Source organism: Zalophus californianus, chromosome 9 (genome assembly GCF_009762305.2).
Source record: "Zalophus californianus isolate mZalCal1 chromosome 9, mZalCal1.pri.v2, whole genome shotgun sequence".
Classification (NCBI taxonomy): Eukaryota; Metazoa; Chordata; class Mammalia; order Carnivora; family Otariidae; genus Zalophus; species Zalophus californianus.
The window spans coordinates 11,700,238-11,840,809 of record NC_045603.1 but is presented as its reverse complement, the minus strand read 5'-3'; the positions used below and the strand labels follow the sequence as shown (position 1 = coordinate 11,840,809).

Sequence of the window (140,572 nt, the reverse complement as noted above, 5' to 3'; positions counted from 1 at the left end):
CTGGTTGTCATGGGAAAGGAAACAGTTCTTAGATCAACATTAGATGCCATGGCTTAGAAATGACACCCATTATTTCCATTCAGAACTCATTGGTCAGAAGAGGTTACACATTCCCACCCCACCATCAGGAGGACAGGAAGAATAAATCTACCTGGCGCCTGGAAGGGAGAAAACCAGAGAATGTAGCTATGGACTAGCACACCACATTTGAGAATCACCACCTCGCCCAGAGGGATGACTAGACAGTGGGGGGGGGGGGGGGGCGGAGGAGGCAGAGGGAGGCAGAGAGGACAGGAGGCCCCCTAGGGGGTGCAGTCCTAGGTCAATGTGCGGGGCTGAGGCCAGGAGAGTGCTGAGCCCCTTTTTCCTCTGGACCCGACCCAGACAGCCTGGACCATTCGGTTCTGCAGGCAAACCAGCCAGCCCTGCTAGTTGGTGGGAGTCCTGGGCTCTCCACGTGGGCAACGAGGCTGGGCGTAGCCTGTTTCCCTGGCCCTCCAGTTCATGGGCGAAACAGTCACAAAGCAGGATCTCTTCGGCTCCGCCCCTCCTGCCCTGTTGGATCCCAGAGCCTATTCTTCCTATAGTTTGACAGTCAGCGTCTCTGGTATGCTCTTTCTGTGCCCCCACCAACCTCCCCCCTGCCCCGGTGCCAGCCCCTGGCCCCTCCCTGCTCTGGCTCAAGCCTCTCCTGTCACTGCGGACGTCAAAGGTCCCCAGGGCTGCAGCTCCCACAGCAGCCGTGCCTGGGCGGACAGTGCCACCTTCCGTCCTTCGGAGGCTGCTGGTGGCATTCTTGTGCCCCCAGTGCCCCAGATCTCGCACAGCGGCCCTTGCCAGAAGATTCAGCAGGACTCCGTGCACAGGGGAGCCTGAGGGACCAATGCTGGGCTTCTTGCGGATTCTGGGCCTCAGGCCCTCCCTTGGGTCCCTCCCAGCCACAGGCCTTTGCAGGTGCGGGGCCTCTGCCTCGATACTTTTACTACCACCTCCTTCCCCATCGTCCTCAACTCTTGACTCCTCAGACCAACTCAGGGCGCCAGTATAAGACCCCCCTCCCCACGCTGAATCGGCAGCTAATGATGGCCAGCCCAGGAGAAGAGACCTGCTGGTCCAGAGCATTTCCAAACAGCAAACAAATTCTTCCTATTGCTCATGTGAATTCATACCTTGCCCCTGGTCAGCTGCTCACACATCCTTTGTGACCTTCAGGGGAGGGATGCAGGCCTGTCAGACCCATTGGCCTCGGTGAGGAAATTTCTGGCGGTTTCCAGTCTGCCGCAGCGAGCAGCTGTGGTTAAGTGTACATGTGGACCCAAGTGGCTAGGAAAGGAGCCTTCTTTGTCCTCCATTCGCCGTGGCTGAACACCTTCCTTGGACCAAGGAGAGGAGACATCTCCTTGCCAGTGGAATTCTGGTCCTCACCGGAGGCCAGGGAGGGCAAAGCCAATGTTCCAGGCAGGGCCATTTCCCCAGAGGCCTGTCCTCCCAGCACTGCCCCCAATGTACAGAAGAATATCAAGGAGACTTGGTAGCAGTACACCTGTCAGGAACAGGCAGGTAAATTAGGATCCACTCTTACCAGGGATGCTAATGCCCAGAGGAAAGCACATGCCCACAGCTGCTGCCTTCTGGGGCCACCAGGCCACGCGCCCAGTGGTCCGGGTTCCCATGCACAGCACTGCCCCTTCTGGAAGGAAGTCAGATTTGAATCCAGGTTCAAATCCAGGCTCTGCTACCTTGCACCAGTTACCTAAACTTCCTGTGCCTCAGTTTCTCCATTTGTCAATGGGGGGGTGGGTCATGTAATAATTCTGTTTGCAAAGGGTTATTTCAGGGAAGAGGTGAGAGTTAGGCCATGCTCTTCCTCCCCCTGGCCCCAGGCCTACAGGATCGCTGACCAGGGAGGCCTGGCTATTATCACCCCCGTAGATTCCAGAGTCAAAACCACACCCTCCCGCTAGTACCCAAGATATATCTGAAAAGGAAACAGATCACACAGAAGAAGTAAGGTGGCCAGGCACCACCCTCAGCCTCAGCCCCAGCTCTCGGCTGGCCAACTCAGACGAGGCCCGCGTCCAGATCTCCTGGGGCCTCCTCCGGTCACAGGGGCCGTGGAACTAACTGGCTGGTGGCCTGAGTTACTTCTCCACTCCGTGTGCATCTCCTGGCCTCCCTGCTGCAGCCACACACTCCAGGGCATACCAGCCCTGAGCATGTGGCCTGGAGGACAGGGGGCTCGGCGAGTACAGTACCTGACTTCTGCTGTCGTTGCTTTTGTTTTTCCTCAAGTACCACTAGTAGAGTGATGTCAGTATAAGGCACCTTTCTCCAGCACGTTACCGTTTTGAAACAAATCTGGGGCAAGTTTTCCCACAATCCAACAGAAAGACTTAGCAAATGCTGACAATCCGCAAGACACACAGGACCACCTTTTTCTTCTCCCATCGCCCCCAGACCCAAACCGCTTCCAGGTGCCCCCACTCTGTGCGGGGGGCCGGGGCTGGTTTAGCGCCTCCAAGAACCTTCGAGCTTTCCATGACATTAACCCTTGTATGAAGCTGTGAGTGCTGAGGAGGAAGCTGTGAAGTCATTTCCCACCATATTGCAATGATGGGTTAATCAAGAAGGCTACACCTGGATCTGATTTTCTTTCTTTCTTTTAGAGAGAAAGAGAGAGGGCGAGAGCACACACGCAAGCTGAGGGGAGGGGCAGAGGCAGAAGGAGAGAGAGAATCTTAAGCAGGTTCCACACTCAGCGTGGAGTCAGATGCAGGGCTCGATCTCATGACCCTGAGATCATGACCTGAGGTGATATCAAGAGTCAGACGCTCAAATGACTGAGCCACCCAGGCGCCCCAGATCTGATTTTCATTTTGATGAAAAGAGTCTCTATTAAAAGCAAAAGCTCCCCAGGACTTACCTCTTGAAGGAAGGATCAGAAACTTCCTTGAGGCTGCCAAGCATTGACCGGCTGTGATGAGAGGTACCCATGATGGTGGAGGTTTAACCGGGGAGGGATTTTCATCAGGATCATTATGGTTTGGGCTAGTGTTCCAGTTACAAAGTCCCACAGGTTTTGAGGGGTCTTTCTCAACCTAGCTTTTTCATTAGCCCTATTAGTTGTGGTTCAGGATCTTACAACACACAATGACAGAAACACCTGTCCTGATTGTTGTGCTGAATGCCTCCAGGTGTTAGTTCATGACATTGCTTCTAACAGGACACTTGATTCCATCACCTGGAAAGATCTAGGTCATCCTCCAAAGCCTAACCACCTTGGAGGAACTCTCCATCATCCTCTGTGGCAGAGTTGACTGTCACCAGCTCCTTGCTTCCATGATACCTGTGGGTGCTTAAATATAGCCTCTTGCCTCCTTCCTTGTCTGTCTCCTTCTGCTAGACTCTGGTGGACTAGACTGTGGTTTTCCCTAGTACATCCATGTCCCCAGTGTCCTACGCAAGGCCTAGACTCAAGTAGTCAGAGGTGAACAGTTTTTAAATAAAAGTGGAAATTAAAAAGCATGAGTTGGGGGCGCCTGGGTGGCTCAGTCGGTTAAGTGTCTGCCTTCGGCTCAGGTCATGATCCCGGAGTCCTGGGATCGAGCCCCACATCGGGCTCACTGTTCAGCAGGGAACCTGCTTCTCCCTCTCCCTCTGCGTGCCACTCTGCCTACTTACGATCTCTCTCTCTGTCAAATAAATAAATAAAATCTTAAAAAAAAAAAAAAAAGCATGAGTTGGTGGCCACGATGTTTGGATGGACACAGAAGGCCATGGGAGCCTGTTTTCAGAGAACCTGGATTTTCCACCGCAGCTTATCTCTGCTTGACTTCACATCCTTTCTCTTGAAACAGAGGGAACTGGGAGTGGCAAGTATTACAGTAACTTGGAAAGGACGCAGGAAGGAAAGCAAATCCTATTTCTGTCCAATGGCTGTGGAGAATAGCAGTTAGCTGTTGAAGACTTCGTGGACAAAGTTCTTTACAAGCAGTTTTGAATTTAATTCTGACATCCACTCCACATTTTGTAAATGAAGAAATCAAGGCTCAGAGAGGAGAACCAATTAATTACCCGAGATCTCAGAGATAGTGAGAGACGTAAAAATCCAGGGCTGACTCCAAAGCTGCTAGTCTTTATTCTGATTTATCTCCAAGGGGAAGTGGATGGGAGTGGTGCTGGAATAGAGACGTTCAAGTTCACTCTCACCATAAGAGCCTGTTTTGCTAGGATAAACATCATGGGGCACTCTCGACCCTTAATAGCCTGTGAAGAGACTGAAGAGAGATGAATGCTATTATACCAGAAGAGCACAATGCAGTTTGCACTTTATTTACTTCTTTATCATATACTTCTGAGTAAGGACAGAATTATCTCATTATGTATAGAGGAGACTGAGGCAAAAGCAGGCGCAGTGGCTTGCTCTATGTCACACAGCAAGTCCTTAAAGGACCTAAAGCTCAAAAATAATTTCAATTAAGTTCCTAACAAATGGACTCTCCTGCAGATAACAACCATACACTCTGGACAGAGTATAAAACAACCACTTCAGGGCTCAGTAGAATGAACAAAAAGCAGGAAGATTTTGAGGGGAGTCAATATGGATTAAGTGAGGGCGCCTGGGTGGCTCAGTTGGTTAAGCGACTGCCTTCAGCTCAGGTCATGATCCTGGAGTCCCTGGATCGAGTCCCGCATCGGGCTCCCTGCTCAGCAGGGAGTCTGCTTCTCCCTCTGACCCTCCCCCCTCTCATGTGCTCTCTCTCTCTCTCTCTCTCATTCTCTCTCTTTCAAATAAATAAATAAATAAATCTTTTTAAAAAATATGGATTAAGTGACGGGCAAAGAGTGAGTTCTCCATTTTTGCAGCTTTCCCTTGAAAGCAGATGTAATTGTGGCACAACTCAATGTGGTTAAAACTCCCGATAGAAAGCCTGCCATCTTTCTGGAAAAAAGTGGAAACCAGAGGACAGAACCCAGGGCAATCATGAATGCTGAAGAGTACCAGCAAACTGTTAAAGGAGAAAGCCAAAGAAGGGAAAAATAGTAGACTTATGTCCAATCATATGAATAACTACACTAAATGTTAATAAACTAAATACTCCAATAAAAGGCAGAGATTATCAGAATAGATGGGAAAGCAACATGCAACCATATGCTGTCTATAAGAGACATGTTAAGATTATAAACAAACATATGTAAATATTAAATATAAAGACACAGATGGGTTGAAAGTAAACGGCTGGAAAAATATATACTATGCCAACTGCCACCATAAGAAAGCAGGGATGGCCCTCTTAATATCAGATAACATAGACTTCAAGACAAAACGTATCACCAAACCTAACAAGGGACATCTCATAATGATGAAAGGGTCAATTCATTTGGGAGATATGATAATAAAAAATGTGTACGTATCTATCAAAGAGCTTCAAAATACATGATGCAAAAATACATACAAATAAAAGAGAGAAAGTTCCAACTTGCTGCTGGAAAATTTAACATCCTCCTTCCTAACAATTGGTAGACAAGTAAATAAATTGGTAAAGTCATAGAGAATCTGAACAGCACTGTTAATTATTTTGAGCTAAGTGATATTTACAGAACCCTGCACAAAACTGCTGAATACACATTCTTTTCTGGGGCACATGGTATGGTCACTAAACTAGACCATTTTCTGGGCCATTAAACAAGTATCAATAAATTTAAAGGATGTAAATCATGCAGACAATGTTCTCTAACCACAACCAAATTATGCTGAAAATCAATAAAAATAAGATATCTAAGAGAATCCCAAATATTTGGAAATAAAAAGATATACTTCTAAATAATCCATAGGTCAAAGAAGAATTCTCAAGGGAAACTTAAAAACCATACACTGAGCTGAATTAAAATGAAGAGACAATGTATAAAAATTGGTGGGCTGCTCCAAAAGCATTGCTTAGAGGAATATTTATAATGGTGATAGGCTCAGTAATAGTCCTCCCAAATATGTCCATGTCTTAATCTCCGGAACCTGTGACTATCACCTCATATGACAAAATGGACTTCGCTGATGTGATGAAGTTAAGGATCTTGAATAAGGAGATTGTTTTGGATTATCCAAGTGGGCACAAAATGTAATCACAAGTGCCCTTATAAGAGGGAGGAAGGGCCTTCATTTTCATTTGAAAAGAGAAGCATTCAGGGGCACCTGTCTGGTTCAGTCGATGGAGTGTGTGACTTTTGATCTCTGGGTTGTGAACTCAAGCCCCATGTGGGGTGTAGAGATTACTTAAAAAATAAAATAAAATCTTAAAAAAAAAGAATTCCATTTACAGTAGTGCCAATAAGCATAAAACACTTAAGTGTAAGTTTAATAAAAGTGATGTAAGAGCTCTTCACCAGAAACTACAGAACATTGCTGAGAGCAGTTAGACAAGACTTAAATGAACACAGACGTATAACATGTCACGGACTGGAAGACTCAATCTTGCTACCATGTCAGTTTTCCCCAGATTGATCTGCAGAGTCAGTGTAATGCCCAACCAAATCCCAGTATACATTTTTGGTAGAAATTAAAAAGCTGATTCTAAAATGTATATGGAAATACAAATGATCTGGCATGGCCAAAGCAATTTTAAAAGGAAGAACAAAGTTGGATGTCTTACTCTACTTCATCATATGACTCGCTGTTAAGCTATAGAAAACAAGACAGTGTGATATTAGCAAAAGGATAGACATATAAATTAATGAGAGAGACTGGAGAATCCAGAAGTAGACCCAAATACATATGGTCAATTGATTTTCGAGAGAGGAGCCGAGACAGTTCGGTAGAGAAATTACAGTCTCTTTAACAAATGGTACTGGGACAACTGGATATTCACATGATACAAATGATCATCAGTCTTTAACTCACATCGCTTCTCAGCCTTTTGGCTAGGATCAAGTGTAGTATCAGTCTTTATCTCACATCATACACAAAACTTAACCTGAAATGGACCAAAAAGTTAAATGCAAAAGCTTTAACTTAACAACTTGTAGAAGAAAATGTAGGAGAAAGTAATTGTAACTTTGGAGCTAGGCAGTGATTTCTGAGATAAGACTCAAAAAGCATGAACCATAAAAGAAAAAAGTTGATAAATCATATTTTATCAAAACTAAAAACTCTCATTTTTCAAAAAACATGAAGAAAGGGAAAGACAATTCCCAAAACAGGAGAAAATATTCTCAGTACACATATCTGACAAATGACTTGTATCTAGAACATACTAAATATTCTTACAACTCAATAATAAGACTACAACTTAATTTTTAAAGGGGGGGCAATAGATTTATTTTTATTTATTTGAGAGAGAGAGTACATTGCAGGGGGAGGGGCAGAGGGAGAGGAAGAGGGAAGCAGACTCCCTGCCTGTCGCAAGCCTAGATCCCACGCCCCAAGATCATGATCTGAGCTGAAACCAAGAGTCAGACGCTTAACCGTCTGAGCAACCCAGGCTAAGTGGGTCATAGATATAAACAGACACTTCACAAAAAGTAGATATAAGAATGATTCATAAGGATATGATAAGATGACTGACATTATCATCAGGGAAATGCAAATTAAACCTTCAGGGAGACACCACTACACTCCCATGGGAATGGCTACAGTGAAAGAAATGGCCAATTCCAAGTACTGGTGAGGATACGGAGCAACCAGAACTCTCATAAATACTGGTGAGAGCATAAGGTGTACAACCACTCTGGAAAGTTCCTTGGCACGTTCTTTAAAAGGTAAGGATTCACCTACTATACCACACAGCGCTTACCCAAGAAAAATGAAAACATGCCCATACAAGACTAGTACAGAGCAGTCTTGTTAACAATGGCTTCATATTAGAAACAACCCAGGCGCCTGGCTGGCTCAGCTGGTGGAGCATGTGACTCTTGATCCTGGGTCATGAGTTTAAGCCCCACGTTGGGTGTAGAGATTACTTAAAAATGAAATATTTTTTAAAAAAAGAAGAAAAGAAACAATCCAAGTGTCTGTCAAGAGGATAAGGAAAATGTAGTTATCCATACATATCACTCAGCGGTTTTAAAAAATGAACTACCAGGGAGCCTGGATGGCTCAGTCGTTTGAGCATCAGACTCTTGGTTTTGGCTCAGGTTGTGACCTGAGAGTCCTGAGATCAAGCCCCGAGTCGGGCTCCATGCTCAGCAGGGACTCTGCTTCTGTCTCTCTCCCTCCCTATGCCCCTCCAGTACCCTGCTTGTGCTCTCTCTCTCTCTCTCTCTCTCTCTCTCTCAATCTCTTAAAAAAAGGTGGGGGGGGGGGGGGCACCTGGGTGGTTTAGTTGGTCTGCCTTCAGCTCAGGCCATGATCTCAGGTCCTTCGATGTTACCAGGGTCAGATGTTCCCAGCATTTGTATTCTGACAGCAAGTCCAAACTCTGTCTTTTAAACTAATCTCATCCCTTCCTGATCCTCTGAGCAACCAGACTCCTACAATCCAGATACCTAGGGGCCTTTTAAATTCTTAGCTGCTGGATTTTTAATAATCCTACTGAGATTTTTCACTACCAGAAGGATAGTGGGGACATCATAGCGTCTGAATAATTAGGGCCAGCGTCCTCCTGGTTGGTTCAGTGATAGAACCATCAGTCCCTGGCACCAGGCGTCCTGTGGCTGAGGCCAGCACAGGGAACTCTCCACATCCCCGTGCATCGTTCATGGGGGATGGATAGTTCCCGGATCCCACGGTCTTCGATCTGAGAGGTTGGCCCCACCAAGTGCCCTCCCTGCTGGAGGATGACATTCAAAGAATGCCAGGACCAGAATTTGGGGCGGCTGCTCTATTGCTCCTAGCAATACCCTATGCTAACCATCTGAAGACCTCAAACCTCACACCCTGAGTACTCTCTGCCTCCCGTGGAACACAGCAGAGGTTTTGCAGTTCATAGTTTGGGTCTCTAACGGGATAAATAAAGGATGGTGAGAAAAATAACAAGCCGTGGAGCCGAGAATCATTCCACTCACCAAAGATGAGGAAGCCTGGATACTAAGACTACTTGCTTTGAGTAGAGCCTCCAATAAACGGCTGAGGCTCCTTTCCCTCTGGTTAGATTCCTGCCTTGGCCCCAGGCCTGGCGGCTGCAGCTTCCCCATGTTATCTCTTGGTCCCCAAATCCTAGCAAGTCAACATACATCTTCTCAGGCTAACATGCCCTCTGATATGTGGGGGGTTCTGGGTGAGGCTTGTTCCTTGAATCTCCCAAGGACCCCACCTCCCTCCTCAACTTCCCATAGTGCTCCCCAGGCACTGCAGAACAATAGGCATGTGGAAAGAAATCAAGGGCTGGATTCCTTAATGCCGGGCAAATCTCCGACGCCTCCTTCTCTTAAACCCCAGCGCAGAAAATCCTGGGGCATGAGCCCTGGGTGACAACTAGACCAGAAAGCTAAGTGAGGCTTTTCTCGTCTTCCTCCCCAGAATCTAACGGCTGGGCTGGTGAAGCCACAGGAGAACTATTTATCCAACCAGCCACACAACACGGATGGCTGGGAGCCCCCTCCCCACTCCCTGCAGGTACAGACCAGAAGTAGGGCAGGATGAGGGGCTGGGAAGAAGGGAAGGCAGGTGGGGTCTGGGCAAGAAAGAAGGAAGAGAAGATCACATGACTCCGTGGTGGGGAAGGGGAGGCCTTGAGGGCTTGGCAATCCACAAGGGAGGGAGGGATGAGGAAGTCTGCAGCTTTTGAGGCTTAGTCCTCCTGCCCACAAGAAAAACACAGCCATCTGTCCCGTCGATCCCGGGTTCTAGACACCGGCCGAGGAACACGCCTGTGCTCAGTCTGATGACAGATGTGCCCAAGCTTCTCCTGGGAGTCCCAGTGGGGCCTGAAAGGTGCTGAGGTCTGAGGAAAATAACCAGATGGGAGAGCAGGAGCCCAGTGAGCAAGCAGAAGGAGCAATGGAGGACTTGCTTCCTGAGATCCCAGAAGACAAGGCCATGGGCAAGGGAAGTCTGGCCTCCAGAGCCCAGGCGAGACCCTCGATGAACACAACAAAGACACGATGCATCAGTCCATATTTACTGAAGCAGTCTCTAGAGGACAAGATTGGGAAAGGCACATGGATCTGCAATACACTGTCGCCCACCCCACACCTCCAGATGATGAGGACAGTGAGACTCTTGGTCCCATGCTGGTTGATCTCCTTGACATATGGCAAGTTTCCTTGACCTGTTGCTGGCATCTGCTTTCTCTTTTCTATTCTCCCCCATCTCCACCGCCACTTTTTTTTCAAATCAGCCACTGTTCCAACACCACCTTTAGAATTTCAGAGGAGCTTCATTGGTCTCTCAGCACACACTGACCCCAAAGAGCACCAGCAACTTGTCAAATGTTCCCCCCCACCCTTCTGCCATCTCATTAACCGCTCCCTCACTGGGCTCAGCTACAGAAATGCCAAACTCCTCAACACCCCAGCCCCAAAACTTTATTCTCCCCTCTAATAAGGTACCTCTATGTCTTTCTTCCACACATGTCCCTGCTCCCTGCCCTGCTCGGGGGTCATGGAGTCAGGCCCTCCATCACACTTTCATAGATCTTGGTGAGCTCCTCCAACTTGTTCTCCAGCTCCCGGGCCTGCTGCCTCATCTCGTCAGCTGACTCGGCCTTTGCCCCCTTTTGCAAGTGCTCTGAGTCTTTCACAAGGTTGACCACATCCATTGCAAGGAAGAGACCTGCGGTGGCTGCACCCATGATCCGGGCTCCTTTGGTCATTCCAAGAGCAGTGCCTCCAAAAGCTTTCTGCACCTGCCTGCTACTTCGAACTGAGACTCTCTGAGCTCTCATGAGGCGCCTGGCATTGGCTACTAGGCGAGGTTTGACTTTGGCTAGCTTGATGGCATGAACATTCTTTGCAATGTTTTGCAGGGCTTGGATGCATTTACCTGTTGAGGAAGAAATCTGGGGTATGGTATCACACAGAACCTTGGCAACTACCTCCCCTTTGTCAAAATCAATTGATGTCAGGCGACTGGCTTGGGCTTTTGCGGATGACTCGCTTGAGTATTCCACGATGCTGGTGGACACTTGGGTCACAACAGATGCTGCTGCCAGCCCTGCTCCAACAGCCGAGAGTGCCAGACTGGCCCCTGCTGTGAAAGGTGCCAGACCCAGGCCAAGGATGGACAGGAGGCCAGATGCAGCGCCGGTGGAGCTGGCTACTATGTTGGAGATGGTGCAGTTCTTGTGAACCCTGTCAACATTATCTGCAAGCTCGTGGAGCTTTCTTATGCGCTCCTCAAGCTCCACTTTCAACTTGGGAAACTCACTCAAAAACCTCTCTCTAGCCAGCTGCTCTTCGGCCTCTGTATACATGGTTCTTTCCAGCTCGTTCAGACCTTCACGTAGGGCATCTGCCTCCTCCCTGTAACAGTGAAGGTCAAGTGATTAAGAAAAGCTGATCTGTAAAGGGGGCTTCATTCGATCTATCCCACATAAACCACAGAACGTTTACTATAAATCAAATGCAAAAGAATTTTACAAATGTAAAGAATTTGTCTTACAATGTTAAACACATTCTGTACATTGCTAATGTTCCATAACACACAGTAAGGGAATCAATAAGTACATGTCATCTTAAGATGCACTTAAATGGTGGGTATCTGATAAAGATGGCTTCCCAGGTCAACACAGTCAGTACCACAGCGTGTGTAGACTGGGAACTTGGTAGATGAACAAAGGGAAGTGGGGTTGGAGCAGAAAAACCTTCACTCGGAGAATCTTCGTGTGTACTGAAGGATGAACCTTACCCACAGAGAGGTCTGCCCTTTGCCCTTGACTAGGAAGTGATCTCTAGGTCTCCACCTAGGATGTCAAGGGTCCTAGAATGATAGGACAGTCTTCCTTTGCCTGGGACTTTGGCCACTCACTGGACAGCCTGACAAGATGAGGGGGGCTTTGGGTCATGTGCTGTCAGTTCTGACAGGAAGAGGAACTAGAAACTAACCTCCAGGGGGAGCTGAAGATGCCAAGTCAGCCATGCAGGGAGCAGGTGATTGAGCCCCATTAAAACTCTGTACTCTGAGGACGGGGTTGAAAAAGACTCTCTCCTTGACCAAACGTTATTCGGGCTCTCTGACACTCCTCTTGACTAGGCCTTGACCTTGGTCTTCTGTGCTCTGTCCTTGGCAGCCTGTCATGCCCAGTCTTAGCAAGAACCCTGTTAGGTCAGCTTAGTGAGAATCCACACACTCTTGATATCTAATCACCTCTGACATCTGATCAAATCCCACCTTTGTTGCAGAAGTCCTTGCCTGCCTTCAGGAAGAACATTATTGGGTCAGGTTAGCAAGAATCCCCCACCTTGATGTCTCCTCTTAGTGACTTCCCATGCCCTGCCCCCAGCCTGCTCCTTGGCTATAAATCCCCAGCTGTCTCCGCTGCATTCCCAGGTGAGCCCTGGGATTCCCTCTCCCCGATGACATCACTCTTGACGCCTAGGGCATGAATTAAGTCTTCTTTACGATATTAGTAAGTGTCACAATAATTGTTTACTTTCACAGTGTGAACTTCCCTGGTGGGCCATGCTCCACATCATTGTCACACACTGAGTACAGGACAGTAGGGCCTCCCAAGGGCAACGAAGCTTTGCGCTGGAAACCCTCCCAGACTCTGCCCCAAGTGTCTCTCTCTTTGGCTGATGGGAACCTGTATCCTTCCCTGTATCACAGGGTGACTGAGAGTGACAGCTCTGAGTGAGCTCTATGAGTGCTTCCAGGGCATCATCCAATCTCCGGGTGGTTTGGGGACCCCCCCCCAATTTGCAGTTGGTGCCAAAAGTAAGGGCAGTCTTAGGGATTGTGTTCTCAGACTCTGCAGTTTGGTTAACTCTGGGTACTTGGAATTTAAGAAAACAAAACCGCAGAGCGAGAAGGGACCTTAATGATCATTTTGCTTGGCACCTGCTCTCTCTCCCAAGCCCCATGTCCTCTGCTGGGGACCAGGCGCTGCCCCAACTGACTGAGAAGCAGGACACCCACCACCCTGGTTCCCCTCAGACTCTCCAGCTCACACCATGGACTCCTGACCCACCACCCAGCACCCCCTCCCACACAGGTGTCACCCGCCTAAATCACACCTTAGCTGGTGACAGCTTTGTATGCATGTACACCAAGCCCATGTGCAACTCTATGACATCTCTTAAAGATGCAAGAGACGTTGACAACCTTCTATCTGAATCACTAAGCCAGAGAAGACCTGCTTTTGGGCAAGCTGGTGCAGGAAGTACTTTCCTCTTTGGTGGGGACTTCTCAGGCTCAGAATCCCCCAAAGATTACAGAATCGGCAGCTTCCCCCCGTGGAGCTGGAAGTTGTCACAAAGCCACACTGCCTCCTATTGGTCTGGGGCTGCTCTAGGGAGAAGAGAAGAGGCTTCCAAATGGGCGTCACGACTCCCCAGCTCCAAGGCAAGGTATGGAAGAAACAACCCCCATGGCCCCTGATGCCCAGCGGTGAGGAGATCAAAGAAGGGAGGGCAGAAATGTGCCCTCTCCCTCTCACAGGACCTCTGCTAGGTCCCTGGTCTCCTCAAGTTTTGTGCTCTAGAGCTTCACTCAGTTCCAGCCCTGCTGCCCAAGCCTACCTAGTCCTCCAACCTAGACCCCACAACCCCTTGTGCATCCTAACCACCAGCTCTGGCCCTGGTCCAAGCCTCCTGGGCCTTTGGACAGGATGACTGCCCTTGGTTCCTCACCTTTGACCCCACAATTCACACAAAGTCCTTCGCCACAATCTTATCAGATTGCATTAGTGTGTCCATTGAACAAATGACAAATCTGAGACTCCAAGACATCCAGAGCCAGAGAGCCCCAAGGCTGGGCAGAGATAGAGTCAGGGTCCAACCCAGCTCGGTCCAATTCCACTCTAGCCTCTCTGCCTCATGGGTCAGCAGGATCCTGCATGTTCATGTAACTCCTTAGATGGGAGGGAAGACTCTAGTCCGAATTCCCAGGAGCACAGACTGAGGTGTCAGTGTTCTTCTGACTTGTCCCAGAAGAAGTCCTGCTTGGCCCTCATCTCTAGGAAGAAGACCCTTGGCCCCTGTCTCTTCTCGGCAATCTTCTAAGAAGTTAACATTAATTGAGACCCTACTATGTGTCAGTCACTATGCTAAGCACTTTATATGCATTATCTTCATTTCCTCCTGATAAAATTGAACAGATGAAGAGACAAAGGCAGAGACAGGTCCGCTCTATGTAAAGGACCAAGGTCACTCTGCAGGTTTCACCTTGTCTCAATCTGAGGCCATTCACTGTCAGTGAATGTCATGGAGGACATATTCCTCATGGATTGTTGAGAAGGAACATACTCAACCCCAACCCCAGGATACTGTCCCGCAGACACCAGGGTGACCATGCCAGGGTAACCCCGGAGGTTTACCTGGACAACGTGGCCTCAGTCAAGAATGCCTCCCAGGCTTCATGGTCAGTCAGCAGGAAGTGCAGTTCCTCGAAGCTCACTGTGTCCTGGACAGACTCAATGATATCCTCAAGAAGGCTTTTGCTCTCTAGATGGAAAGGAAAAAATGAAAGGTTATTTAGATTTTTCTTTTCCTGCTTCACTAAGGGGTAGAGGAAATGAGGGCTTAGCTTGAGGGAACCCACATTGCTAAGTCTGTGTATTTACGGATTGCTGGGGGGCGGAGAAATACTGAGAGCATAGGCAGGGTTATTGAGAACAATAGAATCAATTCCTGCCCCGCTTTCATGTCTCATAAGCAGGTGCTTATACTTGGGACATAGGACAAATGCCCTAACAGCCGTAGGGAGCCGGGAGATGCTGGGGGAAGGGAGGATTCCACTTGGAACTAAGAGGTTCCAGGCAAAGGGGAGAGCAACAAAATTTAGAGAGGATATACTGTGTAGCAGACCCTGGCCCAAACCACATAAACACATTATATTTGATCCTCATAACCACATAGGGAAATATTCTCATTTTACAGGTAAGGTTAGGTAAGGCACTCCAGGTCACACAGGTGGGAGGTGGCAAAGGCCAGACTGGGGTCCAGGTCAGTGGCCCACTGACCATCACAGAGCAGTCAGGCTGGCAACAGGGTGAGAACTGGAGGGAACAGCCTCTGCTGTGAAGCCCCACAGTCATCCTTAGCCATGCTGGAGGCTTGGACAGGGCAAGAGGGCAGGAGAAGCCTCCAAGGTTGCTGGTCTACCTCCTCCCCCTGCCCTGCCTCAGGACCCCTCTCTTCCCTCCTTTCCCCTCTGCTGTCCCCCACCTCCCAGTGGGCTCTCCTGGCCTCACTTCTGGGTCATTTGATGGATTTGATGGGCGGCAGGGGGAGGGAGGAAGTGAGCATCTCAGCCATGACCCTGAGAAGACAGGAGGGAGGTGTCCCCTACAGACCCCTGGGCTGGGGACTCCCTTTGACCCCCGCTTAGGGGCTCAAGGAAGCTCTTCAAGGGACCGATTCCTCTTAGGATAACTCAGCTGGAGGCATCCCCACAATTCCAGGAATCATCCAGAGAAGTGGAGGTTGACTACCTGGGCAGAGCTCACGGGCTCCTGAGGCCATGGTGCCAGCAGTGGGATCTGAGCGTTTTCGCAACAGCTCGCCTCTGCGTCCCGGCTAGAAGGCGGTGTTGCTTCACCCCTGGGGAAGAGAGAACAAATCGTGGGGTCAAATGGGAGCCAGCTGCGGCAGCAGGAAGCAGCGAGGGGCCAGGTCTCTGGTGGTTCCCTCCGGGATGGCTACCAATGCCAAAGTAGACTTTACCTGACGTGTTTGTCTGTCCACTGACTTCTGCCAGCCGCTATTTAAGGGAAGTTACTCACCTCACTCCAGCTCACTCCCAAGCCAAGTCGGGCTCCTGTCGTCCTGCTGGGCCACAAGAAGATAATCAGTCAGGGAGACTGCCATCTGAGAAGTTATAGGAGCAATAAAACCAAACACAGAAGAAAACATGGGAAGAAGTGTTCTGGAAATTTGGGAGGTCAGAAACATGTGTGTTTGCTAATTGATAAGAGCTAATATTGATCAAGTATCTATGACAGGCAGGGCTCCTTATGTGTTCCCTCACTGAATAGCCACACACACTCCATGAGGTCGGTGCTCTTGTGGCTCCCACGTTAAGGTGGAGGAAACCACCACCTGAACTTAGGTTAGCCCAAGTTTTCACAATAGTGCTAGAGCCTGGACGTGAACCCGGGTGTCTCTGATCCAAAGTCCATGTTTGTGATGACTGTGCTCTACTCCCTTTAACATACATAAACATTTATTTATGTACAGTTGACCTTTGAACAACACAGGGGTTAGGGGTGATGACCCCCATCCCCGTGCAGTCAGATTCATGCATAACTTCTGACTTCCCCAAAACTTAACTACTAAGAGCCTCCTCTTGACCAGAAGCTTTACCGATAATATAAACAGCGGATCAACACATAGTTTGTATGTTATATGTATTATGTACTATATTCTTGCAACAGAGTAAGCTAGAGAAAAGAAAATGTTGTTAAGAAAATCATAAGGAAGGGGCGCCTGGGTGGCTCAGTCGTTTAAGCATCTGCCTTCAGCTCAGGTCATAATCCTAGGATCTTGGGATGGAGACGCTACAACCGGCTCCCTCCTTAGTGGGGAGTCTGCTTCTCCCTCTCCCTGTGCCCGTCCCCCCCCCCCCGCACGTATGTTCTCTCTCTCTCTGTCAGATAAATAAATTAAATTTAAAAAAAGAAAGAAAGCCGTAAGGAAGAGAAAGTACATTTAAAGTACTGCACATATATTTGATGAAAAAAATCTGCATAAAAGTAGAACTCTGTTGATCAAACCTGTGTTGTTCAAGGGTCAACTGTCTATGTGTTTATTTGTAAATGACTCTTCTCATTCCTCAACGATGTCTTGCATCGTGAACGGTCTTTGTCTGGATCAATTTCCTGGTGCCACGGCTTCCCAAAGCCTGTGTCCTCCTTGCTTCTGCAAGATTCTTCATCGCACAGGGCCTGGGGTCCTGCTAGGTCCTGGCACAATGCCTACAGCCCCACTGTGCATTGTCAAGCCTTCCTGATAATGCGCCGTCTTCTCTGCTGTCCTCCCCCGACTTTGTACCTTAGACTGCTTCTAATTCTTTATCGAAATGATAGAGCAAAGGACGATCTCCTTGTATAAAACTTTGCATTTTGCATTTGAGATTGTTTCCTTAAGACATTTCTACAAGCAGGAGGACTGGGTCAGCAGGTATCAACACGTACAAAGTTTTTCATACCTAGAGCCACACTGTTACGAAAAAAATCATACCAATTCACATTCACATTCACGGTAGATGAGGGGTGTCCACCGTTCCATTCTGACCAGCTCTTCGTAAACTTTTTTAAAAAACAGACCCTTATAGAGAGAGCATTTATTTTAGTTCTGTTATTATCTTACCTTGGGAGATGAGGAAAGACAGCAAATGTTGACTACGTTTAAACCTTATTTCTTTGAAAGATTTTACTTATTTATTATTTGAGAGAGACAGAGAGAGAGAGATTGAGAGAACAAGTGGGAGGAGGGGCAGAGGGAGAAGCACACTCCCCGCGGAGCAACGAGCCTGATGCGGGGCTCGATCCCAGGACCCCATGATCATGACCTGAGCCGAAGGCACACTTAACCAACTGAGCCACCCACGTACCCTAAGCATTATTTTTTTTAAGTTTATTTATTTTTCTTAGTAATCTCTACACCCAATTTGAGACTCGAACTCACAACCCCAAGGTCAAAAGTCCCATTCTTTTCAGAATAAGCCAGCGAGGTGCCCCTAGGCACTATTTGAAGAAGGCAAAAGAGCATTTATCAACTACCCCTCCTGAGACCTGACTGAAATGATAGTAAAGGTACTTATAGGTATAAAAGTAACTAATGATGAGAGTGACTCACATTTGTGCCCTCTACTCTGCACTGGTAATCAATCGCTCTAAGACTTTACAAATAATAACCTGTCTTCTTCAATAACCATTGAGTAGTGTGTGCATCATTCGCATCCCTGTTTACAGACAAGGAAACGAAAGCACAGACTAGGTGACTTGCCCAGAGTCAGAAATCTAGTAAGTGGTAGGCTGGGTTCAAGGGTTCAAGGTCCTGCCTGCTGGACTCAAGAACCCACACACTGCCTCCCCTCCTTCTGCTGTCGATAAGAAAGGAGAACGGGGCCAACAGGAGTCCAGAGGCTTAGACAAATGTTTGAATGCAGATTGGATGCAGAACTGATAGCTGAATAAACAAGAGGAGAGGGAGCTGCCATCAGAAAAACAAAGAGAGAACAAGGCAATGGGCAAGAAGAATGGCCGGCTAGGCAGACCTCTGGAGAAGACTGAAGATGAGAGGGAGGTGGAGAGGGGAAGCAGGAATAAGGTTACCAACCCCACACCCAATCCTATATTCACAGCAGCCTAAGTCTACACCAGAAGGGGAAAAATCAGAAATGAAACACTCCAGAAAAAAATACCTCTGTCTTCTGACATCTAGGGGGTCCTCATCCAATCACTCTACAGGGAAGCCTGCCAATCAACTTACCTGTCTGCAACTGTGAATGGGCAATCTAGGATCAGATATACAAGAAAGATGACCAGATGGAAAGGGTGGCTAAGATAAATAAAAAATGACTCCAGAAGGCACCTGGCTGGCTCAGTTGGTAGAGCATGCAACTCTTGATCTCAAGAGTTCATGCCCCACACTGGGCATAGAGCTTATTTTAAAACAATAATAACAAAAATAACTGGACTTAATAAACCTTCAAAACAATGACACCAGAAGAAACACGCAATTTTTTTAATTATTTATTGTTCTGTTACTCACCATACATTACATCATTAGTTCTTGACGTAGTGTTCCATGATTCACTGTTTGTGCATAACACCCAGTGCTCCATGCAGAACGTGCCCTCCTTAATACCCATCACCAGGCTAACCCATCCCCCCACCCCCCTCCCCTCTAGAACCCTCAGTTTGTTTTTCAGAGTCCATCATGTCTCCTGGTTCGTCTCCCCCTCCGACTTACTCCCCTTCATTCTTCCCCTCCTGCTATCTTCTTCATTTTCTTTTTTCTTAACATATGTTGCATTATTTGTTTCAGAAGTACAGATCTGTGATTCAACAGTCTTGCACAATTCACAGCGCTCACCATAGCACATACCCTCCCCAATGTCTACCACCCAGCCACCCCATCCCTCCCATCCCCCCACCACTCAGCAACACTCAGTTAGAAACACGTAATTTTGACTATAAGAATAATTTTTTAAACCTTGAACCAATGTCCTCAGGGAGGTTAGAAAGCTGTTTTCTTCATAAAATGAGAACGGGATGCACCGGAAAGGGAAAAAAGTAATGGGACAAAAAAGAGATCTTGGGAATTAAAAAGAAGTCTCGGGAAAGGTTGGAAAAGTCAACGAAAACGTCCAGAAAATAAAACAAAAAGGTGACAGAAAAATGAAACTAAACGAGGAATGACAAGTTACCAAGGCTATCAATTCTTAGAAAATTACTTTAGAAAGAGCTGTAGAAATGAAAAAAAAAATAGTTTGCGTGTCTATGGGGTGAGGTGGAGGATAATAACCAAGAAACCAAGAGACAGAAAGCTGAGGTCCAGGAGACAGGAAAATTAACATAGACAGAAAGGAATCCAAGGAATACAGCTGGGCATACGGAAGGCCGAGAGAGCAACCAGCCCAGGATAGAATAAGAAGTGAAGAGTTCTATGGGCAAAGGGGACTTGATAAAATACTTATATAATGCACAGTTCAAAAGAAATTGAGGAAATGTTGAAGGCAGCCTGGCAAGGGGTCAAAACATAGGCAATTAGAAAATCAGGAAAAACTAAAGCTGTACAAGAAAACATGTGCATCTGTATTTCACAAGTTAGCTCTACAGTAACGAAAACTGAAAACATCACACATGTAAGCATTCTTGTGTCATTTTTCACTTCTAGAACGAAAGAGACCATTTAAATATGAGGACTAAATGTACTTGTTGCCATAGTAAATTAAAGTACAATGATAGAAGTTAGAGGTGAAGCACTGAAGAGAGGAGGAGGATTAACATCCTTATTTCACAAAGCGGGGAGTCCAAAAATACTGGCTGCCATGGAGAGGCTAAGAAATGAAGATGGAAGAAAAAAAGAAAAAAGAAACAAAGGTGTAAGTAAATTGCTTACGACTAGAAAGGTTTCTAACCGAGGACATAAAATCAGTGATAGAATGGTATTAGGAGAAACTGGGGAGGTATGTAAGAAAAAGTATATAAACAAGTGAAATCATTATCTGTCCTGGTAAGAAATAAATAGCTCATAAAACAATTTAAAAATTGAGGGACTGAAACTAACTATTGTGGTTGAGACTACCTGCTTTGCACCAGGCACCGTTCTAAGCACTTTGCAGGCATTAACTCATATATCTCAGCATGACTCTCTGTAAGAAAAGGAACTGAAGCTCAGAAAGGTTAAGTAATTTACCCAAAGCACCCAGCTAGTGCCAGAGCCAGAATTCAAATCCAGACTCCCTGTCTCCAGAGCCTACACTTTCACCTATTCTGTCTCCCGGTGTAAGAGTATCATTTAAAGGTATTGATTAACCACCCTAAAGAAAAAGCAACAAATTATAAGTGATCGCTTTTAATTGGGAAAGTGGGTGAGCAGAGCCCTCGGTACTATTGATTTGTTTTAACCATATGCACTTATTACTTTGATTTTTTTTTTTTTAATTTTAAGAAAGCAGAAGTGGTATAGCAGTGAGTAACAGCTAACCGCAATAATGGGTTGGTTTCTGGCACTACCACTGTACAGATGATGGGAGCAGTTGGACCAAGTGCCCCTAAGAAATAAGCCTGACTCCTGATGTGACAATCGTCATCGTGGGAGAAACCTCGGTGGCTGATGAAAGTAAGTTGTCTAAGAAAAGTGGCATGATAACGTAGGTTAAACTCGGGTAATCAGAGTGAACTCCACCCTTCCACAGATAAATGTTCTAGCAGTGCCTCGCCCACTCACACAGGCACCCATGGGTTTTTCTCCACTCAAAGGTAGCAAGACTCCTTGGAGGGAAGCTGAATTCCACGGGCCTTCAATATCCCCTCGTCCAGAAGGAAAGGATGCTTCGGGCATGTTCAGAGCAGGGCTCAATAGAGGCACCCACTGGTAATCCTACCAAATTACATAGAATAATGATAATTGATAAGGATTATTAGGATCATGTTTAATTGGGTCAGGCTGAGTCTGTGAAAGGCCATGAGTTCCTAATAATGTCCAAAGGAGAAGAGCTGAGACAAAGTATATAAAAAAGGGAGATATAAAGGTGTAAAGTTGTAAATCAGAAAGGAGTTGGTAAAATGGGGATCGTTTAATTGTTAATTAATCCTAATAAGAAGGGGAGTCTTTTTTTAAATAAAGATTTTGTTTATTTATTTGAGAGAGACAGAGAAAGCGAGAGCATGAACATGGGGGGGAGCGGGGTTGGAGAGTGGCAGGCAGAGGGAGAGGGAGAAGCAGAGTTCCCACTGAGCAGGGAGCCCCACGCAGCCAAATGACACCATGAAGCAAAGGACCAAGAGCAAACGCAGAGGGCGCCTGGGTGGCTCAGTCGTTAAGCGTCTGCCTTCGGCTCGGGTCATGATCCCAGGGTCCTGGGATCGAGCCCCACATCGGGCTCCCTGCTCGGCGGAAAGCCTGCTTCTCCCTCTCCTGCTCCCCCTGCTTGTGTTCCTGCTCTCGCTGTCTCTCTCTCTAGGTCAAATAAATAAATAAAATCTTTAAAAAAAAAAAAAAGAGCAAGGGCAGAGAGCAGGAGGAGCGAGCGGGCAGAAAGAGCCGAACGCTGGATGACGCCAAACCTTTGCAGATGTGTCTGCACTCCGGGTCCCATCCCTCCCGTCCTCTGCCATTCTTGGCCCGGCCCTGACCCTCGTGTTGGGCCTCAGCTGGGTGTGATGCTGGACAATGCTCCCTCCGGCCTGTTTAGTACCTGCGGTGTCCCTGGCTAGCCTGCAGATTCGTCAGTTCCCAGCAAGGCTGTCAGGAGGAGGAGGGGAGCCAGCCCCTGCCCACCTGCATGGCCCACACGGGACACGGAGCCCTCCCATCCCCACCGGCTCTGTCTATGCTCTCCAGAGGCAGCCGGACACGGATTCGCACCAGAGCATCTCCCTGCAAGCGACTGCATGCATGCTCCTCAGACAGGGAGGAAAGGGGAGCCTAAGACAGGATCAGGTTCACACTCCTCAGCCTGGCCTCCACCCCGGGCTCCCCAAAGCTCCCGCTCCTATCTTCGTCACTCCTCCCGCCCGGCCTCCGTGTCGCCTTGGTCATCAAGGACCCCTCACTTCCCTGCTTCTTTTACTTTTTCTTTTTTAATTTGTATTTTATAGGCTCCACCCCCCACGTGGACCTTGAACTCACATAGGGCCCTGAGATCCAGAGTCACAGGCTCTACCTACTAAGCCAGCCCGGCGCCCCTCCTTGCTTCTGATCCCACCTCAGCCTCCAGGCCTTTGCTTGGCTGCTCCGTCCCCCCGGAATGCCTTTCCCCACCTCCCTCACCTTGTACAAGTTTACCTGTGCTTAGAGGCCCAGCCCAACCCCTGCCTCACCTGCAGGCTGCCCCCACTGACTCCCCGGGCTCCCCTTGAACGTGCACTGTCCTGACTGCAGTCCTCTGTGTGTTCTCCTCTGCTGGACTCTGAGCACTGGCGGGGGCCTGTCTACTCCCTCCCGCACCTCCTGTTCCAGGGCCTGCCGGGGTACCCGCTGCGCCTGCTCTCCAGCCCGCAGCCGGGCTCCGACCCGAGGGGGGACAGCACAGCACCCCCAGCTTCACTCACCCGTGAGCAATTCCCCTTGTTTTCTTGTCTGTCTTGATGAGAAGCTCGCGCTGGCCGAGAACAAGTCAGACTATGCCTCAGATTTCACATGAATTACCCTCCTGATTTAATGTGCTTTGGACAATTCTATCAGATTTCTGGGAGTTTCCATGAGCACCCCGACATCCACCTTCCTTGTGGATTACCTGCTCAGGTCGCAGACAGTTTGGAACCTGGGCTGAGCAGTGTCCCCCTCCTCTCCACTGTTTTGGGGCACAGGGGGAGGGGGGAAGCAGTCAGACAAACCCAGGTTCGAATCCGGGCTGTGCCCCTGCTTAGCGTGGGACCTGGAGCTGGAGCTTCAGGTTCCCTCTCATCTATAAAATCGAGACAACACAGGATCTTTCTTTAAAGAGCTATATGGAGGGTGAGGAGATGGGCAGGGGCCCCTACCCTCCCAGCTTACCCAGGGATGTTCCTCTGACTGAGCTGAAGCACATCCAGCGGTTCTTGGCTGTGAGGAGCCAGCTACGAGTCTGTGCAGTAACCACACCTCGGGGCCCAAATATGTCCGGGACCTGAATTGGAAACTGAAAGTGTCCACTTCCAAGCAGCCTGCGGTGAAACAACACAACTGGGTGGGGCTTGTCCAGGCATCCTACCCAGCCTCGGCTGTCCTGACTCCCTCAAAGGACCTTCTAGGTCCTTCTCTGCTCTGCCCTTCCTGCCACTGATAGACTGTGGGACCCTCAGCAAATGACTCCCCGCCGCAGACCGCCCCCCCCCCCGTGGGCTTGTTCCCAGCCCCCTCCTCTCTGTCCCTCCCACCTGACTCCCCAGCATACCTGCCTTATGCAACTTCCTGTCCCCAGGCATACCAGGTGTTCACGACATACTTGCCCTGTTGCAGCCACTCAACGCCACACCATGTGGCTTCTAGGTATTTCCTGATGCAGATCTGTCTGCCAGGAGCACCTGCTCCTACCACCTGGAAAAATCATGCTCATGCTTCAAAGCCCAAATCGAGCATCACCTCCTCTGAGAAGCCCCCCAGCACACTCCCTGGCAGAGTCCCTGTGCCCTACTCTGCTCCCATGGCGCCTGGGTGAGGGGCTGAAATCCCCTGCTCGGGTCACCGTGCCCGTGTCTTCCCCCCACCCCTTTGGATCTAATCAGGTCTCTCTAGCCTTGTCCCTGATGTCAGGACAGCCCCAGGAGGCCCGCGCTTGGTGGCCCAGTGCTATTTGCAAGGATGCAGACGTTTGCGGGAGAGGGCTCAGGAAACACTGCTGTTTTCTACCCCGCTTGTTTCCGCTTGCCGACAGATCTCTTTCTCGTTAAACGAGGACTTTTCTAGGAAGGCTAGCGTCAGGAAACAGCAAATGGAAACAGCCAGCGAGGCCTCCCTCCCGCGTGGGCCCCCGAGCAGAGCAGCCGCCGTGGACAGAGCTGAGTGTGCGCCAGGCGCCGTGCGGGCCCGTCCACGTTCCCGCGGCGGCTCTAGGAGACAGCGGCCCCCTGCACCGATAGAGACGCCGCGGGGAAAGGGTCCCACGGCTTCTGAGATGTGCAGCCGCTGGACGGCTGTGCCCTTTGCCCCTGCGACCACGGAAGCCAACCTGACCCTTCCGTCCGGGCAAATGTCCCCGGGGCATCGAGGCTCCTCCCCCAGCCTGTGAGGGAGGGACAGAGTGATGGAATGATGACATAAGAATCGCCCCCATGGTTTGTGATGATCACCCTGTGGGTGGGCCGGGAGCTCGGGCTGAATTTGCAGATGGGGAAAGCCAGGTGAGGGGACAGGTGGTGGCTTTGGGAAGGAGCCGAAACCCAAGGCCACGTTGACATTGTGCCCTCTGACACTTGTTTGAAGTACTGTTTTGTCTACCTCTCCTTCTTTGGTTACTTCTCGGTCATTTTTTCGGTAACCATAACCTCCCTTCCTCCGGATTCTTCTCCCTTTCCCTAGCACGCCCTTGGCGTGACACCCGATGAAACCTCTGTGAGCTGCAGAACGCGATGCGATGTCCGGAGGACCTGCGGCCCGATGGTCTCACGCCCGTGCAGAAATGGCCTCCGGACATCGACGGGCTCCAGGAACACGGCCCCGCGGTGGAGCGACCAGGCTGGGGCTGCAGACACGTCAGGTGAGGATTAGGCATCGTTGGACTGCAGGGACAAGTGCCGAGTCCACCCCACTGGGGTCCGCTAAAGAGCCAGTGACTATAAAATACGGCTCCACTTGACCCCCAAGGATCCCAAGAAAAGTCACCCGGGATGACTACAGCTCCAGAGTCGGGAGTCTTGGCAAAATCTTTGGTCAATAAGCCATTTCAGCCCACTGGGAAGGCAACCCCACCTCAGTGGGAGAGTCAGCCTCACGTTGCTGAGGGACGAAGGAGTCTGGCAGACGCCTCAGCATCATCAGGCGGAGGCTGGGAGAGTCAGCAGATGGGGGCACACAACCAGCACCCCCACCCAGTCTCTCCATCCCATGGGGACGCGGGCTTGGCTCACATGCTGGACCTTATGACTTGTGTTTCAGAGCAGGGACCCCACCTCCTGGGTCTCCCTTTGTCTAGGGACAGTGGGGGGTGGGGCTGGGAACCGGACATAGGATAGTGGGGACTTCTGAAGTCATCAGAGTGGCTGGCGGAGACAGACATCTAAGGGGATTGCATCCATGCTGACGGGGTCTGGTCCCTTGTGGGACGTGGCTGGGAGCCCCGGGTCGGGGTCACTTGCGACCAGGCTGCCAGCATCACAGTGGACAACCCTATTTGTCTTTGCTCAGATCGGTGGTCAAATCCTTCCCTGAGTAGCAATTGTCAGCTTCAGGAAGGCTCAGAACTAAGTATAAGGATGGCAAGATCAAACCCATCATCTTCATTTTTTTTATGTTGAAGCCAAGGCAGATATATGTTTAATTTTAATGTATGTATGAGGTTTAAGAGAATTGAACATATTCTTAGAGTGAACAAAGTGGCTTTTGTTTTCCAGTTTTGTTTTGTTTTTTAAGATTTTATTTATTTATTTGACAGAGAGAGACATACAGCGAGAGAGGGAACACAAGCAGGGGGAGGGGGAGAGGGAGAAGCAGACTTCCTGCTGAGCAGGGAGCCCGATGCGGGGCTCGATCCCAGGACCCTGCGATCACGACCTGAGCCGTAGGCAGACGCTTAACGGACTGAGCCACCCAGGCGCCCCTTGGGTTCCAGTTTAAAACAGGTAATGGAAGAATTGACTTACATGAACGACTTCAAGTTGAAAGGCAGTCTGCTAATTACTAAGGTTGTTGCAAATAAGCTTCAGCCCAGAGGAAACAGCTTCAAGTTCAGCAGATCCCAAAACAGGGTGGGTAAGGAGTGGTGGGCGTCAGGGGATGGAGCCGGGAGAGTCACTCCACCAGACATCTCTGTGGCATGTGCCGGGGGCACCACCAACCTCTGCTCCCAGCAGTCGGGAGATCAGAGAGATTCTTGTCTGGAGTCCCTCCTGTGCCAAAGTATGGCCTGAAAAATAATTGCATCTAGTTGCTGTGGAAAACAGCATGGTGTGTCCTCAAAAAGTTAAATATAGAATTACCATATGACCCAGCAATTCTACTTCTGGTTATATACACAAAATAATTGAAAGTAGAGTCTCTTTCAATAGAGACTCTATTGAAATAGAGCCTCGAGTCTCTATTTCAATTATATCAAAATAATTGAAAGTAGAGTCTCAAATATTATTATTTGAAATGATAAATTATTATTTCAAAGTAATTGAAAGTAGAGTCTCGAGCCTGGGTGGCTCAGTTGGTTGAGCATCGGACTCTGGTTTTGGCTTGGGTTGTGGTCTCAGTGTTGTGGGATCAAGCCCCATGTCAGGCTCTGTGCTGGGTGTGGATCCTGCTTAGGATTCTGTCCCTCCCTCTCCCTCTGCCCCTTCCCCCCACTCACTAAATAAAAAAAGAAAGAAAGAAAGAAGAGTCTGAAAGAGATATTTATACTGCCATGTTCATAGTGTATGAGGTTAATTGGACACTTAGGTAGTCAGGGCCAGGGTCTCCAGCAAGAAAACAGGAAGCTGGGACAGCTAAAACAAACCCACACTAGCATCCTGTTTTAAGCTTAGACAAGACTATGTTTTAGCATCCTGTCGAGCAGCCTCTGCAGGAGTGACTTCTGCAAAACATCCTGAAACAAAACAATGAACCGTCAAACATTGGTCACTATCACAGGTTGAGGCAGTTTGTCTCCAGATGTCAGCCCAAAAGACCAGCAATACGTGAGCAATAACCTGAGAGGTAGACAGGTGCATGATCAAAGCCCTGACTGGCACACCTTAACAGCCAGTCCCCAAGGGGCCCACACTCAGGATGCTTAAGATAGTCCGCATCGGGCTCCCTGCTCCACGGGAAGCCTGCTTCTCCCTCTCCCACTCCCCCTGCTTGTGTTCCCTCTCTCGCTGTGTCTCTGTCAAATAAATAAATAAAATCTTAAAAAACAAACAAACAAACAAAGACAGTTCCTCAAAAGAGCTTAAAAATCCCTAAATTGTTGTTCTTGAGCCTAAAATCTGAAAAGAACTGATGAGGTACAGTTACCATGTCTTTGAAGATTACTGAGGCCCTTGAAGAAGGTAAATCCTCAGAACTTTGCAAAATTCCAATACAAATAAGTTTTGACATGTTCATGGTAACTTCAGCGTTAATATTATAAATATTCTTAGAGTATTTGCTCCTACCTGAGCTTTACACATGGCAGTCGATGCTCAGATTAAGTAATACTTGGCTTCTGTTTATCTCAGAATAAGATTCAAGAAAAACAATACTTAATGCTCCATTAAAAGATCTCTTTTCAGGTTTTTCTCTTTCTTCCTCAAGGGGACAGTCAATATAAATAAGCCTCCAGAAAGGGGAGTATTTAAAAGCTTTTTTTGGAAGTCATCTGGCTCTTTATTATCAGGGAGAAAATACCAATTTCCTTCTACCTTTCTAAGTTCTCTATAACAGAAGACAAATTAATGAAAGAGAGCATACAAATTTATGTAATACAAATTTTATGTGCTATAGGAGGCTTCAGAAGGACATGAAGACCAAAGAAATGGTTAAGACCCGATTTTTGTCCTAGGTTTCATCAAAAGTAGAGAGACAATGAAAAACAGGGTAGGAAAAAAGGAGTATGAGCTGAGAGTAGTAAACGGAGGAAAACAGAGTCTTCTTGGTGTCCTTCCATCTTTGGAGAGAAGTATGCTCCTTACCTCCAGATACAGGGAGGGCACTTCTCATTTGAGGGTCTTGTGGCCTTCTTCAGGGGAAATTCAAATAGTCCTTCCGGCATGTGCTATTTCTTAAATTCCTTCAATTTATAATATTCAACATGCCAAGGTACCACTTTCTGGGGAAGCATGTCCTGAACCCTGTCGTCATTCCCGCATGCGAAACTTGTCCCAAGTCTCATGGTCCAAACCCCGAGTTGGTAGAGTCTCCTACAACCCACGGAACCAATCTCAGTCCTGGGAAGCGGTCAGTCCTGTCAAACAGGTGTGTCTCGTTTCAGGATGTGTTAGTCTAGGTGGGAGTAGAGACCCACCTACATTAGGCTTTTCTACGGTATGATCAGTCAGGCATTTAAGAAGGGACATTTTTCTAGAGACAAAAGAAGAACAAAGATTAATGTTCAGAACAAACTCTAAACTCCGTTTTGAGCCCAGATGGCAGTCAGTTAAGATTTCTAGATGTTGGGTTCAAAGCTTTGAGACGGTGGAGTGAGGACAGGCAGCAACAATCTGACAGATTTTCCTGGTTTGCAGTTTGAATGTCTCTGTGGCGTCACCACGTGTCCCTGTGAACTTCCTCAGTGGCCCACACGGCTACAGGCAGGAACGTTGCTCACACGTGATCTGCTGGGGCGATTTCTCTGATATTTAAATCAAATCAGCTATCCTCAGCTTGCAGGAAAAGGACAGTTTTGGTTCTCACTGCTTCCAAGGCAGAAGGGTGGGAGAAAAATTGGAAATGTTAATTTAGAGAATTATAGCCAGATATTGGAGGAAGCCAGAAGAATTCCGGATCCAGTCCAATTTATAGGTAGATAACAAAACCTTAAACTCAATGAACAAGAGTAGAAATTAGGACCCCCCAGGTGGACACAATTAGCTGCTGAAACATTACTTTTCTCTCTATAGTCACTCCCATTTCTATCAAAGATAAAGTGTTTTGTTTGCAAAATAAGCCTAGTCTCATTAACTTTGGCCTGATTATTTACACAAGTGCAGCAAGAACAGGGTTGACCATATAGACTAAAATTTTTAAGGTTGCCTTGCTGGAACTTTTAATGAGGACTCTCAAATTAGATTTAAAAGCTTCTCATGGCTAGGAAGCCAAGCCAGGAACTTGCCACTAGATTTTGCCTTTAGTACCTATAGATTTGGCTGAATCCCTCTCTTCCTGGGATTCCCAAAATATTTTAAGATTCCTGGGTCTCCTAGGAAGTGACATTCCTTACTCACCTATAAGGCTGGGAAACCTGCAAGCCAATTACCAGGCCAATTTTTTCCTCAATAGAGTTTTATTAGCACTGGCTGCATGAAGACCATCTTTATTTCTTAAAACTGTCTGGTCATAGCTAATTGTATACATCATTCTCAAGTATGACAGTGGAGTCAAAGCCGTGGCAATATAACCAATGTCTTCAATTAGTTCCTGTTACAAGGAAAACAGATTTTTATTGGACTTAGGCAAATAACTATATTGCCATGAAAACAAAAATAGTAAGAGGTTCTGAGCTCTGGAAGGACCAGGGAGGGAGAAAAACTAATTGTTTCATTTCTTTTCACAAACGTATACTTTACCAAGTTGCTGTAAATCATAGACAGTTCAAGAGGAAACCCAAATATTAAAGAATGAGCAATGTTTCAGAAAGTTGTTAAATTATGACCCTCCTCATCAGTTCATTCAGTCTCATGTAATTAATTCTTGTTCTGGTTGATCTTTGATTAGCAGTTTTATGACCCCATCAGCTTCATTGTTTGGAAAATTAGTCCACTGGTATGGTCTCAAAGTTATTCAAGTGATGGCGTCATTGGGCATTCTCACCTGTAGCTGATTGCAAACCCTTTCAGAAGAAGGATCAGGAGTAAAAACAAGTCTTTTGTCTGTGAATGACTAAAGACTGTAAAATGGCCATGGATAAAAATCTGATGAGAGGTCATTCTAATGTAACTGACAAGGAACTTTATTTCAGTGACATACCATACTTTAACATAATAACCATAATTGTGACTGATAACATGATGCTGAGCACATCAGGAACATCAAGAGTACTGATAAATTTCTCTGAACTTCATACAATTCTGAAATACTTATATTAATAGCATATATCTATACAAATACAACTGAATGAAAGAAGGTTATCATCACTTACTTGACAACATTTCCCATGCTGTTTATTTGAATAAACTTAATTAGTTTAACATCTCTCACAAGGTGAGAGACAAATCCTTTGAGATTTTCCAGGGACCCTCTTTAAAATATCAAAGTCAGTTTAGGTCAGAGAGACTTTATTTCGGGGGCGCCTGGGTAGCTCAGGTCATGATCTCGGGGTCCTGAGATCGAGCCCCACATCGGGCTTCCCTGCTCTGCGGGAAGCCTGCTTCTCCCTCTCCCACTCCCCCTGTTTGTGTTCCCTCTCTCTCGCTGTCTCTCGCTGTCAAATAAATAAATAAAATCTTTAAAAAAATACTTTATTTCGAATTTGATTTTGGAAAGCTTGTCAAAAGTGTCAAAAGATTTGAATATTTGATTAAATAGTACATAGATCATTATAATACTTGATTATCTATTTAACCAAAGTGACAAAAAATTCTTAAAGGCAGATACAGAAGGTAACATAGTTGTGAACTAACTCTTAGCTCTTTTAATATTGAGAAGTTTGATTTTCCTAAGTAATCAAAGACCTGATAAAGACAACATGAAGCCCAGGAAATCATTCTGATAACACACAAAACTTTGTTTCCCCAGGAGGATTACTTAAAAGATAAATAAAAATCTTTTTTCAATTTCTGAATGAAAGCGGACCAATAAGCCGAGAAAATCTGTCATTCTAGTTTTACATCAGTATACTTCTGATATTAAGGTTCATCTTTTTCTTTTTTAAAGATTTGTTTATTTGAGAGAGAGAGAGAGAGAGCACTCATGCGGAGGGGCAGAGGGAGAGGGAGAAAGAGAATCTCAAGCAGACTCCCTGCTGAGTGTGGAGCCTGATGCGGGGCTCGATCTCACAGCCCTGAGATCATGACCTGAGCCGAAATCAAGAGTCCTACACTTAGTTGACTGAGCCACCCAGGTGCCCCCATCTTTTTTTTTTAACTTACAAATAAATCTATTTAATCTTAGCAGCTGGAACACGCAATAAATAAATAAACACACACACACACACACACACACACACAAAACCAAAAAAACCCTAGACTGAAACACCAAAATGGCAAACCCTCTCGGGTCTCCTCCCTCACTGGGAGCTTTGTCCTATTGCTCAATAAACTTCACCTTGCTGCCCACCACTCTTCATGTGGTCTACCTCTTCCTTCTTCAAAGCGGCACGACCGAGAACCACGGGCACTAAGGAAAGAGCAAAAAATCTGTAATAATAGCGGCACTATCACAATAGTCAAATGGTAGAAGCCACCCCAGCAACCCTCAATGGATGATGGGATAAGAAAAATATGGTCCATCCCTACAATGGAATATTATTCGGCCTTAAAAAGGAAGGAAATTCTAATACCTGCTACAACATGGATGAACACTGAGGACATGATGCTCGGTGAAATAAGCCAGTCACAAAAAGATGCTGCATGATTCCACTTACAGGAGTTACTTGGTCCTATTTGTAAATACAAAAAGTAGATGGTGGGTGCGGGGGGGGCTGTGGGGAGGGGAGAGAGGAGTGAGTGTTTGCTGGGGACAGAGCTTTAATTTTACAAGATAAAAAGAGCGATGGGGACGGAGGGGTGTTCAGTGTCGGTCTCAGCTCCTTGATCACCAAGGGCGTGGTTGGAACGGCCCTCGTGGTTCTCCTGCTCACTGCAAGATGCCCTTCAGTAATAGCCATCAGGAACTGGAGAGAATGAAGACTTACTACATACAAGACCTGGAAATTACACAGCACGCTTGGGACCCACCGGAAGTTCATGGGGAGGGAGAGCGCGCACGCCACAACCTGGGGTTCTGCTTTTATGGGGGTTGAGGGTGGGAGCCTAGGGTTTTGTGGGTTCACTCTTTATTGGTGAATATAAAGCTGGGGAAGAGAAAAAAACAAGTGGCCTAAGTAGTCAGTTATGGAATTCAACCAAGATTTCTAAAACAAAGGAGCCTCGTGGGGCGGGGGTGGGGGGGGGCGGGGGCAGCCTGGCTCCTTAGCCAGCACAGTGTTTATGGAGATGGCCCTCTTTCAGGAAGTGGATGCACTGGCAATCAAAGCCTAAATCAGGCACTTGTATTACAATAAAGAGGGGAGCCTGACTGGCTCAGTCTATGGAGTGTGACTCTTGATCTCGGGGTCATTGAGTGCGAGCCCCACATCGGTAACAGAGATTATTAAAAAAAAAAAAAAAACTTAAAAAAAAAAACCCAACAACAATGGTGGTGCTGGACACACAACATTGTGAAAGCGTTTAATACTACTGAAGTGTATCCTTAACAATGGTTACAATGGGAATGTGGTGTTGTGCATATTGTACCCCAATAAAAAATGGGGGGGGAAAGCCAGTCACAAAAATGAAAAATGCTGGACGATTCTATTCCAGTGAGGTACTTAGCACCCTAAAGTAGTCAAACTCATAAAGACAGAAAGCACAGCGCTGGTTGCCAGGGGTGACCAGGGGTGGTGAGATCGAGCTCTGCCTCCGGTTCAGAGGGGAGTCTGGTTGGAGATTCCCTCTGCCCCTCCCCCCGATCACGCGCACTCTCTCTCTCTCTCTCTCTCAAATGGATGAAAGGATCTTCAAAAAAAATTTTTTTAATTAAAAAAAATGGTTAAAAGGGTGAACAACATCCAATGACATGGATGGATCTAGAAGGTATGATGCTAAGCAAAATCAGTCAGAGAAAGACAAATGCCACATGACTTCACTCATATGTGGCATTTAAGAAAGAAAACAGATAAGCAAAGAAAAAAAGAGAAACAAAAACAGACTTTTTTTTAATGTTTCAAGTTTTTATTTAAGTCAGACTCTTAAACACAGAGAAAACACACAGGTGGTTGAAGAGGGGAGGCGGGTGGGTGGATGGGGAGAGCAGGGGCTGGGGGTGAGGAGCGCACTTGTGATGAGCACTGAGTAGTGTACGGAACTGTTGAATCCCTATACTGTACACCGGAAACTAACACTGCATGCTGACTACACTGCAATTCGAACTTTTAAAGTTCACTAACTAATTTTTTCAAAGAGTACATTTATCGCAACAAGCGCTGAGAAATATGAAGAATTGCTTGCTCATATTGTGTACCTGAAACGAATATGACACTGTATATTAACTACACTTGCATAAAAACAAAATAAGAAACAAACAACAAATCATAAATCCTTAAAAAGCCCGACTTTCATGGAAAAAAAATAATAGCACCCGACCCCTTTACTAAAGCTTTGCAAAGCATTTTCATGCATGATGGTATTCGTTACCACAGCCCTGGGAGGAAAACTTTTTTTTTTTAATTTATTTATTTGAGAGAGAGACAGACAGAGACAGCAAGCAAGGAGGAGAGGGAGAAGCCGGCTCTCCGCTGAGCAGGGAGCCCAGTGTGGGACTCGATCCCAGGACCCTGGGATCATGACTGGAGCTGAAGGCAGATGCGCAACCGACTGAGCCACCCAGGCGTCCCACCAAAACATTTCTTCTCATCTCACAGAAGAGAAACCTGTGGTTCAGATGGCTGACACCGCTTGCCCAAAACCTGGGGAACTGGGGTTGGTGTTCCTTGTTTTCTTCTCTGGCTCCCGCACTGTCCCCATTGTGGGACGGAGACGCCAGGAAGGTGGAGGGGAGCCCTGCAGGGGGCGCTCTCTGCAGGCCCGTCTGCCCGCCCTTCCAGGGGGAAGAGGGCAGCTTGGAACTCTCTTGATGAGGGAGGATGCTGTTCATGTAGGGATTTCATCCTCTGCTTCTAAGAAAAAGAAGGACGATCCCTCCCTGCCCCGCCGCAACCCACTCCCCGCCACTGCTGGCCAGTGAGAAACCGCCACAGCCTTCGATTCCTCTTCTTCCCCACTGAACCTGTATTCCCAGCAACCCTCCCCAGTTTCCTCTTAAAAGGTAGTAAAAGCTACCTTCCCTTTGTCTCTCGGGACTTGCTTGTGGTTCCCCACGGTTTGTCCTGAACTGCAATTCCTCTGCTGTTCCCGCATAAACTCATTTTGCTGGGGAAATAGCTAGACAGCCCAGAGGGAGAGAAATCCTTAAACCCTCAAGTATTCCAAAAATGTAGGTTTCATCCCTAAGTTCTCCCTGTTGGCTGGAGATGAGTCACATAACTTCAACCACCACAAGAACTGGCTGCCCGATCTCAGCAGCCAGGGGCCAGCCCGGCAGTCTGAGTCCCTTGTGGCCGTGGGGGGCTGGGTCTGGCTGTGCCCACAATGGCCCGCAGCAACTGGTGCAGGTGTCGGATGCTCCCAACACAGCTCCCCACCTCCAGGGGGTCAGACAAGTGGGACCCAAACTCCACTGCGTCCAGGTGCCCCTTCCAGAATGAGCGGTGGAGACTATGGGGCATCACGCAGCCCTGCTTGACTATGTTCCCCCGTTTCTCACTGCACCTCGGTTTCCTTGCCTTTGGAAAGTGTACATACCTGACAGTGGTACCGAGGGCATGAAGAGAGGAAGGTAAGGACTGTGCTCGGCACACAGTAGGTGCTCAATTAACAAGAATTGCTATTTCCGGGGCGCCTGGGTGTCTCCGTTGTTGGTTAAGCGTCTGCCTTCAGCCCAGGTCATGATCTCGGGGTCCTGGGATCAAGCCCCACGTCCGGGCTCCCTGCTCAGTGGGGAGTCTGCTTCTCCCTCTCCCTCTGCCCCTGCCCCCTTGCTTATGTTCTCTCTCTTTCTCTAATAAATAAGTAAAATCAAAAAAAAAAATAAATTAAAAAACAATTGCTATTTCCCTGAGCGCTCACGACGTAGGGCAGGCACTGAGCAGTCACGGCATCTGCGTAACCTCCTTCCGTCTTCCCAGCACCCCCTCAGGGGTGTCTGCTGTCTCAATCACCTCCACGTACAGACCAGGACACACACAGACTTTTGAGAATGAAGTTGTTTTCCCCAGATCACGAAGCTGGCCGTGGCTTCCCTACTTTTGCCCACCGACCCCCGCCCCCATCACCATCACCGTTCAGCTCTTGAATCACAGACTTAAAAAAAAAACAAAAACAAACCCATAACTGTAGACTCAACAAGACAAAAAAAGTAAGTACAGTCCTGTGTACCTTTCACCCCATTTCCCCAGTGGTGACACCTTCCCTAACTATGGTCATTCTCAAAGCGAGGCCACGGAGCCGGGTTCAAGGAACTGGATGACAGACATCACTCAAATCTCCCTAGTTTTTGCCCACACTCACTGTTACGTCCATACGAGAGTCCTAGGGCCCGTCGATTCACGGGACCCGCACGACACTCAAGACTGTTTTGTCCCTGCAAGCGGACTCCCTGGCACTAACCTTTTAGGGTCACACACTTCCCTAACTCCTGGCAACCACTGACCTGCTTTCCATCTCTTTAATTTTGGCATTTTGAGAATATTTGACACGGTATGTAACCCTTTTAAGACTGGCTTTTAAAAAACACACCCAGTGTAATGCACTTGAGCCCCATCCAAGTTGCTGCCTATACAAATAGTTGTTCCCTTTCTGTGGCTGAGTGATCAGGCTCTAAAGAGAGACAGGACCTTGGAGGGCCCCCCCCAACCTCCCACTGTGCCAGGATCCCCTCCAGAGCCCCCAGATGTGGAAGTTTCACCTGCAGGAAGGAGCAGCTTTTCCTCATCACTTTGCTTTTCTGCAGGAAGAGAACTACCTGATCATGGCTTCCTCACCTCTGCCCTGTTCTTTCTCTGACTACTCCGTCCCTGTCTCTCTTCAAAACATATGCTGTGAACTTCTTTCCCTCTCTGAGTGGTGGGTGGGTCAGGAGACCCTGGGACTGGCCATCCGTTGTGGGCAGGGCGGGTCCCCGGTCCGGCACTTCTCCTGCACGAAGTACAGAGTCGAGTCATGGATCTGAAGGGGTGGATGGATATTTGCTGAGTACTGCAGTGGGCTGAATGGTGGTCCCTCAAAAGACAGGCCCACGAGCTCACCTCTGCACCCCGTAACTGTGACTTTATGTGGAAAGGCCTCATGGCTTTGCAAATCCTCTAAGTGAAAGATCTTGAGATGATCACAGAATATCTGGGTGGGCCCCAAATCCAATGACTCGGGTCCTTACAAGAGACACCCAGAGGAGAGACAACAGGGAGTTGGGGGGGGAGGAGGCCATGTGAAGGCAGAGGCAGAGATCGGAGGGACGCCTGGAGTCGCGGCAGCAGCTGGAGAGGCAAGAAGTTCTCCCCTGGAGCCTCTAAGAAAGGGAGCAGAAGCACCCAAAGTCCCCTGTGCCTGGCTACCCCCACCTGTCACCTGCGGCTCCCTCCCAGGGGCCCGCGAGCACACCTGCACCTGTGCAGAGGCTGAAGGAATGGACGGATGGAGGCCCGCGGACCCGCCTGCCTGGAAGCTCACAGCTTTCCGTAGCAGCCAAGCTGGCCACACAGTGGCCCCGGGACCCCGGCGGTGCGCAGGTGGGCTGCTTGGGTCCGCGCCAGAGCCCTTCTCTAAGGAATGCCTTTCCCCCTCACTCCCTCCGTCTTGCAGCTGCAGGGACCTCTTGTCTCCCATGTCCTTGTACTCCAGGCGCCCCGCAAGGGGCCGGGTTTTCCTCAGCCTTTGTTAAAAGAACCAGTGAAGGAACAAAAGTTTGGCGGCCTCCTGCTCCAATACCCACAGGCCAGGTCACCGACTCCCTTGGTCCTGCTTGTGTTCAACTCGGGACGAACCTCCAGAAGGCAGGCTTTGTCTGACAACTAAGGACACTCCTGGAAGTCAGCACCTAGGTCTGTGTCCCTAGCCCCAGTCAAGCGCACAGTGGGTATTCAGTAACTGAACAGAGGTTTCTAGGAGACCCTCTTAGTGTCCTTGCCCCAGCCTAGCCTGCCTTTCTAGCTTACCTTTCCTGCACGACTGCCACCCCTCCCCCAGCCCTTGCCTCGGCCATGCTGCACTACAGGAAGCTTCTAGGAGATGCACAAAAGCTCAGTCGGTTAAGCATCTGCCTTTGGCTCAAGTCATGATCCCAGCGTCCTTGGAAGGAGTCCTGCATCAGGCTCCCTGCTCAGCCGGGGAGCCTGCTTCTCCCTCCCCCTGCTCTCATGCTCTCGCTTGCTCTCTTCCCCTCTCAAAGAAATAAAATCTTAAAAAAAAAAAAAAAAGAGGATGCAAAGTAGGTGTCCGCGGCAGAAGCCACACACAGTCCCGTCCAGGCCACCCGCCCGGGCAGACAGACACCAGCAGACACGGCTCGTAGCACATGGTACTCTTTATTGTGGTGCTCGGTGGAAACATCTGTAAACCAGCTTACTGTAGTGGGAACAGCTGTAACACATGCTAAGGCACTTTTATTATATAAAAAAGGGGCGGGGCTGGGAGCTCCATTCACTCCTTTGTGACAGCAACTGGGACCTGAATTCAGAGCTTTCTAGGCATAGCTTTCATATATCTTCATGATTTGTTGAGTTTTTCTTTAAAAAAAAAAAAAATGCCTTCTTTGCCATAAGTAAGTCTAAATGCAGCATATACAAAACAGTTAGGAATACAGGTAAATTCAGCAACCAGTGTAGACCAGTGTAGGACAAGCTACTCTCTTCTAAACGTGGTTCCCAAGGAAAGGCAGTGATAAAGACTTGGAATTTTATCATTTATTATAAGAAGGGGGCGGGGGAAAGAAAAAAATTTTTTTCTCCTTTCAAACACATCCGTGCAGCTGGCAGATTTTTAAAAAACCACGCTGAGTCCACGGTGCAGAAAATCTGCCCTCAGGCCCCAGTCCTAGAGTAGGTACAATGTCGTGTTGGAGGGCCACCGGCCCTTCACAACGCTCTGGCTGTCAGACTTGGGACAAGCCCCTTAACCATTAAATACATTTGGTCCCCAAGAATGTTGGGAGAAGCCACGGCTGGCCTGCCCCGCTTGGGCCCCGAGGCCCAGCAGCCCCGCCGTGGAAGGGGCCGGCTGCCCTTGGCAAAGGAGGGAAGGGGCTCATTGCACTGGAGACACCCTGAAACAGGAAGAGGACCACTGTGGCGCTGCCCAGAGCGGGTGGGGAGGAGTGACTCTCCTTCCCCGCCCCCCGCATTCTGTGCCCGGCACAGAGGGGGCGTCCCGGGGCCTGCTCTCACCCAATCGCCCAGGGCCCACGGGAGTGGGGGGCCGATGGGGCGGAGGTTGTGAGGTCGCCGTGTGTGATTGCCAACAGCAAAGGGGGGGGGAGCTGGTGGCGGAGGTGGGGGAAGGTGACAACTCTTCTGCGGTGTCGGGCTATCAAAACCTCTTAGTCTGAAGAAAAATAGATTCGTAGAAAACTCTCTTTGCCCATCCCCGGTGGCCTGCCCTCCTTGCCTTGCCATCTTGTGCTGTGCGGCAAGAGAGGGCCAAAGATCCTGCTGGTCACTCTGTTCCCAGGCCAGGGGCCCAAGACTCGGACTCTTTGGTATCAGGTTCTGGGGGTGGGAGGGGTGCGGGAGGGGACTGCAGCGGAGGAAGCCAAACACCCTCAGAAAGGCCTGGGGGCGGCGGGCGGGGAGGCGCAGGCCTGAGGTCCCCTCCCCTGGCCTGGTGGGACTGGGTGGGGAGGTCACGGTCACGGCAGTCCCGAGAAGGTGGAGGAGGGTGCTGCGGGGGCTGGAAAAGGGAGGCGGAGTCATCTGTCGGTCTGTCCGTCCGTCCCGGGCAGCAGGAGAAGACGTTACTCGGCAGCTTTGGCCTCAGCCCCGTCCGCCTTGCCGTCTACCTCCTCGTCCGAGCAGTCGCCAGCACCTTTGCGGGCCATCCGGCGGGGCACAACAAATGGCAGGTCCCCTCGCCTAGGGACAGAGGCACAGGGTCAGCCGGGCCGGCCAGGGTGGCCAAGTACAGCTCGCACACTTCGAGGCCATCTGTAGAGGGACACCGGGTGCTAACATCCTGGGGGAGGGTGGGATGGGGGGAGCAACGGGGAGCCTCAGGGACCACAGCCTCTCACTTCACTTCAAAACACTGGTGAAAAGACATCAGGAAGCTGACTTGACTGCAAGGGAGAAAGGCCCAGAAGCGGACAGAGTCACCCTCTGCAAGATGCCACCCTGCACACAAATGATCAAACTTCCTACAAAACAGGTGAAACCAAGAGATGCAGAATAATTCCACCCGGTACGCAAATACCAACACCTTCTTCCGGTCACGTTAATATTAAGTACGGACTAGAATGTCTGCTCTTGTTGCTTTTAGGCTTAAGGGAGAGAAGTGAGAATTTTGGAGAAGAAGAAAAAGACCCTCTGCCTCCACCACTTGACACTTCTTCAATGGTAACGTTAACGCTCCCCGACAAACGCACAGTAGCCCTCCCTGTTGGCACAGGCACGGGTGGGGAAGGACGCCGGGCCGCACTCAGCCACCACGGACCAGTCCCCTCAAACGTGCCAGGGACCAGCCGGGCCACCTCAAGCCTGGAAAACGTCTCACCAGGTTGGGAGCTGCCCCGTGAGCGAATTTTTCAGACGAGGTGGGAACGAAGGAGCCCAAGGGCTCAGCGTTTATTCAGAAGGCCGGGGATCAGCGCAGGGGGTGAGCGCCCGCCCAGCAGCGGGAGGACAGCGCAGCACCGGGCGCCAGGCCCAAATGGAACCAGCTTCTGGGAGCTTTGTTTGAAACACGCTTTTTCAAGCACATGAACTTTGGGGAGGAGAAGCAATGGCGCGACGGGGGCAGAGGAGGCGGTGGGGCTCACCTGAGCTTGTTCTTGAGGGTGCTGACCTCGCGGTTCATGGCATCGGCGGTCTCGGTGGCGTCCTCCAGCTCGCGCTGCAGCTTCCGGCGGGAGGCGTTGGCCCGCTGGGCCTCCTCCTCGGCCTCCTCCAACTGCCGCTTGAGCTGCTTCAGTCGGGTGGACGCCTTGTCGGCCTGCGGAGATGTGCGGCCAGTGGCCCTGGTCAGGGACTCTGGCGCAGGAGGCCCACCAGGCCCCGCGGCCCCGGGGCCCGCGTGCGCGCGCGCACACACACACACACACACACACACACACACACACACGCACGCACGCACGCACACACACACACCTGGTCCTTGAACTGCTCCGCGTTCCTCCGCTCATCATCCACCTGCAGCAGCACGTCCTTCAGCTTCTTCTCGGCCCGACGCACCTGCTTGCAGGCCGCCTGGCGCTCCCTGCGGGGCACAGACACGGTGGCTCAGCGACCCTCCTTCAGAGGGTCTGGCCACACGCCACCGGCTGGACACCCCCATCCTCGGGCCTCACTGGCATCTGCCCCTCGGGGAGGCCCCCGAGGCTGAGGCGGCGGGCCATCCCCACTGAACACCCACAACGTGCTTGGTCTCCTACAGGGGAGGCACAGCGACTACCCCATTTCACAGAGGAAACGGGCTCAGGGAGGGAGGGGACACAGTCCAAAGAGCAGGTATGTAGCAAGGAAAGGGAAAATTGAAATCTGGGGCCCAGTGTGACCTGCCCATTGCCTCTAAATAAGCGTCAGTCTCGTTGAGCCCACAACCTGGCTGCCCAACCGGGCAGGAACCCCCACCTCTGTCTGATTCAGCCCCCAGAGACAGTCGTCCAAACCCCCAACTGTGGAGGTGGGCCGGGGGCTCCTATGCAAACTCCCGTGAAGCCCCCGCGGAAGGGATGAGCGACCGTCAGTAGGGGGACAAAGGCCTCCGGGACTCGGGCAGGAACAGAGGAGGCTGCAGGCTGTCGCAGGTGATGGGCAGGAACACCTACTTGGTCTCGTTGTCCAGCTGCTCCTCCAGCTGTGCGATCTTGGCCTCCAGGGCGGTGATGGAAGCCTTGTACTTGGACTTGACCGTGCCCTCCATCTCCTGCAGCTTGACCTTGAGCTCCTTGTTCTGGCGCTCCAGCTGTTGCCGCATGTTCTCGTTCTTCTGGGCGTGGCTGCGCTCGAGGTTCAGGTCGGTGTTGATCTGGTCGATCTGCGGGAAGGAGGGCTGGTCACCCCAGGAAGGCCGGGGGGCCCTGGCTGGGGCAGAGGCGGGCCGCTGGGTCCCATAGAGCCCCTGAAAACACCAGGCCCTGGGGCCCCAAGCTCTGGACCACAGCCAGGGTCCAGAGAGCGAAACCAAGGGAGACCTTCACAGGTGCTGGGACACGCTCCCTGAAAGCCGTGAGCCCCGGGCTCCCGCCAGCCACTGTCTGGAAGGTGGAGAGCCTGGCGCGCAAGGAACGCCCAGGCAGCCCCGGCCCCGCCCACCTGCAGGTTCGCCTTCTTCAGCCGGTCGTTCACCAGCTCCGTGTTGCCCTGCTCCTCCTCCAGTTCCTCCTCCAGCTGGGCAATGCGGGCCTCCAAGCGCCGCTTCTCCTCCAACGCCAGGGCTCTGGGTGAGGGCAGGGAGCAGTGAGATGGGGCCTGTCCCAGAGGACGGGCACCCCCTGCCCTCAGCCAAACACGCCGCCCCACGGCTCACCCTTTGCCACTGCTGTTGGCAATCTCGTCGGCCAGCTCGTCCCGCTCCTGCTGGGCCTGGCGCTTGGCACGCTCAGCGGCTGCCAGTTCCTGCCATGAAAACGCAGACCGTGACCCGCTCGGCCCGAAGCCCTGCGAGCCCCCCACCCCCATTCCTGGTACTCTGCGGCACCATGCTCCCCGAGCCCCTGGCCCTTCCTCTCAAACCCCCTCCTACGTCTGCCTCCTCCACGAAGTCCTTCCTCGTGAGCCCCTCTGGCTCACAGGGCTGGGTCCTTCCTCTGAGGCCATGGCTTAGGCACCACATGTTTGCAAAGCCCCTATATCTAAGTGTTAGCAGCCAAGTCACGTGCTGGGGATGTAGAGATAAATGAAAAAACTGTCCCGTCCTAATGGGATGCTGGTCGTCCCTCTGCGTTCCGGGGAGACCAGAAGTCAGGGGGACGAGGCAGGGGTGTGAGTTAGGGCGAGAGCACGGAGTCCCTGAGAGCCAGGAGGGTAAGGTGGCCTCAACGGAGACCTACACGTGACCTCAGAGGGAGGGCTCACCCCAGGCCCAGGCAGGAGAGCGCAGCCATCAGGAGAGAATGGACGAGGACATGCCTGGACACCAGCCCCGCTAGGAACACCAGGTGGCCAGTCACCTCACACTGAAGATGACCGCCTAGGGCGGAGGGAAGCCTTTCTCCCTATGCCTCACGTGTGACGACAAGGAGGTGGGGGGACGTGTGGTGCCTGAGCGTTTGGGAAGGACCCCCCCCCTTGCTCAGCAGGAGGTGGTGATTACCACAAAGCCTCGTTTCATGCAAGGGAGCTGGCCCCAAATGGTGACAATTTAATTCACACACATGTTTCAGTCACACCGGGAAGCCCGGCTACCTAACGCAAGCCTGTAGGGAATGCTTTCACGAAGCCAAAACCACCCCCAACCCACCGCTGCAGCTGGGCTAGGGGGCCGCCAGCTGGGCGGGTGGAGGCTGTGGGCTGCCCCCTGCTGGTGTCCCCGAGTGCCATCCTGGGGCCCGGCCCACCTCCTGCAGCTGGATCATCTCGGCCTCCATGCTCTTCAGCTTCTTCTCGTTCTCCTTGGCCTGCGCCAGGATCTCCTCGCGGGAGGCGCGCGTGTCTTCCAGTTCCCGCATGCAGTCCTTCATCTGCGCCTGTGGCGGGCGGGAGAGGCTTGGGACCCCCACCAGAGCCACCACCCCTCCCCCAGGAGCCTCGGGCCGCTTCCAGCCCCGTGCTACGTGTAACCAACCGGAAGAGGGCCAAATAACAAGGACACAGGTCTCTCTTATCCTGTGTCGTTTCCACACGTTTTTGACCATCAGAATTCACAAAGCACACCTTTGGAAGCTCTGAGTCACTGGCTACACGTTAGCCCAAGCTGCAGTCTGGGCTGTACTTCCTACAGCTTCCTGTTGACCTGAATCATTCCCCGGGGACACCTGCTTCTCTGGGTCAATGCCCACCTGCCAGGTCAGCCCCCACTACACGGCAAAAACCCATTTCCTTTGTTCTTCTCCTGTGATTGGTTTTAACTCTAAAGACCTTGGTCAAATAGGTTTTTCCTTTTTTTCCTTCTGCACATGATCCCAAACTGCGATTCCCCAGGCCAAATGGTACCAAGAACAACCGCCACCAAGAAGGGCATCTACACCCTACGACCTCGTCAACGGACAGAATTTGTTCTTCCTGCTGCTGGTTTTCGGGGTGTGACGTGGCTTTTCAGAGCTGTTTTTTAAAAAATTTGTTCTCTTTGGGGCGCCTGGGTGGCTCAGTCAGTTAAGCGTCTGTCTTCAGCTCAGGTCATGACCCCAGGGTCCTGGGATCGAGCCCCAGGTCGGGCTCCCTGCTCAGCTCAGGGGAGTCTGCTTCTCCCTCTGCCTCTGCTCCTCCTCCCACTCGTGTTCACACTCTTAATAAATATATAAAATCTTTCAATAAGCAAATGAGTAGACTAGAACGAAAGTCGTTCTCTTTAGCACTTATTTTGATGAGCGCCGAGTAATGTACGGACATAGGGATGAATCACCGTATCGTACACCTGAAACGAACAGAACACTGTATGCTAACTATGCTAAAATCATTATGAAAATAAAAAACATATACACAAAATCTGTCATCTTTATCGGTGAGGTGAGAATTTCCCGCGTGCGTGCTCTGTGCTCTGGGCCACACATGGGGTTCTGTGCTCAGCTCAGAAGCTTCGATCACTGTCCACTAAGACTGGATCGGGTTGGGACCCGGGCCGTATCTGGTTTACTCTGGAAATCTACCACCAAGTGATTACGTCCCTAACGTCACTGCCTTTCCAAGTTTGCCTGGGTTTGTTTCCTTGTTTAATGCACACACAGTCAATGATCTTACTCCAAGTTTGCTCTCTGTTCCAGGGCTAAGGGCAGCATCCGCAGAGAGGGGAGGGTGGCGCCTCGCAGCGCTCACCGACCGCCCGGCCGGTGTCCCAGCCCACCTGAGGCCAGCGCCACAGGTGCAGCCACGCCCAGTATGGCCCGAGAACTCACCTGCAGCTTGCGCAGCTGCTTGATGGCCTCGTCTCGGTTCTTGTTGGCAGAGTCAATGTGGGCCTCCAGGTCCTTCAGGTCCATCTCCAGCTTCTTCCGAGCGGCCACTGCCATCGAGCGCTGCTTCTTCTCGTCCTCCAGCTCTGCCTCCATCTCCCGCACCTGGCGGACAGGCGGACGGCTCAGGCAGCAGCACCCACACCCCAACCCTGCTCCACTCTGAGCCCGGGGGGGGGGGGGGGGGGGGGCGGAGGGGGGCGGCGCGGGGCACCTCCAGGGGCCCATGAAGAGTACTGACCATAAAAGAGCAGGTCCCCGACCCTGGAGACAGGGGACTGGAACCTACAGACATGGGAGGAGTGGACGAGGGGCCCACCACAACCCAGGAGAGGAAAGAAAACGGAAGCCTGCCAGAAAAGGGGGTGAGCTGTGGGGGCCCATCCACACCTGTCTGACCAGCTGCTTCTTCTTCTCCTCGCTCTGCTCATCGCGGCCCTGCAGGTCCCGCTCGAACTGGGCCTTCATGGCCTGCAGATTGACCTCCAGCCGCAGCTTGGCGTCCTCGGTGGCCTGCAGCTCGTCCTCCAGCTCCTCTAGCTGGGTCTTCATCTCCTCCACCTGCTGCTCCAGGGCCCGCTTGGACTTCTCCAGCTCATGAACCTGCCCCACCCCCACCCCCAGGGAATCCGAGTCAGGAGCGGAGGGACGAGGTCCCCAAGGTCCCTGGCCTCGGTGTCCGCTCAGCCCCTAGTCCCTGGGGACATCCCCACTCGGGTCCCTCCCTGAGCCGGCCGCCGACCCAGTGCTCACGCTCTTGCCGACGTCATCCTTGGAGCTCATGAGGTCCTCCATCTCTGTGCGGAGCTGCTTACTGAGCCGCTCCAGCTCTGCCTTCTGCTCCATGGCCTCCTCCAGGGCCCGGGCCAGCGACAGCGCCTTGGTCTCCTTCTCCCGGGCCTCCGCCTCGGCCCGGTCGCGCTCCTCTGCGTACTTGGCAGAGATGGTCTTCTCCTCGGCCAGCAGCTGAGGGGGAGGTGGTCACCGTGAGCCTCCTGCCCTCAGGGGGGCAAAGCACCCGGACCCATACTCCTTGGGGACTGGGGGTCCTAGGTGCTGGTCTGAGGGGAGGGGACCACGTAGAGCCGGCACCAAGCCATCGCCTGGGGTAACCAGGCGAGGCAGCGATCAGCTCTGTCAGCACGTTGTGAGGTCTGTTTCGTTTTCATCGTTTGATAATCACGATTCTGTATGAAACACGGCACCCTTTCCATGAGAACCCGCAGGGAACATTACTCTCTCAGAACCATCAAAGGCCCTGTTTTCCTGAACAGCTGATTGGTAGTTCCCTTAAAAACCCTGTCAATATGGGTGCCTGGGTGGCTCAGTTGGTTAAGCGACTGCTTTCGGCTCAGGTCATGATCCTGGAGTCCCGGGATCGAGTCCCGCATCGGGCTCCCTGCTCGGCGGGGAGTCTGCTTCTCCCTCTGACCCTCTTCCCTCTCGTGCTCTCTATCTCTCATTCTCTCTTTCTCTGAAATAAATAAATAAAATCTTTAAAAATAAATAAATAAATAAATAAATAAATAAAAAACAACCCTGTCAATCTGGCTGCTTAGAGGCCCAGCCTCCACCTGTGGCCTTCGTCAAGGATGCCCATTTACACCCAAGTTCTCGGGGTCCACCCTCTGTGTAGGCCCACCCGTGGCCAGACCTCATCTCCCCATCTCCCCAACCCCCCAATACCTCTTTATTCCCCAGACCCATTTCTTAATGGGCCAGAGAGTGAATGCTCTAGACTTTGCCGGACTCTGCTATAGAAACACGGAAGCAGCCAGGGAGCCTGGTGGGATCCAGCGCACCTTTACCCCCAGCAACAGGCACGGGGTAGTGCTTGGTGGGTTTTGGCAACCCCTGATGTAGTCTACTTTCCTCTCCTACTCCACTGCCTGGGTCTCTCTGTAAGCTGCCTCAGAGCTTTTGCAATGAGGCAGAGGGCATGACACATAAATAAAAATCCTACATCATAGGCGCGCCTGGCTGGCTCAGTCGGTAGGACATGTGCCATCCTGACCTCAGGGTTGTGAGTTCGAGCCCCGTGTTGAGAGTAAAGAAAAAAAAAAACAAAATCCTACATCAGAGTAAAACTGGTTCATTACAGACAATTTGAAAGACGTCAGACACAGGAAAAGAGGAAGAAACGCCCTGCCCCGCAAGGGGGACCCCTGCGTGCCTGGCCCGCGGCCCTCCTGAGCTAGGTGGTGAGGTATTCCCAGCCTCGCCTTCCCTGCGGCTGTGCCGGACCGGAAAGGTGCAGGGGGCGGCCCGGAGGCACCCACCTGATCAAACTTCTTCTGCTTCTTCTCCAGGTTGGAGGCAGTCTGGCGCTGGTGGTCCAGGTCCACGAGCAGGTCGTCTAACTCCTGCTGCAGCCGCGTCTTTGTCTTCTCCAGCTTGTCATAGGCAGCCACCTTCTCCTCGTAGCGTTGGCCCAGCCCCTCCAGGTCCTTCTGGAGCTTCCTCCTGGCTTCCTCTGCAGTCTCCAGGCACCCCACGCCGTCCTCCATCTTCTTCTTCATGTCCGTCACCTGGGCAGGAGCAGAGTTAGGGAGACAGCCCAGGCGTGGGGCGGTGGCAGCCAGCCTGCACCCCACGAGCGGAGGCCCGGTCACAGAGACGCCCCTCTTCCACCAGGGTGAGAGAAACGGGGTTTCTGCAGAGGGTATCCGCCTAGTGCGTGCAGCCCCAGGGGCAGCCTCTCTGTCGAGACGTACACCAAGCCACTTGCTTTTCAGACAAGCCCAGAGAGGGGAGCCCCCTCCATCGGCCTCTCGCCAGGGCTCCATAGGCATCCATCCCGCCGCCCCTCCTCACACCCAGAGACAAAGCTGCCACGACACGCACCCACCAGCCACTCCCACCCAGACTGGAGCACGGGCTACGGGCCCACCCCCAGGAGGTGGTGCAGATAGATCTCCTGGCCTGGCCACTGAGGTCCTACGATAGGATGTAGAACAGGCCTCCTGATCGATTTCTGGTCGCGGCCCTTTTGATAGTCTAGAAAACACCGACCTCCTTCTTACGTAATGATGTTTTAACGTGCATAAAATATAGAGGATCAGCAAGTAAACCAATACAGAAAAATGCAGTGGCTGGGTACTTCTTTAGACTGTGACAGAGTAACCCGTGTGCTCCTTTGTTAGCGTGTCAAGTACGAGCTCCCAAAGTGGCAGGAGTGCCATGACATCCCCAAAGCCCGCCACAGCTCAGACACGGTGACCGCTGGTTTTCCTTCACGCCACATGCACTGCCGCTGGCGTGGGCTTACGGCCTACGTGCGTGACGGAACAGAACACTGATGTCAGCCAGACTGATGGAAAAACAGACGTGAGGTCTCCTCCATCCACGTTTACAGACTCCTGAATTCTAGCCGGGACCCTGGCTAGCAGCTCTGGCTGGAGAGGGCAGGAGCTCCCCAAGGGAGGGCGCCTGGCTCGCAGCACCTAGGCCTCCCTCCCGTCCCCTGTGCAGGTGGGTGCCCAGCCAGACACTGCCCAGCCTGCAGACTCCCCCCAGTTTCCCTGAGTCTCCAGGGGGGCACAGGGCATCTAGGGCAGAGCCGATACCGAACCTGGGCATGGAGCGTGGTCATCTGCTTTTCCAGGTTCCGCTTGGCCTCCTCCTCCTCTTCCAGTTGCTCCTTGAAAGAGTTCTTCTCATCCTCCATCTGCTTCAGCTTGGTGCTCAGGCTCAGCTTCTGCCGGTTCTCCTCCTGGAGCAGCTCCTACGCCGAGACATGTGGGGCGCCGGGGCTCAGGAGACGCAGGGTCAGAGCCTCACGGGCCCCACACCCGACGGGAGGGAGGAGCCAGTCTCTCTGATTCGGGGGACGGGTCACAGAGGAGCTGGGCCTCGCCGCTGTCTTTACCTGTGTGTCCTGTAGCTGGGACTCCAGGGCAGAGAAGTCCTTGGTGAGTTTGCTGGACTTGCTGTCAGACTGGGTGAGAAGACCTGTCACGTTGTCCAGCTCAACCTGCACGGGCACGGGAAGGACAAGGACCATGACTGCTCTGGCCCCACCTCAGCCATCAGGCCAAGGGCGGGGGGGGGGGGGGGGGGTTGGAGTCACGGGCCGCGCCCCGAAGGCCTCGCTCAAGAAGAGAGCGGGAGCCCCAGAGATCCGGGCCAAGACTGAGGCGCAGCGGCAGGCATCCCCGCCCAGGCCCGGGTCCCAGCGGAGGCCTCACCTGCAGCTTGGTGACCTTGTCGGCCAGCTCCGTGCGCACGCGCTCTCCCTCGGTGAGCTTCACCTGAAGCTCCTGCAGCTGGGCCTCGGCTTTCTTCCGCTTGTGCTCAGCGTCCCCTTTGCCCTGCAGCAGCACCTTCACCTCGTTGGCCAGCTCCCCTCGCTCGTTCTCCAGGGTCTGCTTCGCCTTCTCCAGGTTGGCTTTCACCTGTGGGGACGCAAGCCATGAGGTGGAAAGGGGCAGCTGTGCCCTGGCAGGAGGCTGGGAGAGCTGCCCGGTCCAGATCCGGAGTCTGCTCTCTCGGCCGCGAGAACGCCAGAGGGCCAGCCCAGGGGATGCATGCTGCCAAGAGCCCCAGGCCGGACGCTCGGGCCTGACCTGCACTCCTCACTCAGCCGGACGGGACATGCAGCACGTTGTCCGCAGCTCAGAAACAGTCCCCACCCGGCCTCCCTCACGCTCAGATGTAACGGGCTATCATCACTGATACTAGGGCTTCAACATATCAGAAGATGAGGGAAATTATAGTTGCTTAGAGTTGGGCTTCCAGTAGAGCCTCTTTGAAATCTGATGTTCCGAGTGATAATGTGACGATCTTCCAGAAAATATAAAAGCGGCATTTACAGAATCCACTCAACCACCCCATTCTACCGTCCACCAAGCTGGCTGCAGGATCACAGGCACGTGGCAAGGGGGACCACACAAACTCGAAGGTGTGTTGGGTGGGGAAAAGCTGAAGGGCAAGGGAAGGCTGCCACCAGAAGGCGCCAAGATGGACAAGGCATGCCTCTTGAGAGCATTTTACAGGCCGCCACGCGGAAGAGCCTTTGACTTGTTGGGCCGCGACCAAGAGTGGCTTCGCACTGGGAGCCACGGCAGGCAGAACATGGTCTTGAGAACTGCCTGGCCCGGCCGCCTGCCCGAGACTAGCAGGATTAACATCCCAAGGCTTCCCATCAAGACTGCAGCTGACCAGGTGTGGGTGCTCCAGAGAAAACCCTAGGACCCTCTGGCACTTGGCACCAGGCCACTCCAATTCCTGGAGGCCTTCTGGTCTGGCGGGTCCTGGACAAAATACTGACAGTCATTCTCGAACAACTTACTGAATTCTTACTGTTCATATGCTTTACTGGTCATCAACTCCAACTGTCGCAGATTTTCATGACACAGACCTATCACTTGCCTCCTCTACAGATGGGAAAACTGAGGCACAGAGGTAGCTACTTGCCCAAGGCACACAGCCGCTTTGGGCTGGAGTCTGGAGCCTCTCTGCTCTGCAGGCCCGGCCCAGGGAGGCAGCGAGTCTCCGGGAGGGCCCCCCCCACCGCCCCGGGCACCACCTGCAGTCACGGAGCCCGGCCCCAGGGAAGCCCACTCACCCGTTTTGCCTGCTCCAGCTGCTCAGCCAGTTCCTCCACGGCCTGTGAGTGCTTCTGCCTCATCTCCTGGATCTGGGCCTCGTGGGTTTTGGCCTCGTCCTCGAGGGTCTTCTTCAGGATGTTCACTTCCTGTTCGCGTTTGGACCTGGAGAGAAGCACCCTCAGGATGGAGGCCGGGGACCAGGCATGCTGCCGCCCTGGACTCTGCTTCCCCGGCTGCAGAGAGGCCGGCAAGGGGCACTGGCCACCCCAGCCTTGCTGCCCAGTGGCCTCCCTCCTTGGCCGTGCATCCTCCAGCCCACCTCACAGACCCACTTTGTGGAGGAATCGGCGCCTCGCCCCGGCCTCACCCCAACTCCAAGCCAGCTTCCTCAACAGGCCTCCCACTCTGCTCCAAACTAGAGAGGAGCTACTGAGGGGGCACCACCCTCCCTGCCCCCCACCCCCATCCTCAAGTGACTTGGCCACTTGGCTGCACGGCGCACCTGAGCTCCTGCTGGGCAGCCGTGGAGTCCAAAGTGTCCTCCAGCTCCGTTTTCAGAGCCTCCAACTCCTCCCCGAGGTCCCGCTTCTGCTTCTCAGCTTTATTCCTAGAAGCTCGCTCAGATTCCAGGTCCTCCTGGAGCTCAGAAATCTGTGACTCCAGCTCTCGAATCTTCTTTAGGGCCATGTTCTTCTGGGTGGCTTCCTCCTCCACTCTGCCAAAGAGACAACAACATCAGGAGGAGGCTCTTTCCACCTTAGGGAGCAGAGTGTGCAGAAAAGGCTTTGGAGAGGAGCAGCCAAAGCCGCTTCCAGAAGTCGTAACCATGGCCCGCCCTCTGGTGCTCCTCTCGGCAAAAATATCTGCAGCTTCCCGAAAATTTAAGAGCAAAACCACTCTGTAAACTGAAAAACCCCACAGAAGAATCACTTCATTTTCCAAACTGAAATTCAGTGCTCTAAAACGTAAAAATAAATGAATAAGTGAAAATTAAAAAGGAAGTAAAATGCTACAGTCCACCATTACAGCAACTAAGGAAAGATACGAAGGTGCCGCAGATACTCTGGGAGTGATAATCACGTGAGTGCAGGTTCATTAACTGTAGCAAATGTGCCACCCTGGGCTGGGAAGTGACAGTGCGGGAGGCTGCGTTGGGGGGGGCGGGGGGCGGGCTGCAGGGGTGTATGGGAAACCTGTGCACCTTCTGCTCAATTTTGTTGTGAATCTAAAACAAAAATTTTCTTTTCCTTTTTTTTTTGGCATGCCTCTAGCCAGAAAGTTTAAAAATGCAAGAACGGCAAGGCCTACGGTGCTGGGTGACGTTGCAGATGACCTCCGGGGGTTACAAACAGACGACAAAGCAGCCGCACACGTGCCCTTAGGGAACGGGACAGGTCTTGCTGTGGGATGGCTCCAAGAGGGCAGCTGTGCGCACGGGGCGCACGGCGGCAGGTGCCGGCACCTGCCGGCAGGGGGCGCCGGCCCTCACCTGGCCAAGGCGGCCTGCAGCTCCTCCTCTTTCTTGGCCAGCTGCATCTTGAGCTCGGCGATCTGGGCCTGCAGCTCGGCAATCTGGTCACTGAGGTCAGTAGAGTCCCCCTCTAGCTTCCGACGAGTCTTCTCCAGCTCCTGACGCTGCTTCTCCTCTCTTCGGAGGCGCTCTGAGAAGCAAGCCAGGGGAGACCGACAGAGCCCTCAGCGTCCACAGGTTTTTCCCATCTTTGTTTCTCATTGTTACAAAAAATACTGAAGTTTTTGTTATAAAACATACGTCAGCCTTAAAGGATCATGACACGCAGACACTTGTACCCAAGGCCTGGATGAAGGAAGAACATCCCCGAGCTGCCACGTCCGGTGTCACCACAAACCCTGCCAACCTGCCCTGCCAGGGACCTACGCTCCCCTGCACATTGTGCTCACAGTTCCCTTGTTTTCCTTTAAGGCTGTACCAGGTCTGCCTCCCTAAAAAATAGGCTTAGTTTTCAAGAACCTAAACCGTGTAAGGGAAAGTCCTGGATGAATTCTACAGTCAGTGCGGGGGGTCAGGGTCCAATGTCTGGCTTTACGATTTCCACTAGGACGTCACTCAGGTAACCTCTTAACCCTTCTGTGCGTCATCTGAATACAAGGATGAGACCACGTGCCTCGTTAGGTTGCGAAGCCCGCGGGCATTAATATCTGCAAGCACTCACCACAGCTCCTAGCCCAGAGTCCGCGCCTGCTTTTGTCACTCAAGAGTAAGACCTTGAGATTTAGCAAGTTAAGTGTCACTGCAATTGATCCACGCGGACCAGTCTAGTGTTCCACCGGGTGAACATACCACAGCTTATCTCCCTGTGCTACAGTGGAAGGGCATTCGGGTCGGGCTCGCGGTGCACCCTCCGGAACGATGCTGCCGTGAGCGCTCTGGCCCGGAACCCCCGGTGCGTGTGGCTGAGAGCGTTGGGTTGGTTGTAGGCACGTGAAGCTTCAAAGCCACCAGGCAACACCAGACCGTTCAGGGCCACCTCCCAGTTCATGCTCCCACCAGCCGTGTGTGTGTGCACGCGCGTGTGTTCACACTGTTTCATATCTTTGTTAACACTGGTCAGTGTCAAACTAAGAAGCCCCTCTCGGTGTTTGCCTGCCCGGTGGCTGTGCCCTCCTAGACCTGGATGACTGTGTTTCAGACTGTTCCCGGGTGAGGGAGGGAGTCCGCGGGGTGAGACCCCTCTAGCACCTCACTTCCCCTTTGCCGGCCTGACTCGCCTCATCCCCTCCAAACATGAAGGGGGCAGGCGGGGCTGGGAAAACCCTCCTGGTGGTCAGCCTGGACAGTTTGGGCCCTACGTGTGCAGGGAGTCGACATCTGTCCTGGACACGCGGGGTGCCCCGAGCCTCTGCCGAGGGAGCAGTGGTTTCTGGCATGAGCTCAGAGGCCCCACAGTGGTCCCCTCTCCCCTCTCCGCTGTCTACACCTCTCAAGAGGACGGGTGAGAAATCCTCAGACAGACAAAGGCACAACTGGCCACCTGCCCCGAGTCAAACAACGGTCTCTCGCGGCATCTGTCCAACCCAGCAGAGCACGCATGGTGTGCCTGCATGTGTGATTTAGGGTAGTCCCCGTGGACGCCCGGTCACTATGACCCTTGGAGGAGAAACTAAAGGCCACAGAGATTAAGGGAGAGCTGCAAGGTGACACAGCTGGTAAGCAGCAGAGCTGGGGTCAGACCTAGGACCTCTTAGGAAGTCAGTCTTGTGCAACTCATGGCACACAACAGGAAAGAAATGCCAGAGTGTTCTTCTGAGAGCCCTTCACGTGGGCTTCCTAGCCCAGCCAGTGCCCGGAGCCTAGACTCCTGTGGGGACCAGAGCTGTCCCCGAGGTTTTCAGGGCAGCGGCTGGGGACTGCAGACTCTGAGCGTGCCTGCACCCAGTGAACACTGAGACCAGCCCAGTGTTCCTGCTCCTGGCGGCAAGGCCCAGGCGGGTCCCGGAGTGGGGACACCTCAGTTCCTGCCCACCACCCTTTTACCCTCCAGGTCGGTGATCATCGCCTCATGCTTGTTCTTGAGCTTGGCGAGGCTCTTCGACTTCTCCTCTTCTTCCGTGAGGTTGGTGGTAAACTCGGCTATTCTGTCTTCCAGAAGCTTCTTCTCCTGAGGGGCCGAGGGTGGGTCAGAGCTAAAAGTTAGTTGAGCACAGAACACTTCAGCTCTCCTCAAATATAACTTGCCCGGAAATTTAGGACTGAACCAAGGGGAGGACCTTAAATACTTGACACACTAGGATTTTCTGGATCAAAGGATAATTCTGAAAGGTCACTAGCCGGCGCCTGCATGGCGCAGTTGGTTAAGCGACTGACTCTTGGTTTCGGCTCAGGTCACGATCTTGGGGTCCTGAAATCAAGCCCCAGGTCAGGTTCCACAATCAGCGGGGAATCTGCTTGAGATTCTCTCCCTCTGCCCCTCCCACTTGTGGTCTCTCTCAAATAAATCAATCTTAAAAAAGAAAGAAAAAAAGTCACTAGCAGCCCTGAATTAGCTGGATAAGCTTCCTTAGGATCTACAGATGTGGGTGCCCAAGGCCTTCCTGGACCTGTGTCACCCGTTTGGGCTCAGGTAAGAAGGCACCCAGGGGATTCAGATGCAATGATTCTACCCTCTCTGTGCCCGGCACTCGTCCACTGGGTGGGCTGTGACCTCCGCCTTCCTCGTGCCCCCAGAGCACCCTGGCTGCTCCCCCCCCTTTCTGCCACGTGGCCACCGCTGAAGTCCTAATTTCAGCGGGTCCCCGACCAGGCTGACCTCACAGTCCCAGTACTAAACAAGCACCAACACCCAGCCTGGGCGACTCCGTCTCGTGTCACAGAGTCTACAGGCAGGTGTCCTGCCACATCCACCCCACCCCACACTCGGAACTGAAGATGGCCTTCTGACCCTGTCTCTCCTTCTCCTGACATGACTCTGGGCTTTTATCTGCTCGCCAGCAGACTGTGACAGGGACCTGACTTGGCTCTAAGAGACTCTTAAACAGCCACTACCCTGGGGATGGCTGGAGGAGGGCACCTGCACCTCAACACTGAGCCACCGTGGTCCCCAAAGCCCCCCGGGGACAGATGTGCAACACCCCACAGACGGCTCAGCTACAAGTCTCGGGTCTCAGGAACTTGCAGAGAGCTTTACCGAGAAGAAATGCCAAGCCTTGCCCTCGGGCCCCACTCAGCGGTGAGAAACACCCCTTCGGATAGGACGCTGGCACGCGGAGGACACAGACGCCCAGAAGAGGACCCGTGACAGCGCAGATGCTGTGACCGTACGAGAGGGAGAGAGGCAGTGGGCCAGGAGTCTGGCCTGCGCCCAGCAGCCCGCCCGCGCGGCTCAGCAGTCGGGGCCTCCTCACCTTGGCCAGTTTGCAGTTCTGGTCTTCCATGATGATCTGGTCTTCCTCCAACTTCTTCAGCTTGGCCTCGGTGGTCACCTTCTCCAGCTGCAGCTTCTGGCGGGCGCTCTCCTCCTCCTCCAGCTGCTCCTCCAGTTCCTGCCACGGAGCCGGGGAGACCGTGAGGTGGGGGGGTTGGGGCAGACCACACGGACCCGGCCCACCCCACACTTGTGTGGGGTTCCGTCTTTAAAACTGGGGGACGGAGACAAGGGACCCTGGCCAAGCGTGTGCTTGCTGGTTCTGAGGTGCCTCCTACCAAGCTGCCCACCAGCAGTGCGGGCAGAAGGCAGAGCTGATCGCCCTGGCCCCGCGGACCGACCGCAGCGAGGACGGAGGGAAACTGAACTGGCTTCGCTGCTCCATTGGCAGTGCTCGCTACCTGCACAGAGGAGCTCTCAGAGGCCGCCCCAAGCGAACGGGCCCCGGCGATTTCTGCGCGCTCTCCGGCTCCCGGGGCGTCACGCCCCGCCCCCTCTCCAGAGGGGTAAGGGGGCTCACCTGGATGTTCTGCTGCATCTTCTTCTTCTCGGCCTGCAGGTGCTGACAGCGCTCCTCCTCCTCCTCCACCCTGGCCTCCAGGTCGTGGCAGATCTCTTCGAGCTCCTGCTTCTTGGCGGTCAGGCGGGCCCGGAGCTCCTCGGCCTCGGCGCACAGCTCCGTTTCCGCCTGGAGCTGCTCCTGCAGCTGCAGCTTCTCCGCCATGAGCTGCAAAGAGCGCGGGGACCGCGTGAGCCCCCCGCAAGCTCCTCAGGCCCCGGCAGCACAGAGGCTCCCGCACTCAGGCTTCCATGGGGAGGAGACGGCGCCGACCGGAGCAATTCCCGTCTCAAGGGTGCCGAGGCTCCCAGGCACTTCCCAAACGTCGCGTTCCAGATCCTTCACCGCTACCCCGGGAGCTGTGCACCGCCATCCCCGGGAAACAGGCTGGGAGAGGTTCCCCCAGCTCCCGTGAGCTTTCCGCCCCACCGGGCGCCTCCCTACATCACAGAACCCCGAATGGGGGTCTGCGGAGAGATGAGCCGCTGGTGACAGTGACCCTCCAAACACGCCCCGCCTGCCGCTGGCCAGCAGGTGGCAGCAGGGGGAGCCCCGCCCCCAACTACCCGGGCCGGGCCTGCACACACCCACCTGGGACTGGAGCGTCTCCATCTCCGTGAGCCTGTTCTCGGCCGCCAGCTGCTTCTCCCGGACCTTCACCAGCTCCTCCTCCTTGGCCATCATCTCCTCCTCCTGACGGCTCACCTGCAGCAGCGGCTTGACCTGGAAGAGACAGCGGAAGAGATGCTCGGCTGAGGATGCCTGCTCGGGCCCTCCCCCACGCCCAAGGCAAGCTGGCTGGAGCGCCGGGCAACTGGACCCGCTGGGGGAGGAGGCGCAAACACACCAACTTTCTGGAGATCGATTGGGTGCTGTGTGCCACAGGCCCCTGACCCAGGGACACCACCCTCATGTGTGCACGAAGACGTGGACAGCATGTTTACAATGGTGGAACACGAGGAATGAGAGAAACACACACCACGGGAAAAGCAGCCACCTAAAACAGCAAATGTCTCCAGGGAACAAAATGCTGACTTTTTAAAAAATGATGCTCGTGCAGGAATTTTAAATGGAAAATACACGAAACACAAGACTGTTTATGCAAGTCAGAGCTCAGCTAGGTAAGAATGCATATGGTTTACAGAGCGGAGACTTAAAGGGGGTAAACACAGACAGTGGAATAAACAGTGAAACGTCTACTCTGCCCGGACGCTGGCTAGGGGTTGAAGGGGGCACGTGTGAACCTTCGTTTTCTTCTTCACGCTCTTTGTCAGTGTAACTTTTTGCAACGGCCACAAATTATTTATTACAAATGAAAGCAGCCCAAACGACATTCAAGATGGAGATTTTTTTTTTTTTTTTTTTTTTTTTGAGAGGCTAGGGAGGGGAAAGCCTGTCCAGCTGTGTGCACATCCTGACCCACCGCCCTGTGGCTGCTTGGGAGGACAGCGCCCCCAGCACCTGGGGAGGCCCGGTGGCCAGGCTGTCCATGCCAGACACGTGCCACGGCGTGCACGCTCTGGACCCCGACCTCGCAGGGCATGCCCAGGGGCGGGGGGTAGAGGCCAAGGCTACACCCTGCTCCCAGGGCCCTGGAGTCCCGCCCAGAGGCCGGCGGGAGGCCTGCCTGTCCCTGCGCCACAACAAAGGCTGAGGGCGCTTGTGGGGCCGCAGCGAGGGAGGCCCATCGGAACCCACCTTGGTGAAGAGCCTCCACCACTGCCAGTTGCGCAGCTTGAGGTAGGCGGCACAGTTCCTCTGCAGGACTTTCATGGCTGTCAGCTGCTGCTGCCGCTTGGCAAAGGCCCTGGGGAGAGGAACCCCGTCAGGGCAGGGGACCGCACACCTCCAGCAGACGGGAGGCCTTTCCAGGAGAGCTGACCCCTGCCCGCCTGAGACGCCTCAAGACACAAGTGTAGGGAAGGAGCCTGGCCTTGGGGGCGAGTCCTATGGGTGACCCCGCAGAGGGTGACAAGGACCTAGGTCACCAAGGGGCAAGTGAGTTCACGGGGTGAAAGCCCCTGTGTGAATTAGATCTGCATCCAGTGTGACTCCTGGTCATTCAGGAGACGTACTGACTTCAGTGTCCCACTCTCCTGCCACCCTCCCTCAGTGGTCTTTGACTGGTGGCAAAATGTCAGCAGCTGATGTCCTGCAAAGGTGGGCTTAAGGTGTCAACTTGGGGGGCCTTGGGATACATGAAGGCTCCACTGGTCCTAACACCACAAAGCCATGCTCCGCTTCCCAGCGTTCCCAGCTCACAATGTAACATACGGCCCCAAGCACAGGTATCGGGGTTCAGGAGACCAACATGCAGCCACCACACCCACTGTCCTGCGGCAGGTGAGCCCCACTCTCAAAGGAGCTGCTCTGGACTCGAGGACGGCCTCCTGTCCCGGGAGCACAGGGGACTCTGGGGACACAGTCTGGGCATCATCCCCACACGAGGGACACAGGGAAGAATACTGGTACGCAGGACCGTTTGGGGCAGGCAAATCAGGCCCAGAGTCACCCGCTTCCCAGCCGGTCACTTTAAACCTCAGCCCTAAATCCAGAAAGCAGGGGGCAGAGAGCTCCACCTGGGTGTCCCTCAGACCGACCCCCGACCAGCGTCAGTGCCCCTGTGTAGCAGGAAAGCCGGGAAGGGCCCGAGCACAGGCAGGCTGGGCGGAGGCGGGCCCCTCCAAGAACTCACTTCCTGGCCAGGTAGCCCCTGCAGCAGGCCTGGAACCCGATGATGACGTCTGTGATCTTCAGGTCCCGCTCCTCCTCCAGGTGGGCCAGCACGCCAGCCCGGAAGAAGACCTTGCTCTGGCCAATGCGGTACAGGTTGCTGTCCAGCTCCAAGGCTTTGATCTAGACGGGAGCAGACAGCCCACTCACCACGTGCCACCACGGGACCCTCGGAGCAACGCCGGAAGCCAGCAGTCTGTCCCAGAGAGGCTGTCCGTCAGCGGCTGCCTCTCTGCTGGGCAGCCTGTCCCCCGGAGCCCAAGAAGGCGGGGCTCAGAGGATGCTGAGAGGAAGGGCTGGGGGCTTCCCGCACAGAGCAGGGTACGCATCAGACTGCAGAAAAACACAGAACCTCGACATCAGAAGGACCTAAGGGTCTTCTCTCCTTCTACCTCCTGCCTCCATGCACTGCCATCACGGTCTACCAGTGCCCGGCTGTGCCACCCTTAAACCAGAGGTGGTTTATCGTCACCAAGACTAGGACACGCTCCAGTTCAGGCCAAGCCCAGGACCAAACATTAATTACGTGACCTGGGGCTATAACCTCTAGGAGGAGCCCCTGCTTCCGCAGCTGGAAAATGAGAATAATGCTTTCTTTAATTAGAATAAAGTGAAGAAATCAAGCAAGTAATAGTGCCTCGTCCCCAGTATGGCTGTGAGAACTGAACGGGAGAGCACAGAGCTCGGCACAGGGCAACACGTGCTGCGGACTGAACAGAATTAGTGCTCGTTACCATCACTGAGCGGTTGGGCACAGTATGGGGCTCTCTTGTTGACCCACCGAGGCAAGGGTCTGCCTGTCCGCCTGTCCTCCTGGGAGACAAGGATTCAGAACAAGCTCTGAAAAGGCAGAGCCTGGAATGGGAAGAGAGATCGGAGCAAGCTTCGGGGACCCCAAAAGGCCCCAGTCATCCTGGAGAGGCCAGGGGAGGAGCAGGGAAGAAGGCGGGTGGAGCCAGCACGGGCATCGTCCCTCCCTGCCCCACCCCTAACCTGGACAGCCTCGAGAATGGGTGGCCCACACGCCCTCCCTGGTCACGCCCTCCTTCCCACGGGCTCAGGGCTGGTGAGCACTGGACAGCAGGGAGTGGTCTCCTCCCTCCCATCCCCACCTCCCTATCACCTAATGCGGGGCTTCCCACGTAGGAGGTGTCAACTCCCTTCTTCCCTTTTCTCTTTCTGACAACTCCCCAACCCATCCTCTCTCCTCTTTGGAAAGAATGCAGAGGAAAGACAACAGGAGGCAGGGGTCACTCACCCTGGACACATAAGGAACAATCTGACACCTATATAGTAGGAAACAGGACAGGGGGGAGCGGGGCGGAATCCGGCCCCAGCTTGGCCACTGAGCCACCGGGGGCTGTCATTTATTCTAGCAGAGTTCAAAGAGCCTGCTGCACATCAGGCACTACTCAAAGGGCTGAAAAGAAATGTCCAGAAACAGGCACTGTGGGGGCTGGGGGCCATGCTCCAGGCCGGCTGCCGCCCCCTGCCACCCACGCTGAGCGTGACAATCCAAGGAGATACGAGTGCAAAAGCTCGAGAATGTGCCCCAAAGGAAGGGACCGGCTCCCATCAGAGCCTGCTGTGGCCGCATCGCTAGTCTCCGCACTGGCCTGGTCCCGCACGCCAACCCTGACCATCCCAGGGCCGAGAGGGCCGCCGCTCGGGGCGCGCAGCAGCATCAGGACTGGAGCAATGGCAGGACAACAGCGCAGTCGTCTACCAGCGAGAAGGCCGCGTCCAGGCACACGGGCGCCGCCATGTGCGTGCGCACCCCACCCCCCCCGCAGCGGGAGGCAGAGGCGGCAGCTCTACTCACCATGAGCACGCACGCCTGCTTCCCGTCCATGAAGCCCTTAGGAATGGAATTTGGTGTGAGGATCTCGTACCTGAAGAAGAACAAGAAGCCTGGTCAGTCTACCCCGTGCCCGGGTTCCTGGGATGCACGGGAGAGAGGACCATCCCTACAGGTCAGCGCACAGAGGAATCCCTTCACAGAGTCTCCCAGGGAAGGAAGACATTCAGCAAACCCCACCCTGCTCTTTCCTTAGGCAGAATGACCCAGAAAGGCTTCAGTTGTTCCAGAACGTGAATGGAAACTCACACTGGACTGTTCGGTCACTCGGGGGCAAGCTTTAGGTTGGGCTCACCAACTGCGAACTGACCGGTGTCCGCATCTGCCACCTTTCCCCTGAGGCGCTGCAGGGGCCTCTGACAAGTAGGATGGCCCCAGAAACAGAGGGCTGCATCATGCCGGCAATGGCACATAGGACCGTGTCATCGATGTCCCGCTCTGTACACACAGCAAGCAGCCGCAGGGCTCTGGGACCTCCATTTCTACAAAGTTCTTCAAGCACCCCGGCCCCCGGCTGATTCCTCTTTATTTTCTCCTCCAAGATCCTCGAATGGTAGCGAATAGTGCCAGGCCCCCGAGTCATGAGGGGTGACAGCCAGCAAGATAACAAGACGGGGAAACCCCTTCTCATACAGAGAAGGAACAGGACAAGCCGGCCAGACCCCAGCTGTACGGGGATGAGGAAACGCTCCCTCGCTCACACGGCCCGCCACAGGAGAGGCAGGCTCCCGGCCCCGGCTCACCTCTGCCGGAACTCCTGGAACACCACCCTGTTGGGGAAGCCCTGGCGGCAGATCCGGATGCCCTCCAGGACCCCGTTGCAGCGCAGCTGGTCCAACACCAGGTGGGGATCCAGTTTGCCAGCCTGGAGAGAGAAACAAATACACGCGGGTGGTCTTGCGTTGGTGCCCGGTGTGGACGGAGAAAGGTAGGGCAGGCCCCTCCCGACTCAGCAGGGTAAACGCCCCCGGGAGTGGGAGTGGGAGCCTTCGCCGAGGCTCTCAGCGTGGGGGCGTGGGGAAGCACCACTTCTGTGCAGGGAGACACACAGGGGCCGAGCACCCGCACCTTCTTCTCGTGGTTGGGGATGATGCAGCGGACGAAGTTTGGGTTGGTGTTCCTCAACGTGGCCATCAGCTTGGCCAGCTGCTCTTTGTAAAGCTGGCCCACCGTCCGGAACATGCCCTTCCGCGTCTTGAAGGCCCCGGGCAACGCCGTCTCTGACATGCCAGCCACCTGGTCCAGGCCGATGATGCGGTCCACTGCAGAGACCACCCAAAAAAGCACATGAATGCCCAGTGGTCCTAGTGGGGGGGGGAGGGACAGGAGAGACAGACAGACACACCCAGACAGGAGGAGGAGAGACTACAGAACAGTGAGACCGCCTCTACTTAGAATCTACACAGAGAGCTAAGGTCAACTCCAAACGTTCAGCAAACTTGACTTTGTAGTAAGAATAAAAAAATTTAAAAAAAAAAAAAAAACTTGACTTTGTGAACAGGAGGCGGGAAAGGGTTTGGAGAGCCTGCAAGGCCACTGGGCAGCGGGGTGGGGTGGTCCACTGGCTAACCCCACGTTCCTATCACCCATCTTCAGCCCACTGTGCAAGGTCGTTCCCAAAGAGATGTAATAAAGCTGCAACAAGATCTCAAAAGAGCAAGCGAGGCTACTTCACTAGGCTGGCTCTAAGGAGGTGTTAAAACTTGACCTACAGAATCCTGTAGTTCCACAGTCCCATTAAGAAAAAAAAAACCAGTATCCTGAATTCACACTGACCTTTACCTAAGGGCACAGAGCTAGGAGTTAGAAAGTGGGAACTGTAAAGCTACCTACCATGGTTATTAGGACTCTGGATGATTCCCTCACTGTCGGAAGGCCTCCCGTGCAGAGCCCTCTAAATCGGGGACTTAGGGGAGCCTGGATGGCTCGGTTGGTTAAGCGTCTGCCATCAGCTCAGGTCATGATCTCAGGGTCCTGGGATCGAGTCCCACACTCAGCAGGGAGCCTGCTTCTCCCTCTGCCTGCCCCTGCCCCTGCTTGTGCCCTCTCTCGCTCTCTGACAAATAAATAAAATCTTTAAAAGTAAAATAAATTGGGGGCCTAGAGCAGCATGTGACATCAGGAGCAGACACATCAGCATGTGTCCCAAAAAGCCTGCAGACCCCTTCCCGCTCTTGTGTCTTGCTGGGTCTCCTAGCTCACAGGTCTTTATCATCTCAAACGCCCTCCCAGGAAGTAGCCCTTAGCGCCGTGGCACATGCCCAGAGCAATGAAGGAACCGCTTCCTCCGAGGTGAAAGCAAAGGAACAAGCAAACCCAACCGCAGTGGCTGGTGATTGGAAGTCCATTTTAAGCAAAAGGCAATATTAAATTTGAAGGCTTCTGCTCCTGGTTGTAAAAGCTAAGGACTCTGTGACAAAAAATCTGTTTCCTATTCCTCTGTGGTCAGATCTCTAGGATTTATGTGAAGACAGCAAAAAGAACAGGTGCTCAAGACAGGGGCCGGGTGCGAGGACAGACTCGCTGAACCGGTCAATTAAAATGGGAGGCATTTCTGACCTCACACACCCAGGGCCCATTTCACTGGCTACGGAAGGCTTCCTGGGAGTGGGTGGCTTGTGAAGGCCACTACGATTGCTCAGAGGAAGGGTGAATGTGCCCCATGATAACCGGCTATTTCAGGTGAGCGCGTCCTGCCCCCTAGAGGCCTGGCCCAGAAGGAGCAGGCCCTTGCTGAGAGCGCCGAACGAAAGCACACAGGCTCTTTTAGCTTTCGGGTGCACATACACACAGCAGGGCAAAGGACTCCTAAAACTCATGCTAAGACGCCCACAGCCATTCAAGCAGCAAGATGGTGTCGCCTTCAGGGGGTGGAGCTCTGAGAATATGAATTTTTATGCTGCCCCCCCCCCTCCAAGATCTAGATTGACAGCCTGCCCACAAGCCAGGGGCAGACCGAGGAAAGGGACAGTCAGGCAGGAAGAGCCAAGGGTAGGAACACTCGGTAGAAGCGTGCCCCCACACAGCCCTGGATGCACCACACACAAGGGTCAGCACTCCGGGTGGCCAGTCACCTGGTTCTAGGTGGAGAATGGGAAAGCGTTGATAGAAATAGGCTCTCTGAGTGCTCTGCATCTCTGCAACAGAGAGGTTAAAGCAAAACCAGGCAGAGGCAAAGGAGGAACCGAGAGAAGCAAGGAAAAAGAACTCCTGGGCCACCAGCCTGCCGTGGAGAGGTGGAACCACAGGACGAGACACGCGTGTGAGGAGGCGCTGGGCCGCCGTGGCATTCCCACGGGTGGGGGCCCGGCCTTCATCCCGGGACCGCGGCAAAGACAGGCAAGAAGAGGCCGGCCACGGCCACGGGGAGGCAAGGGTGGGGGGCAAAGGGCGTACCATCCTTCCACAGCTCTGAGACGAACTTGTCGGAGGACTGGTGCAGAAGCGTGGCGATGTTGTCGTTCAGGGGGTCCATGTTCTTCATCAGCCACTCATCGGCCTTGTAGTCCACCTGCGAGAGTTGGGGGCCCAAGTCACAGGCTGCTCTGGGGACACAAGTGCTCCGAAAACCAGCCGGCCCCACGGGCGGAAAAGTTAAAAACACCAACACCCCTTGACCTGGTATTTCCTTCCCCCGCAAAGAAATGAGTGAGGAGGGCAGCAGGGCATCAGCAGGACTTCTCGGCAGTGGGACGCGGAACAGGGAAAACCTACACACAACACAAATATCCAGCAATGGGGGACTACCTGAGAAATCTGGGTTGTGGCGATATAATAGAATATCCTGTTTATATTTTTTTGTTTGTTTGTTTGTTTTTAGGTAATATACACATAAGGAAGAAAAATCCTGGCAGGACAAAACCAAAATGTTACACTATTCCTTTTAATTAACAGGGCAAGGATTTTTGCTTTATCTTTTCAGGATGCCCGAGTTTTCCCTGAGCTTGTATTATTCTTATTTTCTGACATACGTTCTTAATGAGTAATCCATTGCACTTTCACTGCAAAGACCCCAGAACGATACCGAGTGCAGGCCACCTCGGCCTCCCTCTTCCTAACCCACAGCACGGCGCAAGGCGACCACCGTCCTGGGGCCGGCGCTCCTCTACGGCCCTGTCTGGAGGTTCTCCCACAGGTGCGCTGCCGTCGACGATGAGGTGTGTGATGCTGGCTTCCTGCTACCTCCAGGGAGGCAACGAAGCCCCCGAGACCGCGTCCTGGCCACCTGGACGCCTGCGCACAGCCAGCACACTTGTCCCTTCGGTTGCTGCCCTGCAGCCCAGGCGTGGATGCACGCGGCCAGTTTCACAGTTCAGGCTCGCGCCGATGGGCTTTGCGGTGTGACTGGTGTTTTGCATTATAAATAATACTGCAGTAAGAGCCCTGTGAGCAGCTCTGCCCGTGCATTTCTAACAAAGATAGAGATGGAAATGTAGGCTCAGGGACATTACCTTAGCTAACTATAGGAACGGGACTGGTTGGTTTGGAGGTTTTTTTTGGTTTTTTAGTGGGTGTTTTTAAATTCAAGAGCTGTGTGCTTCAGCACCTGCAGGAGCAGCGGACGAGGACCAGGGCGAGGACCAGGGCGAGGACCAGGTGCGGCTCCAGAGCCGTGAGAGCTCAAGGCTCGCCTGGCCCGACTCATCACGTGTTCTGGCTGCAACCGTTAGGAGCTTCAAAGCAAGGAACACAGAACTTGCTGAAACCAGCTTTATTCTAAGTACAGATCTCTGTGGACTCGGGACACCCCTCCTCAGTTCGGGATGAGAGCAGTTTTGCCATTTTGTCGCTGGGCATCCTTGGCCCTTAACGAAGCTGTCACCCACAGTGGTGTCTCTCAACCAGGCCACTGTGCCCCCATCCCCTGTTTGGCAACGTCTAGAGACCTTTCTGTCACATCTAGGGAGAGTGCTACTGACCTCTGGTGGGTGGAAGCCAGGAGTGCTGCTAAGCATTCCTGAATGCACACGACAGTCCAGGACACTGCGGACGTGCAGCTGCGACATCAGGCGTGCGGAGGCCGAGCGGCCCCACCCAGAGCACTGACCTGCACCAAGCACCAGGCTGCCCCAGCTCACTGAATACACCTAACACTGCACAGTGGTGCTTACTGATTTTCCAGATGAGGTGACCAAGTCTCAGAGAGGTTAACTGGCCCAAAGTCACACCACTGACGAGTGGCAAGGTTCTAATTCAAACTCCAGCGTCTGCCTTTAGCACAAATCTCCCTTCTGCGCCCGGAAAATGCACCTAATGACAAGACCCGAGTACCAGTCCAAGCACCGTACAAGACTGCTGCGAGCTGCTCGTACAACGGCGCACAGGATGGGGCTCCGTGAGGTGTGAGTGCCGTGTGAATGCTGATTCCTGCCACGAGGCACCCCGCTGGACAGGCACTGTCCCCTGCCCCGCCCGCAGGGCTGCCCAGCTCCTCGGCCTAGACAGAATCACCTCCACCTCCCCCGACGAGGTCCAGCCGTGCGTGTGCTCGCCTCACCTTGCCTGCATAGTGGATGATGCAGAAATCAGCTTTGTCCTTCAGCTGCTTGGGCTTCTGGAACTTGGGGTGGGTGCCCTGCTCCTGTACCACCTTCTCCACGAAGCTCTTGTCAGTGGCTTTGGGGAACCAGCATTCCTCATCCAGCAGGGCCAGGATGCCAGGGGGCCCTGCCTGGGAAAAACACAGCATCACACAGGTGAGCACGACACGGGGACCCACCCCGTCCCTGCCCTCACCAGAGGCCAGAGGTTAGGATTCAGAATCCCCAGAAATCTCAGCAGAGGATAGGTGGCACTCGCCCCCACAGGGAGGGTAAAAAGAAGCATTAGCAGAACTTAACTCAGGAATTCTAGTCTAGGGGTACCTAGTTGGCTCAGTGGGTACGGCACGTGACTCTTGACCTCAGGGTCATGAGTTCGAGCCCCACATTGGGCATGGAGCCCATTTTAAAAAATAATAAGGTTCTAATTTAAAAAGAAACTTCTGACGTCTAGGCTGTGGCTGATACACTTTACCAGGTGATCCATCACGGAGTTCCTCTGGCTTAGGGCCCTGGAAATCATCTGGTAGGTTTGACGGATGTGCACCATGACCCGCAGGCCCAGGAGCTGTCCTCAACAGGCACCTGCCCCCCCTGGAGCCACTCCTGAGACACTGCCCCCCACACCGTATCTGCACCATGATGTGGTGAGATGTTGAGACTTTGAGCAAGTCCTCCGAGGAAGCCCCCAGAGCCCCAGCAGGACAATGAATTGATAAGACAGACTGAAATGCTGTGGAGCCTGGCTGATGAGACTCAAAGCCAGATGGGATCTGGCTCATTGGCAAACGCATGTGATTTAAGAAAAACTCACCACAAAAGTAAACTGCTTCACGTTAGGATCATGAATCATTTCAACCCCTGCCCCCAACCTTAACTAACACTTCCAAATGCACAAACTCCCCCCCTAGATCTTCCAGCTAACTGGCATTTCGGTGTAACTCTCGTTGTACCCATTTTCAGCAGCTCAGGGCTCTGGGAAGATGTGAGTTCAGTGCTTTAACTCAATTGAGAGATAACCCAGAACAAGAAACCGCTCAGGCTCCATGAAGGAGCACATCCTGTCCAACCTAAAACACAAGCAGATGACCCCAACCACACCTGCAAGAGCATTCGCTACAAAGTGAAGGAAAAGGGGAAGGCTCTCTGGCTCCCACCTCCCACCAACAGCCAATGCTGTGGGACAGAAGCTCTAGTGCCCAGTTAGTCCTAAAGGGGGGCAGACTCAGCACCTGTACCGGGAGCAGCATTCATCACCCTAGGTCTGCCCAATGCCACGCTGCAGCAAAAGCACCTGAGGACAGGATGCTATGACTACCAGCAAGCCCGTTTCTTTAAGACAAAGAAAGGCTTGTTGAGCCCACCCGTCAGGTAAACGCTGGGTGGTCTTCTGGGACTGAAGACAGGATACTTGGGCACCAGCCACAGCCCCACCGGGCTGGCAGCTGGGCGAGGCCCCCAGGCCCCGGATCTGAGTCCGAGGGCCTATTCCTGCAGGCGGCATCGACAGGGAGAGGAACCAGACACAATCCCCCACACTCCAAGTCAACGTGGAGTGGGAGGCAAGGCGCCCCCCACACCTCCCGAGGGGACGACTGACAAGCCAGGTCTGAGGTCTGAGCAGGTCTGGCTCTTACTGGCTTCTCAATGAGGTCGATGCAGGGCTGCAGATCGAGGCCGAAGTCGATGAAGTTCCACTCGATGCCCTCACGCTGGTACTCCTCCTGCTCCAAGATGAACATGGTGTGGTTGAAGAGCTGCTGCAGCTTCTCATTGGTGTAGTTGATGCAGAGCTGCTCAAAGGAGTTCAGCTGCAAGGAGAGAGAGCCACGTCAGAGGGGTGCCCGCCCTCCCACCATGAAGCCGCAGCCTCTCGCGGGGAAGTGGGACGGGTATTTAGGATGGACCTCCTTGGGCAGCTCAGTGCTGGCCCCCGGGGAGCCCAGACGGGCAGGTGCCTTCCCTTATCAAACCCGGAGCAGGGGTTCCTCACTGCCTGGGGCCCATGGACCTTTCTAAAAGTTTGGTAAAGCCTCTCTTGGAACAAAATTTGAAAATGAATAAAATAGCTATTATGTTGAAATATAATTATCTAAATACTGTGCCATACCAATACATGGTGCTTCCTTATTAATAAGCACAAGCTGCGGGCTTCCTAACTTCCAGGGGTTTGAGCGTGAAGGACATCGCAACATCTCCACCACTGCTGTGATGGGAAAGCATCTGACTTCCACTGGAGACAGACCCCGGGCGCTGCCAGGGCAACTGTGGCTTGTGTATCTTGCTTAATTCACAATTCAGAAGAAACGCATCACGTCAATGAGACGTTAGTGAGAACTAGAGGTAATCCCCCCCCCGGCCCCCCACCGAGCTCATGGTCTCTCTGGAACCTGCCATGGACCCCAGGTTAAGAACCTCTGATCTACTGCAAGTATCATTTTTCCCAGCCAGACCTCAGTCTTCATGGGCAGAAGACAGTGTCCTGTCCCAACCCTCAATAAACAGTCACTGAAAGAGTAAATCTCAAAAAGCACCTACCCGTGAAGGCTCCCAGGACACCCACTAAAAGGTCCCGTTCTCTCTTAGCACTGCCACTAGGGAACAGGTGTGCCTGTTGGAGCTTAAAATATGCCCAACTGATGTGCCCTGTCTCCACACGAGGGACGAGCTGGCCCACTCGGACTGCCACGGGGCCAGAGGCAAGAAGACTCCACGCCCAGGGAGAAGGTGGCCAAGAGAGCACGAGAGAGGAGCTCACATCAAAGATCTCGAAGCCAGCGATGTCCAGGATGCCAATGAAAGAGGCGCCCTGCCTCTTGGTCTTGTCCAGAGCCTTGTTGATGCGCAGCACCAGCCAGCGGAACATTCGCTCGTAGGTGGCCTTGGCCAAGGCCTCGATGGCAAAGTCAGCCTGGGGTGGGGGAGGGAGGGGACACACCCAGGGGGACAGAATGTCAGGCAAAGGAGCCTTTAAACCTCGTAACCCTTTGCTCCAGTCACTCCACCTGCAGGGCCCTCCCCCAGGGGGACAGCCCTGAGGACAGGGAAAAAACCTTCACGCACAAATACGGTCACTGCAATGTTACTTATGACGACACAAAACTGAAACAACTTAGATGCCCAACAATACAGGCATTGCATTAAGTACTTAGACATTTGCAGAAACCTTTGTAGGATAAATAGGGACACACTGAGGTATCTGCAGAAGAAGTGATAAGGTGTAAGAGGTTTCCCTCAAATAATGCCATGGGGGAGGCGGGGAACTAAGATCAGTGATGAGCCAAGACCGGCCGGGGGTCAGCAACTCGAAGCTGCCCATACAACAGGCACCTGGGGCTCATTACACTGTCCTGTTTTACAAATGCTGGAACGGTTCCACAATAAAAAAAGCCAGGGTGACAACTAAGTTTTAGAAAGAAAAAGCATTGGGGGCGCCTGGGTGGCTCAGTCGGTTAAGAATCCGACTCTTGATCTCAGCTCAGGTCTTGATCTCCAGGTCATGAGTTCAAGGCCCACGTTGGGCTCCACACTGGGCATGGAGCCTACTTAAAATAAACAAGTAAAATAAAAATTAAAAAAAGAAAAAACCTTGCAGGAAATAAAGAGCTGCCCAATACCTGTCACTGGTTAGGACTGTGACAATTTTTTCTTTTTCTAGATTTTTCTATATTTTCTGAATCTGAAGTATTCACATAGTAGTTTCGTAATAGCAAAAATAAAGGCTCTTTAATTATTAGGGAAATGAACAGTTGGTAATAATTATGCACACTGTCTTTTGAAAACCGCATTCTTGGCTGTGGCGGGGCGGCTCTGTGGAGCGTCGCCCGCGGGCCCACAGCCGCCACGTGGGGTACCGTGGACGGCAGCCCTAGGCAAAAGGACTCATCAATGTGGACTCCAAAGTATTTTTGAGAGGTGGGAGTATAGCACCTTAAAAACGCCCACCACCAGTGGCAACAGAGGGGCCCGGCTGGGGAGGGACCCCAGCTCCTGGGGGAGGCAGGCCCACTGATGCAGCGCAGCCAAGGGCTGTCTCTCACCACGGGCAACGAGACAGCAGGTGGTGGAGAGACAGCCGCTTGGCACGGCCTTCGAGGGCAGTGGGTGCCGCCATCCAGGCACCTGAATGAGTTGTGCTAGAGAAAGCAACGAGTTCTTGCTTCACTCTACACCTGAGCAGGACATGCATCCACACTCGCCGACCCATCAGTCTCAATGTCAACTCGATGCAAAGGGGCGCGATGTAACCACGGCCCTTCCCAAGCCAGTAGCCTCGGGCAGCCTCCTGACTCCCTGGGGCCAGTTTTCTCATGTTCTCACTGGGGGGTAAACACCACCTTGCTCCCCGAACCGCTGCGAGGACCGAATGAGGGACCCAGGCAAGGTGCCTATCACAGCACTGGCCCGGAGCGGGCCCCAACTGGCCACTGCAGCAACCCTGCTAGGAGGCAGCCCGAATCCCTGGCCAGAGGGCATACCTGTTCCTTAGTCTGAGCCTTCTGGACATAGTCCCGTCCCACCTTGATGCGTGGGGTGAGGATCCCTCTGGTGAAATCCGTCACGTTGATACCCAAGAGGTGGGACACTTTCTGGGCAGCTGCGATTTTTCAAAGAGTGAGGAAGGGAGGGGTGAGAAGTTTCAATTAAACCCGAGAGAACAAGGCCCTCTGCTCAACCGAGAGGTGGTAACTGAGCGATCATTACCAGGACAACTGGCTCCGGGCCCTTCCTCAGCAGGGCGCAGAGTGCCCAGCTCTCCCCTCAGACCCCGTGGCCGTGGTGCCTCCTCACTGGGGGCCCGGGGCCAGTTCCTCTGCACATCCCTGGCCACACGGTGAGTGGGGAAGTGGGTCCTACCCGCAAACAGGACAGGGAGGAGCTGGGGGCGCAACATCTCTTACAATCCAAACACGCGCGTTACGTTTTTTCAAAAGCCCCAACAAGGGCACATTAAGGCTGACAGCTTAAATGGGGTCATTTGCAGTGACTCGGAATGGCAGTGGCCGAGCAGCAGATGTGGGGATGGCAGCGGTCCATGGTCCTAACATGTTCACGGGGAAGGCACGCATGAGATGGAGCATCAGCAGAAATCACGGTTTTACTAACTGGGACAACTGGTTTGGCCTCCAGAACGACGGAGGGAAACCCTGGTCGGCAGGATCAAGGGCTTTCCTAATTCCTTCTGAGGCTTACTCCCTGAAGACACACCAGGGTCACATTTGTGTATATTTTATAAAAAAAAAAAAAAAAAATACAGAGCATGGGACGCCTGGGTGACTCAGTCGGTTAAGCGTCTGCCTTTGGCTCAGGTCATGATCCCGGGGTCCTGCGATGGAGCCGAGTCAGGCTCCCTGCTCAACCGGGGAGTCTGCTTCTCCCTCTGCCTCTGCCCTCCCCCCACTTGTGCACACACACACACACACACACACACACACACACACACACACACACAGTCAACTAAAAAAAAAACAAAAACAAAAACAGAGCAATAGCCAGCCATGAATACACATAAAATGAAAAAGAAAGGTTTGGCTAGAATTCCTACAAGACTTCTTCTCCTGAGCAAATCCAAACCCAGACCACGGGCCCCGTGTTCCAGGTGACAGGACCACAAGCATTACCTGTGTTGTCGGGCATGGACGCCTGGTCGGTGTTACGCTCCTTCTTAAAGACAATGTTGCCGAGCTGAAGAACGCCCGAGATGACTCGCAGCAAGCCTTTGGGGGGCAATCAAAGGCAGCTCAGAACCAGGCGGAGATTGGAACAAGCCCCTGGGTAGGGGCAGTCACTCCCTCAGGGGCCCTTGAACAGGACAAGCCATGGAGAGCCCATCACCAGGGCCTCCGGCAGCCCTCTACTTGGACCCGAGCTCTGTTAAAACTCCCAAAACTTCTAAATGGACCAAGAACATGCCTCTGGCCTCAGGGTCCACTCCCTATTTTTATAAATGAAGTTCTATCAGACAAAACTGTGCCCACCATTCACATACCGCCCGTGGCTGAGCCAAGGTGGCTCCAACCCTCACGCTAGAGAACAGGGCGTACTTTCCCTCTCCCCCAGTCTTTCCAAAATAAAGCTGCAAGGCCTCTCTACCCTCCTTCTGGGGCAACCGGAAGACACGGGCATGTCCCGCCCTTCACCAATGCAAAGACCCCAGCCCCGGCCTCTTTCCATACTCCACCGAGGCAAAGCAGGAATGGAGCAGAAGACCCAGGCCCTGAGCAGGTAAGCATCTGGCCTTATTCTCCTGGGCATAAATGCCTGTGGTACCGCTGAGGGCGAACAACCCTGACGCTCAAGTCTGAGGTACCATTTCCCACGTGCTGGAGGCCTCCCTCCTGGCCTCTACAGGCCTCCCCCAGAGTCAGAGCCAACAGGAAGCTCTCCCCAGGCCTCAGCTGCCCCAACGCCTCCAAGGGCGCCATGACCAGCCCCCCGCCTCCCCTCCTTCAGCCACAGGAGGGCCAGCTCTGTACCCATCTGTTCCTCTTCTGGGATGCCCATAATCCTCATGGCCTCCATGGTCTCCTGGAACATGTCCTTGTCCTGCTGCCCTGGGATGGTGACGTGCCCATTGGACAGGAAGCGGTATTTGTTGTATGGCTCCAACAGGAGATCAGCTGAAAGGGGTGGAGGGCGAGGCGGGTCAGTGAGGGGCTGTGACCAGAGCTCTAGGCAGCGCTCCCACCTCCAAGGTCTGGGAGAATGGGAAGCACCCCTAAAGGCCTGAGAAAAGCCCAGAACTGCAGAGTAGCCAGGAATGCTCTCCCCTCGGAGCGTGAGACTCCCCTCCATGTAGCCTCTGAGAGCATCAGGGCCCCCCGACTCAGAGAGGCAGACTCAACTGCCCCGGCTTTTCTCTGGCATGGTCAGAACAAAAGGCCAAGGCCTCGGAAGGGGGGTGTTTGCATTCCCCAACTGCAACGTGTGGTCCGACTGGGGCCGGCAGACCACAGGCCAGGCGGCTGGGCCCACCACTCACTCTTCAGGTGCTCCCCAGCCCCGGACAGCAGGTAGTAGAAGATGTGGAAGGTCCGCTCCTCCTTGGCTTGGCGGATGGCACGAGATTTCTCCAAAAGATCTTCGCAAACGTTAAGGAACCGTGTACGCAGGAGGGAAGGCAACTCCCCACTTTCCCCACCCCTGTCAAAGGCAACTGAACTTCACCAGACAGCAAATGGCAAAATAAAACAAAAGCAGTCTTGGCTCTCTCCTTCCGGGCGCAGAGCCTGGCTAACAGCAGCTCCCACACTCGGGAGCCCTGTCTTTAAAGAGCCCCCTCGCACAAGGGAATGGAGAGCAGTATCTTCTCAACAGCAAGGCTATAATGCCTATGCCAGGGAGAAATAAAGTAGCACCTACTCAAACCCTGCCCCTCGGGGAACCACACTGGAGGGTCTTCATCATCCCATCCCTCCCGAGGCACAACTCTGTCCTGCTACTAAAGAAGAACCTGAGTCCAGGGCCCGGTGTTCAATGAGCTGCTCCTGGTACTCCTCCCAATGCCACAGGTGAGGCGTCCCAAGAGGCCGAATGAGGGGGGCAGCTGCCGGAATCAGGCTGCTTCTCCACCAAGGTCTCATCCCTCCCCCCCAGACCAGACAGCCCGGCTGCAATTAACCAAGGATACAAGTCTCAATGTTGGCTCCAACGATATAGCCATTGACATCGAAGTTGATGCGAATGAATTTGCCCTGAAGGATAGACAGATGAAGCGATCAGAGGCCCCCTCATCCAGCCTGAGGGACAAAAGCCCACTTGGGAGGCCAGGGGCCCTGTGCCAGCACTGCTTGGGTACGCGGGACTCAGAGGGCCACGCTGCTTGAAGCCCAGGCCAGGACAGGGTCAAGAGGTGCCCACGACCCTCCGCTGAGGCGCACAAGTGTTCCCCACTCCCGGAGCTAGCCCTGGCTTCTAACTGGCCGTGGGCTACAAAGGGACAATTGGCGGGACCGGCAGGTAACTCCCCACTCTGTCCTCCTGCTTTTTGCCAGCCGGGTTGAAAAGGCCACATATGCAGAGCCACAGAGACTGGAGCAAGACCCAGCCTACTCCATGCGACAGGCCAGGAAGGCGACGTGAGCCGAAGCTGTGGGTGGGAGCCCCTGCCCCACAAGCTGGGTGCGGCTGGCCACTACTCACAAATCGTGAGGAGTTGTCGTTTTTCACAGTCTTGGCATTCCCGAAGGCCTCCAGGATGGGGTTGGCCTGCAGCAGCTGCCGCTCCAACTCGCCCTGGAAGGGAACCCAGAGGTGCAATGAAGGCCGGGCAGTGGCTTGGGCTGTCAAACCTGCCGCGAGGCAGAGAACAGTGGCAGAGCCATGTCTACATGCCCACCGGGCCAGGAACAGAAACTTCCAGATGGGATCCGGCCATGACAGCCTCGACCTGGCCCGTGTCACTCGAGAGCGACCTTCCCACCAGGCCTTTGGAAACCTTCACTAGTTTGAACTTCCTTCCCAGGTCCGACCAACCACTGTTCCTAGAAAGGTAAGGTGGGTGGCTCTCCCCACTCTAGGGAGCCTGGGGCGACGGTCCAGACCGACTGTGGAGGACACATCGGGAAGCAGCACATGAACCAAGGAGAGGCGCCATTTCTTCTCGTGCACAGAGTCCCCACCCTCGAGATACAATGGCTTCTCTCTGCCCTCCGTGCCTCTAGGCCCCACCCAAGACCCAACAACATTTTTTTTTCCTCTTCACAGGACAAGGAGATAGAGAACCAGCTCCACAAAAGATACCAGCTCGTTTCATACGTGTCCTAACAAACACTGCATTTTCCTTGCAGGACCCTGTCGCAACATCCCCCAAGCCTGCTGCCAGCATGTCAGGTGTCCGGGGGGGGTCAACAAGACCCACTATGGGTTCCGAACTGCTTATCAATAACACCCACGAACTCTACTTGTAGTCTCATGAGACTGAGTGGTTGACAAAACACCCCCTTATGCCTTCGTATCCCCGGGTCCTCGTGAGACTCAGGGTAGGCAAAACCGAGTGGCCCCATTTCACAGAAGAGAAAACTGAGGTCGAGGGAGAGAACATGATTTGCCCAAGGTCACCCAACTATCAATCAGCAAAGCAGGTACCAATTCAAGTCTACCTAACACCTATCGGTCACCCCCACGGCTCCCGCCCTGCCCCAGCCTTGCTTGGAGCTCTACCCGGTCAGGTTAGATCAATTCTGGAAGCAGCCATCACCTTCCCAGCAGGCCACTGGTTGAGGAAAATTCGGCTCTCGTTCACCTTAATACCTGGGTTCTCTCTAGGGGGAAAGAACATCACACAAGGGCCAGGCCAGCTTTTGTATATTTATTAGCAAGGCTGGACTTAAGCCAAGATTTTCCGGGAACGGCTGCCTGTGAGTGATGAAAAGGAAAACTGGTAGTAGCAGGAGTTCCCAGGAGAGTAATGACGTACAGCCTTCCAGGCACACCTGCTGCAGACGAGACTCGTCTGCAGAGCCCCGAGTCAGAGACTGGAAGGGGCCTGGGCAGGCCCTCCTCCTCCAACAGCCAACCTTGGCCAGGGCTCCCCCCGACCCGGGGGCCTGGGAGCCTTCTGTTTTCACACCACACAGATATGTGAAGGAGGGTCAGCAGAGCCACGTAGATGGGCAGGGGTCAAAGCCACTGAGCAGACCATCTGTGTGTGCTTGGCACCAGCAGTCCCGGGGCCCGGGGCCCCCACCCACAGGGCTTGGGCGGGCCTTCGAAGCCCAATTTGGATGAGCGCCGCACCCCCACCCACTAAAACGTTCCTCTCAAAGCACAGGCCAGGCCGCCAGGCTGGCAGAGCCACTCCCATTCCTGTTTCCACAGACGGATGGGAGTACGGTCCCCACCAGGGCCCGCCGCCGCCGGCCCCGACTTGGAAGCAAAGCTAAGGTCTCTGTTTTGGGACCACACGCTGTTGCCGTGGAACAAGGGGCTGCCGGGCCAACCAGGGAGCAGCCGCTTCAGAGGCCAGAGCCAGGCTCCATGCACACAACAGTGAGGGCTAACCTCTGGATTCTTTGTTGACCCATAACTGTGCACAGAAGAAACCTTTATTTTTCAATAACATTTGCATGCTATGACGTTAGGAGGGTCTGTTGGTAGCCCATGCTCATAAGGTTTGGAATTACCCATCTGGTTTCTGAAGGGCTTCACTGGCTGGCATTTCTGCCAGTAGCTTCCAACTAGTATATAAAAACCAGAGGGCGAGGGGCGCCTGGGTGGCTCAGATGGTTAAGCATCTGCCTTCGGCTCGGGTCATGATCCCAGGCTCCTGGGATCGAGTCCCGCATGGGGCTCCCTGCTCAGTGGGGAAGCCTGCTTCTCCCTCTGCTTCTCTCTCTCTCTCTCTCTCTCTCTCTCTCTCTCATGAATAAATAAATAAAATCTTTAAAAAAAAAAAAAAAAACCCAGAGGGAGGAAGAGGAGGAGGGACCAAAAGTTACCGCTCAGGCTACGGATGTCGACCTGGAAAGTCCCTTCCCCCCAGCTGTGCCTTGCCAGCCTTCAGCCCTGGCCAAAGCCTGGCCCTCCCATGGCAAGGTGAGGTTTGGGACATTCCAGGGGGCAGTCTTGGGACAAGCGACTGGGTCACTGCAAGGGACAGCTCTCGCCCAGTGTTTGCCCTGACAGGCTCCACAACACAAAGGCCATAAACCAAGTTCAAGTGTCTTGTGCCCCAGCTGTGTGTGGAAAATCACTGTACGGCTTCGGGCATGGAAATCAGCCCAACTGTCAGTGGCCTTCACAACGGAGGGCCCAAGCCAGTAATCGGAAGCCAGAGGCAAGCTATTCAACCTCTGCAGTTGGGGACGGAGTGCCCGTCACACACTACGACCTGAGACATAGGATGTGACAAGTTTGCTCCCAATTATCACCCCACCCCCCGGCACACCGTTGTCTCCAAGCCAAGTGCCCGGGGCCTGTGGCCCCGCTGCATCTGGAACCCCAGACAGAAGGCACATAGGTTTCCGTTCTTGCTGTCTCCCATCCTGTCTCCTGTCCTCCAGGGCAGGGACTCCAAGGTCACCCTCCAGAGACACAGACACACACTAGGCATTCAATAAACAGCTAGAAAATGGATTTTACTGCAAATTCAGAGACAGGAAAACCACAGCTAGAGAACTCCTAACCTCACAGTTCTGCGTTTGAAACAGGCCTCCTGAAAAGAATGAAAAATGGGGGGTTGGAGAGACGGAACAAGAAGAACTTTATTAGTTTCTAAATATAACTCCTAACACCCCACGGAAAAAGATTCAGAATGTCTTGAGAAGTTTGGCACATGAGAAGTTACTTTTGGTGCGATTCCAGAAGGCTGTACTCATTAGGACGTTCTGCAGGACACACCCCAGGTCTGCATGCAAGAGACACACACCCCTACTTACTGACACGCGCTGCACACAGCTCCCCAGTAGGGGGAGCCACGGAGACACGGCGCAGGTCCCCCCCCCATGGCTTGAGGGGACACCTTGGGCACTTAGATTTCACAAGGAAGCTTAAGAGTGTGTGCTTAAGAGAGAGAGAGAGAGCACCACACGGGCATGCTTAAGACGGATCACCCCCAACTCTGGGAAGCTCCAATGTGGGGCGTTCCGGGCATGGCTCCTGACTGGCACAGTGGCAGCAGGTTGGGGGGGGGGGGGGACAAGCCAGCTCCATCTGGTCCAGACATAGAACATGTGGGGCTCCGGGGGAGCAGACGCCCACTCCACTGTGTGTCAGTCAGGGCTCGGCACGGGGCCTCATGGCTGCCGTGCACACAGAGCAGTTCTACGCCCAGCCAGAGTTTGTGAGGACAGCTTCGGGGACGAGGCCCATATACCCACTCGGCAGGAGCTGACATTTCAGAGTGCACAGGAGGTCACTATGTGTCACACCCCGCCCCTTCTCCCGAGACAGTCAGTGAGCCGAGCCTAGGAGAACAAGTCTAGCCGCAGAAAGTGACAATGGTGTGGAGTGAAAAGCTGCTCAGAAAAAAATTACATAATCCAAGGGCACACGATGGGCAGAACACGCATTCCCGGTGCAGAACGTGCAGTAAACGTGCAAGGCTCACCTAGCGAGGACACTGCTGAGTTCGACCATAATCCATCAAGAGGGAGGGGGAGAAAAAGGGAAGTGAGATGACTTGCCAGTTGCCCTTCCTCTCTTCCCTGGGGGACTGTCCACCCAGAGGCCTTTCAACAGTGGGGACAAGCAGCGGGGATTCAAAGGCAGGCCTGCCCGAGAGGCCCCAGGTTTCCATCAACTTGAGAACCAAGTTTTGGAATCTCTCTGCCGACCTTGGGGGTGAGGTCTCACAGCAATTAGCTGCCAACACCAGGAAGTGCGGCTTCGCAAAACCCAGTGGTCTCCCATTTCCACAGCAACTCAGAAAGTTAGGAGGCTGGGGGGCGGGGGGAAGCGGACTGGCTACCACTGGACCCATTCCCAGGATGGCCAAGCTGCAGCCACCATGACAGTGGGTCCGGCCTCTGCTCCGATCCCCAAAACGCTCCAAACCACGGACCACTAAAGCCTCTTCCTCAGGCTCTTCCGTGGGAGGAAGGCCCGCACTCACCTGGTCCTTCTTGCTCTTGTGTGAGGAGGCCACGTGAGCCAGGTACTGAATGACTTTCTTGGTGTTCTCGGTCTTGCCAGCTCCAGACTCACCCCTGCCAAGAGAGCCAAGAAAGTTCTCAGGGGAGACATGGCCAAATCCCTGAGGTCTGTCCCTTTCCCAACGCACGCTGCACCACCGCCAGCTCTACTGGGTGTCAATGAGGGACCCACCCCTAGCAGCAGAAATGGGAACAGGCAGATCTGTGCTAAGTTCTGGAATCCTCCCTCTGGCCCCTGCCCATGGCCCTCCGGAGGCCTGACAGCGGTACATCCATGCACACTGCCTGCCCTGGTCACTTGGCTGCCTTTGTGTCCCCACATCTCAGGAATCAGTTTTAGGCTGTTGACTCAAGAGGTCAAAGGCACTTAAACATCTCCCTTCGGAACCACTTGGGAGGAATGTTCCGTACCATCAACTCCCCCAGCAGGCAACGGGGGTTTTTTATCTCCTTGTTAAGTTCAGAGGACCAGGGAGAGCAGCTCCCATGCAGTGGAGAAAGCCACTGTTCAGAGCCAGAAGGAAGGTGCTCTAGAGGGGCCAATCCGTTCCCAACTGGCTTTGTTGAGAAGCCTCCTGCCCCTCCCTGCTACGAACTTCCCCACACTGTGCACGGGCTCCTCCAAGGGGGGCGAGCCAGTCCTTAGCCCTGAAATAAAGCTCATCCATGCTGTGAGGCTGCTGAGCAGCAAACCTACTCCCTTCGGGCCCATCCCTTGAGGAGGGGGCGGGGGCTTGACTGGGAATGTTACCCATCAGCCTGGGTTTCAGTAGGAGCCCTCAGAGTCAGAACAAATCGGGGTTCCACCACCCAGACGGAAACACTTACGTGCACAGAATGGACTGGTCCTCTCGGTCTGAAACAAAGGAAACATCCAGGTTAACTTCTGCCAGATCCAAACGCCTCCCCCTCGGGCTTCTGAAGAGCTGCCCATTGCCCAGGAGCAGAAAGCCTGGCCTGCTGCCCTTGCGCAGGGGGCCCGGCACACCAGCCGGCGACACAGACCCGATGCCTCAGTCGGACGAGGGACATCCACAGGTGGCAGGAACTCAGACTGCCCACCCTGGCTGCCTGCCCGCCCCTCGGAAACCACCTCGGGGAAAACTCCCCAGGAGTCTGCAGCACCGAGTGCTGAGGCGGGGGGCCTGCCCCGTGAGCTCAGAATGGGGGGTGCGGGCCGGCAGAGAGAAGGCCTGTGCAGGTGTGGTAAATACCGTCCGTCCCCCTGTATGTAAGGAACGCCGGTTCAGCGCCTGGGTGCGGGCTGGGGCAGACAAGGCTGGCTTTGCAGTGGGACAGCCCTGGGGTACTGCGCCGCCTCGGCCACGACATGGGTGGGCCCGCAGATGTGTGCCCGGGTTCCCGGAGCCCCAGGCCCCCCTGTGATGTGGAGAAGCCCCCCTGCGGTGTCTGGCACGTGGGGGCAGCTCGGAAGGAACAGAAGCTGTCAGCATCACAACCTCTGACCAGTCTCTGTGACAACTCAGGTCTCGAGACCTGGCTGTCAGGAACTTTCAGCAACGGTCTCCAGCTGTGACTCAGTCAGCAAGGAAAGACGTAAACAACTCACTCCCCTTGCGCGTTGGAAGTACAGGAACGTCCACACTTTGAAAGCTAAGTTTGACAGAAATGCTTGAAGACATTTGGGCTGACCTGGTTCAGTGCGGGAGGTCCAATTTTAAGCAATAACTGAAAAGACAAACTCACTTTACCCCCCCTTCATCCCACCCCATGTAACACCCTGACTCCCTGAGGTCAGAGCAGCCGAATGCAGGACCAGCCTACTTACTAATATTTGAGCTGCAATGAGGCATTTCAATCCCAAGTCTGGGCTTCCCTATCCATAAAGTAAATATGCTACTGGCTCCCTGGCAGGATTAGCTTGGAAAACAGAAATAACAGATGAAACGGGCCCAGCAAGTAAAGAGAATGAACTCCACAAATGGCTGCTATTTCTTTTTCCTTCGTGAGGTCGCCATGATGGGTGGTGGCGGCACTGTCAGGGCGGCGGAAGCCCTCGCCGAGGGGCGCCGGGGGAGTCCTAGGGGAGGGGCGCCGGGGGAGTCCCAGCGGAGGACTAGTCACCGTTGGCAGTAGTGGTACTGCACAGAAACCAACATTGGTGATCTGCCGCTGGCTGGCCAGGGCCCTGCAGAAGGGACAACGGGAGAGTGACTCCCGGCTTCCTGTGTGCGTGGCCTCAGGAGACAGATTTAGCTGTTCAACACCCAACAGACACCGCTCAGCTCCATCACCTGCCCCTTCGCCAGGAGAGCCGCGAACGTGCCCATCTCAGCGAGCACGCAGGGCTGGGCATTTGCTACCATCTCTTCCCCCGACTGTGGGTCATTCCGACACAAAAATAAGCCTCACATCACTGCCCCCACCCTCCTCGGCAGCCCTCCCTCTAGCCCCCTAAGTACTCGACAGTGTGGGGTGGGCAAGGGAACTCGGCCAGGCACCTTCACGCACACACCCCACACCCTGCGCACCACTGTGGACCTGCTCAGAGCAGGCCCCCGTCAGCAACCTTGCTCCCCACTCCCCCTGCTTCAACATTCCCACAGAGCAGTGTCCTTCAAGACCCTGCAGCAAAGGCTGGAGGAACTTCCACAGTCTCCTAAGACAGAAGGGACAGGGAGGCGGCGGGGGCGAAGGGTCGGGGGAGACAGGGCCGTTTCCATCACCTGCCCCCTAACATCGGTGCGGTGACCAGCAAGGTCTGGAACGAGCAAGGCTGTGATCCCCAGCCCTAGCCTCCCCCGCTGCACCTCCCCAGGGCCGGTCCCAGCTGCGGGCATGTTTAGTCACTGCTCCACAAGTGGGCAAGAATGTACCTGCGCGTGCCGGCGATGCTACCATAAAAGGAAACATTCCCATCCCTTCCAGAAGGAACCGTTTTCCCAGGGCTGTCCAGGCCCCGTCCCTGGGATGGCTGGAATTCCTCTAATTGTGTGAGGAGGAGTCAGTCGCTGGGCTGCTGAACAACAGGAAGCAGAGCCCACAAACACACACACACATGCGTGCGCGCGCACGCGAGTGTGCACACATGCACACAGACATGGACAAACTGCATGGGGACATACGATGTGTGTGAGCACGTGTACACAGACATGAGTATGCACACGCATGCCCACAAACACAGGTGCACATACAGCTATGTGCGTGGATACACACACACAGGCCTGCACGCACTTCAATTTGCAATTCTAGCCCCAAACTCTATGCAATCTCCATCCACCCCACCATCTCCAGTCCTTCCTCTCCTGACCTTTCACCTCCAATACCTGAAGCACCAGGGTCAGCACAGCCTAAAAGGAAACACGCCCATACTTTCATTTTACACTTTAAAGAAGCCTTACTTCACTTTGCCAGGATATTCTTTTGGGCAAATGCTTCTGCAGAGGAAAACCGATGGAGGCCCCTCACGTTTCCTCAGCTCTTGTCCCCACCACTTGGCACCCCAAATCCACCTGCCTGCAGTGAAGGACACCGTAGCCCCACAAGTCTGGAAAGGTCTCCTCAATTCTTACAGTGGGTTTGGGCCTGTAATCTTGTGGTTTCACAATAACCCGAGGCAATGGATAAGGCAGGTACACTGTCCTTGGTTTGCATGTGTCTCTTCTCACAGCACTTCTGACTTGTTCCTGAGCTCAGAAGCATCTGTTCTGGGTACTGGGATGGTTAGAATTCTCAGCAACCAGTAAGCTCTCTGCCTGACTCAGTTTACTCTGCTACACCCCTGGTGCATTCCAGCAGGGACCCTCCATAACACCCACTCTCTCGGCCCTTCCCCGCACGGTCACCTCAAGCACACAGAGTTCAGCCCACTCTGTTCTGACTGAAGTCCTTATTTGGGCCTATAAGGACTGAAGGCTTATTTGAAAATGCCCTTCCTTCCGCCACACCAGGAGACAGCCAGCCAGACAGGAACCCCATGGAACCACGGGAGTGCAACCTCCAGAGACAACCCAGTTCTGGGAAACGGGTTCCTTGCCGGGATGAAGGCCTTAGCCTGACTGAGGCCCCTGAGCCCCTCCTGCCTGGTCCCTAACTTGGTGGGACTTGGGTAGAGACAGGACTATGAATCTTTCCATCGTCGTTTTTCTACTCTTTAAGAGAAGCAACAGCCTTTCCTCGGATAAAATCTTCTTGAATTCCCCCTTTGAAGAATAGGAGATAAACACCAGAGCTGCCTGGGTGGTGGAGACAGGGTTCATCAGAGCACACTGTGACAACCACCGTCCAGGCGTCCGGAGGAGCGACAGAAGGGAGAGGCCAGCATTCAGATTTCCGCCCTGCACTCCCCCCTGGAGATGCCCGGCCCCTTGACCTCTCAGAATCAGAGGCCACGGCTTCACCAGCAGGGCCTAAGGACTGAAAGACATCGGTGCCTGAAGCACGCAGGACACCACAGGCACCTGGAAGCATCGTCCTTAATAACCCCAGGCCCTTTGCACCTCCGGAGCTCTCCACTGTTCACCCTCCACAGAACAACAAAAAAGGTTTTAAGTTACATGTTCAGCGATGAGGCCATTCTCTCTCCTGATTATATTTTAAACCCCAAACGCCCCGAGGGCTTTCAGAGCTGATACACACATTCAACACAGACAGGTGTTTCCAGCATGCTCGGAAGGCCCGACTCAGGTGGGCAGGAGGGGAAACCTGCCCCCAGGTATCCTACCTCAGGTACAGAATTATGCCAGGGGGCTTTATCGCTCACTTCCCCAACGAGAGGAGCTGCCAGATTCTTGTCCATAAAAGGCCACAAGGCTCACAGAGCGGTGACATCAGCCCCGACAGGAAGTAGTACAGAAGGAAGAGACCGGGCCTCGTCCACCAAGAGCCACTGCTGGGACTGACTCATAAAATGCTCACTGAGATAAGGCGTCCCGGGGTTCCTGCGGGGCTGCTCTCGGGGTCACACCTGGAAGAGCGCTCTTCCCTTGGGACCCGTGTTCAAATCAACCAGGCCTCTTGAGCAATGGACATGGGCCAAGAAAAAAGCAAAGCAAAGAGCAGATTCAGGTGGGGTGACACGCCTGCATGGGGTTGAGGCTGATGGGGTGACCCATGACAAACAGATCTCAACTTGCCACCACCCTGGGGCTCCTAACTGTGTGAACCCCCGCTTCCCATCACCTGGGACAGGACGCACTGGGCCGACCAGGGCCAATTCCTGGACTCCAGAGTTAGTTCTCCGCAGAATCCCGTGAGTGTCAGGGTCTCATGGGCCAAAATGCAAAGCCTTTCACCAAGTTTGAAACGAGGAAAGACCTGTGGGTTCAAGCTCAGAACGTGGGGGGCTGGGAAGGCCCTGGGCCACCAGCAGGCCTGCCTCAGTGCTGCAGAGGAGCTGTCCACTCTCGTGGGAAGTGTTTTCGGGGCCTTACCAACTCATCTGGGACTTTCCCCAAAGCCAGCCCCCTTCACGAGCTTGGGTTACAGGCGCTTGGGAGGCGAGTCGAGAAGTGAGAAAAGCTGGTGCAGATGGATGCTCCGTGTCAGCACAGGCTCAGGCCCCCCTGGGTCCCGGAGCCTCTGCTGCAGAGCCACCCCCCGCCAGCGGCTCCCAAGCACACGTGCTCTCTCCACGGCACAAAGGTAGGCCCAGACCAGGGAGATGCTGATCAGCAGCCACCCCAGCCAGAAAGCAGCTGGGCTTGGCCCAGTGTCTCCACCCACATGCTCCCGACCCCCCCAGGTGAGGCCGTGTTTGAACCCCGTGGAGGAGGCCCACGTCTCTAGCTGCAGGAGGCCAAGAATGGGCGCCTCCCCCATCAGGCACCCTCGATAATTAGAAAAAGCCCCGGGGACTGCACTTAACTTTCATTATGGTAGAAGGCAGGCGAGGCCCCAAACCAGCCCTCTCTCGGCCAAAATGCACCCAGCTGCTCACACAGGTGAGCTCCCAGCGCACGCGCAGACCTGCCAGAAACCACTGCTGGCTGTTCAGACACCTTGTCCACGGGCAGGGCTGGGAGCGAGAATGCTCTCTGTGTGGGGCTGCAGCTGAGACAGCGCTGACAGGTTTGTCAGGGTGGAGGGAAATTCAAAAGTCACACGTGAGTGCTGCCAGCCCACAGCAAACGCCACCGGGACGCTCAGAGAGACCGGACACCGGGAGGCCAGTTTACCTTGCTCTTAAACCACATTCCACTCAGGGAACAGTGGGGGGGGGGGGGGGAGGACCTGAGTCCCATGCCGGCCCCCGTTCACAGCTCTGCAGAGGGCTGGGCTGTCAGGGAGGGACGAAGGGAGCACAGGAAGGAAGGACAACAGGACCCTGGGAACGAGGGGGACACCACCAGGCAGAGCTCAGGACACATCTGGCCCCAAGTCAGAGCACAGACAGGCCTGGCTTTCTGAAATGCACCCCATGGTGAGTTTCACCAGGCTCGTTGGAGAATGCAGGAACATCCATGCTAGGAGGTGAACGGTAATGGCCGCAGAGATGCATCCTCAAGAAGCCAGTGGCTCCAGTCGTCTTGAGAAGGGGGGGGGGGGGGGGCGATAAAACGCGATGAGAAGCGTGTTGGTAACTCTTAGGCCAGCTTTCGCTCCTGGGACACAACCTCCGTCCTTGGCTTTCAGCTTAGACCCTGGCCCTACTGTATTTGTGGACCAGCTCAGGGTGGAGACCAGATCTTCATCGAGTCACAGAGACTGGCCGGAACGACACCTTGGGCCCTGGCCAGCCCGGGTTGTCGGCCAAAAGAACACCAAGGATCCGCAGAGTTTATTGCAAAGGTGGACACTGGGCCAACAAGCCTTGGTCAAGACCAAAGGAATTTTACAGAAGCCACTTAGAGAATCCCGACTGTCACGCCTGCAGACTTCAGCTCTCTTACTTCTCTTTAGTTTTAGATCTCATCTGACAGCTTAATTCCAGAAACCAGGCAGCGGAAGGAAAGCAACCCTTTTCTCTGAACACACCAACGTTCAGTCCTGGCCTCCTGGCATGAGGCTCTACTGGAGTCTTGGAGCCAGAACTTGAGAGAACAGGAAAAACGGCTGGTAAGCAGCATTCACAAGTAGCGAGGAACATGCCCAGGGAGGTTAAACGTACAAAGCAGCTCAGCCATTACAGACTTTGCAGGTACTTTTGGTTGGTTGTTTTGGGGGGGCGGGCCACAGAGACACTGAGGCATGTTTTCGACCACCCTCAAAATTTCAGGGTCCAGGAGGGCACTTCATTCTTGTCACCCACTTCCGGTGGGCCAGCGCAAAGCACAGCGGGCCTACTGGGTTGAATTAAAAATCAAACAGAAAAGCCTAAATAAAACTGAATCCTTGAAAAGGATCCATGAGCCACAGATTCCTCCTCTAGAAAGAAGATTTTACAGAAATGAGACTGACAGGCATGCCCACATTATAATTAAGCAGGCTCATTCCAAGGACAGGGCTTTCCTTCTTCGGCGGGGGGGGGCGGGGGGGGCGGGGGGGGGCGCTGGCCAAGCAGCCTCCTGGGATCGGCTCTAGAAAAGCCGTCCCCCTGTCCGGGCTCCGCTGGGGCCAGGGCTGCGGGTCACAGTGCGGCACCCCAGGTCCCCACCACAAATCGACAGGGAACCCCTTCAGTCACCACGTTCTCCTGAAGCCCACCAAAGCCACATCGGCCCACAGGCCTCCTGCGGCCCGCTTGGGGTGTGGACAAGACAGGACAAGCTGGAGACGGCTTCTGCCCGCGCACGCCCGTGTGCTATGCGGCCGCTGTAGGGAGGTGGCTGGCAAGTCACTTCCTGTGCGCACTGCCCCCCCCCCCCCCGGAGCCCCAACTCTCGCAGGCTGCTCTTGGAGGAGATTAAGAAGGCGGCCTGGAGGAAGCATTTGGCTATCACCTGCGTTGAGCGAGCAGGAGCGTGGAGGGAGAGAATGCAGGACGCGGAGGGCAGGGGAGGATTCGGTCAAGAAGCTGCATTTCCAGACTCCTCCCGGCTACCTTCCAGAGGGCACTCGTCCATTACAGGCCAGGCACCTGACACACGCGCCTTGTTTCATGCCTGCAGTGACCCTCCAGGGAGGGTTCTTTAGGCCGGGAGGCCAACAAGGACAGGAAGGCTCCGTGAAAGCGGCCCCCAGTCAGGCAGGAACCGATAGAGCCAGGCTCCAGCCCAAATCTAGTGCGAACCCAGCACGCTCTTCTCCGCATGGGTCTTGCTCACAAGGCAAGTCGCTCTAAGGCTGAGGCGCACAGAGGCCCAGCAAACGTGCTGGTGACCTACTGTGGAGGCGCTATGCCACTGGTCAAAGCCCCTCACGCTCGGCCCGCAGCCCCCAGGCTCGCTGGGGCTCTCTGCTCCGGCTGGAATCTCTCCCCCTCCTCCTCCAGTGCCCTTCCCTGCCCCTCAGGACCGCCTCCGGGTGGGGCCAGGTGACCGGTGACCATGCAGGCCTGGGGCGCGACCCTGTGGGGTGGGCAGTGGGGGCCTGGCTCCCGACCTCCCTGCAGACAGCGGGGCCTATGTGTGCGGCAGGGGGCAGGGCTGCCTGGCCGGGCCCTAGCCTCCGGGCCGGCGCATTCCTGCTCCAGAGGAATCATCCCATCTGTGGCTTCCTCAGCCGCCTGTCCTGGTGAGCGTGTTCGCAGTCAGGCTTCACTGTCCCCTGGAAGCATTTCCCCAGTGCCGCACCCACATGGCGCCTTTTTTTCCCCTTAGAAAGGCCTCGGAAAGCAGACAGCTCCACGGGGGCAACTGGCAGGGAGAATGTGGACAGCGAGTGAGGGCCTCCAGCCAGCCAGCCGTCCTCCAAACAGCAGCTCGAGAACGAGGGGCAACGGTGCCCCCGGGGGACAGGCACTAGGTCGGCCATCAGGAGACCTGGCTTCCGGGGCCGACTCTGCGGGCACTGGGCAAGTCAGTAACGTGTATTTCTGGGCCTATCCCTCCCTTCACCTGTGAATGAGAAACCTCACGTTCAGATGTGAAGGTAGCGCTAGAATTCTACCCCCCACTGGCCCATGAAGGTCAGTCAACCACTGACAAGAGCTCGGACGCGCACCGGACACTGAGCGACTGCTTGGTGACCAGCCCCTTCCTGTGCAGCTTCTGCCGAGCAGAGGTGGGACTTGCACGGAGCAAAGGGTTAAATAGTTCTCAGATTAGCTGAGGCCTGGAATCAAGGCAGACCCTGCTGCCGCTCCCCCTCCACCCCGGAAATGCTGGGAGCTCATTAAAATACCATGAAGTTGCCCAAAGTGAACCAAACCTGGCATTCTACCTAATCAACAAAGAAGAGGTTTTCTTCTCCTTTCTCTGGGGAGAGGACTGTGCTCAAGTCGATCTTTTAACGGGTCGGTTCTCTAAGAACACGCACATACCCTTGCCCACCCCAAGGGGGACCCCAGAAGGCCAGGACCCAGAGAAAGCCAGGCGTGCCATTTCCCAACCCGGTCACACCTTCTACAGACCACTCACTGCTCCTGCCCCCATGCCCCTCGAGGGACAAGCCACAGGGAGTTCAAGCTCCTCCTCGGCGCCTGCCTTTACAGAAGCCCTGAGGCAGGGAGACCCATTAATGGCCAGGACAACAAACTAACCAAACGGAAAAGCCAGGGTTGGGAGTGGGAGGGTGCACCAAAGAAGTCGCCACAACTTTAATTAAACCCAAGGTCAAGGAGGAAAACAAACAAAACTGCCGGGCCCGCCCAGGCTGCCCCAGAACCACTTATTGACACAAACCTGCCGGCCTTTCCACAGGATCCGACCTCAGCAGTACCTTCCCGACCACGCCTCCTCCCCAACTCCCAAGACGCCTGACACCTGCTGCGGCCGGGCTGGTAGCAGGTGTGGGCAGCAGCTTGTCTTGTTACGTAGCTGCGGCCCCAGGTGTCTGGGTACAAACATGTCTCGTCCCTCCACCTAGCCCAGTGCCAGAATCACGTACTGGACCTCATGGTGTTCTGGCACTTTCTACCTCCTGGCTCCACAGACTACTGCAGGGTGCCGAAAGCTGCCATGCCCCATCCCGTGCCCACGGCAGACAGCACTCGGCTATCCCAACATTCCTTGGCACTGAGTCTCGGCTCCTTGGCAAGCCAGGGCCAGAGGCACTATTGATCCAAGGGAGTCGACACTCAGTATAACTAATCTGCAGGCCTTAGTCCAGTGGTTCTCCAGTGGGGGTGGTTCTGCCCTCCAGGGAACATTTGGTAGCAATGTCTGGGGACATTTCTGGTTGTCACCATGGAGAGGGAGGGAGCTTCTGGCATCTGGCGGGTTGAGGCCACGTTGCTGCTGAACCTCCTGTGATGCACAGGACAAGCCCCCCACCCCCAAGAGAGGACTCTCCAGCCCCAAGTCAACAGCTGCCACGTTTGAGAAACCCTGGCTTAGTCTGACAAACAGGTAGAGTGACCATATATAATTTATCATCCAAACTGGGCTGCTTTTTTAAATTTTTTTTTTTAAAGATTTTATTTATTTATTTGACAGAGAGAGACACAGCTAGAGAGGGAACACAAGCAGGGGGAGTGGGAGAGGGAGAAGCAGGCTTCCCGCCGAGCAGGGAGCCCGATGCGGGGCTCGATCCCAGGACCCTGGGATCATGTGACCTGAGCAGAAGGCAGACGCTTAACGACTGAGCCACCCAGGCGCCCCTGGGCTGCTTTTTTGAAAATGAAAATGAACACTATTACTACAAACTGCAGGACAACAGGCACACATCAGGACTCACAGGCAAACCAGAGCATTTAGATGAAAGACACGGAGGTCCCAGGAACAGGCAAAGAACTTATCTCATAAAAGTCCCCAAAGACACCAACTACCCTATTTGGCTAGTATGTCATAAGCCACAGGCGGTTCAGGGAGGAAACCTTTTCCTAGTTCCTGTTTAGAGAAAAAGCAGAAAAGGAACAGGCTGGCTGTGCCTTTTCAGAGGTAAGTGGCAGAGAGCAACCCTGTTTTCCTACACAGCCAGGGCTAAGGAGCTCATCCTCACGGCCCACCGACCCCGAGGCACCAACGTCCTCACCTAACTTAGGGCGAGAACCACCGCTCCTCTCTGGAACTTTCTTTACTGGTGAACCTTCTTATCATGATGGGAGCAACTTCTGTTAATTAACTTCCTCTCTGCTCCAAGAACAAGAAGCCTGTTGCTAACTGCTTTGCAGGTCAGCCGTGTACAATGAGAAGAGACTTGGAAATGTTCTCAGTCGGTCCCCACGGGGGCTCAGGGCTGCAGTGAGTCCAGCATTACAGAGGGGAGGGAAAGACTCGCAAACTGAGGGCTAGAAACTACAGGGACCCTGTACCCGCACAGATCATTCTGGCTTCCTGGGCCCACAAAGGACTTCCATCGCTAGTCTGCAAAGGATGAAACACGTGCCCACTTGCTCTCATAATTTGGGGAGCTCCCTGCTTCCTATCAAGGCCATTCTGTTCCAGCCGAGACTTCCTGGTCAACACAAAGGAAAGCTCCAGCCCTCTGCTCATCCCTTTCTTTTTTCCAATGACCTCCAACCCTACTGCGCTGGCTTTTTCAAATTTTTTTGTTATTGGACAAAAATTGGACAAATCTCTTTAAGAAAGAGTCGTGCAGACTGTCGGAAGAAAGGCTGGGAGTCCAGTTCCAAGACTCTGACCGCTGCTGCCGTGCTCTGCGTCACGACATCACTCTTGCCATAATGGCTTGCCTGAAAGTGAAGGAAGCGCGCATGCTGGAAAACTGTTCAAATCTAGGATCCCACGGTAGGAATGAACCCGAATTCAGCAGCACAGAGCTCAGGAAGACTCCAGGGTGAACTTGCATCAGGCCAATTAAGAAAGCTAGGAGAAAACTGACACATAACCTCTAGAGACACAGACTCAGGCTCTTCTGGAATCTCACAGAATGTTCTCCCACCAGACTGCTTTAGTTAGCACTTTAAAACAGACATCCTACTTTAAAACTAAAGGGCTGGATTCCTCCAGAAATTTTCATAGACATAAACAGAAGCCAAAGGCTAGGCCAAACTTGTACGTCCTGCATAATTCATCCAGCTTGGCAATGAAATGCCTTCCCCACCACGCTGTGTATACAGTACGAGACAGACCCGCTCATCACCCCTTCAAACCACTACACCAGGGATAAAGTTTGCTAATGCAACAAGGTTCTCGACCACAGCTGCCCAGCTTCACTGCAAAGTTCAAAGAACGAAATCATGCACGTGTATAAGGATTTGAAAAACCACTATCAATGAGGTTGTGAGCACAAGCCCCCCACCTAGAAGTTGGGTTTGACTGGGAATTACATGAAATGCTACCAGAGGCCAAGCACCTGGCTGAGCTCGAGAATATGAAGGCAACATGGGCCCCATCCACATCTAGGAGAGAAAAACAAATGTGTAAACACCTAAGTCAAATAAGGTATCACCAAATCTAGCCCAGACGTCCTCCCTGGAGGGCAGGTATGCTTCAGTTCTTGTCTTTAGCAAGAGATCAGGGACCTGCCAGGCATTGCAAGCAGCCAGCATGGGCAGGGCGGCTGGACACATGAAGGCCTGGGAGAGAAATGTAAGCAGGCCCGTGTGGCGGCAAAGTCAGGGGTAGGCGGGAAGCCAATTACAAAGGGCACTGTGTGCTGCTAGCGGGTTCAGGGGTTACCTCTGGGGACATGAGGAGGCTTTTCGAGATTTTTTTCCAAGATTTCAAATCAGAGGGTTTGATCGGATTTACAATCTAGAAAGATGACCCTCTGCTCAAAGTAGAGGGAGGGCTCTATTAAGAGTGAAGGTTAAGAGGTCACAGCGACAGTGCAGGCGAACACCCGTGGAGGTCGTAACCGAGGTCAGGGCCACGGGATAAAAGAGGAGTAAGGGGGGCAGAAATATGAAAAGAGATGAAACCTATAGACGGTGCTGACGGACTTGAGAAAAGAGAGCAGAGAGCGGAGGAGCAGCCAGGCTCTGGGCTTGGGTGGCTGGAGAAATGGCAGCCAGGGACGAGGGGCCGGCACTGATCAGGTGACAGTCCCAGTCCTCAGCTGGAATGTGCCAGCAAAGCCAGTCAAGTGGATGGGTCTGTCATCCAGAGGAACACCAGAGAGAGCAGCGAGACCTTGAGGGGCAGATGTGCGGGGACAGGGGAGAGGCAGGAGAAAACCACACAGAGGGGCGGGCAAAAATCAGGAGAACCAGAGAGACGGTCACACAGGAAGGAAGGGCTTTCAAAAGGAGTGGTGAAGATTGTCCAATGCTGGGGAGAGGTTAGGTAAGATAAGAACACATGAGTACCACGGATTTAGCAACGCAGGAGGGAGGGTAACCTCGGTCGGACAGTCTGGAGAAGGGTGGGGAGGCCTGTGGAGCAGACACTTCCTCTGCAAAGCTCCACTGTGATGAGAGCAGAGACAAACCACAGGGGTGCAGAATCCAGGAGAGATTTAGTGTCTGTTTCTTAAAGATGGGAAAAACCCAAGCACATTTCCAGACTACGGGAAAAGAGCAAGAGAAAAGACGTGAAAAACAAGGAGGAAGAGGAGTATCTGGCAGAAGAAGGGGCCTGGCAGTGACGGGACTGGCACAGAGAGTCTTTACAAGAATGAGAAATGGCGAAAATTTGAAAGTGTATTTTTTAAAGCTTCTAGAACATTCTCTCAACATATAAACATGTCCTTTGATAGCCATTCGCCTTGGCTCTCACACACTGACTCAGAGACCTCCGCAATGCACGGCACCACCACAAGGGCCGTCAACGCTGATCCAGCCCCTAGATGACCATGACACTGAACGTGAATGAGCACCTGCAAAGGTGTCCACAAGGCTGCAGGGGAAGGCTGAGCACTCACCTTGCATCATACTCCTGTAGGCGGTGTCTGTGATGGCATAGATGTGGGGGGGCATCTCATGCCTCTTCTTGCCCTTGTACATTTCCACAATCTCTTCGGAGTAGATGGGCAGGTTCTTATAAGGATTGATGACCACACAGAACAGGCCTGAATAGGTCTGAAGAAAAGAGCAGCAAACAGAAATGGGTTAGGAAGTCTTGAGTCTCAGTGGTGTGCAAACTTCATGACAAAGCGTCTGCCGCCAAAGACCCGGAGTCGGGCTGACATGAAAGCCCCCCTTGCAGCGCCCCCCCGCCCCGCTCCCTGCTTCCCGGTCTGTTGCAGGTGGAGGGGCACCACCCCCAGCTCTGCTCCTTTGGTGAGGGTCCTCCCTCAACTGCGTGACCGCTGCCGCTTTGCGTGCCAACGAGCAGGCGCCTCGGGCAAGACCCATAGCAGGCCTCGCAGACAGCAGAAGTCCAGTTACAAAACTCTGATCCAAGGACAATTAGAAATGTGTCATCGTGAGATGCACAAAGAGAAAAGGATTTGGCTGCAGCAAGCAAACTGTGCAGAAACACAAAGTATTCTACCCTGAAGGACTCTCATAGATATTCAAGCCTCAACTTTTCCAGGACTGCGGAAAACTCGTGGCACTCCCCACCCAACCAGATCTTTTGTGGGCTAGTATATCACGGACAGCCCTCTCCCTTGAATCTTCTAGAGACATTCACGTAACAACCCCTCAAAAACTTAATCCCTGTGACAGGTGTTCAGTTGGGGGGTACAGCTGTGTTTAAGCCTCTAGAGCAACCCTAACACCCTCTTCCGAGGACAATGCGCCACAGGCCCAGAAGCAGCCATGATTCACACACACCTGCGGTCAGCTGGTGTCATGACAGCTAAAGGTCATGAGGTATCTTCTTGGTCAGGGGCCAGTTCTCTGAACTCTTGTCTTTTTGTTTTCATCATCACGTTACCTCACTACCCATGGTGGCGCCCCTCATTCCAACAGCAACCAGCACCTAAGGGGCGCTGCGCACCGTGCAGGCCCCGCCCCTCTCCGGCCCCGCCCCTTCCAGTCCCGGCCCGCTCTGGCCCCGCCCCTTCCGGCCCCGCCCCAGCTGAAGAGGGATCTAGTGGCCGAACCTAAAGGCGGGTTCCAGGCGGGGATGAGTTGGGAGGTCAAAGGCCCTTCCCAGCCATGGCCAAGGGCTATGGCACTTGGACTTCCCAAGCAGAACTTAAAAGACTAAAAGCAGAACTTGGGAGGGGCCCAGTAACTTCCAGGGGCCTGGCTGCGGAAGAGCGGCCAAGTTTGGAAATGACCGAGTGTGTTTAGCCGCCTCTTCTGCTGGGAGGCCAGGGACTCGGGGCCCTCGAGTTTCCTTCTAACCGGGATAATCAGCAGTTTGTTTTCCCTCCAACTCCTCTTTCACAAGCGACCGGGAAAGCTCCGAAGCAAAGAGGTCGGGACGCGGTGTTGGCCACCTGCGGCGCGGGTATCACAGGGAGATGAGAGAAAAGCGGAAGACTTCTAGTTTTCCCTCTGTGGGACTGCCGGGATGAAGTAGAAGGCCAGGGAGCAGTGAGGTCATCCCAGGAGCTCAGAAACAATTGAGCTCTGTTCGTGGGGTTTGAGAAAACCCACACTCTAGGAAATCAGCCCGATGAAAGCCAAGGACACATGGCCACACTTTTAGGGCGTGCCTCCGGGCCAGATGTTTGCAAACAGCTGGTCGTGAGAGCAGAAGGGGACTGGAGGCTCCTGGGGAAAGGCTTTCTGACAGCTGGGTGGGCAGACGGTCCTGTGGATGGTTCTCTCTACAGAGCTTCAGAGTTCTCTGAGCTAATCCCATCAATCCAGCAGGTGTGAGCCCTGCAGCTCAGGTGGGAGGATGCACACCTGTCCTCGAGCCTCCCTCTGGATGCTCGTGGACGTGCAGACACGGAGAAAGTAGCTCTGCTCCCCCCATGGCCACGCCAGGGAGCTGCTCCATTCACGGGCCACAGAGGCTCTTTGTGCCCAGCCGCCCCCTATCCCAAGGCCTCACCCCCCGGGGAACAGACAGAGCAGCTGTGGCTCAGGATTAGCCACACCGCCCACAACGCCAGGCAAACACACTGCACAAAGGCTCCCGGGTTGCAATTTGGAACGTCGTGTGCAGAGAGGTGGACCGTGAATGAGGCAGCAGCCCCTGCCCACCGGCTTTGCTCCGCCCCCCCCCCCCCCCCCCCCCCCGCAGCTCTGCACCTGCTGGGGTCCCCATTAGGGCAATTGCAGAGACAATCGACTTCCCTTCTGGGGAAGATGCTTAGGAAGGAGGCTGGTCTGAGGTAGGAGGAACTGCACACGGGAGGTGACAGAAACAGGAATGAATGCCTCCAACCAGAGTTCTGCCTGCCTCCAGAGTAAAACCCACGCTTTCAGAGGAAAGATGAAGCCACTAACATTGAACGCACTTCACTAACATTTCCCCCTTGTGGGAGAGCAGACTGTCTGCAGCCAGCTGATACAGGCCACTGGAGGCCCCCCAGCGTGTGTCACACTCAGCAAATCCCTAGTAGGACACAAGCTGAACAGAGACACCAGTGAAGGCCATGCAGAGGACCAGCTACCTTCACCAAGAACAGCAACAGCTACTGAGCCCAGCCCTGCAGTGAAGCAGATGTGGGCTGGCTCTTGCACACGTCTCACCAGGAAGGAAGTGAGGCTCCTTGTGGCCTCAGTGTGTGGCCAGGAAAGGATCTGAACCAGGTCCTGGAGGCTCCACCTCCCATGCCCTTCACCGCTCTGCCTCCCTGAGCAGAGCCCATGTCGGCTCCGGGGCACAACAGAGTGGGTACAATAAGCTATGGAGCCTGCTGAGGGGGTGTCCCACTCCCAGACAATGGGACTCGGCTCCCAGCTGCCCCAACAGACAAGCAATGCTTCCTTCCAGGCCCCCCGTTTTCCTGCAAGTTGCCAAATTCTGAATTTCAGTGGTCAAGATCCCTAGGGACAGAGGCTTTTAATTTTGTTCATACAGTGCTCTCACCAAGGAAGAGAGAGCCGGGCTGAGGGTCAAGAAACCCGAGCTCCAGTCTCAGGCTGACCCTGCGCTGGGTTCTGGCCCTCTCTGGGCCTCAGCTCTCCCCACCTGCAGTATCAGCAGGCTGGACTAAGCTGGTCGACAAAGAACGACTCTTCCAGAAAGACCATTCTGTGTATGTCCTTACTGGTAGGTCCTGACTAATCAGGCTCATCCCCAAAGGGAGGTCATCAATGGCAGGAAACAAGAACCTCGTTATCATGGACCAATTTAGCAATCAGCAAGGTAACACAGCGCTGGCATGCAATCCACCCGGTCAGGAGCTCTGGACAATCCAAGATGGTCCGTGGCTCCACAAAGGACTTTGGCACATTGCAGGGCACTCAGAAGTACCAGTCCAGTACGGTGGGGTAGGGCCCTATGGAAACGTGTGGTGACATCGGCCTGAAATTGTACAGAAAATAAAATGGCTGACTCTTTGGGGGCCCCTCACCATCCCTGTACCAGGATAAGCCCAGCATGTCCTTTTATTACGTGTGTGATCATGAGCCAACCCCTGGGTCCTGGGCTTGGTCTTCCCATTGAGAGGGTTATAACACTCTTGAGATGTTTTCTTTCTCCAATTCAAACAAATTTTGAGAAATGTTTTATTCAGCTCCAAGACCAAGAAGGCAAGGTGAATACAACAGCATATTTAAACAAGGAGCTTTTTTAGGAATAGTAAGAGCCAGGTATTTCTTCCCTACCTGAGATGAAACTAGAAGGAAATACCTTGGAACTGAGCAGAAGAAATAAGAATTAGAACTCTGTGACCCTAGGACCATTAAGATTGCGGAGCCTATTACATGGGAGATAGGAAAACACTCCTCTCCCGACCGTTTTCTAAAGCAGGGATGAGCGGTCTTTCTGCAAAGGGGGCCCAAATAGTGCAGCAATGGAGTAGAGCAAAACTTCTAAAACCCGGCTGCATGGCTGCCAGAAAGGGCCGCTCCTTCTCCGCTGCATGCTCTGGGCCTTACACGTGCCATTCTGGGCTGCTAAGCCTGGCACCAGAACTGAGGGTTCAAAGCCTCGCTCTCGATGCTCGTCTCTGCTCAAAGCGCACTCCCTGGGGAAGCAAGGCACACTGACAGGCCTCTAAAAAGAACGAGATGGCAGAGATTCTAAAAAAGAGACTGGGCAAAAGGGGAGGGGGAGGAACGAGGTGGGAAACCGGGACATGGCATCCCTCGCTTCAGAAAGAACTACCCTTCCTATCTCCACCAAGACCGAGGACCAAGGCCCGTGGGTGGGCACAGCCCACGCACACCATAATATTCTCCCTCCACGCGCTCTAAAACAGATTTCCTGGTGTGTTTTTGGCCAGGCAGAGAAAAGATAAAATAGAACATTCCGTGAGGACGCTCGCTTGCCCAAGTTCGAGGATGTCACCCAACTTTCTTCAAGCCCCCTACTCTCCCAGAGCACGAGCGCCCAGGCAGGCGAGGGGGACGGGACAGAGCCAGGGTTCCCGCCTCCAGCCCCAGGCCCCACTTACGTAGATGAGCCCTGAGTAGTAGCGCTCCTTGAGGTTGTGCAACACGGAGGCTTCGTTGAGGCAAGTGAGCTCTGCCATGTCCTCCACCTTGGAGAACTTGGGCGGGTTCATCTTCTGGATGTCATCCTTGTTCACCTTCACCTTCTTCCCGTTCTCCACCAGCTCCACGATGGCCTCCTCGCCCACCTCCTCCTTGAGGCTGGCAGGCTCAAAGCCACTCTTGTCGGAAGGCACCCATACCAGCTTCTTGGCAGCCCAGTCGGCCTGGGCCAGGGGGTTATTGATGAAGTTTTTATCCACATAGAGATACTTATCGGCAGCTTGCTGTGCCATGGCGACTCACAGTCAGGACCTACAGGAAAAGCAAGGGCGAGAAGTGAGACACAATGACCTCAGAGGGAAAGGCCCACTAAAACCCTCTGATCTCAGCAAACAGTGCAGCAATGGAGTACAGCAAAACTTCTAAAACCCGGCTGCATGGCTGCCAGAATCTTCCCGCTCTCCATTTTGGGGGAAAAGATATACATGACTGAAACAACAAATCATCATCAGAGATTGTGTCAGAAATTCACGGGAAGGTAGATCCTAGGATCCATCCACAATCAAAACTAATGTATAAACTACCGTGGTGCCAGGGCACCTGGGTGGCTCAGTCATTAAGCGTCTGCCTTCGGCTCAGGTCATAATTCCGGGGTCCTGGGATCGAGCCCCGCATTGGGCTCCCTGCTCAGCGGGAAGCCTGCTTCTCCCTCTCCCACTCCCCCTGCTTGTGTTCCCTCTCTCTCGCTGTCTCTCTGTCAAATAAATAAAATCTTAAAAAAAAAACTACCGTGGTGCCGAATGATGAGCCTAATTTGAGTCTCAGAGACAGATGTAACTATAGTCACCATGCTACACGCGCTGAGGCAGAAAAGAGAACACACACTTTAGGAGGACTTCCAACAAAAGCAAGTTTCTAATTAGCCCCCCAAAAAAGTCAACGAACTAAAACCGCACATAGTGGAAGTTGCCAGTTTAAAAGACTATTTCACGGAGTCAACCAAGAGGGGAAAAAAAAACAAAAAAACCAACACACCAATATGTTCCCAAGAGATGCTAATTCCATCTTGATAATACAGCCCAAAGAAATAAGGCGAAAAAAAAGAAGTCAGGCTCCAGGAAACATCATGAACTGTAAAAGGCGAAAGATTTATGCGATCTGAAGAGAAACATCATGAACTGTAAGAGTGCTTCCCTTCTGGGCCACTAATGCGAAAGGCAGCCCTCAAATCCATGTCCAGGAGAACTTAAGCACATGTGTGTCTGCTTTTTTCAAAACTCATTTGCGAAATAAAGAGGATGAAATAATAATCCCTTACACCTGTGTGGTTTAATGGTTTACGAAATGCTTTCACATGCACTTTGCTATCTCGAAAGATCCTCGTTGGGACGCGTGGGTGACTCAGTCAGCTAAGCATCTGCCTTCAGCTCAAGTCACCACCCCAGGGTCCTGGGATCAGGCCCCGAGTGGGGCTCCCTGCTCAGTGAGGAGCCTGCTTCTCCCTCTCTTCCCCGCTCGTGCTCTCTCCTGCTATCTCTGTCTCTCTCTCTCTCTCTCTCAAATAAATGAATGGAATCTTAGAAAAAAAAAAAGATCCTCAGGATGCCTGGGTGGCTCAGTCGGTTAAACATCTGCCTTCAGCTCACGTCATGAGCTGAAGGGTCCTGGGATCGAGCCCCACATTGAGCTTCCTGCTCCTCGGGGAGCCTGCTTCTCCCTCTCCCTCTGCCTCTGCCCCTGATCATGCTCTCGCTCGCTCGCTCTCGCTCTCTTTCTCTCAAATAAATATAAATCTTAAAAAAAAAATCCTCGTCGTAACTGTGTGTGGTCGCCCAGGGGGGACTTGGGACTCCTGGTCCCATGGCCCTTCCATAGGATAACCACAGTGCTTATTCCTGCTCAAAGGCTCAGACCGAGACCTGCTAGGAGGACAGCTCGTTTAGGTAAACGGAGCGCAGGACTTTGAAATCATGGTCTGAGACAGAGCCAGCCCACAGCCCAGAGGAGCAGCCCAGCGGCTCACTGCCCGGCTCACAACGCAGGAAAGCCTTTCCCTTGTGAGGTCAAGACCCCCTCCCCAGGCCCAGGAGGCCAGGAGGACCCCAGATCCAAATCCAGAGTCACACAGGCTTTCACATTTCTAGATTCCAACAGGGACTTGGCTACCAAGGAGCCCGGAGGTTTGGGAGGGGACAGAACAAAAGGAAAAGTCTGGGCTGCCCAGGCCTTCTTATCTGGGCTCATTAAATGCTTTCCAGATCAAGACTAAGGGGCTCCCCTGGACATGTTCCAGGAGAGGGGCTGTTTTCCAGGAAATCTGCTCGCTCGCCTCCCCCCACCCACACAGGAGGGAAGGCAAGTCCATGGAACAGAGCCTGGCAGCCTCCCCAGCAACCTCAGCTGGTGGCTTTGTTTACATTCCCAGCCAAGCAAACCCTAGCAGCCCCTCTTGGGGGATCAGGGGCATCATTCACCTGCAAGGACCACCCCCTGAGAGAAAGCAGCAGTCCACAAGGCAGGAAGGGACGGCCTGGCCTCATCTTCTGTTGTGGGGCTGGGGTCTCAGCAGTCTGCAGACCCCAAGCCACGCCAGCTTACTTCCGGCTATCCCGGCTCCCACGCCCCCCAGGCCATTCAAGCAAATGGAAGGCTTCCCTCTGCTGGAGTACATACTAGCTGCCCTCTCCCTCTCTGCCATCCATCTGACCACTAACTAGCCAGGCAGCCTCCTCAGTCCTAGGACCCAGGCTCCTGAAACCAGTCTCCCCATAATCGTGCCACTGCCCTGCTTGAGGACTTGGAAGGATCACAGAGCACAGGGCTTCACAGGCTGCTGGTTCTGAACCTTTTTGCAAACTTCAAACCCAAAATGGACAAGACAATCACCCATCAACATGCAAAAAGGGATTCACTTGAACCCTGTCCCCCCAAATTCCTAAGTCCCCTGCTGGTTATGAGTTCTACTACTCCAGCCCAATGAAGACACCCAAGGATATCACCTGCCCTTTATGAGATCCCTCCAAGAGGAGGGAAAGGGGATAGTCACATTAGATAACCTACCAGCATCAACCCCACTGGACCATCAATCACCCTGCAAAAGATCTTTTATTATCCCCAACTTATAAATGAGGAAACAGGCTCAGAGAGGGCAAGTTACTTGTACAGAGTCGCCTAGCCTAGTCACGGTGCAGGGCGCTAACCCAGATCACCGGGCCCCCCGGTCTGGGCTCTCCCTGGCACACTTGTGCTGGGGTCCCACGGAAGAAGTCAGATTGGCATCGGAGCCGGGTCAGACTCAGCTGACACGTGGAGTGGGACACGGGGAGTGTGGGGAATACATTCCACAGCGTTCAACACACATTTACTGAGTGCTATCGGGCAGGCAGGGAGGCTGAGTGAGCCTTCCCAGCGTGGACCACGTGGCCGGTTCAAAAAGCAGAGCACAGTGGAACTTTCTCACTCCGTGGCCTGCTACTGTCCACAAGAGCTGCCCATTGGCGAGGGCACAAGGACTTCCGACCTCATCAGACTCACTTCATCCCAACAACAGCAGCCCTGGGGGCACCCACCCAAAGCAGCCATCTGGTGGCTGGGCAGCTCGGCAGCACAGCAGCTCCCTCGGGTTGCAGGCGCTGGGCACCGGCGGCTGGGCACTGGGGGGCCATGAACACAGCAGCTGTTGGCAGGGGACAAGTCCACCTGGCGACTCGCTCTGCCCTCCTTCCAGGCCGGTCTACCCCTGATGAGACCTGGAGTCTGCGCTTCCTGGAAGGGTAGGGGGTCAGACTGCGTCCCCTCAGGACTGGGCCAACACAGAGGGCTGCACCCCTCTGCCTCCGGGGGCTGCCAAGGCTCCCATGCATGGTAGGCCTAGGGCGTGCATCCCTGCTCACTTCCCTGCCCCTCTCTGAGCAGAACTTTTCATTAAACCCGGCTGAGCCCTGTCCGGCCAGGCCAAGGACAGAGCTCTCTGGTGTCAGCAGCTCTGTTGGAATGACGTGGGTTAGCAGCGGCGCCAAGATCAATACGTGGGTTGGACGAGGCGGGGTGGGGCACGGAGGTCACCATGAACAATGGGGTGTATTAAAGCCCTCCCACAAGCACAGACGGGAACACCCACATTCAGTGACCGCAGCTGAGCTCCAGGGTCCGCCTGAGTCGGGGGGAGGCCCCTGGGCCCTGGTGGCTGCGGACTCGTGTGCGCCCACAGGGCTGCCAGCAGTGCAGAGGGAGTAAGCCGTCACGGTCCAGCGCTGTCAGAAATGAAAGGGGGCATCAGGGAAGCGACACTAGCGAGGCAGTGGCCACTTCTCCCCTCCCTGGCCTGGGACCATGCTAAATGGCCTGACACTTTGCACAAAAGAAGACAAAATCAGAGAGGGAGACAAACCGTAAGAGAGTCTTCACTCCAGGGACAAACTGAGGGTCGCTGGAGGGGAGGGGAGGGGGGTGGGGGGGGAAAGGCAGTGGCTGGGGGAGGGGCATTCAGGAGGGCACATGATGTGATGAGTACTGGGTGTTATACGCCACCGATGAATCCCTAGACTCCACCTCTGAAACTAATCATGCACTACATGTTAAGTCATTGAATTTAAATAAAATTTTAAAAAATTTTTAAGGATTTTATTTATTTGAGAGAGAGAGAGAGCACGAGAGGGGGGAGGGTCAGAGGGAGAAGCAGGCTCCCCGCTGAGCAGGGAGCCCGATGTGGGACTCGATCCTAGACTCCAGGATCATGACCTGAGCCGAAGGCAGACGCTGAACCGACTGCACCACCCAGGTGGCCCCTCATTTTGAAAACTTCTACATTATGTATAGTTTTAAAAAAAATTGTATTTTAGGGGTGCCTGGGTGGCGCAGTCGGTTCAGCGTCTGCCTTCGGCTCAGGTCATGATCCCCGGGAGTCCTGGAGTCCAGCCCCAAGTTGGGCTCCCTGCTCAGAGGGGAGCCTGCTCATGCTTTCTCTCTCTCTCTCAAATAGTTTTCAAAATGAAAGAAAAATATCCCCATAAATTCCTGAGACCCTCCCCCTAAAATCAGTTTTCTCTTCTTTTATGGTCCTTCTAGTCCTTGTTCACAGAAAACACGTGGAGATTTTTAATGATCAGAGGCAGAGCATGGGTTTCACATTGTGGATTTTTCCTATTTATTGTAACTGTTTCCCCATAGGGCCACAGATTTTGCTTGCTGATCATTTTCATCCAAATGCTTCACTTTCCAGCTAAACATAGAGAGGCTCTGAGAAGGAAGTGATTCACTCAGTCACACACCTGGAGAAGCGAGGACTCATATTCAGGACTCCTAACTCCAAGGCGTCCTTGGGAAACACTTTTAATGGCTGCATAATATTCCAAAGTGATTTGGGGGGGGTAAAAAAAAAAAAACCCACCACCTAACTAGGTTTTTTTTCCTTATATGGTGGGCCACCTTGAGATAAATTCCCAGAAGTGGAGTTACTGGAACAAAGGAACATCCAGACATTTTTATGGCCTTGAGAAGTATTATCAAAATGCTTTCCAAAAGGGTTGATTGGTATGCACGGCCACGTGAGCAGCACGCCCATGTGGCAGCAGCAACACCAGCACTAGGAAAACCGTCTGCAGGAAGACGCTCGGGGGTTCGGATCAGGGAACCTCTGGGAATTCTGGAAATCTGCGGGACGCACAGGCCAGCAAGGAGTTAAGGAACAAGAAGGCAGCTTCCCCCACTGGAGAACAGATCCGGTGGAGGCCGGCACTTTCCACACCAGCTGCCTGCGGGTGCCTGCCCAACTCCAAGAAACCCAAGTAGTTGCCTTTTTAGGCCATAATCGAGAGGACACGACCAGAGGCTAAATTAGGACTCTCAGGAAATGATGAAACTGAAAGTAAATAGGTTGACCAAAAACCTCTGCTTTCGACCCAAAATGTAATTCCTTGATTGTCTGCCTTCTCCCCTTCCCCGCTCCCCCCCACCAGCATCCATCTGGACCTTTTACTCCTTCCTGTTTTCCCAAGGACCCCTCTCTCTCCCTCCCAGCTTCCCGCCCTTCGCTTGGTTCTCTTTTTACTGACTTGTGTGCCTGTTTGGAAAAGAAACAGCTAGCCCCTTAAAGACAGAATTTATTTGACTGGGACAAATCACTGGTCCAAACACTGCAAGCTTGTCCATTCCGAGACAACGAGGGTCTATGTCATGCCTTCCATGTCCAAGTTCTGGGCCTGGAGCTTCAGGTCCTCCCATCCCATCCCAAAGCTACCCTGTCCGAGGGCCTGCGAAGCAGCTCTCTTGGCCTCACCATCCCCACAGGTGAGGGCAACGAGGCCCACACGGGTCACAAAACCCAGGTTCAAACACAGACCCGCTGAGCTTCCGCCTCAGCTGCCTCCCCTGGGAGCTCTCTGGTGCTCTCTGGGGAGAACACAAACCCAGAACCCCTGGTTCATTAAGCAAACCAGGGACACAGACACTAATCATGCCAACTTGAAGCGGCAAACCCCACCTCCTGGGGCTGCTTTGTACCAAGGACCCTTCACACTCCCACCTTAAAGACTGCTGGCACTAAAAGAAAGGTGAGGGGTCTGTCTGACCTTGGGTGAGCCATTTCCGTTCTCTGAGCCAAGGTCCCAGTTCAGAGACCCGGTGACCTCAGCTCAGACACCGGAAGCCCTGTTCCAGCTCCATCACCAATGTTTGTGAGCAGGCTCCTCTGCTTGTTTTTTTATCCCCACCCGAACCCAGAGAGCACAGGTGAACATGTCCCTTCTCCTTTCTCCATCTAGCCATTGCCTCTGAGTTAGCGAAACTATCAAGGTGCCTGAGGTTCTATGAAGGCGGCTGCTGAAGTAATATAGAAATTGTCAAACCCCTTACGATTTACTTATTCAATGAACTCATACATACTGAGGGTCTATGTGCAAAACTATGGTGACAAACGTACAAAGGACCCAAGGAGTTTATAACGTAGCGGAACCTTCGCTGTGGAAGGGAGGACCATGTAAACAGCCAACGCCAACACAAGACTCAATGAAGAAAGACGAAGGAACAAGTCACTCGCTGCAGGAACAGAGAGGAAGGGGTAAGTCAATGGAAAACTCAAAGTGGCAGGAGGTTCATGGAAGGGATGGGATGTAAACTGGGTCCTAGATGGTGGGAAGCGTACTGGGAGGGGAAGAGGTGGTACCCGGCCAAGGGAGAAGAGGGGCAGTTCTTCATGAACTATACAATGATGTGATGGGTTAAGACAGGGCTCCCCAGCCTCGGCACTGTGAACACCTGGGGCCACGGAATTCTTTGTCATGGGGGCCCCGTCCTGTGTATTGCAGGGTATTTAGCAGCATCTCTGGCCTCTACCCACTAGACAAGAGCGCATTCCATCCCCAGTTGGGACAACGAAAAATGTCTCCAGACACTGCCGAAGATGGGGACTGGCGGAGCAAAATGGCCCCCAGTTGAGAAGCACGAATTTAAGGGGTGTCGCAGGAGTAAATACTGCACAGAAGCCAGACTTCAGCTTAGTAAACCCGCTCGGGAGTCCAAAGTGCGCACTTCTAAAAACAGAAGTTCCCCAGTGAAAAGTGATTCCCAGGACCCACATAGTGGGCCCCACCCACTATGGATGGCACTATCACCAAGGAGTGACTGTCCCTACGATGCACTGTTATTTTAAGGGATCTGACCTGAGCCCACTACCGGACTGTACTCTAAAGATTCCTCAATGTCCCGATTTAAAAAAAAAAAAAAGAAAAAGAAAAAAATCAGGCAAAGGGGGCTAATGTGCCTCCCCAGGCAAGGCACAAATCTCCGGGAACTCCAACACAGCCACCCAGCTGGTGATGCACAACCTAGCCGGCCAGCATGAAGAGGTCCAGGTGAACCACGGAAGGCAGGCGGCCATGCTGGGGTGGCGGGGGTGCTCCCCTGGCTGTGCCGGCTCACCCCATAGCCTGGAAATTCCATCAAATGCCATTTATTGAAAGGTTCTGACACATCAGGATTAGTCCCAGGGACGATACCCATCAACGTATCCCAGCCAGAAATCTCCTGCAAACCCGTGCTAATATATCTGAGTGCCTACCAGTCGATGTCTCCACCTGGAGAACACACGAGCACCATCACATCTGAACTCCCCCAAACCTGCACTCTCCTCTGGGTCTCCATCAAGACCCCATCTGTCTGGTCACCCAACCGTCACTGTAAACTCCCTCTGGTGGATCAGCAAAGCCCTCTGTCATTCCCAAGGCCAGAGCCCTGCTCCAGGACTTGCACCCCCTCCTTTCTAGACTGCATAGCCTGCCTCCTTCCTGGCCTTCCCCAGAGTCTTCTACCTCCTTCCAATCCAGACCCCCTGCTGAGTCTCTGTGCGTGCTATATCCTATTTTATTGACAATCACTCGCCAGTTCAAAAGAGTTCAATGGCTCCACATCTTCTCCAGAATAAAATCTAATCATCTTTTCATGGTGAATAGGCCCTTCCTGACCCTACCCATCAATCTCCTCCATGCTCTGGCCCGGCCTCATAACTGCGTCCTGTTCACAGCCCCCTCTGCTCATGCCACCTCCTTCTCTGCACCAGGAGCCCTCTCTCAAAGTTCAACTCCAACGTCCTCCTCCGGAAGGCCCTCCTGGATAGCTACTAAAGGACTTCCCATGAGTAATCAACAGCAGTTTCATCTGAGCACAGGACGCAGGTCTCACTCATGTCCTCGATTTCAGATGTCTAGCACAATGCCTGACCCCAGCAGGTGCTCAGTTAAAGTTCCCTGAATGAATGTATGAGGAACATGGCAAAGAGAAGGAAGGAGTAATGGGGAAGCTTTCTAAGAAGCTGGAAAATCACCTTGAGCTGTGCAGAGGGCCACAGGGTTCGAGAGAGGACAGGAACAAGGAGACCCAAGCTGGGAACACACGCACAAGTCTCACAGCCACTTAACTGGCATTTATGGACTAGTTCTTACATCCCCAAAACAAGAAGGGAAAGAGAGCATAGTGGGGCTTTCAATCCACAGGGAGAAACAGGAGTGAAGATAATTTATTGGTCCCCAAGAAGCTTTGCATAAGGTGCTCAGTTTTCTGGGACCTTCTAGCACCTCCTGAATAACCAAGGTGGGGGCACCCACCATCTACCACCAGACACACCAAAAAGGACCTTGGCTGGTGTGGCGTGGCCTCTGCCCTTGTCGGGACCCATGAAAAGGCCTCAGGCTGCCCTTCCTGCCTCTCCCAGAGCCCTCGGTCCGCATCTGCTAAGCAGGCGCTGCGGACACCGATTTTGGAACCCGCTCTGAACAGACAGATGGAACTCGAAAAAACCACAGCGATACAGAGCACCGATTCTGCAAATCCCAAGATAAGTTTGTAATTAATTCACTGTATTCGAATGGAAAGGGTATAAATTTGGAGTCACACGGACTCGGATTTGAATCCCCCACTCAATTCCTTGTAACCTTGAAGCTGTTCACGCCGCAATTTCCTAGCTTTAGAGTGAGGGAGAAACCTGTATCAGAGGAGTTGTAACTCAAATTGCTAGGAAAGACTTGGACACTGAATAAGAACTTCCAGATCTCGTCCTCCTGACCTAATTAACCCAAATCCTTCTCTAGAATGACACCTGGGGCCTCTGATAAGTTTCCAGAAGTTCGGTGACTCTTTCTCCAGGTTACACGGGTCCACAGAGAACGACATGGCACAGCATGCTGTCTCCCAACTAGTAATTTAGCACGAAGGAAAAGGGTTCCATGGCCAAAGGAGGTTGGAAACCTGCCTCCCCATGGCCCTCCTGCCTAGGAAATGCTCCGAGGAGCCTGCAGTCAAGGAAGCCAACTGCACTTTGTCCAATCAGGCTAAGCACCCTGGGCTATCCTGCACAGTACTGGCCTGGGAAATGCTGGTCTGGTGGGATGTGCCTGAGGCCTTGGGCAGAAGAGCTGAATTTGAGTCTGGCTTGGCACTGACCAACTGCTCCGCTATCAGGCTCGAACAAGATAATGGGCCACAGGAGCCGCCCTGCATAAACACGGGGGCTATTAGAACAATCATCTACAGGGAGGAACCGGCACTCTGCCACCCAGGGCCAAACTTACAGCAGTAGTCCACCCTAAGGTGCTCATTCTCCCCAGGATGCTGAGGTGGGGGAGGAGGAGGGGGTAGGGGGGAGGAGGGAGGGGGAAGGGGAGGGTCCTCCCAGCGCCCAGAGCCCAGGAGGCAGAAGCCGCTGAGGACTAGGAGGGTGGGCCCCCTTCCTCCCCACCTCAGGAATGCTGTTTGCTTACAGAAGAAGCTGGGACTTGTTGCGGTTAGCAGTATTCCAACTCAAGCCTGTGTTGATGCTTAGCAGATAAGAAAACCAGACCAGAGACAAGTCAGAGGAGGAATTTAGGACCAGAGCCCCAGAACCCACCCCCTTTGCCCTCCCCTCCACAGAGATCACATGGAAGGGCTGCCCAAGGACTCCTCTGGGCCCGGGGAACACTGCCTGACTACAGAAGGCAGGGCCTGGGGTCACTTTGGCTTTGCTCTGCACCCAAGGAAGCCAGACCATCAAAGATGACACCAGAGGGGCACCTGGGTGGCTCAGTCGTTGAGCGTCTGCCTTTGGCTCAGGTCATGGTCCCAGGGTCCTGGGATCGAGCCCCGCATCAGGTTCCCTGCTCAGCGGGAAGCCTGCTTCTCCCTCTCCCACTCCCCCTGCCTGTGTTCCCTCTCTCGCTGTGTCTCTCTCTGTGTCAAATAAATAAATAAAATATTTAAAAAAAAAAAAAAAAGATGACACCAGAGGGGCACCTGGTGGCTCAGTTGTTTGAGCAGCCGACTCTTGGCTTAGGCTCAGGTCATGATCTTGGGGTCCTGGGATGGAGCCCTGTGTCTCGCTCTGTGCTCAGCGGGGAGTCAGCTTGAGGATTTTCTCTCTCTCTCTCTCTCTCTCACTCTCCCTCTGCCCCTCCCCTCCTGCACGCACATGCACTCTCTTTCTCTCCCTCTCTAAAACAAATTAATTAATTAAAAAAAAAAGACACCAGAACTTCGTGCATAGTAGAGTCCCTCCTCCTCCGTGGGTAAGGACGGAAAGTGGGCGAGACAGGGGGAGGGAGGGGAGGGAGGAGCTGGAGCTGGGGCTGGAGCTGGGGCTGGGGCTGGAGCTGGGGCTGGAGTGGATAAGCACAGCAGGTCACCCAGGATCTTATCAACTGCGCTGAAGAATGGATTTTAGTGGAGGGACAGGGGAGGCCACCTGGAGGTGGGGAGGGATGACATCATCTGATTTGTATTTTAAAGAGATCACCCTCTCTGACCTCACCTGGAGGGGAGAGGAGAAGTGAGCAGCTGCAAAGAAGCCGAGAGGACCCAGAAGTGGGCTTGCAATCTGAGAGAGGGCAGAGTCGCAGGACAGGGCTAGGGAGAAAGTGGTTAAATGCCACAAGAAAGGGACAAATGAAGGCATAGGTGGCACCCTCTGATCTACTACTGGACGCAGCCCAGCTCAGGGAGAAGCACGAGTCAATGCCCACTGCAGCCATTTCCTCCGAGGAAAGAAGTGACCCGGCATCCCAGGGCCTCTCCAGCTTAGACCTCGGGCATTGCATGTCACCCAGACCAAAGTGCCCAAATGGGTCCCCTCCTAAGATACCATCCCTGTCTTCTGGGCCACAAGACACATTCTGTATGAATGACTCAATCAACCAATCAGGGCAGAAAGCGGAGCGAGAAGCCAGCCCCATGGTTCCATTCAAGAATTCTGCCACGGAGCATGCCCATCCTGCCTAAAGAGAAAGGTCCTCACGGCCTTAGAACCTGACTGACTCCTCCGCCCAACGCCTTCCAGCCCCACCTCTCCCGTCCCCTGCCGCTCTATTCCAGACACAGCTCCCCCAGGGGAGAGCCTGTGCTCTGCGGCCGACTCTCCCATCACCTGGGCAGCCTTTCCTAACAAGCCAGTAGATTATTCATCGGGCTCCCTCCCCTCCCCAGACCGTTTCCAGCATAATCTGCCTTACACGCGAACCACGGCTTCTCTGCCTGTCTTCCCATCAGCCGTCAGACTCCTTGAAGGCAGGGACCGTCCCCTCCACCCCCCAGACCCCAGACGCTGGTGCTGAGCCCAGGGTTCACAGAGAGGTCCTCAATCAATGCCTGTGGAAGTGAGCCGAAGCGCTCAAGATGCTTGGGTTCATGGCTCACGTTGTGTCTTCTGGAAGCCGAGCTGTCCACGAGAACAACCAATTCCAAAGGTAACCCTCCCAACCCCTCCTGTCTACCACTGGGGGGCGGGGAGCACGGCAGCAAGTTTACACAGCTTTCACTCAGTGGGGAGGCCCCCAGCTGGACCTGCAGTAAGTCATCCACATTGGACCCTTGACTTTGCTTAAATTGGTTCAATATTTGCGTAGTGAGATCACACACGGGCTGGCCTCCCCTCTCCGGGGATGAGCTCTCACTCAGCCACCACCGAGCAGAGCCTGCGAAGAGAAGCATGCAGTTTCAGATACCAGGACTCTGAGCCCCAGACTCACCCCCAGGTGTGACAAGGTTGACCCAACTGCTTGGCCACCTTCCCGTTAGGAGTTGCGCACTGAGCACACGGACCCTGCCCTCCCGCAGACAGCATCCCCAGAGCTTGCCAGAGGCGGCACACGCGCGCACGAGGGGCACCGTGAACCCTCCGGTGGCCCGCGGCGGAGTTATTCCTTCCCTTTGGTTCTGTTGATAGGAGGCTTTTTCTCTCCTCAAGCATGTGAGCAGAGTTTGCTGAAACCCAACACAGAAAAATAACCATACCGAAAAGATCTAATTATACGGCCACTGTCTCAATGGGAAAGTGCAGGACGCTGGGTTTCCTAAGTTCACATCGTGACGGCGGGGAAATGCAACCCCAGATGAGAAACTAAAGATAATTTCTGAAGACCACTGCGCCCCGAACCCACCAGGCCGACAGCAGCTTGTTATTCTGAGTGATGTTTAAATAATACAAAACACACACACACACACACACACACACACACACACACACACACACACACACACACACACACACACACACACACACACACACACACACACACACACACACACACACACACACACACACACACACACACACACACACACACGCTCTGAGCAGTGGAGCCACTACCAACAGCCATCCCAACCCTATTCCTGCTGGGCTGAGTGCTCGAAGGCCGCACATGGGTCCCAGGCACCGCCGGAACCCTGCGGCCCAACACACGGAAGTGCTGAATAATACTCATGAACTGGAGTCATGGGGAAGGTTCCAGCCTCCCAAAAGGTCCGAAGTCCAGGGATCAAACACCATAGACTCTCTGCCCATTCGCAGGGTGCCTGACGTTAAGACCAATAATCCTGCACCTTACCGTCCAAACAGAAGTGACTCTGGTGTGGTTCGTTTGCCCCTTGAGCTCGGAAGAGGTGGCCTCCAGGACCTTATCATTGTCCTTCCCCTTCCTCACCCCCCCCTTCCAGCTAAATCTGACATTCATTTGTTTCTAAGAGACACATGACTGGCCAGAGGTCAATCTTCCTGAATTGATCAAGCCGTCATTTGTCATTTAAGTCAACTCTGGTAATGAGCTTCTCCACTGAAAGGAGACAGCCCTTCCAAACAGTGATAACTAATTCATGACCTTCCCAGAGGGCGTCTTAGAAGGAACCCGACTCAGGAGGCAGCCAGACGGGCCCTACAACTCCAGAACCATCACTTAACTAACAGAAGAAAACTGCCCGGTTGCCTTGGTGCCCTGGGCCTTAATTCCTCCATTTATAAAAGGGAGGTGCTACCAGCTCCTCCCCCAGGACAGCTGTGAGTCCTTGAGAGCCTGTAGGGGTGCAACCCCCACCCCAGGTCTAGCGGACAGTCCCAGCTCTGCGATGTGGTCAGAGCACTGCTCAACTCACAGAACTATTGTGAGGATCACAATAGGCTAGCGGAGGAGCGGTGCTTGGTGGTGCCCTGGGCCTGCAGGCCGAGGCCCCCCTCTCCACAATCTTCGCCTCTTCTCAAGAAGTCTGTGTCGCCGCTGAGCTCATTATGAGTCAATCACAAGCTCTGCCCTCACACAGCCCACTTGGAGGGGTCTGAAATCACATCCTGCCTAGCCTAACTCAACATGATTTATTCCACCCCAGGAATGTAGCTCATTTCCCAGAATTTTGTAAAGAACTTTAAAGAGTTTGATCTTGCAAGGGACTCCATTTACAGGCTCAGCTGGAGTGGAGGAGACTTGGTTCAGTTCAGACCTGTAGGCAGGAACCACACAAAGTCAGGGCTAAAAGAGGCCCCCTGAGCATCTCATCCTGGAGTGCCGTTTGTTTTTTTTCAAATCTCAACCCACAGCAAAAAAAAAAAGATAAAAGATAAAAGAAAAATGTCATTTAAAGGCTTTTAATCCCGAATACACACAAACAGGTCAAACAAAAGCTCCACGATACGATATATACTTGGTATTTTCCATTTGAGTCTATTTTGTTTGATGTTAAAAAACACTGGAAGTAATTTCACGACCCACCAATGAGGTTTCAGTTGACCGTATGAAAAATGCCAATCTGACTCAGCTGTCACTGGGTAGATGAGGCTCGGACTGGTCCAGTGACTCGCCCAAGACCACAAGTTAGGCCAAGCAGAAGCTCTGAGCCCAAAGCCAAAGCAAGGCTCTGTGGGGGTCAAACCTCCAGCAGGTAGGACGGCAGTCATCTGCCATGTGCTGGCTGCGTTCCATCGCCCACTGCTCCATCACCTGACCCTGACAACCGCTGTAAAGCCCAGGCACACATCCTGTGACTCTGCCCTATTCCTGCTCCCCACCCTCTCCCTTCAAAAACCACACACAGAGGCTCAGGAAGGTGAAGCAAACTGCATGGATATGGACATTTAGGAAACATCCTTTGAGGACCTGGAGCCCAGCGGGGAAGAGGGCAAGGACAGCGCTCCCCTGGTATGCAGAATCCCAGCAGATCCGATCGCTACAGTCGGAACATCACCTCTCCAAGCCCCAGCCCTAAGCTAAAGAGACACCCAGAAGTGACACGATATTAACAGCTTAATGCAAGAAAGATCATTATCCTACAGGGATGAGCTCAGAGAGGGTGCTCTCGGCATACTTATGTCCCTGGGGTGGCATAACCTAACCCTGTAATGAACAGACCTTCATGCCTGCTAATAGCCTACTGATGGCATCTGTTTACACACAGACACACACACACACACACACACAGACACACACACACACCACGTGCTCGAGGGCACACGCTCTATAAACTGGAAACCCAAAGTTCTCTCCAGATCAGTGGTTCTGAACACTTTCGGCCAGTAAGGACCCCTTTGAGAATCAGTGGAAGGCAGGAAATCCTTTGCATACCACCTTATGGAGCTCACCAAGACCCTCAAGTACAGTCCATGGACTTTTAGGAGCCCCCCAGTTACAATTTCAAAGGCAAAAGGACACTGGAGTGGCCTCCTTCTCCACCAAGGCAACATGAACAAAGACTTGAGAGGACTCTCTTCCTTTCCCTCCAGAGGGGTAATCAGGATCTCACAAAAGGGGTCAGACAGGGCAAAAGACAGTCAAGACAAGTCAACGGTGAAAGTTGTGGCGGCAAGTGGGGGAGACTCAGGATGGAGGGGGAAGGAGGCCACTTCCTCTGAGCTGCTCTGGATCACCCTGGACTGCGGGAACAAGACCTCCCAAACTGAATGGCAAACAGCCTCTCCTCCCTACATCTCCATCGCTTGGGACGATTCTCAAGTGAGCCAGCAGGTGCCAGCCCTAGGCACACAGGCTGCCTGGAGGACAGAGCCAAGCTCTCCAGAGAAACCAGGGTGGACAAGCAGCATCCCAGAGCCTTCAGCCTCCCTGGGGAAAAATCACCCGAATACTAGTCACAAAGTGAAGATAAAACCCACGAATCTCCCACTTTACAGAAAAAGTCAATTCCTAGAGAAGGCTAATTAATTCCTAGAGAAGGTTGTGGTAGCACCCTCGTCTGAAAGGCGGGCCAACCCAGCTGTCCTTGAGCAGGAAGCCTGGCTGGCATGACCTCACCTCGTCCTTCACCAGAAACCTGGCGGCTGCTTATTTTACCACCCACCAAGAACTGCTCCTTTGCCCAGGCCGAGGTCTGCTTCCAAAGGGGTCAAGGCTGAGCTGCGAGTGCGAGAAAGAGCGGCGCTCCCCGCCCCACGCAGCTGCCAGACTGGGACCGGGCCCACCCCAAGGCACGTGCACACGCACACAAACCCAGACACACACAGACAAGTGTGCGCGCACAGCCCAGGGATACGGGATCGGGGCCGAGGGTGACACTTGTGGAGTCGGGCCGCCCTGCGGCAAGCACTACAGTCTCTACTCGCAGGTTGAGGGAATGTCTGGGGATGTTACTTAAATGCCCCAAACCTCCCTTTCTTCATCTGTAAAATGGGCATCACGAGGCCCACACCCCAGGGCCATGCTCACAAGTAACTGCGAGCACTTGGTTCTTGTCACAGGAGATCCCGCCAACCCACACAGAGATCCTGGGCAGTAGGTTCTAGCCATAGCCTGTTTAGCAGAAGAGGAAACTGAAGCCCAGAGTATCTAAATGACTCGCTCCAGGGCACACAGGGAGTACAGCTGGTGTCTGTGCCCTAGAGGTCCGACTCCCAGCCGGCTCACCACTTGGTTCACCCCCTGAGCAGGTGCTGAGGAGGCAAGGACCTGAGGTTTGTCAAGAGCCGAGAGCAATCATCAGGAAGAGGAAGGAGCCTGAGGTGACCTACCGCCACCTGCCCTGTCACACAGGTAGAAGCCGTCCTCCTGGCTAGTACCCAGCCCCTGGGGCGGCCACATTTCCCTGGCAAACTCCTTTTTAACTTGACTCCCCCCCCCCCCAATCCCTCCCAGCTGTCCCCTTCGGATCCCACTGAAGAGCCTGGAATTTAAAGCGCCTGTAGTTGTCAGAGACCTTCAACCACAACCAATTCGGAATGTCCCAGGTCCAGGAGCACAAAGGCTGCCTGGTAAAGCCCCCGGAAGAGCTCTGAATCCTGCCCCTGATCTTTGCTCAGGTCCGCACACAGTATCACATTCTTCAGATTCTTGTTTGAAAGCCAGAAGGGGGGAGGGGGAGGGGCCTCCACTATTTCAACCTAAGGATAATTAGAGCCTGTGACTTGTTTTAAAGGGGAAGAGGGCCAGCCAGCCTTTCCCAGCCTCTCTTGGATACATGTCTGCCGAGGTGTGTGATACTGCAATAGTCCGCACACACAGGGCTTTGCAGCCTAGAAGTGTCCTCACTTTGAAGACACGGAGGCTCCGGCGCACAGGGCTATTAGGTGGTGGGAAGGGATGCTGCCAGATCCTCAGTCTTGCGCTCAGAGGCCCCTGTCCATTCCTTCTCTGACATGAGGCTTGAAGGGCTGGCCAGAAAGTCAGCAGAACTAACCTCAGCTGGTTTGGAGGAAGGAGTTGAGACGGTTGGAGGTGAGAAGTCACAACACTGATGGGGTCCTGTAAATGCCACAGTGCCCAGCAGCCACTAATTAATCCCATAATGAGGCATTTTTCATGAGCACTTGGCGCGACACAGCCACCTCCTCCTCAGCCTGGCAAAGGCAGGAAACAGTCAGTGGGCGGCAGGCCCAGCTCTGGGCAGAAGGCAGGCTGAGAGCAGGGCACTCTGGGCTGGCAGGCAGCTCAGAGGGAGGCGGCATCAGGAAGCAGAGGGAGAAAAGCTAGTTTCCCTGAAGGAACCAGGCTGACCAGACCTCACACGCCTGGCCACGCATCCCCACCTGCTGCCCACTGACGTGTCTCAGAGGGACAAGGAGGGCTGCATTTTACACCTGGCCCCATAAGCCAGCGAGGCGGCCCTGGGCCTCACTGCTCTAAGGCAGTGTACAAAAGCATGACCTACAAACCCCCAGCTTCACAAACACTGCCCCCCCCCGCCCCCACTGAATAGGTTAAAAGGGATGAGAAGGCAGGACAGGCGATGAAAGCAGATGTGGACCATCCAGGAGCAGGGGAGGATCTGAGGTCTCTCACTTGCTACCTGGGGCTTGGCACTTAGGTTCTTTGAGTCTCAGTTTTCCCAGCTATAAAATGGGAACATTAATACTGCCCCCCCCCCTCGTGGAATTGGGAGACACTTTCATTGCAACAACCTGAGCCTGACTTCAAACTTTATAGTGATAGAAAAAAATTGAGGGGAATAGGTTTTTTCAAATGGATAAAAATACATATATTTATTACAGACTGGCACTGTGCTGGACAAATTGTGTATAAATAGTGATGCCCCGGTGGCTCAGCTGGTAGAGCCATGTGACTCCTGATCTCAGGGTTGTGAGTTCAAGCCCCAGGTTGGGTGCAGAGCTTACTTTTAAAAAAAAATCTTTTTTTAATTTGTGTATAAAATCAGCGTGTAAATAATAGACCCAAACCTCACTGAACCTCAAAATCCTCTATGGGGATGCTCACTTTCCTCATTCCAGAAACGGGGAAAGCAAGTACGGGAAGGGTGTGCGGCTTGCCAAGGTCAAAGAGCTAGCAGGTGGGAGGATCAGGGCAAAGGATCCGATTCTGGAGCCTGCTGCCTATGACAGAAGTACGAGACAGACACACATCCCAGTGGTTAAGCCTCAGAACCCAAAGAAATAAAGCTTTCTCCCCAAGGTCATACAGAGCCAAGTGCTGGTGCAGATGCTAAGCTAAGATGCTTGGGAGAACATACTCACTGTTTCTCAAGCATACATTAAGTGCCAACCATGGGCGAGGCATGGTACAAGGGCCCCGGGAGCAACAAGGGAAGCAAGCCCCAAAAGCAGGCCAGCACAGAGAAGTGCCAAGAAGCCCCCGGTCCAGGGGAGTGTTGAAACGGCAAGGGAAGCGTTATCTGGACGCAACTAGGATTTTAAGTCTCAATTCCTACACCAGCATTCTATAAAGTGTCAGCCGTCACTGTGTAAGAATCAGAGGACAGAAGCCATATCTCCAAGGACAACTGGCTGGTCGACAAGACCTGGGTGAGGGGTGCGATCACCCCGGGAGGGAGGCGCAGTAAGCTGGAAAGAACCACCGGTCCCTTCCAAAAGCCCAGTCACCCTGCACCTTGATCACAGCGGCACTGGGCAGCAGAGAAGAGGAAGCAGGGTAGAAGGAAAAGGTGCTCTGGTGAACGAGGGGCAGGTGAGCGGACAGGTGAGGGCATGGGGACTGACACGTACTGGGACCCACCATGAGTGGAGTTCACAGAAGGCTCAGGGCCTTCCTACGTTAGCTAGTCAGAGGACACTGACGGGGGTTATCAGCCGCACTATACAGAGGAGGAAACTGCAGCTGGAAGCAGTGAAATAAACACCCATGGAAATCAAGAAAAGTCCCTCGCACCTGGAAGAATGGAACGACTGGCCCTGGATTATTAGAGACCACCGCTGATACACACACCCACTCCCTTCTCCCACTACGGACTGAACTGCGTCCCACACCTCCCCAAATTCACCTGTTGAGGCTTTAACACCCAGGGACCTCCAAATGGGACTGTTTGGGCGATGGGCCTTTACAGAGGTGATGAAGGTAAAATGAGGGCATTCGGGTGGGCTCCCCAATCTGCCCGGTGTCCTTGTAAGCGGAGGAGGACAGGAACCACCAGGGCTGCGTGTGCACAGAAGGCAACCGGCCGCAAACCAAGGAATTGCGGACTCCCAGGGAGTGAGTGACAGTCCTCTTGTCTAAGCCAGCCTGGGGGACTCCGAACATGCCCTCGCATGACCGTGGCTTGCCTGCCTGGCTGCTGTCTGGTTCGCACCCCCTAGAATGTAAACTGCAGACTCTGGCTTCATCCAGACACGGGCCCCGCACCTAAGCAGTCTCCAGCACACTCCCAGCATTTATACATATTTAACGAACAAATAAACTGAGTGAAAATAACCCAGCTGCTGCCTCTAGAGTCACCCACTCCCTTGCCCACGGCCCGCTGACTACTTCTGCTTTACCTAACTCACTAGTCCGTGTACCCACGCCCCCTCAACACAGGAGTGGCACCTCACTGCAGAATGTATAAATTCCGGGGCGCCTGGGTGGCTCAGTTGTTAAGCGTCTGCCTTCGGTTCAGGTCATGATCCCAGGGTCCTGGGATCAAGCCCCGCATCGGGCTCCCTGCTCCGCGGGAAGCCTGCTTCTCCCTCTCCCACTCCCCCTGCTTGTGTTCCCCTCTCGCTGTCTCTGTCAAATAAATAAATAAAACTTTAAAAAATAAAATAACATAAAATAAACTCTACTCTGAGTTCTCACCAAAGACTCTTCCTTTAAAAAAAAAAAAAAAAGAATGTATAAATTCCAAGATAATCTCTAGCTTCTAACCACCACCGAACAGTGCTCGCTTCGGCAGCACATATAATAACCACCACCGAACAGTAGTGTAAACGAGGTGACAGGAGAGAATCTACCAAGTGCTGAAATCCCCAGCTCGTGTTGTATTCGTATCACCAATTTTCAGTCAATATGTAGAAACAAATACGGTTAGGTTAAGGCGCTGGTTTGGGTTTGGTTTGGTTTTGGGTTTCTTGAGTGTGTGTTCAACGGGTGGCACTGAGGACAGGGACAGAAACTCTCCTCGCCCAGTGGCAGCCCGCACAGCCCAGTACTGATCCAGATCGCACGGCAGGCTGCAGAGGGGGCTTGGGGTGATGGACCAAGCCCGAAGGTGTCCCAGTGACCCCGTCTGGGGCCCGCCCCTGCCCTCTCATTTCCTGGGCAGGTGGGGTGGGTGACAAGCCTGTGGCTCCTTTCTGAATTAAGGATTGCTCTCCTGTTCTCTAGGAAGACAGTGGAATCTGGGGCAGGCTCCCTTGAGCCAAGAGCTGAGGGACAGGGACAGTGCAGGGCTGTAGCGGGCAAGGAACACCTGCCAGCTAGCCACTGATCTGGAACGAAAGAAAACACCTGAGCAAAGACATCGCATTCCAGTTTCTAGACCCCTGACCACCCACCTTCTCCCCTCATGCCGGGTCCAGCCCCAAAGAACTCCCTTATCATTAATCCACTCCAAAGCAGCCACTAGGATTCTGAAACTTTCTCTTTACAACAAAACTAAACTGTTGCAACTTGTTGCTACAATCCAGCATCTTCCCTGGGCGGCAGGAGCCACAGCAGAGCCCAAGTGGCCTGCCAGGGGCTTCTGGACATTTCTGAGACCGCCCCTGCCCATCATCCCCTGCTGCCTCCTGCCCAGTCACAGAGCGGTCTCTCAGTAGGGCCAGAGGGGCCATTTCCCCAGCCTCCCCGTGGACAGGACTCCTTGGAGCCTCCGCCCCTCGCTTCTTCCCAGAGTGTTTTCTGGCCCAGGCCTGTGAACTGCACGAGCCACGGGGGGGGGGGGGGGCACTGCTGGAGATCTTCCTCCAATAAGCCCAGAAAGATCTCCCGGGTCCTCGTTCCTAAGCTGTCTCACCACTAAAAACAAAGTGGTCTTCCATCAACTCAAATCGGGTGCCCGAACTGCCATTTCCTCCTGGACTCACCTGAGGGAAGTGCTTTTTCCCTGAGTCTAGACTGGAGCCCCTTGAGGGCAGGGCCTGGGACATCTCCCTCATCTACAGCCTCGTCTACATCCCAGCCACCGAGCAGTTTCTGCCCTGGAACTTAGGCTCAGGATGTATTTGCTGAATGAATTTCCAAAGAGTCACTAAAATCCGTGGAACTTTTCTGGCAATGTAAATAATGGTTCTTCCCCTTTGTGGACCATGGCATAGCCATTAAAATAATAATAGTGGAGACTGTTGTGACACAGGACACTTTATGTTACAGTACTGAGTAAGTCGGGACCTGTACAGTATGCATGCCCCTGTGTGGACAGGGACCCCAGAGAGATGCAAGCAGTGGACGGGGTGAGGGGCAGATCTGCTTATCAGCTTTGTTATTATACTGTTTGTGCTATAAACACCCCTCCCCCATTGCACCTGAAAAAGGAAACTAATTCCAGTAACAGTTACATCTCTCCCAACACTCCATGAACGGTCTCCTCCCCAGACCTTCAGCTGGGAACAGTGTGCCGACCACACAACCAGTGGGCACAGGCAGAATGCCCAGCAGCCACCCAGAGGCTCAGGGCCTGGGAGTGGAATCCTGCACTCCCACATTTCACAGGAAATGGCACAGGGACGTAGACCTTAATGGGCCATTATGTGCTACAGAGGGGGCTGAGTGGGGCTGGGGCCTGGGACTGCTAGAGAGGAGAGGGAATCCTTTACCACCTGAGCAACAATGCTCCCTGGACATTCCATACCACAGCCCTACCTGCAATCAGCTCAGATGCCTCCTCCCGGAAGCCTTCCCAGAGCCCCCTAGGCCCTCTCCCCTGGGACGTCATCAGCTCCTGGAAACAAAGGACCCCGCTTCCTTCTCCTTCACCTCCGTAGTCCCCAGCACCCAGCCCAGTGCCTGGAATATAGAGTAAGCTCTGGGGAGTGATAACTGAATGATGATGGTCAGACAAGCAAATGAAGACGGAAAGGAAGAATGCATGTTTGCAAGTGGGCTGAGGTCAAGAAGAGCCCGCTAGGTCAGGATGGCAGTGAAGACCAGCCAGGGCCCAGCTAAGGGCAGCCAGCCAACAGCAGCCAGGATTTACGCTGCTCAGCCATGGTTTGTCACCTACCCTCCCTTAGGACCAACTGCAGACATCTGAAGAATGGTCAGATGTGGTTAAAGGGGATGTCGGTAGCCAAGGCAACGCTAGGGAACCGGCAACCTTGCTCTGAGTAGCCAACCGCACTATGGGATGGAGGCCCCATTCTGCAGCAGCCCAAAGCTCTGCTGCTTTCATTAATCCTTGGCCACTAGTGCAAGAGGAGGCCTTGGGGACCAGCCCAACCTCTCACCATCAAGTGAGGAGACACAAGTTCAGGAGTGAAGGGCATCTACAAAATCACACAGGGGTCTGGAATCAGAGTGCCGGAACGTGAATACCTGCTCAGTCTCCTCATCTGTAAAATGCGCTCGGAGGTAAAAAATTACATGAGATAATTCACGTAAAAGCACCAGCACTGTGCCCAGTACACAGCACACGCTCAACAAAATGTAACTATCAGTACTGTTACTATCATTAGCACAGCTAGGACTTCAGCCCAGACATCCTGATTCCCAGGCCAATGCCCTCCCAACAGAGCCTCTTCCTTCCTTCCTTGCCCACCTTCCCCATCTTCCCTCCTCCCTGCCCAGGCAATTCTAGCCTCCGGGAGGTTGGCTCAAGACTCTCAGAAATCCCCAGTTACCCAGGGTTGCACAGGCCTGCCTCCTGTGATGAATCTCCCCCACAGCCCCCATGTCCCAACTTCCTGTCACAGGGTAAGACTCCTGAGGATGGAAATGGGCTCTCTGCCCTCCACCCCTACTGCAGCCCCACCAAGTCCAGCACAGTGAAGGCCATGCAGCAGGAGCCCAAGGAGTCTTTTGATGACTGAGATTCGACAAAGAAATTTGGGGTCAATACCCTCATACCCAGTAGCTGATCTTAAATATTAAAAACAGACGGGGCGCCTGGGTGGCTCAGTCGTTAAGCGTCTGCCTTCGGCTCGGGTCATGATCCCAGCGTCCTGGGATCGAGTCCCGCATTGGGCTCCCTGCTCAGCGGGAAGCCTGCTTCTCCCTCTCCCACTCCCCCTGCTTGTGTTCCTGCTCTCACTCTCTCTCTGTCAAATAAATAAATAAGATCTTAAAAAAAAAATAATAAAAACAGACGAAAACTAGAAGCACCTGGGTGGCTCATTCAGTTAAACGTCTGACTCTTGACATCAGCTCAGGTTTGCATCTCAGGGTCGTGGGTGCAAGGCCACATGTTGGGCTCCATGCTGAGTGTGGAGCCTACTTTAAAAAAAAAAAAAAGACAAAAACTTCAAAATGACTCCCTGCCACCACTTTTCTTACCCCAGAGATCTCCAGACAAGTGCCTGGCATGTGCACTTTGTCAGGTGGAGAGATGAGTAAATGGCATTCAAAAGCTCTGGCTGCCTGGGCATCCTTGCCCCCAGGCTTACAGGAAAGGCAGCAGTGACCCTAAACACTTCATACAACTAGGAGCTGCCCCTGTGCCAGGCACCGGGTAAGAACCTAGGGATCTAGACTTGAACAAAGACCCCACCTCTGACCCCCAGGTCCTCTGACCTCCAGGTCCTCAGTCTAGTGGGTTCTAACATCTTCTCCCCCATCCCAGACCAGTTGGATTAAGTCACCCAAATCAGTTCCAATGTGTGTCTTTATGTTTATCAGACAGGAAGCTCCTTCTCCAGCCCAGTGACTTCATGCAAAACACAGGAAGTGTGGTGGCTTTTGAACACAGGCAGCTCTAAATAAAGGAGCCTCTACAGCCCTGTAACAGCCTTCTTAAAAAAATGCTTCATTAACGCAGCTCAGATCAGTGTGACAAGGTAAACTGTACCGTGTGGTAAGAAGGACGCGCAGGTTGAGACCGTGACAAGCTCGGCATCCGATCCAGGAGACCTTCTGGCAGGTTCTTCGGCCATCTTCATCCACACACTTTGTTATCAAGGGGCAGACTTCTTGGAGGCATTTAAAATCTCTAACATCTGACCACATATTTCCTCCCACCCCCAGAGGACGTATGATGTTGATGAGAACGTGAAAGAGGAGGAAGGGGGGGGGGGAGGAAAGAACTAGACCGCTTTCCGCATCTTTACGTGTAAGTTACAAGCCCCAGAAAAAGCAGGCATCTCCATGTTGCTGGCAGGGAAACTGAGGCGGCGGTCTAACAGTTAGCTGGAGAAAAGTCAACGGGCTGGTCCCAACTCTGCCTGTTCCCAAAGTCCTTGTTTCGTTCCCTCTACCCAGGGGTTTCCGTATTGAAAATACAGAAATCGATCTCCTCAGTCCTTACGTGACTTAAATTACTAGAAACGAGGAGCGGCTGACAGACAGGGGAAAGCCAGTACGGCCCTCTGAACGGCCCACCCTGCCGCCTGGCACTACCCCATGTGAAATATTGATTTTTGAGCTGTGGGAACTCTCAGCTGAAGGGGCCCTGTCCAACTGGAAGAAGTTCAGAGAAACCGAGAACACTTCCCACCCCATTTCTTCACCGTAGCGCCCCTCCCCGACAAAAAGAAAAAGACGAAGGGTGTGGAAGAGTAGGCTCTTGAGGAAAGATTAAAGGAGCTAAGTATGTGTTGCTTGGCTAAACAGTGCATAAAGGCCAAGAAAGGGAAGATAACACTTTTTAAAACACTTTTAAATGAGGCCACGTGATTTTGAGAGAAAGGCTCTGGCACTGAGTGAAACCAGGAGCCCAAGCTTTCTACCAGCTCACTGAGGGAGCTTCGGGCAAATGGCTCAATCTCGAATGGGGGGGTGAAATTATCCCCAAGATGCCCTCCAGCTCACACATTCTAGAATAATTCTAAGTAAATTTGGTAGGGAGGGTTTTTTACTGTTGTTCACTTTTCTTTTAAGCAGGGCATCGTTTAGAGCTACAGGCCACATGAAAGGGAAAAGTCTCAAAGATGCAAAGCTCCCAAAATGTGAATGTCTACCGAGGTGGAGCTGAGAGGAACCTCCCCCCAAGAGGCCCCCTCCTCCTCTGGGCGGGACAGACTGTAAGGACCAGAAGGACCCAGGACCTCTGAAAGGCAGGGAGGAAGCAACAGGAGGCTGGTGAGGGTGGGGGAAGATCAGCTACACCCTCCACTTCCCCACAGGCCTCGGCCCAACCTGCCCCAGCAGGAAGCCACACCCTTCGGTGGCAACTTCTGGAAGGCCCTGCAAGGCTCCCTCCAGCCCCAGTGGGAGTGGTCCCCGTGGAGCAGGTGGAGATGAAGAGCCTCCGGAGGCCACTGAAGAGCGACAGTCCGGCCCGGACACACTCCTAGGAAGGCCTCGCCCTCAGCCACAGGCCATCCAAGAGCCTCTTTTGGGTCCACCTGCGGGGGGCTGGGTTGCAGTGTCCCATTCTGGGTGCTGAATCACCTCAGGCTTGAGAAACTAGATGGCAGAATGGGGCCCGAGAGATGCCAACAAGAGCCCGCCTCAGTTGCTTTTTAAAGAGACACACATCAGGTGCAAGAGGGCAGCTCCCCTCGGCTTCCCAAATATCTGGTGTCTTCACAGCATGAGGTGGGGAGCTGGGGACAGGGGAGAGGATTCCGGCGAGCATCCAGCCTTCACACCATCTGCCCATGTGGTGGCAGGACCATTTTAGACCCAGGCTCATTTTGTGTACTCGTGTGACTCATGCCATTCCTCCAGGAGGCCCAGAGGCTGCCTGGCAGGGACACAGGCCTGCCCGAGACCCTGATGGGGTCTTCTGCTGGCTTTGCCACAGAAAAAAGGCCAACTCAGTGGTGAGCAGAGGTAGCAGCTTCTCCAGGACTCAGAGCATCCAAAGCTAAGACGGTCTTTCTTGAGAAGGCCATCAGGGCCCTCCAATTCAAAACACCCTTTTCAGCACATTTTTTCAAGAATGTGGGCTTTTCCACTGTTATTAATACATTAAAAACCAAAGGCCAGAGTCTGAGGGGCAACTAGGGACAGAGGGGAAAGGGGCACGCTAGTGGCTGCAGGGACCCCGAGTTTCAAAAAGAGAATTCAAGTGAATAAAGGTCCGGTTTAGCCCTATGGTCAGAGTGGGCTCCCCAGGAAAGAACAGCATATGATTTGGAGCCAGGGGAATTGTGGGAAGCCTGGCAAAACGGCATCCCGAAATACTTTCCAGACACACACTGCAGGCTTCCTTTTCATACAGCAAAGAAAAAGCAATCATCTATCATTTCCTAGAATATAAGGGAGTGGATCAGAATAGGCATTTGTTTAAGGAGTTACTCTGGGGGCGCCTGGGTGGCTCGGTCGTTAAGCGTCTGCCTTCAGCTCAGGTCATGATCCCAGGGTCCTGGGATGGAGTCCCACATCGGGCTCCCTGCTCCGCAGGAGGTCCGCTTCTCCCTTTCCCGCTCCCCCTGCTTGTGTTCCCTCTCTCGCTGTGTCTCCGTCAAATAAATAAATAAAATCTTTAAGAAAAATAATAATAAGGATTTACTCTGGCAATATGATGTCACGGGGAAGAAAACAGGACCCAAAATGTTCCAGCCATGAGAGCAAGTCAGGCCATTTTTAAGACCCTTCCTTGCACACAAAAGGCACTCAATATGAAATTGGGAATCGAAAGCAATGCATTTTGAAGTTGAAACCTACAACACTGGCCAGAAGACCCCCTGATTTGGACAAGTAATAAACCTGAAAAGGCCATGTAGTGAAGAGTAATGCTCACCCCCACTCCTGCTTCCTGGGCCCCCCTCCCTTCCCGGAGACAACCACAATTACCAGCATCTCAGTATCTTTCCATGCAGAGTCCAGGCGACATACCCTGTTTTACAAAAAAGGGGAGCACCATATATCCTACTTCACACCTAGTGTTTTCCATTGGCACCATATCTTGCAGAGCACGCCATATGAGGACTTACAGATCGGCCTCATTTTTCTAAGGGTTACACTGCAGGATCCCCACTGTAGAGCTGTGCCATGATTTATCTGACCCTTTGGGTGGGCAGTTTGCTTCTTTCCTGTCTTCTTCTATGACAATGCTGTAAAGAATATCCTCAGACACTTCCTCTCGCATTATCTGAGTTTATCTATGGGTTGAATTCCTAGAAATTAGGCAGAGGGACTATGCTCTGGCAGACACTGCCAAACTTCCTTTAACTTACACTCCCATCAGTGTAGGGCATGCCTTCACCACTGGGGCATCTCGGAGAAATTAAAATCACTGTAGTATCCAGTTTCCCAGGCACTCTTGTATTTAACGGGTGGGCATGACGTCTCTGTAGGGTGACGGGGCCCTTTCTATCGAAATTAAAATTTTCCCCCAACCAGAGCCAGAAGCCAGGTCTCCAGACCCTCGAGTCCTGTGCTCTTTCCATGTCACCCCTCTGGCTCTACCCTAGACCTCCTGGATCACAGGAAACCAGGTTTTAGAATTAAAACCGCAGTCTGCACACCTTCTGCCTGGGCCAGAGCCCTGAAACAAGGCTACTCAGCACTAGCTCATCACTGAGTGCATCCAAAAGCATCAGCGGACGCCTCCCCACCCCCCCCCCCCCGCCACCCACCTGGGCCTTACAGTCCACAAGCACTCTACACACTCATGCACACACACAAACACCCCTTTTGAGAAAGCAGGATGAGCACTGTGCAGGAGCTGGGACCACCACCTACCCTTCCCTTCCCAGTTTCCTCACCTGCCATTCACACATTTTCTTAAAAACTGACATAGCCACTGTATATCAGGCCCTTTACACACCTTCCTTCTTTTAGTTCTCACCTCTAACCCTTCAGGGCAGGTACTCATTCCCACATTACAGAGGAGGGCCCTGTGGCTCCGGGAGGTGATGTGACCTGCCTAAGGTCATAAAGCTAATTAAGTGGCAGGGTCAGGATTCAAACTCTGCCTAGCTCCAAGGCTCACGACCCCACTCTTCCCAGCTCTAAGAATGGCATTCTGGAAGTCACAGGAGCACCACCACTTCCCAGCAGGCAGCCAGGGCTCCATTCCGTTGTCACCAGAGGACTTGAGCCCAGGAGTTCAGCACATCAAGGGTTAAGGCCGAGAGGCAGTGACTCTCTGGGGCTGCACAAAGGGAAAATGCACTTCCTGCCCCTGCGGGCAGAGATGCTGTTTTATGCTCAGCAAATTAGGACGTTTGTTTAATTAAGACGACACACAGATTTTGTTATTCTAAATATTTTTGGAACATGATGCTTGGGAGGAAGCTGTCAAGGCACGGATTTTTTTTTTTTCTCCTTTGCTTTGGGTTTCTTTCTCCCCCTTCAAGGGAAGGGTAAGGCCAGGCTCAGAGGAAAACAACAGCCAACCCCTCCCCTCCTTTTGAAATAAAGATGTCAAGCTGGTAAGGGCTGTCTTAAGTACTTTATTGAAGGATTAGAGAAGAGGAAGTGAAGAAAGCACAGCGAGCCTGGTTTCTAGCAATACCCTAGCAGGCTACACAACAATGCCGCATTTTCTGAGTGTGCTTTTCTCCTTCTCAAAAGCTAACAGATCCTCGTTTTGTTTTTTCTGGAGCAAGAATAGGCAAAAGGCAGCCTGTGATTAACATGCGTCCTTCATCCTGCAAGAGGGAAGTTGTCCCATCTCCAACCGCTTAGGTTCAAAGATTTAAAAATTTTTTTAAAATGTTAAAAACCAGAGAGCCGGGACCCTGATCCTCTCTTCCCTCTATCCTCCTGTGCCCTTCAGGCAAAGCAGCCCCAAGGAATGCACCTCTGGAGCGGAGCTGCCCTTCCCTGCACAGAGCCTGCCAATCCAGGCACCTGGATCTGCCCACAGGCACTGCTGGGGCCTGCTGAGTGTGAAAAGTAGAGCTCTTCGGGGTCCCCCGCAGCCAAGTGGGGGGCACAGTGACTCAAGTTGCACGACACAATCTCTTGATTGCTCAGTTATGCACTAAATGAGGCTTCATTTTCCAACACTGAAGGCTAGCCTCAGTTTCCCAGACCTGTAGTGTGCCCCTCCTTCTGAGGCAGCTTCCCTCCAGGTCCCCCCTTGCTCCAGACAGAAGTAGTGGCCCCTTTCGGAATTTCTCATCTCTGGTGCTTGGGATACTCCTCACAGGCTGCCTTTGTATTTCAATCATTCAGACACTATTTCCCCCCCTGGAAGGGGGGCGGGGGGAGACGACTGGGAACTCCTGGAGGGCAGAGGCCTCTGGGATCTCGGCAGAGTGGGCTGGCTGCTTTTCTCCAGTCTCCATGACTCACCGGACCTTTCTGAGCACCATGTCATCTTGGCCTCACAGTAGATCATCTGCAGATTTGTCTCAGCATTCCCCAAGTGCCCGAGGGCTGGGGCCAGGTCTTACTCAACCTCACACCCCCCCACCACCACCACCTGGCAGAATCCCTGGCACAGAGCAGTTAAATATTTGCTCAATTACACATCTATGTACCCTCCCCCTGCACCTCGCAGCCTTGTATATAAATTGACTATTTTAATCGAGTGATTGTCTAAACAGGGCTTAAAGCTGCCTCCTTCCTTACCAAAAGGGGACTAAACCTCCAGGTGAGGTTATCAGGTAGGTCTCAGTGGTGTCAAAAATGGCCACACTGTTGCAGGAAAGAGCTAAGGCTCTCTTCCCCTTCAACAGTTACTCAACAGTTACTTTGAAATCCTCTTAAACCCAGAAAAGGATGCAGTGAACCGAGGAGTTGTTGGGCCTCTCAAATGCCCAGCGGAGAGAGGCCGCCGGTCTCCAGGACCTGCCAGGACCTGGGACTTCCCGGGAACCCTACTCCCCACACCGGCTGGGTGGGGCTACAGACAGCAGCCGGGCCCTCACCGTGCCCCCGCCTCAAGGCAGCCGGCAACCGTGTCCTGGAGGGTACTGCGTTGTTATAAACGACTGGGCTCCCTGCAGGGATAAGGGGGTGCAGTCCTGCCCCGGACGTGGCCCCAGGACAGGACGGAGTGAGGCTCCCCGGCACAGAGAAGCGGGGGAGGCAGGGTAACAACCCCGGATCTGGCCCAACCGGACGATGCAACGGCGCAGGCCTGGTCCTGAAGGCGCAGGGCCCAGCTCCCTGCCCCCGCCGGCGTGGGGCGGCCCCCAGGTGCGGTGGAATCAGGTGCGCTCCGGCCCGCGCAGATGGCTGCGGGCATTCCTGGGCCTTCCTCCCCCGGGTAGCGGAAGTCAGAAGTCAACGGCTGAGGGGCTGTCGGGGGTGGGGGGAGTGCCTCCTTCCTGCCTCGCCCGGCACTCTCCGGGTCCCGGTTCCCCACGCACCCACTGCACCTCGCCCCGTCCCCCTCCTCCGCCCAGCCGATCGCAGCCGGGCGAATGAGGAAGTCGCGAGCGGAGGGCGGAAACTGAGCCGAGCGCAATGTCTGCAGCAGGACCGTCCGATTCTGACTCAGGCGGACGCCCTGACAGCTGCCAAACGGTCCCCGCCTGCCCGTTACCCACGCGAAAACGCCTGGAAACTTCCAAAGGAGCCGCTGCCCCGAGCTCCCCACCTCACGCTCACTCGGTTGGGTCCCAGGGACAGCGGCTCCCCGGAAGGGGTTAAAAAGTTTGCCCAACTTGGGCACTTGGCGAGGCGAGGGCGGGGCGCGTGCCCCGGCAGCAGGGGGAGGTCGAGGCTCCCGGTGCCCCGCCGGGGAAATGCGCCGGGCAGGGGGAAGGGCGGAGGGTTTCCGGGGAGCGCCGACCCCGAAGCCTTCGCCTGCTCCCGAGGCCTCGCCTCCAGCGGCGCCCTCCCCGAGCGTCGCGCAGGGGGTTCCCCCGGCCCCTCCCGGAAGGATGCGATGCCCCGGGCCCGCCCCGCGGCGTTCGCGCCCGCCCGCGCCGGTCGCCGGCCGCGCCGAGGCCGAGAACCACAAGTCGGGCCGCTCGCCCCAGACGCCGCGCGTCCCGTCGCCACCGCCCCCGCCCGGGGCGGGACCGGCCGGTGGGGCTCGCTCACCTGAACCTGGATCTGCGCCGGGGAACGGGCGCTGCTTCTCCCGAGAGGGCTTTCTCGAACGCTCGGGGGACGGCGGGGTGGGGCGAGCGCGCGAGGCGGGAGCTGCAGCAGGTCAGTCTCGCTCAGCCTTCCGTGCCCTGCCAGGGAACCGCGGTGATCTGCGCGCCTCACCGCACCCAGCTCAGCTCCTCGCGGCCTTCCCGCCCCGCCCTTGCAGCCGCCCGCCTATTCCAGCCCGGCGCCGGCTCGGGGGCGGAGCCTGGAGGGACGACACCGCCCACCCGGACCGCCTCGCCCACTCCAGCCCGTCCCCGCTCTTGATCGACAGACACCTTGGCCTGTGGGAAGGGGGCGGGCGGAGCCTCTGGGTCCAGCGGGGTGGGTATTCATCCTCCCCCCCGCCCCCACCTCCACACGCTCCACCTTCCTCTGCGCTTCCTAGGCGGGAGCCACGCCCCCGTAGGGCGGGCCCGACGAACAGCCAGGTTCCAGGGGGAGGATTGACACAGAGAGAGTCCAATCAGGAGGAGGAGGAGGAGGCTAACAGAGGGCTCGGGCCAGGATTTTGGTGCATTGCCGAGGCCGGGCGAGGCCGGGCGGGAACGGGCTGGGAAGGTCTGGGTCTCTGACACCCCGCCCCTCGAGCTGTTTTCCCGGTCCCATGTCATCCTACCAGAAGAGCAGATATTAAGTACCATATATGGGAAAAGTGCTATTTTACATAATTATGATGGCCTGCGGGGGCGGGCATGGACTCAGCCCCAGATCCGGTGCGGGCGCCCTGAGTTCGATTCCTGACCCTCTCTTTAGAATGGGCGCGCCGCGGTCTTCCAGCTTCCAGACCTTTCCTCAGACGGGCTCCTGTGGTGCACTTCCAAGGCTCTTCACCTGCACGGGATTAATTCGCACACTTCCCTTCAGATATTTGTTACCAGTGTTTCTTGGGTGTTCTTTTCGGATGGGCAGAGTCACCCTTTTTGATTACTTCCCGCTACACAAGGATAAAAACTTTTTTTATTTAAAAAAAATTTTTTAGGGATGCCTGGCTGGCTCAGTCCGTAGAGCATGAGACTCTTGATCTAGGGGTTGAGTTCAAGCCCCAGTTTGGACGGAGAGCCTACTAAAAAAAATTGCTTTTAATTAAAAAAAAACGTTTTACACTTCTCTTTTAATCCATCTGGAATTTAGTTTGGTTGTGGAGTGAGGGAGAAATCTAATACAATTTCCCCAATAGGCAGTTGTCCATTCCTTCCTTATTCATCACCTTTCCAACTTATATGTGCTCAGACCTGCTTCTGAGTTGTATCCATTGACCCTTCTGTGTGTTCCTGTGCTATTTCCAAAATACTTTAATGATGGTAGCTTTATAATACACTTTATATCTAGGAGGGCAAATTTCTCATGACACTTTCCTTTTGGAATGTTCATACTATCATGACTAAACTATAAATTCAGGAAAAAATGTATGATGTAAAAGCAAAAGAGCACTGGGGAAAAAAAAATTGCAACCCTAAGAATTACTACCAACAATATACAAAGAGTTCTTCTCAGTCATTAAGAAAAACCCCAAGCACTCCAAAATAAAAATGGCCCAGAAAAGGAACAGACAAAAAAGAAGAAACATAAATGGCTAATAGTTATGGGAAAAAAAATTAGTCATTAGAAACGCAAAGAAATGCAAATAAGATATCACGAGATGCCATTTGTCACCTAACAAATTAAAAAAAATTAATAGGGGCGCCTGGGTGGCTCAGCCATTAAGTGTCTGCCTTGGGCTCAGGTCATGATCCCAGGGTCCTGGGATATCGCCCCACATCAGGCTCCCTGCTCAGCGGGAAGCCTGCTTCTCCCTCTCCCACACCCCCTGCTTGTTGGTGGTGGGTTTTTTTTAAGATTTTTTTATTTATTTTAATTGCCAGAGAGAGAAAGAGCACAAGCAGGGGGAGCGGCAGGCAGAGGGAGAAGCAGGCTCCCCGCTGAGTAAGAAGCCCGATGCGGAACCGATCCCAGGATCCCGGGATCACGACACGAGCCGAAGACAGACGCTCAACCGACTGAGCCACCCAGGCGCCCCCACGCCCCCTGCTTGTGTTCCTGCTGTCGCTATCTCTCTTTGTGTCAAAATAAATAAATAATTTTTTTTTAAAAAATTAATAACAGAATAAAAATGCCCAGTGTTGGCCAGGTTTAGAGATACAGGTAGGAAAGTAAATTGATCAACTCTCTCTGAGAATTCACCATAAAAAAATAATTAGAAAAGTGCACAGGGGCGCCTGGGTGGCTCAGTCGTTGAGCGTCTGCCTTCAGCTCAGGTCATGATCCCAGGGTCCTGGGATCGAGCCGCACATCGGGCTCCCTGCTCTGCCTGTTACGCGGGAAGCCTGCTTCTCCCTCTCCCACTCCGCCTGCTTGTGTTCCCTCTCTCGCTGTTTCTCTCCCTCTATCAAATAAATACATAAAATCTTAAAAAAAAAAAATAGTGCACAGAGAGTGTTTTAAAAGGTACTCTTTTCAACATTATTTAGAGTCACTAAATCTTAGAAATAATTGTATAAGTGATTGATTGAATAAATGTTGAAACACCCATGTTTCAGAAATACCCAAAAAGTCACTAAAATTTTATTTAGATTTGTATTTGCGATTTAAAATATACTAAGTAAAGAAAAGCAAATTATAGAATGCTATTATAGCAGGATTTCATTTATTTTTGTGCAGTGTTGTGTGTCTATCTGGGGTGTGTGTGTGTGTGTGTGTGTGTGTGTGTGTGTGTGCATGTGTGTATGTCTCAGAGAGACAGAAAATGAAGTTTAAAAAGGATTATATTGAAGTGTAAATAAGGTTTATGTCTTGGTAGAAGGATTGTGACTTTTTTTTCTTTTGCTTATCTGTATTTCTAACACAAATATCACTTGCTTAATTTGATCAAAAGTAGAAGAAAATTACTCACTTTGATGTCACCTCTTCTAAAACGTCTTCCCTGACCCTGCAGGCCAGTTAGGTGCTGGTCCTTTGTACAATCACATCACCTTTCCCTTATCTCTCTCACTGCACACTAGATTTTAATCCTCCATCCCCTGGCTGTTTCCTCTGCCCAGGCTGGGTGCTGCCTGAGGACACATAGGGGTTGTGCCTTATTTGTCTCTATGGACCTGGAACTAACACAAGGCCTGGCATAAAATGGTCCTTAGTAACTACTTGAGCAGGACTCAGCATCCATTTCCTTATCTGTAAAATGGGTATAATCACTGGGTCTTTCTTAGCCCCAAGGACTGTTGAAAAGAACACAGGAGACCTGGACCTCCAGTTGTTCTCTAAACTGCTAAGTAGGGGTACCTGAGTGATGAAGCATCTGACTCTAGATTTCAGCTCAGGTCATGATCTCAGGGTCGTGAGACTGAGCCCCGCATCAGGCTCCATGCTTGCTGTGGAGCCTGCTTAAGATTCGCTCTCTCCCTCTCCCTCTGCCCCTCCCAACCTCCCTCTCTAAAAAAATAAAATCAATAAACTGCTAAGTAGCATGCACTTACCATAGAGCATTATTGATAATGTTCATTTCCACTTTCCTCATATCTCCAGCCTCCTGGCTCCACCCTGTCCAGGGAACAGAGGTTGCTAAGAAGATGGAAGGCCTCTTTTGGCCAGGCCCTCAATTCTCTCCTCCCCATCCACTAGCCTAGATGCTTCCCCAACTCTGGAAACCCTGGTAACCCCTCCTGTATCTCCCAAGAACCAAGAATCTGTATCCTTGATAGTGTCTACTCTTGAAAAATTTTAGGAAAATATTTCATCTATTTTGTCTGAGAATTAAAATAATATTATGGTTGTTATAGAAAATACTAAAAAGAGAGAAAATTCAAATCACCCGTAAACTTACCACCACAATATCGCATCTATTAACAAACCTTGCTGTTTCCTTCAAATCTGTAGACACACCCATACATACTGAATAAAATTGAGAGGTCCAGGGGCGCCTGGGTGGCTCAGTCAGTTAAGCGTCTGCCTTCAGCTCAGGTCATGATCCCAGGGTCCTGGGATCGAGCTCTGCATCGGGCTCCCTGCTCAGCAGGAAGCCTGCTTCTCCCTCTCCCGCTCCCCCTGCTTGTGTTCCCTCTCTCACTGTCTCTGTCAAATAAATAAATAAAATCTTAAAAAAAAAATTGAGAGGTCCACATATATACATGGTCACCTGATACATTACAAAGGTGCCACTGAAATCAGTGAAGAAAAGATGGTCTTTTTTTTTTTAAGATTTTATTCATTTGAGACACAGAGATACAGAGAGAGAGAGAGAGAGCATGAGCTGGTGGAGAGACATAGGGAGAGGGAGAAGCAGGCTCCCTGCTGAGCTGGAAGCCCAACATGGGGCTCCATCCCAGGACTCTGGGATCATGACCTGAGCCGAACGCAGATGCCTAACCATCTGAGCCACCCAGGTGCCCCAAGATGGTCTTTTTAATAAATGGTGCTAGGTCAGTTGCATGTCTACATGTGGAACCATGAATCTTCCCCCCTACTCTCACACCATTTATGGAAATAGTTCAGGATGGATCAGAGTCCTAAATATGAAAAGCAGACAACAAAACTTCTAGAAGTAAGCGTGGGAGAATTTCTCCATGACCTTGAAATAGGCAAAAATTTCCTAAGACACAAAAAGTATAAACAATAAGAAAAGACTGTGAGGGGCACCTGGGTGGCTCAGATGGTTAAGCGTCTGCCTTCGGCTCAGGTCATGATCCCAGGGTCCTGGGATTGAGCCCCACGTCGGGCTCCTGGCTCAGAGGGGAGCCTGCTTCTCCCTCTCCCTCTGCCTCTCTCCCTGCTCATGCTTTCTCTCTCTCTCTCTCTCTCTCTCTCTGTATCTCTGTGTCTCAAATGAATAAATAAAATCTAAAAAAAAAGAAAAGACAAGACTGTGAAATTCAACTTAATTAAAATTAAGAACTTCTGTTCATCAAAAGACACATTTAAGAGAGTGAAAAATTGGGGTGCCTGGGTGACTGAGTTGGTTAAGCGACGGCCGTCGGTTCAGGTCATGATCCTGGGGTCCTGGGATTGAGCCCCACATTGGGCTCCCTGCTCTGTGGGGGAGCCTGCTTCTCCTTCTCCCTCTGCCTGCTGCTCCCCCTGCTCATGCTTTCTCTCTCTCTGTCAAATAAATAAAATCTTTTTTAAAAATTAAATAAATAAATAAGAGTGAAAAATCAAACCACAGACTGGGAGAAAATAATCACAATACGTATATATCAAAGGACCTGTATTCCGAATTTATCAAGAACATCTATGTTAAGAAAAAGACATGGGTACCTGGGTGGCTCAGTCAGTTAAGTGTCTGCCTTCGGCTCAGGTGATGATCCCTGGATCCTGGGATCGAGCCCCCCATCACATTCTCTGCTCAGCAGAGAGCCTGCTTCTCCCTCTCTCTCTGCCTGCTGCTCTGCCTACTTGTGCTCTCTCTCTTCCTGTCAAATAAATAAATAAAATCTTAAAAAAAAAAAAAAGAAAAAGATGAGGTGCCTGGTGGGCTCACTTGGTAGAACATGTGACTCTTGATCTTGGGGTTGTGAGTTCAAGCCCCACACTGGGGATAGAGTTTACTTAAAAAATAAATAAATAAAAAAGAGAAGACAGACAACCCAATTTTTTTTTAATGGGTAAAGATTTGTATATGGGCACTTATAAAAGAGGGTATCTAATTACCCAGGAAGCAATAAAAAGGTGCTAAACACCATTAGTTATCACAGAATGCAAATTAAAACCACAATGAGATAGCACTATCCTCAACCAGCATGATTAAAAGTATGATACGAAATGTTGGCAAGAATGGGAGCTACTGGAACTCTCATAAATGGCTTGTGGGAGTGAGTGTAAGTTTCTACAATCACTTTGGGAAAGTGTTCGGTCATGTCTACTAAGGTTGAATATACATGTGTACCCTATGAGCCAGCAAGTCCACTCTTAAGTATATACCCAACAGAAGTGAGTGCTTAGGCCCAACCAGGTATATACAAAAATGTTCATAGCAGGGGCGCCTGGGTGGCTCAGTCAGTTAAGCATCTGCCTTCAGCTGAGGTCATGATCTCAAGGTCCTGGGATCAAGCCCCACATTGGGCTCCCTACTTTGTGAGGAGCCTGCTTCTCCCTCTCCCTCTGCCATTCCCCCTGCTTGTGCTCTCTCTCTCTCCCTCTTTCCGACAAATAAATAAATAAATAATCTTAAAAAAAAATGTTCATAGCAGCTTAAAATAGCCAAAAACCAGAAGGAGAAAAGTATTCAATGATAAAAAGAATATATGGAGTATGTTCATACAATGGACTAACAGAAAGGAAAAAGAACAAAGTAGAGTTAGCATGTAAAGAAATATGAAAATGTGGGGAACCTGGGTGGCTCAGTCGGTTAAGCACCTACCTTCGGCTCAAGTCACAATCCCGGGATCCTGGGGTTGAGTCCCATGTCAGGCTTCCTGCTCAGTGGGGAGCCTGCTTCTCCCCCTGCTTGTGTGCTCTCTCTCTCTCTGACAAATAAATAAAATCTTAAAAAAAAATACGAAGATGTAAATGCCCGTGAACTGATGAATAAATTAACAAAATGTGGCGTCTTCATACAATGGAATATTAGTCAGCTATAAAAAGGAACGAAGTTCTGACACCTGCTACAACACGGATAAGCCCCAAATACACTATGCTGAGTGAAAGCAGCCAGTCACAAAAGAGCGCATATTGTATAATTTCAGGTATATGAAATGTCCAGGATAGGTAAATCTATAGAGACAGAAGACAGATCAGTGGTTGCCAAAAGCTGGGGAGAGGAAGAGATGAGAAGTTACTGCTAATGGCTAGGAGGGTTGGGTTTCTCGACGCATTTTGTTTGTTTTGGTTTGTTTTCTTTGTTTTTTTGAGGCAATGAAAATGTTCCGAAATTGGATTGTGGTGATGGTTGCACACTCTGTGACTATGCTAAAGACCTACTGAATTGTATACTTTAAAGAGTTGGGGTTTGGGGTGCCTGGGTGGCTCAGATGGTTAAGCATCTGCCTTTGGCTCAGGTCATGATCCCAGGGTCCTGGGATCAAGCCCCGCATCGGGCTCCCTGCTCAGTGGGGAGCCTGCCTCTCCCTCTCCCTCTGCCTCTCTCCCTGTTCATGCCCTCTCTCTATATCTCTGTGTCTCAAACAAATAAATAAAATCTTTAAAAAAATAAAGAGCTGGGGTTTTTTGCTTTTTTTTTTTTTTTTTAGACAGAGAGAGCGAGCAGTGGGGGAACAGAGGGTGAGGGAGATCATCTCCAACAGACTCTACACTGAGCACAGAGCCCAACACAGGGCTCTATCCCAGAACCCTGAGGTCATGACCTGAGCCGAAACCTGGAGTTGGATGCTGAACTGACTGAGCCACCCAGGTGCCCCTGAATTGTATACTTTATTTACTTACTATATATTTATTTATTTTTAAGTAGGCTCCATGCCCAACGCGGGGCTTGAACTCACAGCCCTGAGACCGGGAGTCACAGGCTCTACCAGCTGAACCAGCCAGCCTCCCTCTCCCCCTCTTTATTTATTTATTTATTTATTTATTTTTTAAGATTTTATTTACTTATTTGACAGAGACACAGCGAGAGAGGGAACACAAGCAGGGGGAGTGGGGGAGGGAGAAGCAGGCTTCCCACCGAGCAGGGAGCCCGATGCGGGGCTCGATCCCAGGACCCTGGGATCATGACCTGAGCTGAAGGCAGATGCTTAACCATCTGAGCCACCCAGGCGCCCCTGTTTTGTTGTTTTTAATGAATGAATCTCACAGACATACTGTTGAGTAAGAGTTTAGATACAAAAAAAAAAAAAGTAGCTACCATATGAGTCCATTTATGTGAAGTTCTAAAACAGGCAAAATCAGTCTCTGGTGACAGAAGCCAGAAAGGAGTTTCGCTCTGAAGAGAGTTTGTAAATGGGAGGGGCCCACGGGAGCCTTCTGGAGTACTGGAATGTTCTATATCTTGATCTGGTGGGTGGTTACTCCAGGTCTACACATGTAAAATTTATTGATTTGTGCACTTAAGACTTGTGTGCTCTGCTGACTGTAAATTATACTTCAATGAAAGTAATAAAATAAAATTGGAGCAAAATATAAATAATTGGTAAAGATGGATAAAGAGTTTGAGAGTCCTTCGTACTATTTTTGCAATGTTCTGTAAGTTTTTTTAATTCTTTTTCTTTCTTTTTTTAAGTAAGCTCCATGCCCAGAGTGGCGCTTAAGTCAGGACTTGAACTCACAACCCTGAGATTAAGACCTAAGCTGAGATCAAGAGGCAGACGCTTCACCGACTGAGCCACCGAGGCCCCCCTCTATAAATTTTTTAATTATACAAAATTAAAAGTTACAAATAACCTAAAGAAAGAATTATGATTTGAATGATACTCTATATACGGTTTTGTATTCCTGCTAATTATTTTTCTCTGCAACATCTTGGGAGCTCACCCACCTATAAACATACTTTGGATTTCCCTGACTTAAAAACAAACCAGAGAGGTGCCTGAGTGGCTCAGTCAGTGAAGCGTCTGCCTTTGGGTCAGGTTATGATTCCAGGGTCCTGGGATCGAGCCCCGAGTGGGGCTCCCTGCTCAGCAGGGAGCCTACTTCTCCCTCACCTCCCCGCCTGTGCTCTCTCTCACTATCTCTGTCTCTCTGTCTCTCAAATAAATAAAATCATAAATAAATAAATAAATAAATACCAGAAAATGGACTGTTACCTAAAATATACAAAGAACCCTTAAAGCTCAACAATAATAGAATGACAAGATTAAAGAATGGGCCAAGACCTTAACAGTCACCTCACCAAAGAAGAAACACAGATGGCAAACAAATATATGAAAAATGCCACCATGTCATCAGAGCAATGCAGGTTAAAATGAGGTACTACTACACACCTGTTAGAATGGCCAAAATCCAAACACTCAAAAACACCAAATGCTGGCAAACATGTGGAGCAACAGGAACGCTCACTGATTGCTGGCGGGAATGCAAAGCTACTTTGGAAGACAGCTTTTGGCAGTTTCGACAAAACTAAACATACTCTTACCATACGATCCAGCAATTGCGCTCCTTGGCATTTACCCAAAGGAGTTGAAAACTTACATCCACACAAAAACCTGCACACAGATGTTTACAGCAGCTTTATTCATAATTGCCAAAACCTGAAAATAACCAAGATGTAGGTGAACAGGAAAATAGACTATGGTACATCCCGACGAGGGAATATTACTCATCACTAAAAAGAAACGAGCTCTCAAGCCATGAAAAGACATGGAGGAGGGCGCCTGGGTGGCTCAGTTGGTTAAGCGACTGCCTTCGGCTCAGGTCATGATCCTGGAGTCCTAGGATCAAGTCCCGCATCAGGCTCCCTGCTTGGCAGGGAGTCTGCTTCTCCCTCTGACCTTCCCCCCTCTCATGTACTCTCTCTCTCTCTCATTCTCTCTCTCAAATAAATAAATTAATTAAAAAAAAAAAAAAGAAAAGACATGGAGGAAACGTAAATGCATATCACTAATTGAAAGAAGCCAGTCTGAAAAGGCTACATTCTGTGAGATTTCAACTGCATGACATTCTGGAAAAGACAAAACTGTGAAGACAATAAACAGATCCGTGGTTGCCCGGGGCTGGGGTAGGGAGGGATCAATAGACAGCACGGAAGATTCTTAGGGCAGTGAAAATACTCTGTGTGGTACTCAAGTGATGGATACATCCTACGTTTTCCCCTCCCTCTCTTCACAGATTTCTCCAGAGCATGAGTGGTCTGCATCAGGCCCTCAGATCCCTCACCTTGCTCTCACTCACCTCCAGCGCCTCTTCTCTCTAAACTGCTCCTCAGAGGTCAGCAAGCTGAATGCCTCACCCAGCTCTGGCCTTCCTAGACGGCATTTGAAACTAATCAGCATCCCCTCCCACCAACACAGACTTTCTAGAAACTTCCCAGAGGGACAGATCACCTTCCTTGTTCTCCCTTCCACGATTTCGCCCCAGCTCCATGGCCAGAGTGGACACTCTGCTGGAATGCACAGGTGTGGGCTGCATCTGTTTATTAAAGACAGTGTTTCTTCCAGTTAGCTGGTACCTGTGTTGTACCTATTGTTCAGTGTTTTTTGGTTTTTTTATAATTATTTTTTTTTAAGAATTATTTATTTACGGGACGCCTGGGTGGCTCAGTCGGTTAAGCGTCTGCCTTCGGCTCAGGTCATGATCCCGGGGTGGTGGGATCGAGTTCCGCATCGGGCTCCTTGCTCAGCAGGGAGCCTGCTTCCCCCCCTGCCTGCCTCTCCCCCTGCTTGTGCTCTCTCTCTGTCAAACAAATAAATAAAATCTTCAAAAAATTATTTATTTATGTAATCTCAACACCCAACATGGGGCTCGAAATCACAACCCTGAGATCGAGGGTCGCATGCTCTACTGACTGAGCCAGCTGGGCACTGCAGCCTGGCCTGGAGCCCAACACGGGGACTTGAATTCATGACCCTGAGATCAAGACCTGAGCTAAGATCAAGAGTCAGACGCTCCACTGACCGAGCCGCCCAGGTGCCCCTTGTTTGGTGTTTTCAATAGCACCTCCACCAGAGGCTCACATTTATTGTTTTACCGAGTAGCGGGCACTCAGCTAAATGCTCTATCTAAGCATTATCTCAGTTAGCCCTCACAATCGCTGTGAGGGTAGATACAAATATCATCCCCGTTTTACAGAGGAGGAAGCACAGTCTCAGGGAAGTTGAGCGGTTTGCCAAATTCAAGAATTCACACATCTACCAAGGGGCAGAGCCTGGAAGCAGCCCACATCTGTGGAACTTCAGCTCACCTCCTCTCCCCCTTCTCAGTTGGTGCCCTCTCTCCTGGGCTTCTAACCCACTGCCCCACTTTGAGATATTATCTCCATGGGAATGACTTCCAAATCCCTATCTCCCACCCCAGCCTCATCCTGATGTTGGGTCTATTATTTTAAATTTATTTTTATTGTCATATGATACATACATGAAATTTACCACCCTAACCGTTTTTGAGTCCACCATCCATCTCCAAAACTCGTTTTATCTTGCCAAACTCAGACTCCCACCCATTGAATAGTAACTCCTGGAAAACAACCATTCCACCTTCTGTCTGTCTGACTTTGCCTCCCCTAGGTCCCCTCAAATCACATAGTATTTGTCTTTTTGTGTCTGGCTTATCTCACTGAGCATGAAGTCCTCAAGATTCATCCATGCTGTAGCAGGTGTTAGAATTTCCTTCTTTATTAATGCTGAATTATATCCCATCTATGTATACACCACATTTTGCTTATCCATTCATTCATTGATGGACACTTGGGTTGCTTCTGCATTTTAGCTACCGTGAATAATACCACTATAAACACGGCTATACAAATCTCTCTTCTGTTTTGAATTCTTTGGGGAGTATATACTCAGCAGTAGAATTGTTTGATCGCATGGTGATTCTATTTTTATTTATTTCTTTATTTTTAGGACTCACTCTACTGTTTTCCACAATGGCTGTACCACCTGACCTTCCCACCAACAGTGCACAAGGGCTTCAGTTTCTCCACGTCCTCGAAACACTGGTTATTTCCTGGTATCTTTTTCCTTAATTAAAAAGAAATATACTGTCAACAAAGGAGATACGTACAACAGGAAAATAGGTGACATTTTTCTGGTTTTTTGACAGTAGCCATCCTAAATGTTGTGAGGAGGTATCTCGTTGTAGTTTGGATCGGCATCTCTCTGATGATGAGCGATGTTGAGCATCATTTCATGGCCTTATTGGCCATTTGTATGTCTTCTCTGGAGAAACGTCTACTCACATCCTTAACCCATTTTTGAATTGGGCGGTTTGTTTTTTGGTGTTGAGTTTTAAGAGTTGTCTACATGTTCTAGATATTAATCCCATATCAGGTATAGGATTTGTAAATATTCTCTCCCAGTCTGTGGGTTGTCTTTTTACTCTATTGATAATAGATTCTTATGCACAAAGGTTTTTGATTTTCATCAAGTTTAATTTGCCTACGTTTTTGTTGCATGTGTTTTTCAGTCTTTTTATCTTAATTAACATTATTTTTTAATGCTAGAACAATACATCCTAGACTAGACAGAATACCTTGGGGAGTATAGACAAGAAGTGAGTGACATGGGGGTTTTTCTTAGAATTGGGTGGCCAGGAAATTGGGGTGGGAGAATTTTTACTGAAAAACCCTTTAATATCTCTTACATTTAGACTCATTTGAATGTGGGCGCCTGGGTGGCTCAGTTGGTTAAGCAACTGCCTTCGGCTCAGGTCATGATCCTGGAGTCCCAGGATCGAGTCCCACATCGGGCTCCCTGCTGAGCAGGGAGTCTGCTTCTCCCTCTGACCCTCTTCCCTCTTGTGCTCTCTCTCTCTCATTCTCTCTCTCTCAAATAAATAAATAAAATCTTTAAAAAAAAATAGACTCATTTGAATGTATTATCTATTTATAAATCAAATTTAAATATGAAAACATATGCTACACATTAAAATATACATATTATAGGGGCACCTGGGTGGCTCAGTCAGTGAAGTGTCCTGGAATTGAGCCCACATCAGTCTCCCCCGCTCACTGGGGAGTCTGCTTCTCCCTCCCCCCTGCTCTTGCACTCTCGCTCACTCTCTCTCCGCCTCCTCAAATAAATAAATAAAATCTTAAAAAATAAAATATACATATAAAATAATACGAACTCATAAGTTACAAAATATAAAAAAAAATACACACACACAGAAAAATATCTAAATTACCTATAGTTCTCTTACCCGAGATTCTCGATGTGCTTCCCTATTGTTCAGTGTCTGAATGATGAACTCCCACCATCCTGGTTCTTGCCAAACCTGTCAGTGCACCTGAGTTCCAGCTCTGCTCACATTTCC

The 140,572-nt window shown here is 52.7% G+C and overlaps 3 protein-coding genes, 1 long non-coding RNA gene and 1 pseudogene across 7 annotated transcripts in view; 1 reads left to right on the top strand and 4 right to left on the bottom strand.

Moving 5' to 3' along the window:
• Positions 1-3,588, bottom strand: part of LOC113921333 — a 4,306-nt gene extending 718 nt beyond the window's left edge. Inside the window, exons 1-2 of the long non-coding RNA XR_003519645.2 lie at positions 2,924-3,588; positions 1,170-1,543 (exon numbers count right to left, since the gene is read on the bottom strand). This is a non-coding gene — a long non-coding RNA (uncharacterized LOC113921333). The remainder of the gene's footprint in view (positions 1-1,169; positions 1,544-2,923) is intronic.
• Positions 3,589-6,895: 3,307 nt separating this feature from the next.
• Positions 6,896-6,967, top strand: LOC113923313 (annotated as a pseudogene).
• Positions 6,968-10,478: 3,511 nt separating this feature from the next.
• LOC113923176 (apolipoprotein L3-like) lies at positions 10,479-23,525 on the bottom strand. Of its 4 annotated transcripts, none has more exons than XM_035721896.1 (6): positions 23,263-23,525; positions 22,818-23,059; positions 15,816-15,861; positions 15,525-15,633; positions 14,409-14,535; positions 10,479-11,394 (listed from the first exon to the last, which is right to left on the bottom strand). In XM_035721896.1, the coding sequence occupies exons 4-6, from the start codon at positions 15,553-15,555 to the stop codon at positions 10,533-10,535; spliced, it is 1,020 nt and encodes a 339-aa protein (XP_035577789.1). In that variant the 5' UTR covers positions 15,556-15,633; positions 15,816-15,861; positions 22,818-23,059; positions 23,263-23,525; the 3' UTR covers positions 10,479-10,532. The 4 variants fall into 4 exon arrangements, with proteins under 4 accessions (XP_035577789.1, XP_035577790.1, XP_035577787.1 ...); XM_035721897.1 differs by having other exon boundaries at positions 15,816-15,858; XM_035721894.1 differs by lacking the exon at positions 22,818-23,059.
• A 13,858-nt stretch (positions 23,526-37,383) lies between these two features.
• On the bottom strand, positions 37,384-127,886 carry MYH9 (myosin heavy chain 9). Its single transcript, XM_027592045.2, has 41 exons — positions 127,667-127,886; positions 96,185-96,536; positions 91,637-91,793; positions 78,698-78,725; positions 77,830-77,923; positions 73,419-73,511; positions 72,907-72,970; positions 72,259-72,357; positions 71,753-71,896; positions 70,898-70,993; positions 69,755-69,873; positions 68,035-68,187; positions 66,914-67,087; positions 65,234-65,407; positions 63,133-63,247; positions 60,805-60,998; positions 60,480-60,601; positions 59,701-59,770; positions 57,841-58,001; positions 56,844-56,952; positions 55,737-55,868; positions 55,107-55,313; positions 54,567-54,704; positions 53,200-53,323; positions 51,175-51,346; positions 50,188-50,400; positions 49,703-49,847; positions 48,324-48,530; positions 48,005-48,109; positions 47,708-47,860; positions 46,416-46,664; positions 44,890-45,102; positions 44,527-44,739; positions 44,080-44,241; positions 42,586-42,714; positions 41,556-41,644; positions 41,342-41,465; positions 40,855-41,063; positions 40,175-40,283; positions 39,847-40,019; positions 37,384-38,944 (listed from the first exon to the last, which is right to left on the bottom strand). Exons 2-41 carry the CDS (start codon positions 96,515-96,517, stop codon positions 38,827-38,829), a joined length of 5,883 nt encoding a protein of 1,960 aa, XP_027447846.1. The 5' UTR covers positions 96,518-96,536; positions 127,667-127,886; the 3' UTR covers positions 37,384-38,826.
• On the bottom strand, positions 124,737-128,334 carry LOC113922427 (translation initiation factor IF-2-like). Its single transcript, XM_027594321.2, has 3 exons — positions 128,212-128,334; positions 127,843-128,004; positions 124,737-127,727 (listed from the first exon to the last, which is right to left on the bottom strand). The coding sequence occupies exons 1-3, from the start codon at positions 128,332-128,334 to the stop codon at positions 126,597-126,599; spliced, it is 1,416 nt and encodes a 471-aa protein (XP_027450122.2). The 3' UTR covers positions 124,737-126,596.
• Between the last annotated feature and the right edge of the window lie 12,238 nt (positions 128,335-140,572).

Bases quoted from the DNA above. Each gene is read 5' to 3' on its own strand.
- LOC113923176 (XM_035721896.1), bottom strand. From the start codon at position 15,555: ATGGCCTCAGGAGCCCGTGAGCTCTGCCCAG. The intron at 14,536-15,524 runs GTAGTCAACCTC...CTTTCCATCTAG, and splicing joins AGCCCGTGAGCTCTGCCCAG to AGAGCAAAAGCCTTCTTGAG. The intron at 11,395-14,408 runs GTAAACCTCCGG...TCACTGTTACAG, and splicing joins ACTGAGGCCACGTTGTCCAG to GGAGGAGGCAGATGCCCTAC.
- MYH9 (XM_027592045.2), bottom strand. From the start codon at position 96,517: ATGGCACAGCAAGCTGCCGATAAGTATCTCTATGTGGATAAAAACTTC. The intron at 69,874-70,897 runs GTAATGCTTGTG...GAAAAATCGCAG, and splicing joins GTCCATGCCCGACAACACAG to CTGCCCAGAAAGTGTCCCAC. The intron at 47,861-48,004 runs GTAAAGACAGCG...GTCTCGGCGTAG, and splicing joins CCCAGCTACAGGACACACAG to GAGCTGCTCCAGGAGGAGAA.
- LOC113922427 (XM_027594321.2), bottom strand. From the start codon at position 128,334: ATGACATGGGACCGGGAAAACAGCTCGAGGGGCGGGGTGTCAGAGACC. The intron at 128,005-128,211 runs GTTAGCCTCCTC...CCCTTCCCACAG, and splicing joins AATCCTGGCCCGAGCCCTCT to GCCAAGGTGTCTGTCGATCA. The intron at 127,728-127,842 runs GTGCGGTGAGGC...CCGTCCCCCGAG, and splicing joins GCCGCGAGGAGCTGAGCTGG to CGTTCGAGAAAGCCCTCTCG.